The sequence below is a fragment of the Varroa destructor genome, unplaced genomic scaffold (assembly GCF_002443255.2).
Source record: "Varroa destructor unplaced genomic scaffold, Vdes_3.0 BEIS01000003.1, whole genome shotgun sequence".
In the NCBI taxonomy this organism is placed as follows: domain Eukaryota; kingdom Metazoa; phylum Arthropoda; class Arachnida; order Mesostigmata; family Varroidae; genus Varroa; species Varroa destructor.
The window spans coordinates 15,480,561-15,624,739 of record NW_019211456.1 but is presented as its reverse complement, the minus strand read 5'-3'; the positions used below and the strand labels follow the sequence as shown (position 1 = coordinate 15,624,739).

Here is a 144,179-nt window from a genome sequence, read left to right as displayed (position 1 = left end):
AACGCTTCCGTGAAGTGACTTAGTTCTAATCTATAGGTCTACGCAAATGTAACACTTGATAGCGTTTTTTTTCCTCTATCGTAAATACAACACCTCGTAAGCCAAGCGATATTGCCATAAAAATAAGTACTATCTGGATCAATATCCACGGATACGATAAAAGCTGTAACATTTTCAAAAAACCTTCTTCCTATTCTTTTGACTAAATGATAGCACATACGTACATTCTGGCCATATACCCTACTAAATCTGCGATATCAACGACTTCAAGTTGGTTCATGAATAAATACTGCGAAAGAGAATTATTGTCTATGTCATGCTTCATATCGGGACTTAAAGTCTGCTCTTTCAAGTGAGAGCTTGTTTAAAGTTTAGCTTAATATTAACTTGAAATGAAAACTGCATAACTGCCTCAGGTAAACCTCTCAAACGTTCACCTAGATATAGTAACTTGTACGAGATTACTGGGGCGTTTAAGTGAAATTTTCTAAGTAATGCTTGGTTCGAAAAATGTGTATATCAGGGCTGAACATTTAGCTAGCTAACGAAATTAAATAGGGCAATTATAGTGCTACGTGGCGCATTTCATAATCAGTGTAATCCTGCAACGATATTATGTCAAGGCTGTAGCCGTTTCCAAAGCCCCTCATTAAAATGAAGTTGCTCACATTTCCTGTTGGCAATAGCGAGAAAAAGCTGGATCGAACTCTGGAGACGACGATTAAAATTCCTATACAGGCATGTAAACGCATGCCATCTACAGCGCGAAGGACGTCCACTGAGCAACGTATGCGTCCTGCCAACGTGACGATACACTGCATAGATATGAAGAAATATTTGCCTATTTCTTTGCACCTTTCGTCACCGAGAAAGAACCAGCACATACCATTGAACATTCGTGTTCTAGTATAGCTACCAGGCACGTAATTTATGTATATGTGATTGGTTTATCTTAAAAATGCTGACCCACCATCGACGTTATTCATAAATACGGCATTTTCAGAAACGGGAACGCGTGATGATGCAACCGAAAGATTACTGTAAATAATAATTTAATTGGATAATAAATATCCTTCACCCTTTGTTGGCTTGAAGCGGGCGAGGTCTATGGCAAGCCTACTAGGATGCACACAGCGCAAGCTCTGATCTTTCTAAAGGCTTCTCTTTATGAATTACTCAAATACACCGCATCTAAACCGACTTCCAACCCACCAGTATAATTTGAAATACTTGTTTCGGCGTGAGACAATATATTTGGCAATTTTCGCAATCAGCTCCAATAAGCAGAAATCAACTTGATCTCGTCTGTTGGGAGCTTGCCTACTGCAAGTGATCGCATAACGACTGTTATTCAACCGTGGTGTTCGTCGATATTTAAAAAATCTTTTCAAAAGTTATGATGGCGGGCGAATTTGAAATCTGGTAAGGTTAGCGTAATTACCAATCCCCTGCCCGCTCGAGTCAAAGGATGAACAGTACGTTAATAGATGCCACAGCTTTATCACGGCCGCCCCTGGGACGCATGCGGTAATCGCGGTGGTTCATTTTGCGTAAATCTGGAAGATACTTCATTAATCTTCTAGGAGATCCAGCGGGCGCACTAAGCGAGACGCTTACCATGGATAAAAAGAAAAATCAACAATAGAACCTCTGGTAGTGATTGAAGCGTATTTGCTCGCTTGCGTGGGGTTCATCCACCACCGTCATTGTCGCTGATGTCGCAATGCGTTTCACCATCCCTTCCCAACGAGGCTGTATCACGCCCATGCAGCATGCAATATTTTTTACACTGTATGTACGAACGAAACAGATATTACTGTCCATTACTATCCATTAATGTTTCGATTTTTTTTTTTACTGGTCAGCCTGTTTTTGCTGTCCAGAAAAACAAACAAAGCGACGACTGAAATAAATATTGCATATAGATTGCTTTTTTCAATATAAGTTAATACTGTAGTAAGTATCAATCTGCAAATGTATTTGATGAATGTGCTTAACAGTGGACCTATTATCGAAGACACCAGAAGAAACTAGGATGCCATACCATGTCTACAAAATGCCAACGTTTGTATATATCGCAGAACTTTTGTGCAGGAATTGATTTTATTGTCGATCGCTTGTGTGGGATAAGCAAGTAAGTGGGCCCTTAAACCCATCTCTTCTAAGCAACCCAGCTGGGTACTCTTAAAGGGTCTTTGTTCCGAAAAATTTATGTCGTGAAATGCGTTGCAAAATTTGCAAACAAAAGCTGCGTATGTACATTAGCACAAAGTATATATCTTGTTCACTCGTTACCGTGTATTTTATGGCAGGACAAAAATAGATGATTTTGCTTTACCTGGCGCCTATGCAGAAATACTAGTTTCTTTCTTTTTTGTACTACACCTGCTGGAATAACATTGAGCAAAATCACTAGTTTTTGAAGCTAGAGACCCGGCTGTGGTGCGCTATAACACTTGGCAGCCCACTCGCAGCTAATCCGCAAGGTTCCCAACATAACAACCGACCTCGACAAAGTGATTAGGACGTAAACGTCCAAACCCGAAGAAAAATAGCTACAACCACATTCGACCTGTAAAGCTTATTTTAATGAGTTGTACATTGCTCTAACAGTTCCGCGCAAAAACTTTATAATACTATACTAAATAATATTGCTTACATGTATGTAAGGTAATTTATGGTCAAGGAAACTACGTTCATCGTGCTTACATACTAAAAAAACATACAACAAACTAACCTTCGGGTATTGCTAGAAACTTCTTAGCAAGTCGAAGTTGAAATTTTTGTTTGTTAACACTCCAATCTAATTTCAGGCCGATGGAATATCCGACGGATCTAAGATATATCCTAATCGCGTGAGGCTTCTGTTATAAACCAATCATCGATTTTGCCGATCACGCAGCTTTTTATGTGTCCACCAGTTACGAGCGGATAGATTACCGACAGCATAATAGTTCTGGAAGGTAGGCTTGGTTCACACTTGTTCAACTATTTATCATACGTGCCGTCGGGGTTTTGACTTTCAGCACAATTGGCAACCAAAGACCTTGGCAAAACATCTCTGGACTGAAAGAACTTATTCGAGCTAACTATAGAACGCCTCAGGGACCAATACTTTCAACTAAACAGTAGCGTTTTCTCGTGTTTATTCTTCCTGAGTGGAACAATACTAGAAAAATAGCTAAAATTTTTTGCCGCTTTTTAAACTCTTACCAAGTCCTTACCTTTTTTCTTAAAACGTCTGCCAATGAATAACACGTAATGCTCTCGGTTGGCTGATGCTATTGTAAACCAGCCTGCGGTCCTTCTATCAATCAAAGTCAGCCAAATATTCTCAATAAAGCTACTATAACAGCTTACCTAAAGAAGCCTGCTGTGCTCATATTGTGTAATTCGGATCTGGATCGCTTTCTCATTAAATGTCGCATTTATTATATGAGAACAAACATTGACAGTGCTCATATAATATGTAGCGCGATTCACTTTCTGCCCGCCTTTCATCATACTGTTCCTGTTCAAGGTCTCTTATAGCTGATTTCGAACAAAGAAATCAATCGTATGCTTCGGCGCGTGCATGTATGCGCGGGTTTCTGTGTCTGTCAATGTTAGTAAGTTACTTCATGGTGCTGAGACAGCGTTGCGTAGATACAAGATCACCTTTACATTTGTATCTGCTGTTTGTTTTCAATTATCTGCTACTGGTGCTTGTTCCTTGAGGTCAACAATGGCTTTTAGTAGCAGAGCTTCGGTCGCCATCGCCACTTTCATTCGCAAGGTCACACGCTTCCGCTTCGGTTCTTTGCTCTCGCTAGTCCCGTCCGCGGCAGTTCTCATAGTCGTTCTTCGTTTTCATTTTCATTTGTGCCTCAATCCACTTCGGATGGCTCTGCGAATACTTAGACATACTATCGTATTAAAAGAGGAAGATAGTTCGATCAGAAGACTTCACGCTTTCCCTTGGGACTGTTCAATTCAGTCCGGCCAATAGGAACGTTCCACCTATTGTGTCCCGAGGCCGTCTATTTCGCAGGCTATCTCTCTATGATATTGTTGCTACCGCCGTTGCTACGGCATTCTGTTGTTGCTGTCGCGTCCAACGACCACCGCCGCCGCCGCAACGGTTACCGTTTCTGCGTCGGCGACGCGTCGTTGTGCCCTAGAAGCAGTGGTTGTGGTGATAGCGATGTCTATCTACGAAGCTATGGGGAGGCTATCTGCCTATCCGTTATGCCGTCGCCTGAAAACGTTCCCCGTGGTAGTATGGATCTTTTCTTGTAGTTCCTTTGACCTCACTGGCCTTTTTCTACCCAGGTGGGTATCCTCTTGTGGGTAGGTAGTTCAGCTATTCAGAAACAGACAGTAGCAACAACGAGAGATGCTGAGATGGAGGTAAATAAAGTAAAGCGACCGCTCGAGGGTTTGAGGCTATTGGTGTACGTCGGCTGGCGTGTACCGGGAACTAGAGATACCGCCATTGAAACTGCGGAGGCTGCAACGGTCCTTCCTCCTTGCCTCTGTCTTTTACCAATAGTTGCTACCTGGCTCCAATGTTCTCGTCTTCTTTCAACGCCTCTCGGTCCATCCGTAGATGCCTTGTTTACGCTATATGGACGATACGAAAACCTACGATAAACCCATATACACGTTTTTTTGGCCCTTACACCCAAGGACGCACAAATCGTTTAAGAGGCTGTAAAAGACAGAACAGCGCTAGTCGACCGGGATAGGACACGGTGGGCTAGCGCTGCTGGAAGCGTTTGCGCAGGCGTAAGGAGTGAAGAAGAGAATGAGAAGGTTACGGGGCGGCGAAGTTTTACGGCAAATATAAATATGAACGCACCGTCTAACAGAATGACGTAACCAATATCGGCACCAACAATGCCGACAGTAACAACAAGTACGGCAACCCCCTTCAGCTATAATGCAACACAACGGAAGTGTTGACCACGGATAGCGGTAAAAGCGCCTCGAAAATTCCTATACTGTTAAGAAAGACCACTTGCGCACGTGCGTTGATACCATAATTAATATACTGGAGGCTGTCATTTGTCTTGATGGTTTTATTTACACGTATACATGCCAGCGATCGTACTAGTTCGAAATTGCGTCCATTTATTCTGACTTGAGTTTTTGAACAGAACACATTTAGAAATTAGTTCGAGTACCAAGTACCTAGTGAGGTTGCCAACAATACGTCTACTTTCATATTGGAAACGTAGTTGTGAGGTTTCTTAAATGCACCAGTTTTTTCAGAGCGTTTATGATACAACCATGGCGGTCTGATTTGAAAATGCTCCAACTGTCAGGCTTTCGACCTATAAATTAGAGTTTCTCATTCTAGTTGGCTACTGATTAGCCGCCATACAATTTTTTAAGTATTTTGCCCCCTTACATGTGTGGCATATAAATAGTGAATTTAACAAAAGTAGCACGAAAAATAACAAATATATCAAATAAAAGGGTATCAGTCTTTCCATATACATCACAAGGACCCCGATACACCTTAAAATGTCCTGGGATTAATTAATTTTAAGCCCTCTAACACTTTTTAGTACTTGGCTGTAGTAATGTGTAATATAATACATTAGGATGAAAAGTAGTACACTGGCAGGTTGTGCTCGTATAATAACAGCAGAGACGGATAAGTTTGAGCAAAACGACGCAGAAAACTTGAAGCAATATTCAAAATGTTTTAGTAAGTAAGTTACTTTCGCTTGAATTGACTCTCATTTTTTTTATTATAACCGTCTGGTGAACTTGATTTGAACATTTCTCGGAGTGTTGCATCGTACAGTTATAGCTTACTTAGGTTATCTCCGATCCGGGCGCTATTTACCCTTTCCGAGATAAAATTTTGATAATAGATGCAAAGATTGTTTTTGACCGATTTACACGCAGAGAGCAAAGCGAAGTGACAGAATGGCCAAAAGAAACGATTGACCGGCCGACTACGATAAGTGCAAGAAGAGAGCTCGCCGCGCAGCTCATAATTTGATCGGTGGAAATATATTGCAAGTTCGGTTAGAGGTAGCATGCCATTTGGAGGCAAGCCTTTTATAACCCGTAAGCATTAATAGCAAATCTAATAACAATAAGAGTATTATCGATTTTTTATTGGATTTGTCTACGAGTAGTTTGCTGTTCAAGATAGCCTTAGCACGAACAGAAAATCTCATGGCAAGAATAGCGTGCTTCGTAGCTATCTGTACTGTCTATATATATATATACATATATATATATATATATATATATATATGTATATATATATATATTCTTGGGTTCTGATAGACGAGGTAAATAATTCACGTGTGGAGAGTCGTTCAGCCGCTGAAGGTCATACAAACAGCTTGCTGCGAGCGATTATTTTGCATAGTGTAAAAAACAGTTACAGAAAGTTCGCCTTTCCGCGAAGGCAAACGTAAGCCCTTTGTAAGAGCAAAGCCGAGCTCTGCGCAGGAGAAAGCCACCTATTTAGCCCCCTCATTAATACGTGACGAACTGGATGCAGCGCTGCAGGCGTCTGGCACTGTGTGTAGTAGTGTGAATGTGGTGGCAAATGCGCATCTCGATTAAGCGCGTTGTTAGAGACCCCCATAAATTGCAGCTGGCACATTCCTGGATTAATCTTCAGCTACTGCACACGTTAACTATGGTAGAACTTATATGATCCCTCCATTCGTTCATTGGAGTAGACTCAACCAAGCTTGACGGAATCGGTACTTAGCACTAAATCAAAAATGGACGCAGGAAACCTTACCTAAACGCATTGTTTGAATCAAGCTTCTCCCTTTCAATAGATTCTTCATTTATGGCGGGATTTAAAGTAATGAATAATCTAGTCGATAATATAACAATATTTAATTGATAATTTTCTTTTAGGCTTAGAAAGGAAACACATTCACGAAAAACGTTTTTTACGTGAAAATATAAATTGAGGAAAGTCTATATCGTACTTTACAATTGACGTGCCATAGTTTATTGCCTGCGTACGGTAAAGCATTTCTACATTGTCAGACAACATATAAATAGTGAAGATATTATGTACATGTCAGAAACTTCGTTCGGGCACCTTATACCACCGACAGTACACTTTAGACGAAACATGAAAGTCATTTTCTCTCGGGCTTCTCTTCGGTGTTAGTAAAAGCTTGGTCGGACCAAAGAACCCGCACAGAGCAATCCGAACGCTACGAGAGATGAACGAAACGCTATAAACGTTCCTGCCGCCGCCGCCGCCGCCACCCGTGCTGCTACTCTCGCGATAACGTACAATGGAAGCTACTAAAAAAATGATTAGCGTTGCGCTTTCGTGGCCGTGGCGTCATGCTGCCGCTTCACTAAACTATCCCAGTCCATTCTACTTCTCTTCGTTTTTTAATTCTACAGTGGCTCAATTTTCCGCTGCGATTGTTGACGCTAGCGATGGCTAACAGGATGGGCTCGCAGGAGACGACTTTGCGGCCAACTGGCCAACTGCGAGTCTTTTACGGTGATAATGTTGTTTAGGCGACTGATGATAATGATACTCCTTACGCGGCGAAAAGTGTTGGTGAGAGATCGCGGACCCACAGGGGCGGATAGAAGCGCAGCAAAGTCGAACCATCGGTGGATGTCTATGGCAATTCTGTCACGGCAGCAAAAAAGAAACAGGCCGAGAATGGGGAGCGAAAAGCGCTTGTGTAGAGGATGAGACTAGGCCGAATCTCGCAACCCTGATACAAATGGAGCTGCTTGGTCTATGCAAAGCGAAACTGCAAGGAGCAAGGAAGCTCGGCATAAGCGTCGGGTGAATGATACGACCAGAGAAAACAGCAACGAGCTAGAGATAGAAATAGACCGCTACAACGACAAAAATCGGAATAGAGCTGGTGGGCTGCTCGCCAATAAAAGAAAGCAAAGAAGAAAAGGTACCAAAGTTTGAAAGCTGACCGCCCAGATTCACGCCCTTAACAAGATCCGGTTTCGCATCGCTTCTAAGGGCAGTCAACTTGAGCCTGAGTCAACGAGCAAAGGCCGAAATGAACAAAACTAGACTGACTGGAAAAACAGGAACTGAAACTTCCTGACGGAACAACGCGAAGTGGCGACTGCTTCGAGCGACTAACGAGAGCGGAAGAACGAAGACAGTTAGATGAACTGCAACAAAATCCGATCGATGACCGATAGTTATAATTAGAGCTAAAAGTAGTCCTGATGAGCTTGTCTATAGCAAGTATAAATTCCAGTAGTGAAAAACGCATAAAAATTATGTAAGGATAGAGGTAAAACTTACAGATGAAGAACTGAGCCTTGCCGATTCGAAACAATAAGCGGATCACATGCAGCTCTAGATTTAGGAAACTGGAGAAACAGAAAGGCGTATGAGTGAAAGGGGCATGAACACGTACAAAACGCGTTATGGCCAAACACCGCTGCAAATACCGACATGTTACAATATCGTCCACAGCGCGCATCTATATATGCCTGGTAATTTTTATTTGATTAAATTTGTGTTTTCGAAGATGTAGGGTACGCACAGCAACCCGATGCTCGCACAAGTCATCGTATATTCAGGTAGTTTCTTTTTAGTCAGTACGAATCGACATATTTTGGATAGAATATTCTAGCGTACTGCCTATTTCTCAAGCCAAAAAGAAGATTTGACGCGCAACATAGTAACACTTACTAAGTGATGATATGTAATTATTATCCGGCGTTTTTTTTTCATCTTTTTATTCTTTTTCTAATTCACGTAATTTTTATTACACTTTATGAAGAGAGCTTCCTGAATTCGCTTCATTCTCATTACAAAAGTTTGTGAATGAGGCAAGTTTGTTTGGGGTCCTCTCTTCCATGGGTATCCTTGGCTGTGTATGGGCCAATGCTATCGGCTCATTAAATTCTCATTTAGTTAAAGCATTGCCTCTTGCCCATAACCCACTAGAAATGCTTCATATATTGTGGGAGCCATTGAGATTATCTGATTCCAACCTGTCCAGTTTTCAAATTTGGCGCCGTGCACGCCAAACAAATGACGCACAAACTGAAAGCAATATAGAGGTTAACGCTAATAATTATTCGGCCGATGGAACAATTTGCAAAAAGATAAGTGAAAATTTAACAAGTGCGAATTTCTAGGTGCTTGAGGTGGACTATGGGCAGGTCTTGGTACTTAGATAAGCATATGCAAGGGTAAGGAGAAACCTTGTAGTTAACTTTATTGGTGGAGCGTTAAGTTTAAAATTTGGACCGACCTCTGTCAGTTTCACTTTATCCACTAACAAGGCTGGCTGGCGTTCAGCTTAATCGCTCTACTCCTTGGTCCGACCAAGGTAGCCCACTGCAGCATGCATCATTGGTTGAGTTTATAGTATTCGTAATATATGGCCGAGAAGTGGACTGCAGAACAGCGATCGTCGACGGAATAATTTAACTTAACTGGCTAAATGATACGTAGCACATTATGAATAACACTGCTGCACATATAGCGCCATTATCTACGATATTTACTCCCAAAAAATGCCCATTATGTCATGAGGCGTTTCAAACCAAAAAACGCATAAGTCTTCGCCCATGCTCAGATCTCGTTTTGTAGCCTGCAGACCCTCAAACAGGACGCGAGCATGGGCCGCCACTCAACAGAGTGATGGACGCTTACACACCGCTTGGACTGTATGCGACTGCAAAGCATTTTACAAACAAAAATATACTCGTTTCGTATTTGATACGCACAAGGCACACAAGAAGCCAACCAAGTTCCAAAGTTGCATACCCCAACAAAACTTTCAAAGAAAGTACAATTTGTGCCTTGGCAGAGACTCCCCGAGATTCGTAGTGCTCGTCTTCCTGAGGTGGAAAACAGCTTGAGATAAATCTTTATAAAGAACAATCTTCGTGTGTGTGGTGAGTGGGAAACACCGGTTTATCATACGCAAGACACGGCCTTACAAGCTGTGTTATAGGCATAAGAGTTAGCCTTCAAGGAGGCTTTGTGGATACAGGAAACCCTAAATGCTTCGAATTTTACGTCTGGCACTGCCGTTAAGCATTGCTTCACACAATTCGTGCAGCTGCAGCCACTTCAGTTGCAAGCCCTCCCTTTGACAAATCAAATGGTTTGATAATTATCGCTGCGCATAAGCTCTGCCACTGTATTTCATTAAGTTCTTCAGGCAGTGTTCTTCTAACAAACGGCAAATCATCTCAATCCTCGACCCACAACCGCAAAATGTACCACGAATATTTATTGCGGACAGCAAGGGATGCTAGAAGGCCTTTTTGGCTATTTGCTCGCGATTTCATTAAAAAGTACCCTTACATAACCGGAAACCCACACCTTTTTGTTTTCCTGTTATCCAGTGTCAGCTGATACAGGATTGAGGTTGAAGAAGAAGCATGCTCTAAGGGCTGAAGAACGTCCCCATGACAGCGTAGTGCAGCGTTTTTGCCTATTATGCTTAAAAACAGGTGGGATGGTCAAACTTTGAAAGTAGATAAACTTCCCCTCATGCTAGGGGCCAGCAGTCCGAAACATAACTTGGACAATACCGGACGTGAAAGTTCGAAACATTTATTTAGTACCTTGTTTTTTTAGTTGTGTCAGTTCATATAAATTTGCGACAAACTCATATTTAAGTTTTGTATGAAAGATTACGTCTAATCTATGTGTAAGCATGTGATAATGTATTACGTAAACACTAAGTATCCGTACGTTTTAGGTCAAATATTTTGGATACCTTTTTCAATTTACCCATCATTGTTCGCTTCCAAGTAAAACGAAGATTTTAAACTTCAACTTTGAGGCACACAAGTTCGACCTATGACTTTCAGCTTCAGTATGATTATAATTTCATAAGTAAACATTTTGATCTTTTTATTCGGTTGAACTCTCCTCATTTTACTACGCGTATGGTGTAGCATACCCCTAATATCTGTCGATTTTAGAGATTTAATTAACAGTCTTTGCCCTTTCAGATAATGTTTGGTTGTATGCAGACTTACTGGAAGTATAAATTGTGCATTTAAATTCCTTTTGACCAAAGCTTCTACGAAAACAGGGCAAAGTGTATGATTGAGTCCAGATGATGCATTATAGGGCTGGACGAACTCCAGCTTCCGCCCACGCAGAAATTGCCTGAATTGTCGACATTAAACATCATAAATAATTTTGTGATGAGTTCATCTTTTTTTCTACGTGGCCACAATTTCATATTATTCTACCATCACGTATACCAGACGATTAAGATATGCCTTTTTATGGCAAGTGTCGTCCTCGGTAAAAACGCCTTAAGTTATCTGGATATAAATTGTCGATGGCAACTACAAGGAGAACTTTAGCACCATGCACTCACTGATCCTGAGCTAAGCAGAGAAACTATCTTGAACTCGGTTCGGATGTCTAAAAGGTCAAAATAAAACTGCCAATTTTCATCCAAGCAATTAACTCCTTTAGTTGGCTTTCGCAATACGATTGTCGCCATGAAATGATTGGAGATTATGGCCTATTTTCCGGGACTTTGATCATTTATCGTGCTAAGCATGGAATATGCGCGCAGGCATATTCAGGCCTTATTCAGCCAGTTAACACGATAAGCTCCTTCCATGGAAATATATGTTGATGCTGTTATTGTCACTACAGTGCACTCTACACATATCCCAAATACAAATTGGTCTTGTTCAGTGTGCTCGAGGCCAATTCTTCCTCTAAAAACATGCTGCAGGGTAAATTGCATTATCGTCTTTCTGTCAGACGTATTTAATGGCCGATATTAGGCGGACGGCGCCATTTAATAGATTCTCAACAGTTAAGGCTATCCATATAACCTATATCGCGTCCGCGTTGACAATGGCAGTTGGGTTTCGATCGAGAAGATCGATGTTCGTGGGCGACCCATGGGTGAGTGGCCGTCGGGTATGCAGCAGCAGCAGCAGCGATGGCGTCAGTGAGGACTTTTCTACTTCGATAAATGTGTGGCGACCAAATGCAGCCAAGTGTCAAACACTTTTCTCGCTTCCATCTTGACGTCGCCTTGAGTCGGCAATGACTCTCAATGGGTAATGGGTGATACGGTGAAGAAGCTGTGCACCGCATCATGGCGGAGTCGAAAGTGAGTGCAGACGTGCGGATTTTCCGTCAGTGCAATACGGCTACTGGGCAAAGACCGAGCGCAGGTTTGGCAGACGCCGACTTTTCGTCAACAGTAGCTAGGGACCCATTAAAAGCCGTCGCGAGACGCAGTTCCAATGCCATCCGACTACGGTTTTTCCGTTCCCGTTCTCACAAAACCAATGAGCCAATGGATGACCAGTCATTTACAGTATAGCGGGCCACTAAAGTACAGGGCGGACATTTTACCGGAGCAGTTGCCTGGCATCTAGTTAGTTTAACGCACTAAACATGCCCCACTGGTCCTCGCATTTAGCTGCCCAAACGACACCCCCTTCCCTGATGCGAACTGTATATAGATGCGTTCTCCCCCTTAGCTGCTGTATGATTAGCACAAAGACAAACGAGGATTTCGGGAATTTATTGAGGCGATGCTAGTTGCTGCACGATCGTTTGGCATCGTCCACTAACCCGCAAATAGCTCTCGCTTAGCAAAGTGCGACTCAGAGCTACAGGCATCGCCCTACCGCGTCCGCCGTAGTGGAAGTTACGCTAAATAATCGGCCACCAACTGTAAGCGTTTAGACTGTCGAAAGTACGATTGCAAACCGTAAAGTAAGCTTTAGATATAACAATGTTTCGCGTCCTTCGTTTGCAACGTACCGACGGTACAGAGTTTCAGATTGCTTTCATATATATACATAAACAAATAAGGTATGGTTCTCTGTGGCAACAAATCTGCATAGTAGGTCAACTCTGCTTGTTCAAATAGCAAAGACGCTTCTTTCTAATTTCGTAACAAAGAAAAAAGTCTTCATGCTTTAGATCTTAATATTGATTGATGTTCACCAAACGACGCAAATTCTAATATTCACTTAATTTAGATTGTATGCATTTAGCAATTCTGAGGGCTATTTACATGACAATAATCTTTTTTGTATTGGACAACTCATACTTCGATAGCAGCAAGTTCAGCATCCAGCCTTTTGGGACATATCTAACTACTAATTATATCAAAATATAAAATTACCTAAGCATCACACTAGCAAAACACGCGAGGTTAGGTGTGCACTTTTCCGACTATTCATATAATTATCAGAATTTAGTCTATCTATTAAGTCGAAATAGAATCGGTCCCATGGGGGCATCTACGCTACCTAACAGCTAGGGTTATCCTGCGCACTGGCCAACCAACTATCTAATCAGACCAATTTATATTCATTGAATTCTGTCCGTATGAGGGCCATTCGCTCGTTCAGTGTATTGCCACCTCGGGCTACCTGCATTCTGAACTTTTCGCTGTTATTTGTAAACAGTATCCATGTGTAAGGGCCTATGTAGTGTGGGTTCGCAGAAAACATCGATATCTGCCGCAGAGGATAAGCACCTCTTCAGATCTACTTGACTCACTCGATGACCCACTCGAGCCTTTGTATGTCTTTCTTTTTACAGACGCGTTCTGTTCTCTAGGTATTCTCAGGGGGTCTTTGCCTTAGCGCAAAGTTCGACGCTCTGACGTTATGTAGCGCTGTCCGCACCCTTCGTCGTCGGTCGCTTTTGCGTAACATTACCTAATCGCTGCTTCTGGAGACTACTACGTGCGACCTTTAACACATGTGTTTCACGCAATGATCATCAAGTTTTCATTGGCTTCTAGCTACCAGTTTAGCGCCCAAGGCGTTTGTGTGAAAGGGTATCGCAGTTACCAGTTAAGGAGATGTGTGACATCGTGTGAGAACCACTGCTCTCACTGGAAGAGCAACAACATATGAGTGCCCACTGTTTTGCCACCCGTCAGACGCTCTTTTCAAGTTGAGTAACCGGAAATAGCCAATATTAGGTCTAATAATTATTAACAGTATACACGCTTGGTAATGACAAGAAACTTTCTTATCGTGTTCTCAGAGGTGTCAGTTGAATACGGCTGGCAAAAACTGCCTCAGTGAACAAATAAACGTATTCTGCTAAAAACTGGAGAATTTGAGTTTAGGGCTTCGGTCCTAATAAAAAGAAAGCAGAACTTGTTGGGTCGGGCGATTACTCAGAAGAGTAATCGCTAAGTAGCTCGGCTCTCGCGGCTAATTGTATGTGCTAAGCTCGTACCATAGCGTCACATTTGCTAAATAAGTTGGCTTCTTTTATATTCAGTATTTCGAAAAACTCTCGTTTCTCTCCCGTTCCGTCACAACGTTGCTATTCCAAGTACTGTTAATGCCACTGCCAAAAGTTTTAAAAACAAGTAGAACTATTCTCTCGAAGACGCATGCTTGTGTTAGGGGCAATAATACGTTACAACCTTTTAAGCCTTATGGTGGTCCCGTTGGAAAACAGTTGTCGTGTGATCTATCAACGGCTAAAAAATCGACCTTAATTTTTGAAACTGTGTGTCGCTGACGCTGAAATCTGATTGCCTCTACCGCGCCACATGCGTTATCACCGATCGCTTGATGTCGACGCTTAAAGGCTTCTGCTGTTCCGATACCGAATACCCTAAAATTGAGTACGTATTTTGATTACCGAATCCATATTCTACTATTTGCTGTCTATACAAGAATGCGTAACGACCAAAACCCGATGGGCATCTGACTTGCAACTTAGAACGGTGGCAACGGGCTCACAAGCTACACGTTCTACAGAAGCACTATACAACTAATTACAAATTGGTCGAATACTAAATTTAAGATGGTTAACTCTTTTTAAGTAAGCCAAAAGGATACAACTTGATAGCTCAAATGATGGTAACACCTTGTTTTTAACTTTGTGGGCCTTTACTTGTCTTTGGGCGATGGTGGACGGTGACGCTATTCGACATGTATGGCAACACTTATATAAAAAATACAGGTCTATTCAGACGAATTGGAAAAATGCACAAAGTTTATGAGGCACATATTTTTCGGGGAAGTTACTATTATTTTCTCACTTTAGAACAGCATTGAATTATAATATTTTTTATATTCCATTTGGGTTCCAAGGGTTTAAATGCGCAAAAGGGAATATTTTGCGAATATTATCTATAGGTGTCAGCTGGGGTTCGAATGGGCGCGTACGTACCGTTTACTCCGCGAAAACTTTTACTATATTATCTCGATTCAACTTAAGATATTCGATATTATATCTTTATATTTGTCGGCAGAGGGCACTTCAACTAGACGGAAATTGAAGGCAGACTCGATATCATGCGGGTTCCGCCATTTTGCTCTATGCGTCACCAACTTCATAGCCGTTCTTGCGTTGAATGAACTGAACACGGCCATATGATACCTTTAGTCAGTAATAATAATAATAAAAATAAACTTGCTTTTTTCACTTACGTCGCGTGGCATTTACATATTGGTTGGTGGGGCTCAAAGCAGCGGCCGCTAGTATTACTTCCTCACCACGCCACTTGGCCATCCGAGCATAATCTAGTTACCTTTAGGAAAAACATTAAGACTAGATCTCCAGTGTGGGTTTTCTATAATCTATTGTTTATTTAATTCCTAGATCACCACGCCGTAGGTAGAGATTTTTTTTTTGTTACATTAAATCTACTAGAAAAAGGAACACCCATATTTATATCTGATTTATATATGGCATATATATAAGACTTCAAAAGCAACACCCGTTTATGGGCACTAATAGAATCATCCACTCTTTATTAGTTGGTAGGCCCAAGAAAATGCTTGCCTTATCGCATTTGTTTACGCAACCAGCTTTAAGGTTATAGTAATGCACGACATGGGTTCTAGTATAGAGGAACGAACGTGCGCCCATTTTAACTTGTAATTGTAGTACAAATTTTAATAGCAGAAACAACTGGATCTCTCAACGCTTGCAATTAAAGCTTTTTAAAAAGCTTTAATTTAATGAAGATTAACAAAAGCATGTTAGTTCAAATTACCATAATAACACGAATTTAAATTGTTGGGTCCTTTCCTCGATACAATGCCAACGACGCGTTCCGTGGTACTATATGATATAGAACATATTCGTTTGAAAAACTATTTCTCATAAGGATATCGCTGAATTTTTATTACTGTCACGTAACCTTGTACTTGTGCAATATTTTTGGATTTGCATTTTCAAAGAACGAAACGCATTACTATCAAACGCAAAGGGAAGCTATGTCTGTCCAACGACGCTCTGTTGGATTGGCAAATACGCAGAACAGAGCACTAAGGAGCTTGCGGTGTTCCCATGCAGCCGTGCAAGTAAGCACGTCATCTACAGGACCCTATTTTAAACACTGAAACACTTCAAAGATACGCGTATTGTTGACCTATTAGTATTAGATACAATATATCCTCTGCTCTATAGTCTTGAAGGAACTGAAGTTTAACTAATAAGACACACATTGCTGAGGAGCTTTCAGTACAATATTGGCGACTATTACAAGGGTATTAAATCTACGTATAGTCCTATCTGTTTCATCTTGTAATCTCGATCCTACACCTGCCTAAGGTTCTAGGTCTTGAACCGCTACGCGTCATTACATGAGTCAAGTTGGCTCTAGCATGAAACAGCTTGCGTCTTCTCGAAGCGTCTAACGTAAGGTATTACTGAGATTCACAGAAAGACACGTTACCACTCAACCATCACCTATGTCATCTTTTTCGTGACAACGCCAGTGTAACGTTTATCACTCGTGACGTTTTATGCTCGTCTTCGAATTTTTAAAGCTGCTCCTGTTGCATAACTAAACCTCCTAGCACCGTTGCGATTCTCCATGGGCCTTTATCTTGAGTCAACCGTTAGAGAGGAAAAATCTCGAATGCTTCATAGCAGGTCACCGCGTCATCATTTTCGTTCACCACTACTGCTGACATTTTTGCCTGGCCGGACAGACACTTCGGGATGCCTATGGCAAATCAGCCGATGTACAGGAAATCGTTAGCATAGATTGTAATAACTAATACGGCGATGATGTAAGCAGAAGACACGTTAAAGAGAACGAGAATCGGACATCATTGGGGACGCTGTCTGCCAGACCTCTTAGCCGACTAGCTTACTTGCCTAGTTTGGCAATTTCTTAATTATTTGCATGCTCTGTTTACTTAAATAGGTTTTTGGAAGATTGAAGACCTTGGGTACAAGCTCAGGACCGGACATCTAGTTAAGTTCATTCCATCGATACGTAACAGGAGCAGTACCTACCAAATGGACTTTCGTCTGGTTTTCAAAGTGCGAAATCAGAACGTCTACACGAAAATAATATGGTCCTGTTAATGGGTCAAGTCAAATCACACTTCATTAACAAACCGCTTATGTGAAGCGCTTTAGCGTTTCCTCAGTTTGCTAGAAGTGAGATGACCATCCCTGCTTACGTTCTGAACGGTTGGTACGAATAGACTCTGGTGAAGAGGTTTTTAATTTTTTTCTAACCAGAAAATGCAGTGGTATGTAATATTCAGGGAAAGGCCTAGAGTTGAAACAAACACGAAGATAAAATCTATCAAAGAAGGGTCTATGATCATACCATTCAGGCGTCAGTAGAGCTTGGGAGAGTCGACACTTATTGAAAAAAACTCACAATATGTGCTCTCTGTGCTCCCTGTTCTCAGTTCAGAGTAGTGCCAAGTGACGCTCGCAACAAATTAAAACACAAAGCGAATTTTTGAAATAAGAACCAAGGGGGCATGACTTGAAATCGACAACGGATGACTGCCATTCGGTCCGGCAAGTGGGATATGGCGACAATGTGGAGTAACGTGCGAGGGACGTAATAGCAAGAGAAAATATGAGGAGGTCTAGCTAAGAGAGGTTACAGAGGGGCAAAGTGCACTCGAAAACGAGTGACAACGAAAGAATAAAAGAGGCTGCAGCGCTGGCAGCAACAATCGAAGTATTAGCAAAGAAGGACGACTCTAGCACCACAGACCGGCAGCAACAGATGTTCGAACACTACCTCATTCCCGCTAATGCGTCAATTCGGATACATGTTATTTCTAAGGGTACTTCTAGCGATAAACGGAAAAGTTTTCGTCCTTTCGCGTACTGTTTCGGCGTGGGGCATGCTTTTCAGGCGTATTGTTACACTTTGTTGAAAATCAGACCGACATAAGCCGGTAACGACCGGCCTGTTGATTGAATTTCCATTCCGTTAACTGATCCAAACCTCTGCCCTGCCCCTAGCTGACTTAACATACAATATGCCAACTAATGTTGAGAACGAAATAAGCAGAATCAATGTGGGAAGTGTAGTATTTTTTGTTGCCCTCCTAGTTGTAAGTCCAATCCAGACAAGCGGGCAACGAATGACGGAAATAACCCATTTTACCCTTTATACAAGCGTAAGCTTGTGATAAATGCCACGCAACACTGTAACGCACAAGGCCGAAGCGACGTGAAGACAATGACTGTGCGATGTAGAGACGATGACGAGTGCAGGTCCTACGTTCCTCAAAACGAGGCCATTGAGGGAAAATTTAAAAACAATGAGCAATGTCTACCCCAATGTGTCTCAACGGCGTTTATTGGTTTGAAGTGCCAAACATAAACTGCCAGTTAGGTTGCTACCGGCCTTTAAGGGATAAGAAAAGAAGGAAAAGGAAGGTTCAACGGAAAGCCTCGAACGACTGAAAGGTTACGCGCGCTAGTAGCGTTCCGATTCGTAAGCCGTTGTTTCCTCGATGCTATCTGAAGAGCAAAGCTACATAGGCGTCACGCTCACTGGTGAAGATAGACACAAACGGGTATCATCAGCGCTGTTCTTAGCAGCTGAAGGCGGATCTTCTAGAGAGGGAAACATCACAGCTATAATGTTGGAGTGACCTTAATGCGACAAGATCAATTTGAGCTGCACGGGGCCTTCCCAATACCAATCTGGAGTAAGTTGAAGTAAAAGAATGACACAAGGATATCCTCCAGCCACTGTTCGTGTTGCCGTTGGAACGCTTGTATGATAAATTGGAAATAATACACCTTGACCTGTGATGTAAGTACCGTTTAGGCATAAGAACAATACGGTTGCGAAATCGGCAGGTTTTATGAAACTTTGGATTATCCAAAGTCTTTAAAACGGGCAGAATGTTTATTATTGAGCTTGCACACACGTGTGAAAAAGGCGACACTGTTTACTATAGAGTAAAACCCATCTGAAGGTCCCGATTTAAGAAAAGGCTAAAGATGTCTCAAAAAACTAACTTCAAAAGACTAATATTGTCAGGTTTGCCTTTAGTCACAGGTGGATTGGAAAAAACGGTTGCATGTGTCACACTTTTAAGCGAGCTAGAGTAAATATACATAAGTTAAAATGCAAATTAGATGCTAAACAAAGAAGAATCAATAAGATGATGTTTATTAAGTGGCATAGCACGTCTAGCTATAGGGATCGTGTCTCAATGGGTGCTTTCTTGCCCAAGGATAATGCCGCTGAAAAGCTTTGTAGCAATTTTCTACTTCGACCGATATACATGGCCTCTAGCTTCAGGTGCGCATTGCAAACGCTACTGAAATCAACACCCTAAAGACGATTGTTACGGTTGATAAGCTACCTACTCTTTTACGTCGAGCTTACGATACAATGACGCTCTCGAACGATTGCGTTCAATACAAGAATAGACACAAATCGCAGACACATAGAAACGTGGAGTTAGATAGATGTATGGTGAAAACGACAAAAGTTCATCTATAAAATTATTGCGAGTATACAATAATAAATAGTAGTATAAACGAGTGAAATGCGCTTCATGTTATATCGCATCACGCATGCATAATGAGAATAGTCTGGCAACCAAATACGTACGAAAGATCGAAGTGCAGATGAGAAGTTCCTGAGGTGCTTAACTTGAAATTCCGGTTAGCCTCGTGAATTGAACGACAGTTGCACGAGACCTTCATTTCTTAATTTTCTCTCAAATTATGCCCTTTGATTACAGTTGTAAACTGCGTACTTTCGTACTCACGAACAAATACAGACAGATGCTCCCGATCATACGCAATTAATCAATTCGGCTGTGTTTATTTCATAGTGAGACATTGTATGTACTCAAGAAGAAAAATATTGTATTATTACGGTTATAAGCGAGGTGCGTATACTGGGCGTGGAGGCCTGAGTACCTTGGACTTGAACCCAACAAAAAAAAAACATCGATCGTAGCTAACACGGAACTAAAGCGGTTACAATATAAAGTGCTGGAAAGGCTTCTAGAATTTTCGTCTAGCTTAAAAAATTGGAACACGTTACATCCACTATTTTATAACTTCCCTGCTATTGGCACGAAATGCTTCCTTCAAACGTAGTAAGTTTTAGTTTACAGGATATCACTGAATGCCGAAACATCTCGTTGATATGGGCAAATAGTCTACCACATATATATATGGTACTGTTACAGACGAATCTAGAAAAATCTTAAATTGAATGACTTTTTCACTAGTCGTGCTAGAATGATGATTTTTCAATTTGTATTAGAAATACTCTTCTTTATTTTTTACACACTTGCCCCAGCGCTTTGGCAGCTCTGCACAGTTATGCACCTGCCATTTCCGTCCCCCTGTGCAATTTCTCTATCTATTTCGAAGTAAACCGCTATGCTTGGTTACGAGTTGCCTTTTGTAGGACCTGGAAAGCTCCGTAATCCCACGAACTTACTTCTAAAGTATAGGCGGATTGAGGCCGACGTTGAATATTCCTTTGCTCAATCCAGAAAGTAATGGAGGCATGGAAATGAGATCTGGCTTACCAAACCGCGTGCGTGCGATTGCTGTGGTCCATGAACTCCTTGAGGGATATGAGTTATCGGGCTGCATTTATTATTTCACTTTCGGCAAATATTTCATAGCAGCAGATACCCCTATGTCCACTACAGGGACAGGCATCACCTTAGGCCCGAATCTGCTCCATAGTTCCATTTTCAAGCCCGATTTCTCTCCAGAGCGACGCCACTTTCTCGCCTGGTTCCTCCCCAGGTGACCGTAGAAATTAAACCATGCCCTAACTATAGCAACAGTATTTTCCGGTTGGCTTTTCTTTTAATTAAAGTACCCCAAATTGCACGTGGGATACGCGACACGTACTTTTTTGACTGGCTTTGTCTTTAATATCACAATACCGATTCCTGAAACGTTTGCACAGTTTTTGCTCTTGCTTAAAAGGTCCTTGCCTAATAATCTTCGATTAATGTCCGAATGCTGAGCGTTCATTTTCAAATCTAGGAAAAGGTTTTTTTCCTGAACTCATTTCTACTGCAGTAAACCCAGCCAGTTTTCAGTTAAATTTCTAGAAGACCAGAATTGCCGGCCAGTTTTGTCTCTTTCCCCATGTGTCTGCACACGAACAAAGTTAACAGGCTGCTGATCAATAAACATGGCAGCGCGTGCGGTTTGTGGCGGTGGAAAACTACAGTTTTGAAATTTTGTTCGGTCATGAAAACACCGTTCGTCTTCGTAAAAGCTAAAAATCGAAATGAGGTGTCGATCACGATGATGACATCCGGCAACTGTCACGCAAATATGGACAACATTTCGCTAGCGTGGGGAGCACTGAAAAAATTTATCAAGAAATTCAAACTGGTGACTCGATCGTAGATAGAACGAGGCTAAGAAGAGCACCAATTTAAAAAGGTTATGACGTCGCTGAAATACGTAGCACTGCAGATACCGTTCAAACTATTTTAAATCCATGTCGTACTCAACCACTCAACCTATCGAGGAAAATTCCGCCAGTCATTTTAAAATAGAAGGTTCATTTTGTTTTCCGTGACGCATAGTTCTAGAAATTAAGGATCAAGGACTATCGCAGGGTCATTTATTCGTTGACCACGCACTAAATCACAATGCGAGTGCTGGTGACTTCGTTGAGCGCATTGTACTTTTTGTAAAAGCTAATTTTGAACTGCTCTGATATGTGAATCAATAGAAATGTCGCATTTAGGGCTCAGGGAATCTAGGGGTCGAGCCTTATGGTACGGCTCGCAGAGAGCGAAGGTCTCATTGGGCCCTTTTTTCTCGAAAAGGTAATGGAACGGCAGCGAGAGTCGATAGCAAATTCTATCGTAATGTTTTGCAAGCCTTTCTGTGCCCTGAAATAAAGACAGAGGAGGCAAGCAATTTTTGCTTTCGACATGAGGAGATAATTTGTTATACGGCACGGAAAACGATCAATATGATAGGAACAATGCACTCAGGCCGGCTGATCTCGATGCGTGGCAATAACATGAAGTGGCTATTCAAATCCTGTGATCTGACTACTTTTGATTCTTCCCTGTGAGACATGTAAAGGACAGAAAGTTGAAACAACCTCGAAAAAAATGTTGAACTTCAAGCATCGTATATATGACGTGATTTGTGAAATTGGCACTTATTCATGATGGGGCATGATTTACAATTAAACGAAAAAAATCGAATCACGCTAGCGATTGCCACATGTTGTAAGCTTCAGGACGAAGCGTCAGGGTGTTCAATAAATGCTGAACTTGACTATAGTAGGGCAAAACGTAACAGGGGTCTATGCGTGTGCTGAATTGAGCTGCTGGTAGTATTTTTTCGCAGGTTTTCGGCGGGGTCTATGAAACAGAATTTAGAGATTCATTGAGCAGGAACCATAAGTCTATTGGTTCGTGGGCGATTCGAAATCGATCCTATTAAGTAATAGAAGATCGAATTTCGTAGCGGTCAATCGTATCTGTTTTAATGTTCGTTGAAAATACGGTTAAGGGTTAGGAGGGGCATGCGGTCGAGACAGTTGAAAGAGCCACTCCAAAGTTTAAAGGGCAATAAAGTTTTTGCAATAACTTTCAACACCGTTCTTTTAGTAGTTTATGTATGTGTAAACTAAAAAAGACCAGAATAGGAAAAGCTTGTAATTTGAAGCACGTCATTGGGAAGCCCTTTTTTTGACCACAGATTGCAAGATCTATTACGTATAACATTGTCCGGACATAATTCAAGTGCATCCGGGTCCAAACTCTAGTTTTGTCGGTAACTATTGCTTTTGAATAGCACGAATCAATATCCAGCATGGAACAGATTCCTTATAAGCATTCGGAAATAATCAATGAGCTCGATTATAGCCTCGCTCTATTCATTCAAGTAAAAGGCATTTTGCTGTTACGTTTACGTTGTATTGGACCGGCGCATAAATAGCGTCCGTCTTTGTTTATTTCTTCTCTTTCTTTTTTTTTTGGCTAAGTCGATTTACAGTATCTACTGTATACTGTAGACCGACTCCAAAGGTTGTTTCGAGTTTCGTTTATTTAAAGCTGCGATTTACTAATCTATAATATATGGAATATTTCAGCAATTCCTGATGTATCAAGTAGGAAATATTTGCCCTAACTAAGCGCAGTTAAAATGATAATTTAATTTCTAGCTAAGCCGTGTAAAACATAATTTTCTTCTAATTTCTCTTCTGCTGATGATCAAACATTAAAATATAGCGACTAGAGCGTTCCTGCTTCCCTTAATAGGAACGATAACATTATACGATACAAATCAGCGAATTTTACTCTAGTGTCAGGCGCTAAATAAGGGTACGTCGGTTAGCAAAAAGAGCGCTTTTAATTGACCCAGCATCATTTCGAATTTCTTCCAATGTCAAAAGCTGAGAAAGCAGCCCGATATATGCACATACAGATTCCCGCTATGTATATCTATATACATATTCATTCGGTAAATGGTAAGTATTCTATAGGTGAGGGATCAGTTTATCAGCGGCTTGGTTTCAATGAAAAACGAACGATACTTTTTCTCACCCATATTTAATCCCACAACGAAACACTCCCCAGTGGTATATAATATTCTGAACGTTCAAAAATGACATCAATACAAACTAACGATCACTACCTGTGGACCAACTAAATTTTCATTTCTAAACTATTATATGTTATGCTCTCAGATTACCTCATCTCTATGCAGTGACAGAAAAAAAATAATCAGGTGTTAAATCGTTTTTTATTAGGTAGTCATTAACTAATTACAGCGCAGTCAAACATAAAAAAGATTTGTTAATTATAGGACCCATCATTTTGTGTGTAAGATCAATAGAGGTTCCGAAGGTCTAGATAGACTTTCTTGAGGGCATCCTAGAAGGAAAAAGATGCAACATCCCTAAGCGATAAATAGATTAGGTGGAGTCGGCAAGCGCGACGCCTCAGGTGGACTGCACAAAGGAGACAGGAACAACGACAAATCCTCACGGTTAAAAAGTAGCCAACCAAATATGTCACTGGAGGAACCGCTCATAGGTGCGTGACTACGTTCTTTTTTCTTCTACGGACCTATTGGAATATTTAGCAGTATTCTGTTCTACCATTTTTCGATGCACTATATTTTTTAGTGACTCCTATGCGAGGTTCTATTGCACTATTCTAACGCTGTTAAGCAAATGTCAGATCTATATTAGCCGTGTCTATACACGCCCCCAGAGGCCGAAAGGATAGCACAAGGAAACGGTAAGAATAATAATAATCTATTATGTTTTTCGGCATAACCAATAAGGATTAAGACGCCGATGTAGTTCGCCCGATTAAGGCGGAAACCTCCCTTAGTGACTTGACTATGGTTTTTTAGATCTTTCCAAGGTAAAGTAAATTATTAAGGCTGAGAATCTAAGGATATTAGTCGCTTTTAAGCTTTTTTTCTTCCAAATCAGCGCTAGAAAATGTGTGCTCAGAAGCTTTTCTTTCGGGAGAAAATGACTAAACGCACTGGCGCCGGTTTCAGAGAAACCTTGTGGCCAAGGCTGCTTAGGGAAAGCGAAGTGGATGTTATAAAAACTACGAACATAATGCTTTTGGTGTTGAGTAAATTATTTGTGTATAGGTGATAATTTGCGTTAGTGAATTCGATATGGACTGCTATCGGCGTATATAAAACTATACGACTTGTCTAGCTTGCGTAGATAATAGCGTGATGCTCAGTATTACATATTGGTAAAGCCCGTCACAGTTTATGCTGTTACAAACATGTCTTTAGGGAGGGCTGATGACAACCAATTCATTAGCTACACTGTCTGAATGCCTTTCTTCATCGTCCGTGAGTTATAAGACGCTTAGATTTGAATTTTGACAACTATTATCTTTATTTTGCAACAGTTTGTAGTTTGTGTGTCATAGCCCACATTGTATTTCCTTTTAGTAAAACATTATATGTGCATACAATATATGGCTGCGGAACTACCTCAGATCCACCCTGGAATCCATATGAATGCCGTAAAACTGTGGTCCGAATCGCCTGCGATGCTTTTCTGCCTCTGCTCACGTACACTACTTTAGAGAATCGACATTTTTATCGTGGGTTACCCGTGGTGAACACAGGCCATCATCGTAGTATAGACAGATAGCCCTTTAAGCCGAAGCGGTTTATAGGCGATATATAAAATACTATATGTTTACTCAGCTAACAGCGGCAGCACAGTAGTAACCTGTCTATTTCACATAAAAGCCCGCTTTCCAAACATGCCGCTGTTCACTCCACACACACGGCGGATAGCGGGGCGGTTCGAAAGTGAATGCATCCGTGCTAGAGACACTCACCCAACGAGTAGATAGAAACAGCAGCGGTAGTAGTAAAAAACTGTTGATGATGAATGCCGTCGGCAACGTAGCCGGTAGCCGCCTAAAGGAAAGAAGGCACGAAAAAACGAGATGATCCACAGTGTCGCTGTTTGCGCCTGCAGCCTTTCACGGCCTCTTCGTCATAGGTTACAAAAATGGTGCGCTTTGCAAGGCATACATTAGCGTATGTTCTTTGTCTCTACGTAAACCAAGCACAATACTCACAAAACCGAGCTGAATACTACGTCCGTTAAGATGTGTGGTTGGCCATAAAACGAAATAGTAAATCAGATGGAAGATATACATTGCTTACCTTTACCTTCTAAACAATTATTTCAGAATTTTCGTAAAAGAAAGCTATAAAGTAAGCTTTGAGTCAGAGAACGATGCTTACTACCATTCGCTGTGTTTGCGTATAAGAATTTAACACTGGACTACCGCAAAAGCGTAACAACATAGTGAAATAGCCTGATAGCATGACTGTACAAAACAATAAAAGCCGTAGATTCTTATCTCAAGTACGCTGAACAGATTTGTGCCTTGAAGAAGAAATTTAAAAGGACAGAGGTCCAATTGAAGTAGCATTTATTAGTTGTCTCCCAACACTGATGTCAGCTGTTGCATTTTTTCCACGAGCGACGAAAATATCGAGAGGAACAAGAAGTAATAGTGTCGATATTTTTAATAAAGCGCATTTGTCTGCCTTGAAGCTGAAAAGTGGGTTCCTAAAAAAAAGACCTTCCCTCGTTATTGGAGTCGGGCTTGAACCCCAGCAGCAGCTGACCAGAAGCGGCTAGCTTTCGAAACTAGCTGAACTCATCGGCCTGTGATGGTATAGGGCACTTTGGAATAAGTAACTGCACTTTACAACAAGCACACTTGGCCACTTCTCGTAAGTCGCTTAGGGCTAGAAAATTCGGAAGTGACCGAAGATGTACTAGTCATTGCAAATACGGTTAGCTAGAATGTGCTGGAAGGCATTTCATGCTGAAGTCTCAGGGGGCGTGTATACTCAAAAACTGTAGCACTGCCATGGGGCTTCTTAGTGCCCAGAAGAAAATGACTGATTTCTCATTATGACGTAGGAGAGCTGCTCTGTTTAAGCTCAGGCACGTGGGCACATAAATATATATGTGGGTATATATATATATATATATATATATATAAGGAGCACAGTGAATATTTCCATATTTACCAGGAGGTAAATTTAACTTCAAATGGCATCAGTTTTATCACCATCGTTGATGTATTATACAAAACGTGTCGCAGGCAGTAGTTATAGAAAGAAAGAAAATAAACAATTTTATCATCGACGGGAATATATAGTTGGGTTTTGTTTGCGTAGCATCATGTTCTTTGTCATTTACGAAAGGTTGCATACGAACGGGTCCATCCAGAAGAGCTTACTTCACGGATTGTCTGCGAAATAATGAAGTCTTCACGACAAGTACCGTAAAAGCTTTACCCTTCGATTGACAAAGCCAGTTATCTGATTACGTGCAGCTAGAAAGTTCTACTTCGACTGAGCTTGAACTACTACTTGACGTTTCATCCTATTTTAATTCGATAAAAATGCTGTATACTAATTAGAAAATAAATGAAAAAAGCTAAAAGCAACATTATCAGTAATTTTTTATTTGTGCGGTACAATGATTACTCAAGATTTAATGTTTTGCGTTAGCTTCGGGAAACCCAACAGGCATCATGTGGAAAACGATGTAAACATTCCACGTCTCGTATAATGCTAGTACACAATACCTTACATGTAGGCACTGCGCTGTCGCGAGTCATGCAGACTGAGATTGAAGGACTTCTGAATAACTACGCTGGCAGATGAAACTTGTAAGTGGTTGTATACCGGTTGAGTTCACTCCAAAAGAAGTTAATTCAGAAGGAAAAACATCTTGAGGTCTTGTAAATTAATGCGCAGTGGTCAGCTTTCTGCTCCTCGAACAGTGCTGCATAGATTCGTCGAAAATTGGTGAAGCTCTAGGCAAACAGACCTTAAGCAATAGCACAATACATGAATGGTACAAACGTTCCAAAAACGGAGGTCAAAGTACTGAACACCAGTGAAAAAGTAACTAGATGTCGTACCCTGAAGGTCGAGAACACATTGCCCCCATTAAAGAAAACTGTCGCGAGAGCAGAGCTTAGAGTGTCAAGCCTTTGTCGAGCAAAACAGGCATTTCACCTGCAACCTGTTCAGTAATCATAGCTTGAGTACTGCAAATGCGGAAACTAAGTTAAAATTGGTTCTACTTAAATTGACTCCAGGCCAGTTGGGAATACGTGTGATGCATTCCACATAATTTGGGAAACCTTAACTAACAAAAACATCTGGAGCATACGGTCGCCATGTTTCGCTAGTGATGTTTCCATCTCTACCACGAGGCGGAGAAGGATCAGGCGACGGGATGGAGTCGCCCTGAAGAAAAATCAAACTCTGTAGCAGTGTCGAGTAGGTTGAGATGTGAGGTAATGGTAGTACCGGCAATGAGCGTCAGGGGCATCTGTTACTATGAAACGCTTGTCAAATATGAAACCATGTATACAGCCCACTGTCTCGAGTTCCTCAAGTGTATTTCCTCAAGAGTCATGGATTGTTGAAACGCTGAACAAAAGCATGCAATCTAGTTATTTCTTAACAACGCTTAGTTATTAATTGGATAGTAATCATTGGATTCAGAAGAGGAATATCCATCGTGGGCTTCAACAAGCTTATTGTTCCGATCTATATATATATATATATATATATATATATATATATATGAGATATTTCACCATTTATTTACTATAAAAAGCTATAGATAGAGAAATTACATATTGGAACCCGAATAACAGGTATATAGCTGCCCAAAAGCTGTCAGAGCTCTGGGACATACAATGGAGGATACCTCTAGCACATATTAAAAGCCATCATTCTAGCCCACCTAGTTTAAAAGTTATTCAATTTCAAAATCCACCGGATTCGCTAATAACAGCCTGATATGATACTGTCCTTAACTTTCATTTCACAAATGAATATCGCAATAGACAGTACATTTCCTTTTTTTCAGGTAGCCCAGTGAACAGAATGCTTCTTCGTGGCGCGTCTTGTTCGCATATGAGAGTTATAATTTCTTTTACACATTTCGCTATTATTATTATTATTTTAACAATACGCGTCCTCCCTTTCTAATTCCACCATGATTTTCACTATTCGTCTAGTTGCTGCCAACAGCAGCGATAACGAGGTTGTCTTCCCCACGTTTTTCTCCCGAAAAACTACAGACCAACGAAGCAGCAGGGGCCCCTTTTTCCTTTTTCTTTCATATCGCGACACTGATGCGCTCCGGTTATTCACCAGTTCTGTCCGCGTATATAGTGGGCGACGTTCTTCAACGGCACGCGTTCTGCGCTTTCCTTGCCTCTCTCCTGGCGGCTTCGCTTCTTCTTCCGACGTACGTAGCAACCAAGCATACATGTATTCTGTGCATAGTCGCAGACGTCGAGGATGACGGCGCTGCCGTTACTGCTGTCGACGAGGATAACGACGTTTTCGCCGTTCTGGCGTTTCGTTCTCCTTCCCCGTGCCCCCAGCTTGCCTTCTGCCTCTGTGCATGCGCGTGTAATCTGTAATTGATTTTTACGCCCGTCGCCCCCTTTGTGATGATGTGTCTTTGCCGAAACGGGCTCTGTCTTAGCTTCATCGCTGAGAACCGGCCAGCGAAAAGCTAAAGGAACCGAGAGTCGTGATGAGACGCAGTAGAACCCGGTTTAGTAGCGTGCGGCAATGGAAAAAAAGCGAACAGGCAGATCTCAGGGATTCGGGAACGTTTTGGGTGAGAATAAGAAAAAAGAGAAGAGTCGGTGCAACGGCGCGTCTCAGCTCGACTCCTCGGGCTCTTTCCAACTGCTCTTTCTCTTTTGCGGAAAGACCGTCCATGGGGAGGGAATGCATTTTTTTTTCGCTTCGCTGCTTAGTTCGTTCGTTGTCATCCTTTTCTGTGAGCTAGTCAGAAACCTAAGCTCAGGCAATTGAAAGCAGAACCATTAGCTCCCCCGATCCCCGCTGCCGGCTCCAGAATGCGAAAGTTAGCGACTAGGAATAATAGAACGAGAAAAAAGCTGGAGCGGTATCGGATGAGCCGCTACTACCGCGAACGGCCTTCGGTAATCTCCGCTCGGATGGCCCTAAAAGCAAAGACGGAAGCGATTCATCTCATTGTGTTCTCGTCGGCAGATGTCCCTTACTCCGCTTCCCAGTAATCTTCTATTGTCTCTTTGTTGGAGGGGGGGGGGGGGCTTTCATGGTGGCCGTCTGTAATTTTTTCTATCTACATATGCGACTATACGCGAATTTATGTATGTGTATGCTCAGACATTCCCTAGCACCATACTACATCGATGTTTTGCCCTTTTTCCGTACGGCGATACTACATTTTTCGCTCGTTATAGATCACGTTTTTTCCACGAATGAGCGGAACGTGTCGCATTCTTGCGACTAGCAATATCCCGAAATCATATTAGTGTCAGTCCACCTTGGACATCTCAGTCGAACTTTTCTCAAGGGCAACTTCACAAGCGATAGTGTCTTTCTTTTCAGCTTTCCCTATGCGTCGATGCGAATGGCATTAACATTCTCAAGCATAAGCTAAACAGCAATGGCAAATTCTGCCGTGCTTTATAGAAAAAAAAGGAGGACTATCCTTAAGTTAAAGGCTGCCGGTAATTAGTTCGTGACCTTTATTCATTGACACTCTTACATTTTTATTATCAATTCTAGGTAGTTTTTTATCACTATTCGTAGAAACCGCGACTTATGTTCCCATTACTGTTGTAGTCCTTTATGGTGAGTTCGCTCACTTCGACGAAATCGAATACGGCGGAGCCTAAAAGGTTTCTATCCAGAGAACGCAAATTGGCCTGCCATTTTTAACCCTCCCTAGTCAACGTTCTACCTTCGAGAAGTTACGGGGGCCAACAAATGGCGCTTTCAAAATGGCACCGTTGAAACAAACAATGATGCATAGGTAATATTTAAACAGCACTAATACGTCCTAAGGATATCCAATAATAAATGCTCTCATGGGGTGATGCGGAGCGATAGACTAAAACATTAATATGTGCTGAAACAATATGACTATAATAATAGCATTTACTAGATATGCGACTTTGACGGAGTAAACAAAGAACGAACTGCGTCGTAACAGCGCAAACATCACACGCACTGTAAACATAAACAACCAGATGGAGATATTCATAAATAAAAACAAAATTCTATCGATTTTCGTTCTTAATTGAACCGTAATGACTGATATGCATATTTGTTCACTTAAAAAACCCTTGAAATCATATGCACCTATGCATAATGTTAAAATATACACCAGCTAAAGATTTAGCGACAAAACGTTAAAGGAAATCGTTGTAATAAGGAAATAAAGATGTTTAGCCGCGTAAAAAGGCTTTTTACGTATCACCACTTGTTTCGACAGTCTGGCATATCATTAGTTTTGATTCCTTCTTATACAATTCCCGTCTTGTTTTGAAGTTGACCACCGTTCTTTTCAAATGTTTCTATTTCAACCTTTACCGTAAATGAGGCTTGAAATGACGCTTTCTATGCATCTGAATTACCTTACTAACCCTGCTATCCGAGCGCTTGAAACAAGTGCCCTGAAATAGTATGTTTACGTCTATCGCTTACGTCGAATTGGTAGCAAAGAGGCAATACATCATTAAAGCAACAGCCGAAATAGAAACATGCTACGACTCTCCTATCTTTTTTTTCTACTTCGACCATTACCACGCTCACAACTCATTCATTAGCCTTTCACACCAACCATCAGCACTATGCTAATTTTAATCACTACTATTTTCAAGCGGTGGCAACAATTTTGTTTTATTTCAACTAAGAAGGAGCACAGATTCATTTTCAGCTTTTTGCATTGCACTTACGATGCAGAAAGTTGAAATTATTCGACGTTAAGATCTGTGGTGCGGGTTGAACTTACGTGCCAAATCGCTGACGTACTTCTTCCGTGATACTTCAAGTGCTTAGAAGCGGAGGATCCTCAATGAAGCTGAATTCTTCATTTCTTAATCCTATTCATGTGCTAAACGCGACCATACGACAGCTTAACGGGAATAGACCTGTGGCACAAGGTTGTTTCTTCCCCTAATTTCTGGCGAGAGTCAACGTTTGTTTATAGTTGTGCTTACTGTTTGTCGACTGCTGCAGAATCTATGTGCATCGTTGGTGCATTGCATAGAAGGAGGTTAGAGTAACTTCAAGATTCGTATTAAACAACAAGTAAAAAAATTAAGGTAAACAATGTACTGGTGGGTTCGGTATGAATGTAATTTGTTGTCACGCGTTGTACCTCAATAATAAACACTTCATGAAACTCCATCAATAGACAACTATTCAGTTGTCGGCAAAGGGATGTTTATCATCTTGGCTAGTCTGCGATATCACACTTTCCGTCAATTTTCACGTCGCTCTTATATTAAATATATGTGTAACGTGTGATTTCTTCGTGTTACCAAGCTTTTTTAAGTGACGGAATCGTCTACAGTGGCCTTAAATACTTAATAATAATAATAATAATAATAACATAATATATATATATAGTGCACGTAGACATACAACAATCTAGCTATTTTCGAGTTATTAAATCATGACCGCTCGCGTAGCACACGAGTTATTCTCTGAGAGCATAATTCTCATTGTGGAAACATTAGAAGATTAATAAAATAACGTCAAGACCGAGCACTGTATTCTTCTTGTCTATGGCATAGTCAATTTGGAATTAAGTATCCACTAGTAGCCTTCCTTACACGTTTGTCTTCCCAAACCCTAAAAAACCTATTTCTCTTCTTTCTAACAGACCCTAACTGAGAACGGAAGTACAAGAGGAAGGCGGCTGTGATGAGGATTTACAAAATCTTTTCACAACATTTTCTTAGCCTAGAAATTGCTTTTGTAGCTCACAATTTTGAACAGCTGTTACACAAACTGAGCTAAAAGCCGACGAGAGCTAACATAATCTTGACCAGTGGCTGGTTAAGAGGGGCCATGTTTAGCTAGCCACATACAGTGTCGAAGCTTGTAATGATGACCTTCGCAGAAAATCCCTACAGCATTTTAAAGCAGTTTTTTTTCCGATTGTCTTTCTTCCGCCTACCGAACAAGCTTATTCTTCGGAGCCCCTAGCGTAACGCCCGATGTCGGATATGAATCTCTCCGCGGTGAAAGTCATTCAGTACGATGTCCTTATTGTTATGTGCGTGAATTTCAATCCTTTTTGCCAACCGCACATAGCCGACATGGCACATGTGGCGATTTGTGCTAAGCCGCAACCGAAATTTACCAGCTTCACAGATGTTACCTCTAAATGTAAAATTATTAAACATAATATCTTCCATCATATCGTTATAAGATGCCAGATAAGGGCTATTATTCACATTTTGCTGTATGCTATGCTGATTAGATACGGCTCAATTGAAATCAAAGACCTAATCTGTGGCTTTGGTACGTAAATAGGCTACGTGTCTGCGTAACTCAGTTTGCAAGATAACGAAATGCATTTGTGTTAAAATAAAAATATAGACAGCATTACAGGATCGATACGAAGACTGGGCATGGCTTTCGGCTCGAGATAAACGCAGGCATTAAGGTTCAACCATTCCCTATTTGGCACCATAAACGCACACACGTTATATAAACGCTTCGTTATGTAGAGCTATATTAGTAACAGCGCTATAACGCCTTAGAAACTAGCTGTTAGTTATATTATTAATTCATTGTTAATGATCATTTCAAAACTGTTTTTTCATAACATACATTCATATTTACGACTATTGCTCGACTGAGCGGACAAGGCAAAAACGTTTTAAACAGCTAAGATTTTTCCCTCTCTCGACGTAACGTTCCCACAGGAATATTGTCCATCAACATTCTATATGCACTATTATTAGTAAGCAATGGGCCGCGTGTCTCAGCAGGAGATGCTCATGTCCAAGGGCGGTGGTCAGCAGAACATAGCGTAACGTCAAAAACGTGCCATATCAGCGAGTACGAAAAGGATCCACTGACTGGTGTAACGGTTCATAGTAGGAGCAGAATAAAACAAGCAGACTCCCCGAACCCATGTATGCGTAAATTGAATCGGCCTTATTTCGTGCTATGTCCGTGTCCACGATATGCCAATAACGATCCCAAAAACATGCATGCCTGCGCCAGTTGGTCAACGCCTCGAGAACACCAGGCAATAGGGGCTCTATCATAACTGCCAGTTTACCCTAGAAATAGACACCCTCATATCTATGACGATCAAATTAAATATGTTGTCTCTTGTTTTAAAAAAGGCTCTTCACGCAATTAAGTATTTTACATAAGGCTTCAAACCATGGCTAACGATACTCGACCGGTCAGGTGCATTTACGCACTGCAGTTAATACGTATGATAAATTACAATGACGCATTCGGACGTCGTGGCAACCTATCATATATATTCTCCTATAGAAGCATCAGATTTTGAAAATGTATTGGTTCGTTTTGTAGGGATTCTGATCACACGCTTAACACTACTTGGATAAATTATATATTGGCCGCCGTTTTTATTAATTACGAAAAACGGTCCTGTTGCAGCTTTATATATTATATTCTGCGACGTTTTGCGCGAACGTTATTGAATTAGTAACAGTAATTTTTTTAATAGTATAAGTTGTTTTTGTTCCTGCTGTCTTGCGCATGGAAATGGTCTAATGGAAGGATTATTATTATTCATTATCATTAGCTGGTTTGCTTTAAAATGTTTCGCGTTTTCGGGTAAGTAGTCCCAAAAGGTCTATTTGCTTTAATATCGTCATTTTACGGCTTTACATAATCTTCGTTTAGAAATACGAAGCGGATCCGCTTCTTCGTGTAAGCCGTGTATAACGATTGTTCTGTGGAGCCCAGTGTGCACGGTCAAGCTCCGTCTTTTACTTGGGAACTACGTGGGAAATCGGTCGAGTAAAAGGCCAAGTCTAAAATGACGGGCGTGAACTGTACCAAAAACTCCTCCATTGGGCTTTGCGCTCAATTCATGGCAAGATTACATGAGCATACGCCATCGTACATAGGCTTCAGTTAGTTATCCGCACCTAGCTGTTACACTAAACAGGCCACTACATCAACTATAACTATCGAACCAAAACTAGTGATCTTTCTATTAACGTACGCAATACCAGCGTTTTAATAACACTGATCATCACTCAGCTGTTTCAGATCATTATTATACGCTACTACATTTATCACAGTAATTACTTGCTTGAGTAATTTTCAAGCCGTTCTTAATAACAACTTAGATAATTTACGCATTCTCTAAGAGCAGAGCACGTCAACTTAGGTGCAGTTTCTTCGCTCAAAAGGAAGCTGTGACAATATAGTCGTACGTTTTGCTCACTTAATAACAGTACATACATATAAGAAAAGGGCATGGGCCTGACGCATCACGTAAAGCTGTTGTTATATCGGAGCTTTGAATTTTCATGTCTGTTTCAAAGTGTAAAAAACTCTATTCATAGGAGAAATTGATTGATTAAATATTTAATGAAATAGAAGAGCTCATGTTGTGACAAGTATGCTATCATTTTCAAATCCTAGATAAGATTCGTTTGAGTATTGTGCATATGTCAGCACGCATAATAGATACCGTTTAAACAGTGTCACAGCAGCGACCTATTCTACCCACTTTTTTTTGTTTATTTCCACAGAGTACTTCCGATTTATTGCCTAATCAACAGACATAACTTGAGCGTACCGTCAGCCTCACGGATGTTTATAATGCCATTATTATTCCAGTAAAAACTAACTATCACTGATGTGTCTTCGACGTCGTATCCTTTGGTCCTTCGTTTGTTACGGGTTCACTTTCAATAAGTCGAGCAAAGCTCACGGATTTCGCTAAGATAAACGAAGGGGCATAAGGTCGCAGGAGACTAGACAGCTTCATGCACCAATCCGGATTTTACAGAACTACTTGTATACAAAGAACAGACAGGTATATGTCTACCCGCATAGCTACCAAAGTAAAAAGCACCATAGCAAATCTCAATGCTCGCATGAACCTCTATGTATGTTTGTGAGCCCTTTGTGGCAGTAATGGCGAACACTGGTATCTATCAGGTGAGTTTATCCTTGGTCCTGTTTCCTTGGCGAATGCATGATAAATCCACTAAGGAGGAAAAGAGAAGCCAAGCGAACCCCAAAAACACCACCTAACCTTAAGCAGCAAAGCTGGAAAGCCGATGCAGACGAAAATAAAATATCACGACAGAAGTACGAAACGATCCCAGCATGGAAGGAACGCGATGCCGACAGATATCCGACTACCATTCAAAACTTCCCGCGATAGACTACGATTATATCGAGTTTATGCTAGAGTGTAAGCAGGCTTGATTATGAAAGCTCTGGTTTTTTGTCAAGGTTTAAAATTGTACTATCCACTACTGCTACTTATCTCACCGGTTTGTTCTTTTAACTATTAGTTGTTAGAACGTAGTTTTCAATTTAAATAAACAATAAAATACAATAAACAATTTAAATAAACAGGCGGAAAACCTAAAATTTGGCTAAGTGTATGCCTTTACGTATCTACTACTGTAAAACGCAAAAGTCTTTAGATCGTATGAGGTATCCAATGGATGTGACGACTACTGCCTCCGGGGGTTATCGCTTTCGAAAAGATGCTGGTGTCTCTGAATGCCGAGATTTGAGCGGCGAGTTCTGCTGGGACTGAGCGGTGAATGGCCGCGGGCGTTCAGTGAGTGCAGACTCGCATGGAGTAGCAGATTGTACAGGCCAAGCCGACTCGATTTGTACGAGCTGATCTCTTGGGAGTCATATAAAAGTGGCGATAGCCTTCACCTAAGATTTGAAAGTGGTCGCAGTAGAACGGATCTGATGTTGCAATAAATAGCCAATGCGCCGTATATGCTATTATATATGGGTCATTTATAAAAGTGGATGATTACGATCGACGTAATTATTTCGACCTTATTATAACCTTTGGTAAACATAATATAGATGTAATGCTCCTCGAAGAAAACGGTTATCTTGAAACACGGTACATAAATCCACTGAACGCAGCTAATTTTGAAGGTTAGTCGCGGTCAGTGAAATAAAACAATAACTTATTTTGTGTTCCGACATTTTCTAATCGGTCACAGTGCTCAGATACGGCAAATTTATTACGGCTAGTAAAGTTGGTCACTCTTGTAATTTAATACACCGGATAGTGGCATTGGAAAATGTTCGGCCACTTGTTGTATTCCGCGTCTTCGACACGGATATTTTTTTTTTTCAGGAACAGTTTAGCTTCTTCATGCTGATTCTTCGACACGCTCAAGCAAAACCTCTCAGTAAGTGACATTGATGGGCTTGGAAAGGTTTTGCCTTGTTGTTATCACTCATCAGAAAAACACGGTAAGTGCCCTCGTTTTTAGTCTGCACGCGACTCCTAGCCAATGAAAATTTCGTGTACAAGATACTTCAAGACTTAAGCCAGTAGCAGACTAAACAGATACGATAAAGCAGGATCACGTTGATCCCTGAAACTTTTGCTCGAGATCTTTTTCGAAACGAGAGCATTTCGTTCATTTAGTTGGCCCAAATGATAGCCATTATCGCTTGCTAATGATAAGACTGTATCGCACATGATCGCCTTCAGACTTACTTGCCAGTAGCCATGGGTGGCGTATGATTCGAGGTATGCTTTTCCGTGCGAGGATATCTGGTTCTAGCATTGAACTCAAAAGATCCTTTGCTTCTGGAGCCACGTTAGGACTACTTGGGAAGCGAATCTGTACAGAAATCAATAAGCACACAAGCAAATAAGATATAAACTACAAATACATGCGTTACGAAATCGGTTCTCGTCGTGTCCTATTCATTAATAAATCCAATGAAGATTGAACACTTCTGGCTGTTGACTGATTCCTGCGCTACATGTCAAGATTGAGCCTGCGCTTAAGCCTAGATTTGGGTGACAAAACGAGTAATACGAATTTCTTTCAATACAAAGTTTCATAGGCTAGTACGAATTGTCAGCTAGTAGTATCCTGAGACAGCGTTATCAATATCACCTTCACCAGGATTAGGCAACCCAAATAGCGTCGTTCTTATACTTCACACACACACACACGCACACTGAACTATGTGAACTAGTATAGAATGCAAGCTGGCCATAAAGCAGTCTTCAGAAAGGAAATATCGCAATGAACTATAAATGCAAGATTCATCATAAATAATCTATCGCCAGGGATATTGGTAATGAAAGAAACTTGCGGTTTTTAGGTAGTCCCACAAATGGACATCCATCGGCCGGCGCAACTCGACATAAGAAAAGAATATCCGTTAGCGGAATAAGACTTAGGAAATGGAAGGAAGAACCCTTCCCTTGGTAGGAAAAAGGCTCAGCAAAAAATGACTTATAGCCAGTATTTTTTGCCCAGCGCTTTCCAAGTAAAATACACCGAATATTCGTAATGATGTACCCATAATTAAGCGTATGAGCTCTAATAAAAGATGTGTACTTCTCTATTAAGTTGCTGTTTGATCTGTTTTTTCACGTTGCCATCATCAAATGGTACGATGCCAAACAGCATGATGAACAAGATGCACCCCAGGGACCAGACGTCGTACAGCTTCGGATTATAAAGCTGACCTATAATTCACAAGTCACATATGTGTAAGAGTATTTCCAGTGATCCAAACAGAGCCCTAATGTGCTACTTTGTACTATGCAAGTTCCGCAAAACTTTACAGAGTAAACATATTAGTTGCACTGACTGAAACCAAAATACATTTTGTCAACTTTTCGACCTTTCGAAACACATACCTTTCAGCCAATTATAGAGGATTTGATATGTTCATTCTTAACTCAAATGATCCTACACTTGCCAAGGAAACTGACCACCTTTATACATCGCATTCAATGGTTCTACTGGCTGAACGGTTTGCTATAGAACTAGTTGCTTGCAAAGCTCGCACGTCGAGGCCAGAATGATCTAACTGGTAAGCGTAGAGCGTGAAAGTATACTTATAAACGGGGACCGCGAAGCAAATCTTTCAAATAGGTTCGTTAGTTTTCGTCTGCCGAAGAGGTAGGAGAAATTCTATTTACCTTTGATGTTGCGACAAACGGTAGCACGACATTAAAATCATAAACTTGTATACGCAGTGAGCAGTTTTTTACAATATTACAGTCACAGTATTTGAAGCGGTAACTGTTGAGTATACAGCTTCAGTGGAACAAGTACGATCAGCCATAAACGATGCGAGCGTATTGATTCGTTGTGCGGTTCACGTAAATGCTTAGTGTTACTAAATGTTACTTTCAGTTAACGGTAAGCGGATGTATGTATGACCGTGAGATGAGAACAAATCTCACATATTAGTACAGCAATACGGTTATGGGCCCCTGTTTCGGAACGTTAATTGACCAAATGGGAAACGCTACGAGTTCCAAGCTAATGTTGGCCAGGAGAAGAAAACAACGTGACACTGTTTATTACCCGTGCTAATTTAACACTAGGCTGAAAATGACTCCCAATCATATTTTGAATTTAGTCAACAATCTGGAAGAAAAACGAAAATGCGTTTGTAATTACCCTGCAGTACTTCAGGTGAGGCGTATAATGTACTGCCGCAAAACGTCTGACTCAGTACTCGGCGCCCATCTCGAGAACATAACCGGCTGAATCCAAAGTCCGCCAACTTGATGTGTGATGAAGACTTCAGAAGAACGTTTTCACATTTTAGGTCTCTAACAAAAAGCATGCAAACTCTTTAGAAATTTGAACGTAACAGATCAGCAGGTAAGTTACCTTTGTCATAACGGCTTAGAGAGGATAAGGCTGCTTCTTGTAATCCTCAGAGGGACGATGTTTTCTCTGAATAGAAGCAGTCTACTTCAATGATGTATATGGTGAGAGAGAGAGATCTTGTGCAAATAGAAATGCACTTATTACTTAGCGGCCGTTTGTTCACGGCTGTTGTCAGTAGTCACCTATGCGCAATGTCAAGGTTATGAAGATATCCAAGCGCGTCGAGCAGCTGTGAGAAGAACATTCGCCCACGATTCTCAGATAAGTGACCTTTACGACGAACGTAATCAAGAAGGTCCCCGCCTGTAGCTAGCTCCATCACAATGAAGACCTTTTCACGGGCCTGTAAAAATTAGTAGCAACAGGCGATTTTCGTACTTGTCGACGTTGGTGACAATACGGTATAATTACACCATATGCGTATAATTTATTGATATATTACGATTTCCGATAGATATGGTTAAACAGACGTGGAACACCTTAAAGGCGAGCTGATAAAAATCAGTATTTAAGCCTGCCAGGCAAAATGATGTGAGTGACTGGAATGAGTACGTAACGTCAAACAATTGAAATAGAAGCTCATACAAGCAAGTAAACAAAAGCTCACACAACCACTGCTTTGTCTCGACAGAAGCCTTTTAATTAAAGGTCTATGTAAAAAAAAGGGGATATTCACAAGAGAACAGGAAATAATGATTTTGAACTATAGCCGTACCTGCAGAATTCGGTGTACATTAATTATATATCGATGCTCGATTTTGGAGAGAATTTGAATTTCACGTGGCAAGAAGCGACCGCGAAAATCTTCCGACACTTTTGTTGTATCAATCACTTTCACCGCAAATCTGAAGTTGTTTATCAGCAGCAATTTTTATGAAGTTACGTTCAAATATAACTGTGAACTTGAAAAATAAATCTATCCGACCTGACGTTGCTCCATCTCCCTCTATTCTGTCTAAACACAATTATCAATTGTGCATCAAAAATCCAGCCTTGTATTATGCTGTCCTTTAATTTGCATAAGCAAAAAATAACAAATATCTCATCGTTCATTAGCTGACCTACCTGTCAGGACCCTGTCGAACCTCTTTTACCTCCGAATACGAGCCTCCACCGATCTTTTTGATGACGTCATACCCAGCGCGGGCTAAAAAGTCGTTCGTGGTTGGACTGGTAATAGCCTTGCTCGAAGATCGGTGACATTTATCTGATGTACTTCCGGTGCTGCCTTGCATGGAACCCAAAACAAACGAAAGGATCGGACAAAACAGTAACCCAGCAACTCCGTTTATCGCCGGCAGTCTGCGGGTTCCTTACACGCCACTTTGCCCGCTTTTAGTTTCTCAAATTAACTTTTAATATATCCGAATCGAATTATGCCAATTACCACTCACTCAGGTTAGAATCCCATTGGAGGTGTCGATATCTTTTTAGACTTCGTTTTCGTGCAGGTACAAATCTAGGTAAATCGTAACCACGTCATCGTAATAGTTGTTGTTCCGCTTGTATAGCTTTCAACTTTGGGTAACACGGTGTCGTATCTCTCATTGGATACTATCACGGGGCTGTGAAGTAAACAAGCTCGTTATATCAGCCATATACCTCTGCTGACATTGTCGATATATTGGTAGCATTTTTAGATTTATAGATACGGGAATTTTTTCTCATAAGGCTTCGATCTAGCAGTCATCTCTGCCCAGGATATGCCTGAGCAAATAGCTCCCTTGAACACTCTTGATCGAAATTTCGGTGTCTTCGAAGACGACTAGGCGAACTAAAAGAGCGGTATCGGTACAATTTGAAATGAAATTCGCCGCTTGATAATTCAACTACTGAGACCGTCCGATGTCTGATCATAGTAGACAAAAAGCTAGTTCACAGGTGCGCAACTGCTGAAGTATCCGTTAATAACACTACAAGGATTTGGCCTTTAACGTGTATACGTTAAATTGTTGTAACATGTATATGTTAGAACTTTTCCCTGGATTGTTAGCAGCGATTACGTCATGCGCTTAGACAGTTGTACCACTACCGCAGATGTAAGTATCAGCACAACGAGACTGATCAAAATGAACGATTTTCTTGGACGCAACACATCACTACCAGGAAACGAGTCTCTTCTTTGCGTCTAGACAAGCTCAAGCGGCCAAAACATTCGTATAGGGACTGGTACGTTTTCACACGGAACTCACCGCGCATTAGACTTCTACTTCATTTGAAGCACGCTCGATTAGCATATATGCTAGGACAGGTCCCCGCCGGTTGAATCAAGCGGTATTTCTCCCGTACACATGCGGGAAACGATTCTGTCTGCTTTACCTTCGCGTAATAAAGGCAACACGGGGTTCCAAATCCTCAGGTTACTCTTCAAATCATTGATGGCCAGCTGAGCAATGTAAGCATATCGTTATAGCTAAAGAATTAAGTAATGCTAGTATAAATGTACGAACACCCGTTCCTCTGCTGAAGTTTGTTGCCCGTCGTAGATTTAGACCTATCTGATAATAAGCTTATACAGCGTATATATTGAGCATGAAATTTACTTGAAACCTTCTGATCAGCCCGTTTTCACTAGTTAAGCACATTGGCCCACCGTCCATGGCATTTGCAAAAGTTGTCAAGGCAAAGCCCAACGTACACTGTGACACTTATTTCTTCGCTTGAGTTGTATGTTTTCCGAGGCTTATGGCGCCTTCAATGACTGCATGGATCGAGGGACACACGACCCATGCAGCAAACCCTTGAGAGGGCGCACTCGTATATGGGTCTTTTCCGTTTCGTTTAACCAACCCGCTCGGACCATGATCTAAACTGGGCTTTGATTAAAAGGACCCAGGACCGATTATCTCAGAGGAATGCAAAGTCATCATTATAAAGTTATGTTGATCTATAAATATTTAGCTAATCCTATTGGCTGTTAGCAGGATCAATGAGTTCTATCTCATTGTATTAGGTATATCTACGGTGTTGCTTAACAAGTAGGCAACGAAAAAAGACATAGTGAATATCTGAAGTTTTGCAAATATGGAATAATGAGGCAAGTCATTAGGAATTATCTGCAGGAATGGCTCAAACGTTAAGATACTTTTTTTTCTAAAAGACAGTTTAAGGCTCTTGGTTAATTCTATTTGTTCTGTGAGTAAACAATGCGTTTGGCATACTTATCCTTCATGGGGCGTCGTCATAGTCAAATAGTGCTAGTTATGTTTAGGATGAAAATTATTTAATAGATTGATGTTATCACGGGTCTTTTTTGGTAATCTAAAACATACTAAAATCTGTAGAATATAGTTGTATTTAACTCCATCATGTTGTTCTTTCATATCAGTGTAAAGTTGAGGCATAAGATTTATTTCAGTATCAATTTGTATTGGTTTCATGTCACACTTCATGTAATTGTGCATTCAAACATACGACATTAGGAAACAGATGCCCATTTTTAAATGGAACTTAAAATGGTGGAATTCACAGCTGAAGTGCTATGGTTCATGAAGAACTGTCGAGCATGGCATATCTTGGCGAACTCTGAGATTCTCGCACCATATCGAACTCTGACTAGCAGCGAAGCATTGATCGCGGTGTCGCTGCCGACCGAGAAGATTCGTCCACAAGGAACTGACGTTGCATCAGAGACGTTTCCATTTATCACTGTTGGTGCTATATTCTCCATTGCTTCAACAGCTTCGTCGCTTGGGAGAGGCAGACAAAAACCATTCTATTATTTTCTACAGTAGCTTCAGTCCTGCTATCATAGTTACTGAGCCAATACTGTAGTGTATAAACAAGTATGTGTACAGATGGACCATACCCTAGGATTTATCCTTATTTTTTCTCTCTATCGAGAGGTTTCGAGATTGCAAAATTGTAAAGAATCTTTCATTGAGTGAAGTTAGACACCGTTACAGGGTCAGGTTTCCCCGGTCAACACCGGCAGAAACACCACACTTATTTGGCACGCTTGGGTAGCGCGATCGTAGGGGGTCGGCAGAAATTCATTCTTCACCTTCAGTGTGGATTGCATCTGCTTGTTGCTGTTTATCCCCTCAAAGTCTCAAGATCAACGAGACGTACAATTTCATCTAAAAAAAAAAAGTAGAACTTCGTATTGGTTTTCGTATACGTCACCAAACGGACGGAGGATTCTGGATGCTGTACATTGGTTTTTCTTTGTCTAATGTAAGGATAATGAGAACACAGGATGTAGACCCTAGCTTTGCTAGATGCCTCGACGAGCATTTGACATAGGCTAAGACCCAATAGAATGCAACAAAGGCAAAGTTATGGTTGCCGTTGTCGTTGTCAATGTTCTTGACCTTTAACAAGTAGACGTTTGTTGAGGGAAAGTTACTATAGTTTAGATGACAGTGTATATTGCCAGTCAGACGGGCATTGGAAGAGCCATTAAAAGTAAGAAATAATATTACATTGTGAATCTTATAGAAAAAGGCGCTATTTTTCGTCAGATCTCTTTTGCCGAAACCTAAAAAGCCTCACAGTATACTGCTGTGCTTTGAATAAGCACAAATATGCGCAATAACGCTTTCTTCATAATTTTTGAACCGCTATAACTCTCACGATATCGTTTGTGTGTGTATAAACCCAGAGGGTTTTGGGATCATTAAGGCTTTGCGAACATCGAGCAAGGATTGTGCCCTGTGTAGAACACATGAATCTTGCAAAAGGGGTTTCGATTTGCCTTTATTGGGTTTACCTCGAATGTTGCTTTGGTACGTCATGCTATTGCTGTGTACAAAGCTGTGAAACCATTTCAATGTATGCTCGTTTTAAAACACCTCACAACATTCGGGAAACTAATATAATGCCGCTAACCATATTTGATATCGTGGTGGCTATTATTATGATAATTATCAATGATAAAACACGAATCGTCTGTTAAAAGTTGTCCAAGCTCCCTAAACGCACCCCATTCAGCTCTATTCTAAGTAAGAACTCGCAGCACGTAATAAATTTCCACATCGAAATATCCAATTAAATACGTGCGTTATACATATATTTTTAACAAAAGCCCGTTGGGTCACTCCACGCTAACTCTTGTCACATATGAACTGCGAAGGGTTCCGTGATGGGCTTCCGCGGCTGTTAGCAATATCATCGAGTTCAGCGATGAGGGGAGTGGCAACCATTTATAAATGAATGTAATCAATTGAACTTCATCTCTCACGTCTTGTACACCTTAGTTCTCGTTTGAATTACCTATAATTGTGTTAGCTTCACTGGTTTAAGACGCCGTTTACGAGTCTTAAATCGATTATCGTTTTATTCGCCTGATATGGTAGGATGATTTCCGTGGAAACATCAATACACAATCCCACAATGTCTTCTCGAGCTTTGATATACGTAAATGGATGTTGAATGGCCTGCATGTACATCTAAGAAGAAATTACATGATTTATGGTAAGTTCAGGCTAAAGTTAACGAGTTATTGTGAGGGGGGAGGGGGGGAGAAGTGCACCACTGGTGATCCTAAATGGTGTGTATGTGAATTTGTTGTGTCCTGCAAACGTTGCTAAATACCGCACGTAAGTAAAGCGCTGTCATACTAGAACCTAGCCATAAGTGTAGCACTGTTTAAGGTTCACGTGGTTCGCTGTTTAAAGAAAGGCGCCTTCCGGACGCGACAGGACCAGTAGTTGAAATCTTGAAAAGGGGACGACGCAGTGATTTTTGATGGCATTAACGTACTCTTCTGAATCAGCCATATAAGACTGGTATAAATGTCTCGGAAAAGGCGCCGGAAGAAAACGCTACCAGCGACGAAAGGCAAAGAGCTGCAAAACATGTCCTTAGCTTTAACTGCCTCTAGGAGAGTGGTCGACATCGTCCGAGTTCATGCTTTTTCTTATTAGGAATTTCACAGGCAATCAACTGGCTCCTGATATAGAGGAGAGAAAATATTCGTCCTGAGAGAAAATGATTTAATCATCTCAAACTGACGAAAAATGCCAGCATGTGTAATATAAAAGAAAGCTTTAGACAGAAAGGCACCACTTGCGTTGCTGCTCTAACTGTGCCATGTTTTTTTGTCGTACTCTTATTATTCCCCACCTTATTCGGCCTCCTGAAACGACGCCACCGTCATACAATATAGTAGCAGAAGCAAGCGTAATGGCACACAACTGTCGTAACTCAAGAACAGGAAGCACGAAATTATTGCTGGCACTAGAATTTGTGCCCGTTTTGCGCTATTTTTATTTGGCAACCCGCTTTCAGCATGTAGACTGAATCGAAGCAGTCAGCGCAGTAGAGCGTACCCCGAGGAACGCACCTAATATGTTTCGTATGCTTCTGTATAGCAGCTTTACTGTGAACGTTTAGCTTAGCACACACAGTGCTATAAAGACGATCTCGCCCGTGATTGGGGTTACACGAAATTGATTTTTCGAAGCTGAACGTTACTAAGCGTTCACTTTGGTCACTTTTCTGCAAAGGCTTTCCCGTTCAAATCGTGCATATTATCGTCTTAAAATGATGTAGAGTTACCGTCTCTGTCTACTGAACACGTAACAGTTTGTGGTATATGCTAAAAATTCGCACAAAACATTTTGTTTCAATTATGTCGTATTATCGAATTTTATTTTTTGCTGAAGCGGAAACTTCTTTGAATGTCTTGGGGATCCTTCGAAATCAGCAACAGAATGGTCTGCAACAAGTTCATTGGACTTCAGAGAACTTTCAGACGTATAATTAAAAGAACTTATTCTGTTTACAGATTTACGTACAGCGAAGTACAGTTCAGCTGTTCCAGCAGAAAAGCTCACCTGATTGACTATTTCAAGAACACATAAAGGCCTAATATTGAGTAAATCGGTCTTGTCGTGAGATCTACTAGAATGTGATGGTTAGGGGGCAGGTATCCTAACGTTGCTATCGCATTAAGCAATTGACAGTAAATGGAATAATTCTCAAAACATAAGTGTTAACAATGCTAGAGGATGCGTTCACGAGTAGTTACGTACAAGATGCTCGTTCGTCACTCAGGAGTATTACTATATGTACAACGGATACACATTCTTCAAGTATTCTGATCTAAGATGTACAACACGTATACTTCGCCTAACATTTACTTACGACTGGATGGTGTAAGAGATGTATAAATTAGAGAAACCTTTAGCGTATAACACCCCTAAAGTATAGTATAAAAGTACTTACTGCATTACAATCCACTTTTACAAAGGAATTATAAAGCCGAACCTTTGGGTTCCCTTATCATCATTTCGTTGACGCTTCTTTCTCCTTAATACCTTCTGATATTTTACTATGCAAAATAGTAGAACATTTGAAGGACTTAAAGACCTAACCTGCTTCTAACATTATTACTTACGGCATGCCATTGACGACGCTGTGCAACGTTCATATATGATTCTCGGCCAATTTGCCGATAGGTCCCAGGCGGAAAGTCCCGTCTGAAATGATCTACGTCTCAAACAACAACCAGTCGCTTGAAGCATTTTTCAACGGTAATGTTAGACATCGGATTTGAAACTTCTGATAGACCTCAGACACTAATTTTGATCGGTGAAAGCTGAGATCTACGAAGAACGCTATACTTTGATGATTTAGCTATGGTACACTACATTCGAAACCTTTCTTCCCTCCGTGCATTAAACTTTGTCCCCGTGATAACTTAGTGGATGACGCGTTTGCCTGCAAATTTTTGGGGACACGTTATGGTCTAGGTGTAAACAAGGGGTATAGGCGCACTTCATTTGGTGCTGGAAACCGCCCGTCCAACGGAATGCCTGACGGCGATACCAGATGTAAAATTCTAAACATTGAAGTTTTGGAAGACTAAATTTGCTCCCCAAGTAGGACTAGCATTTTAAAATGAAATAGTCTTTCTTAGGTTAACGTTCTCCTGCCGAGTCTTCGACACTCTTTCTGATAAACAATTCAGCTGCCTAAGTGCTCGCGTGACTAGAGTGACTTTTTTTGCATACCGTAGGCCGGCTACGAATATAACGTGGACTGACGCGAAAAAAATATTTCTGTATCTTCCTACAGACCTTCAAGCTTTAGTAATAACAACTTTAGAAAAGAAAATCATATTCAAGACTCCCCTTCAAAACGTTTTCTTCCGAAGCAAAGTTTTCCTCACATTCCAGTATTTTATCAACATTATCAGACACTCAAATTAGGGGGATTCGTACTACAATAGTGCTTCTGAAAATAGTATTCTCTTTTGTCGTCTGCCTCCGTAACGCCCGAGCAGAATGGTATGATCATATGCAGGCGAAATGGATTTAAGACAGGGCAGCGACAGAGCGTACCTATTGCGGCCCTGCCCTTTCTGATAGGTAGAGGTATAATTCTGTTTCCTAAAGGGGTCTAATGACGAGCATACGGGAGTGCGGGGTGTGTTGCAAGTACGAGACAGTGGCAAACGCGCGAAGGAGCAGGAAGAGTTTAAGCGTCGGAAGGATCAAAAGAATAGATAGGGCAGTAGACACGACCTGCTTTAGGTGCCACTGCTACCGCTCTAGTTTTGAGACTAACTTTGGTTCGCTCGTGCCCGGATTCAAGACTCGTCGGGGCTCACAGCAAGGATGCGTACAAAAAGAAAATGGCACAACGCCATTCGGCAACAGTGGACGACCCTGCAGCAGCGGGGCCAGTGGTTTGGTTTCCGATATTTCATTAAGATGAAAAATGGCGGGCTGGTGAGCAAAAGGCAGAACAGTACATTACAGCGGCAACGACAGCGATCGTGACGGTATTCAAAACGAACGGCCAAAGAGCCAGTGAGTCCGTGAACGAGTCTTCCTGCAAAGTGCCGTTCAGTTCACAGTCGTCGACGATCCATAATCGCTTTTGGCAGCCTCGTCATCAACTTCCATTCCCAATGAATTCGAAGGGTTCGTCGGCAAGTGGAAAGACTGGCACAACGAGCAGGCCCGATAGAACAGTGCTAAGCTTGAATTTCGCTGGACGCTTTGACGTTAAAAATAACGACGACTGCCAGCCAGCAATAGAATATGAGAAAGAGCGACAAGGAGAACCAGGGCGAGTAAAGCTAAACAACCTGTTCTTGCAAGAACTGTGAAAGACTTTGATTTTTGTAGGAGTAGAACTGTGGACCAATACGATGATGGCTAAAAACGCAAGCGGATGAAGAATGAGCTGAGCAGCCTCGGATCCGTAGTGCTAGCCGAGATTGATTTTACTTGCACATTATTATATTCATATAAAAATATGCAATCTAACTTTTCACATAGATATCGTACGCTGTCCTATCAACGTGTAAACGACAGTCATCATGGATAGTTTGTTATAAATAAAGAATAATGGACGTTTTGTCCAAACGTGTACATACATGCAACCGTTTAGTTGAATAAGCTAACGAATTGTAGAAGAACGAGCTCAACCTTGTTTCATGTTATATATGCTCGTGCTATATTTTGCACCCATCACTAGGTCCTAGTTAGCGCGAGCGTGCCTTAATCAAAAATCTCTTCTCATCTTTACGACATCATCTAGTACAAATATAATTTATCCTTAATATTAATAGTGATTATTTTTCGCGGAGGAAAATCATACAACTAGAAGTAAAATTGTTAGGTTAGCATATAAAGATTTCTTGGGCGGATTGCTCAGAGGCGGATTCCTAATAAGCGTCATCGTAACCTGGTATCAGAAACAGGATAGGTTGCGGGACGTGTCCAGAATGAAGTAAAGCAACAGAATTGGGCACGTAACCTTGTTTTAGACGTCCATCTTTTGCTGCTTTCACAGTGTCTATAACCTTTCCTAGCACGGACAGCTATTGTCGATGATAAGAGGAACATTTTTCAAATAATCGCATCCACCTCATTTCTCCAGTAAGAAAGGGCTTCAGAAATAAATAAATAAAGCTATATGTTTGTTTACATAAACCCAGCCTATCTGCATTAGACGGAATTCAATGTAAATTTGAAAGATAATATTTTGTTATTATATGATACTGTTAGCGCGACATACGAACCACTTATATCGATTACGACACCTCCAGGACGATGGTAGGTAAAAAAAATTTCTGAACGAAAGCAAATGCTTTTCTGGCATGCCTTCAACAAGCTCTTCAATTTGTTGTCAGAATTGGTAGAACTTACCCGCATCTAAAATGTAGAGAATCTGTTTGGGAATCAGCAGCATAACAGTGCTTTCCTTTGTACATGTATGGTATTTTCGAAGATGGAACTTCACAATTTCTACCTCGTCGTGAACCAACAACAGATGATAATACTATAATGCTCAATAGCTTCATCCTGAAGTTGCGTCATCTAACCATCAAATGCGACAGTGCAGAAATCAGGCTCCACAGCGAAGTTAATGGTAAATTTCTATAAAAGCAATCTCCTAACAAAATAGCCTTTTAAAGAGATCGATACATTCTATGTTTCTCTATGTCTATGTCTATATATGTATTTATCAATTACTAGACAACAGACATTTCTTTTGTACTTCATTTTAATGCGGAAATACTGTATGTTCTGTGCGGTATATTATTGCGGTGTGCCGATATCGAACCGAGACGAAAATCGCTCATGTGGAATCAACAGTTCGAAATGACTGGGTGTGGAAGTAATTGCGAAGGATGCACTGTGGAAAAATTTGACATATTTATGGAAGCCAATTATAGCTCGTTTTGGGATGTGGCGATCCTCTATGTCCTTGTGGCAAATCTCCTATTTGCATTCATCTCACACACACATCTGGCGCACAGAGCGTTTAAACAAACACAACTCCCCTTTATTCAAGGTACTGCAAAACTTTATAAAACCACAGCCTAGATGGAAGTTTTTGGACAAGAGGTCGAAGCTATTGATCATTCCCGATTGGCCTGCTCATAGCACTAGACGAATCCTCTCCAAAGGTTAGCGACTTTTAATACCCTTGCACATGCCTGGAAGATGTAGCACCTCCTAGGTGTTGTGCCTTCGGTAGAAATCTATCTAAAGGCAACACTCCAACATTAAGGACAAAAAAGGTAGATGGATGAAGACTAACATTTGTCAATGGCTAACCCAAATGTTTAATTATTCTTTGCGTTTGCATCTAGCGTACTTCCTAAAAAAGTATCTTTCAAAAATGCTATCTATAGATACGCTATTTACAGGGCCCCGTTGAGTTCGTTCAAGCGTTAGGAACGACCCAAAGATGTAGTCCGTTCGCTCTAATTATCTAGCGGAATGCCGCGAGGTACTTTATTCGATATTATCGAAATTCAGTGTATCTTCACTGTCTTTCTTTCTCCTAACCGCCAGATTCTTTTAGTGTGTTTTGTACTGTATGTACTCTTATGGCCGCTAAGAGTAAAAGCTCGAATTGCTACGCATTATATCTGATTGTTTTGCCAAAGCACGTTGAAATTTATTTAGCGTGGTGGTGTCTCATTAAATTTAATGTAAATGCGTAAAAAACAAGCAGTGTTAACCCTTTACGGTATGTGATATCGTGTAAAACAATAACAGAAGATCACGTGTAGATTACACTGTCGTTTATTCGATGCAAGTTCCACCTAATAATCAAAAGGAAACGTTTATTGCAGACGATAGATGATTTTTCCAGATTACCAGTATAAGTTTATTACATTTGTTATATACGGCAAATGGCTGATTTATTTATTCAAATAACCCCATATTGAACAATCGATTTCCGATGTGACCAATTCTAAAAAAGGACACGACGTTATAGTTATATCAAACAGTTGACTACTTAGCAGACGTCTTTTTCTTAGCTGAATAATAATGTGTTGACTCTTTAATGACGTGGGCAAATTGTGCAAAACAGATACTTCTAGGGCAGAATCCGCGTACCAGTCGGTGATTACCTATTAAATTCAAATCAGCTAATTTCAATGACTAGTAAATTACTCTAAAATGTTCATTTACGTCTACTGACGTTATTCTATATAGCATAAAAAGCTTTATTAGTTAGGCCATAGGCAGCCATTCTTTTCGTCTCCAACGCTAATGTCAGCTGGTCATTTAGGTCAAAAATTGATGGTAGTTGCTTCAGTCGCTCGTGTTAAGTATATTATCTAAAGTTGTTTAGCGACTACTGATCTAGGCGACAAGCCTTTGTTTTTTTTTGCTGTTTGAAAAAGAGGATTTCGACAAAATGGTCGCTACATTGCTTGCGGTTATACCCAACATAAATGGAGAACACGTCTTGAACCGGAAGTCTCGATCTACTACAAATAGCTCTCTTTACCTACTGCTGGCTTCAAGCCGAGTTATCCAGTAGTTGTTCGATCACAGTAAAATGTATCATGGCAACGCTTCATTGTCAGAACTTTGTCTACAGAACAATGTAGATAACTCTATTGAAACTTAATAACGTCGACTATATTGAGTTCTATTTACGTGACCACGTTCTCCACGATGCGATAGTCCTGATTAACTAATTGAGTCTCTTAGTAGGTCCGTGTGTCCGGCTCGATCCGTTCAATTGGGCAGCATCTTTCAACTAGCACATTTTCCAAATGCGTGATACCGCAGATCCTTTTCGACGCCGCCGCCGCCGCCTCCTAAATTGTAAAAACCGAAATTAAAAAGGATCAAGCTCAACGCTACTCCCGCTTTTTAGGACGTGCTACTATTAGCTGCATAGACGACTATTAAATGCTATTAGTAATTGAATAGTCCTACTATTCAGAGGAGCCTTTTGCGCCACAAAATCTGTGCCCTGCTTTCCTTTTTGTTAAACGGTATTCTTCAATAATTATGAAATCTATTTGATAATAGTTAATTTGTGAGTTAAATTGTTTGGATCATCCTACTTTGTAGGTATTAGGGGCGGACGGTAATAGAAAAATATAGTTGTGATTGTTGCACTGCGTTTTTAGTTCACAAGATTGTTAACGGCATATGTAATGAGGGCAAAGATGTACGCAGATGTTTCTATATTCTCAGAACCTAATGTCAGGTATTTCATTTACCCGAAATAGAATTTCCGTTTATCTTTGCTAAGCCTACGTTGCCCAAATATGTGGAAAGAATCTATTTAAGCAAAGGAACAGGCGACTTAACCATTTATATGCTCATGGCCGATACTATTTTACTTAAGGTCATAGCACTCCATAACGAAATGGCGTATTTTGCCTTCAGTGTGTTTGCACTACGGATGCACGGCTATTTATAGTAGCTCGTGTCTGCTGCTCCCACAGGGATTGTGACATAATACAGTCGTTGACTAGTCAGGCCAAGTCATCATGAACAGTGCCTGTTCTATATGTTATGAGCCTTTAAGAGATTCCGGCTTCGTGCATCATCCGCACACACAAACAGTGAAAGTACAGGAACGATTTAAAAAGAAGAGTTAAGTTGTTAGTGGGTCTGTTCTGGTGATTTAGGTGTAATCATAATCAATACAGAGATGCCAAAATATCTGATATCAAAGCGTATCTTTATAACAGAACCTCATGTATATAAAACTATATAATTTTATATTGTTTATATACTATATAGTTTATTTGAAAAAATTTTAAAAAAGTTAAGGGCGCTGCCTGGAAGGTTCAAGTATCGTGCATCGTTATTGCTCATAATATATATATAATAAAGTATATAGAGTCAAACGACACCCATGCTTTATAGCAGCAAAAGAAAGACATATGAATAATTTAAGTTCAAATAAACTTATGGCTGTTACTATAGAAGCAGAATTGAAGCAAGTACTGTGTACATAAGTAACCAACCTACAATTATGCTAAGTGTAGGATGTTTTCGCTTTAATGAGTTTCCCCCGCTAAACAACGATTTGACATGAGGATCTTGGATTTACTCGTGTGCTTCGAAAATTTAGCTTCGAAATATGCATCTATCTCTTGGTGTTCCTCATCGTCCTCCCCGCATCGCCTAGAAAAGCTATCCTTATCTTGCCTTTTTTGACACCAAAATACTTACATATACAAAACACAAGCGAGGCACCAAAATATCCTTAGGGAATTTATTTGTTATATACAAGGGGGTTATATACAAAAAAAAAAAACAAACAGTTATATTTGTATCACATTCTTGTCCAAAAAACCGCTAGAGTTCCAGCAGAGAAAGAGCGGCAGACCACCTAACATTTCAAACGACTAATCGAAGAATATCGTAAACGATTGACGCGATTACCACTTGAGTATTGGATCTCGCTTTTTGATCGCTTACCTGTTTGTTTGGCAACAAAAGACATAGTCGAGTAACGCTAGATTATAAGGACCCGAAAGCTAAGAAAACTCCCTTTGTTTTCAAATCAACCAAGCATTACAGTGGGTGCAGCAAAATCTCGTGGCTTATCGCTCTATTATGTTAAAACCAAACAGTGTCATTCATGTTGCATTCATGCAGCATCCAATGCGAACCATACGCAAAGCTTTTTAGTATTCTCGGATAACAATTAAAGAGCTAAAGATGAGACTTCACGCAAACATATTAAAAAGTCTTTGCCATAGATTCAATTCCCTTTTTCACCTAAAACACACGCCTCAGTGTTAAAATAACCCAGACTCTTCAAACGTTTAACTGAAAAGCTAGCGGAACCACTGACTACTTAATAACACCGTATATTTATAGGCGTATAATGGCCTCGGTGGTCGGTGAGTCAGGAAACAATTTCCTGCCTGACACGTACCCCAGCTTTTGCAACCTACTCTCATAGCTAGAAGATGAACAGTCTAAACGTCTGAGGTATTAGTCAACCCTATGATACCCGATACGAAGCAAACTACAATTAGGAGGAGGGTTTAAAGAGGCTAAAAAGTCTAGTTAACAAGGAGCTCACTAACATTGTGGTCAGTAACGGCAGCCTCCTGGTCTCTTACTCTTTCATGGGTATTTAGAGCTCTACTCAAATGAGCTGTCCAGATGTGCTAAGTTTCGCTAGGTCTGTGGTCAACGTAGTGACCAATAGTGATCAGGAGGGTTTTCTGTCTCGATGCTCTAAAAGCCCAGTAGCAAAGGAAATTAGGACTAAGCTAATAGGTTTAGTATGGAAACTTGGTCAAACTGATTATAAGAAAGTGAGTTTCGTAAACAGATTAATTAACCTAAACCTTCGGTATACATACTCCTAAGTTAGATTTTGTTAAGACCGACGATATAAGTGTTGGAATAAATATTTGCGAATTTCAAAAAGTCTTATTAATTGTTTTACGATTTTCTTCCGTTACGTACCTATATTATATATAGTTTAATATGGGATTAAGTATACTATCCTGTGCGGATGCCTCGTGTGTGCCATGATGTACGTGGATACCAGCAATCTGTTCTATTTTCTATGAAATCTATCAATATTTTATATATAGCTATTACAATGGTTCGTCGTTTAAAGAGGACCGGTTCCTTCGAATATGTTCTCAAAAGCTTATGCTTTATAAATACGATCTGCGCATACTCGTAAGGCGGGCACAAGACTGAAATCACCCGCCAACATTCTAGTGTTGCTGGCATGCGCTATAAAAATGCGCGCTCTGACCTAGGTTCATGTGGACTTAAATCCGCTTATATCTATAAAAAAAAAATATCACCTTCTTTTAGGCAGCCACGACCTGTAAGCTCAAAGAACATCTAAAGTGTTGTTAACCTTGTAGCGTTCTTTTATATGGGTTTTCTACAGCAACCCCGTTAGTATCAGCTCGAGTAAGAAGTTTTACGAGCTAATATTACAAAGCTAATTGAAAAATACTGTGATGAGCAACTGTATGCAGGGTAGTTAAGTTTAAATATGAGAAGCACACTGCTTATTACAACATCGATTGTGAGAAGAAATATATCGATTTTAATTTTATTATGATGACACCAGTCATTTTTGTTGATAAAACAGAATTGATTCTATTGAACATCAATGGACTGGGTATTGGCTAGGTAACGAGGGGAAGGCATGCAGCTTTCGACCGTGGGCTCGGTCATCGGAAAAGTCGTTTGATTATAGTATGTTCATTTTTGTTTATTTTTGAGATGTAAGAATGTAAATAACTCAATCAGAAGCTTCGCACAAATAAATTTAATGTAATGCTAGATTCTACATATAGTTATAGTAATTACTGATTTCAACAGTTGTGCATATACGAGCAACAGAGTATGAAGTTCTATATGTCTATTCTCGTATATATAATTTGTCAACTTTATTTTAAATATGAATTTCATAGACGCTATAACGGGATTCGTAGTCTCAATCAAGACTTTTTAGTAAGCTAACCCATTTTTTTTTATCAATACATGCCGATAGTTTGGTAATGTCAAGGTAATTTTTTTGTATCTCATTCTACCACAGTCAGTGGGTATCGAACCTAAATATAAACGTTTACGTTATGGTACTTCTTCTTAGGATGGCTGGAGTCATTCTGTTGGGTTGGGGCAATCGCCAGTTATGATGACAAAAGGACTTTGGACCTTAGAAAAGAATAGTTTACTGTTTTAATGCTGTAGTGATAGGTCAATAGAAAATGCTTTAGTAACACATTTTTTGTTCTGTATATAGGTGAGGGCAGCCGAAGATGCCCAAGACAGGGCAACTTTAAGTACACATTTGCGAGTTTTTTGTTGCTGTAAATAGAGGGTTTTAGGGGCATCAATTTCGAATCGTGATAACTAACGCAAATTTGTCGAACGTGCACAATACTAGCTCAATATAAAGGGCGACAATACTTGCTGCTAGAATAAAAAATCGCGGCGTTTTACCTTTCCAATTACAAAAGGCCTAATCTATAGCCTTTGTTTTTCAACTGACTTTACAGCCGAGGTTTAGCAGCGTTAAGTTGCATGACCGAAAAGGTCGGAGCACGATTTTCCCGCGAGAGACATTGCGCCCACCATGTTTCTGTTTCGATAACCTGAGTGCTTTAAGAAAGCAATAAGAGTCTGGTTAGAACCTGGTAGGATAAGATCTCGAAATCTTCGGGATTTCAATTACCGATAAACGTCGATGTTTGAATATTTTAAAATAAATATCTTCAGCCATTTAATTAACGATACATACGTGCTGAGTGTCGTACGGTTGTGTGGGACAACAGATATTGACTTTATAGTTTTATCTCTTTTCACAGGACGGCGCAGAGAAGCTTTAACAAGTGCAATATGATTGCCGCGCACCTAACAATATCATAGTAAACACTGAGTATAAAAACAATTTCAAAAGTTCTATGTGCTAAGTCCTTCGGTCTTGATAAAGCCGTGTTCTCTATTGGTTTTGTGTACGATATTCCTTTTACTTTATACACTATGGGCCCCTATACACTTCTATATATAATACCCTATCTATAATTCAATTATGAATTGTTATTCTAGGCTTCAAATGTCAACATTGAAAGTCACCACTGTACTTATTGATACATAGACTCTGCCCCCTGAAAATTCTATGAACAAACATAATACTAAAAAGATTTTCCCCTATGGGTGGTCCTGAGTTACTCATTTTTGAACAAGAACTTGCTTTGACTTTATCTGCCCGTACTGTTCTTCGTGATACCAATAAATGGTTTCTCTGGTAGATTAGATAGATGCGGTACTCAAATTTTCTGTGATTTTAATGGCTTCTGCTGCAACGTGTGTTCTTGAAGTTATTACTAGCATCGTTAAAATACATGGCGTACACCAGTTTAAACCTTAGCAAAATATTGACTACTGCATTACTTTTAGTTGGCTAATGTTTGCGCACTTACTTATCGGTGCATTATCATTTGCACAATATAAACCAAAGGAATACCGTATTTTATTATCAATGAGCTTTCACAAACCCCATTAAAAGTACAAAACTCTAATTTATTCTAGTTTTAATTGATATCGGTTCTTTGCTATCCTCGACTGTCTTTTCACCAGAAGTTACCAGGTCTAAAATTTTTAAATATTCCCGCCAGTAGTGGTGAAGTGGCACATATGAAGATTGCGTGTCTACAAAGCAGAATGAGCGCATCTCACGGCTTCTGTTTCGAAGGGTTCTCTAGCCTGAAGCTATAAGGTTCTCCAAATCGCGGACTTAGCCAGGAACATTGTTTTAATTTCTATTTCTCATTCTTATCCTCCATTATATTGGATTTAATTATGAGTCAGGTACGAAGATAATTATTTGTTTTTAAAAAGAAGACGATATCTACAACCTGTATCAGAATCATCATAGCCAAATTGCTGGCCATTTTTTTGCGGTGTTTGAATCTAATCTAGAAAAGAAAATCTAAAGACGTAATGGTTTTGCATTGGTTTGTAAACCTACAGCATAAAACAATAATTCTAGCAGAGAAGACTATTCACGTCCTTGACCTTAGACCAACTTAATCAACTTGAATGAATTTCAGATTGCCTTCCCCGAGAGCCAGATATGGTCTATAGTCAATCCTCCATTTACAAAACTTAAATTGTAAGGATTAATAGTATTCGCTCCTAATTTCTGGATATTTAATCAATATTTTTTTAAGGATTAAGAGACAACATTTGATATTATCATAGACTACAAATCATTAAGCACCTATGAAGAGAGCCGTATTACATGCTTCAGTATAACCATGTAAAATGAATAAATTAATCCTTCGGAAATTTAGTACGCGTGCGTAGCTTTTTATACTATACGTTCATCCCAGAGAATTCCAAATTGCGTCATGACACGTATACTTAGGACCCACAGACGATATTTCTTCATTGCCAACGTTAAATATTTTTCAAAAGGAGCCATCCTTGGGCGGCCCTTCCTAGTGCATAGGTCTAACTAAGTACATTTTAAACCGCGCTCTCTTTATCTTTAAAGCAGCAATCTCGTAGATGGAAATCATATTTCTTTTCTATAGTAGTCACTGTGAGCTCATGGGGAGTGGGAACAAAAACACATTTTATGGGAGGCTTCAATCTGTGGAAATTTTTCCTGAAGTACATGTTTCATTCACCTAGAAAACTATGTGTCTGGGCACATAGGAAGACGATCTTCTTACCTTTTTCACTTACGTTGATATTGCCAAATTAGAATCTAGTTGTCTGACCAAAATATTTCACTGCTAACAACTTAGTAACATGTCGGAGTGTGCGAGAGGAAATAGCAATGGATTAAAGATGGACGCAACGTATTGTCTCCCGTCAAGTAAAGTTATTAATACTATTTGCCAATGCGTATGTTTTAGATCTGCACGTTACGGAAAGCAATGCCAAATCTCGACGTTGACATCGGAACCTAATAAAAAAAAAGGTTTATTGATTTTTTAAGTTTTTTGTGGCTATTTTCAGATGTCATATTTTAGATGTGCTTCCTTGTTGTTAGATATCAATATTGATGGGCTATCTCCGCCAGAGATTAGGTAAACAGCAAAAAAGAATTTTAACAATGTGGTTTATCAAAAACTTTAGGGCTTAAAAAATATAAATGACTCATATGGGAACCTCCAACTACAGAATCGATTGAGATTCGGGCGTTGGAAAGAAACGTGTCTGTGTTGTCACGTACATCAGCTTCCCTGAATTCTCCTTCTGTCCTAGTACCGATAAGCAGCTTGTACGAAGTGTTACTTTTTTGACCGCCATTAATCTCGAAAGCATCAGTTTTAATTGTTCTCCGTGATGTTTATCAGCAGCTGTCTCTTCTGACAGTTTGCGTTGCGACCACGCAATACGATTTACAGATACTTTCTTTTTCATTTTAATGTCCGTTAACATTATATTAGGCGTAGGTATCAAAACTCACATTTGTGTTAATATAAAAACGGAATAGCACGTCCAATAAAGAATATGAAAATTATAATGCACAAATATTATTACTATGAAAAAAGTTTTTTTATTTGTTTTATGAAATCAATATTGTAACATATAAATTTATATTAATGCTACCTCTTTTTTAAGTTTTCTAATCATTTCAAGAGCTGTTCTATCATTCACGCGAAACAATAATCATTGGCCATTTCTACTTATTAGATTAAAGATTATCGTGTTAGGGACAGCTTCCTTATTTTCATTTATAGCAATAAATGAAATATTTAAAATAATTACCATTTATTCGATCTACATAGTTTATTACGAACCGACAATCCATGCGCGGGGCGGTATTCGTCATCACGATAGAACTTAAGATCCTCAAGCTTTCGTGTATTTTCTTGCTAGTTATGCTATTTTTCGAGAGTGCGTCCCACGTATCTTTTACTAGAATTAATCATTCTCTCGGTTCAGAGGGAATTCAAAGGTAATTGCGTTTTCCAAACTTCGGTATTGAGGGCTAAGCACAGGTTTCTTTTTAAGCAAATCCCACCCATACCGAAAAGCAGTAACAGATTTGTTGAAGTTTGGTCAAACCTAGGATGAGGTTTGGCAGAATGATCTGGTTAACCATTTGCGTCTCATCGAAGAGTTAACATGCAACCGCTGCTGGAAGCCCTGATAGACAGCTTCGATTGACAACTTCCTCTGTAACAGTAATATATTTCTTTTTCAAATAGTAATATTTTTCTGTACACATGTGCCGGTAATACATAACATATAAACATAAAAAAAGGATAGAAATTTGTTAGCTTCCAAGAAAAGCCTTTGCGGATCATTCTTTTTCTTTTATTTTGGGGTACACTCTTCTAGCCAGATTAGTATTTAATAGAAAAGACAATTAAAAATTACACAAGATATAAATCAGTATAAAGGAACCCAATTTATTTATAATAAGAGTGTCCTCAGCGCCGGGACCGATGCAACGATTAAAGAAAAACTCGAGCTTCTAAGCGCTTTATAGATACGTTATCTTCGAAAGTGACAAAAATTATCATAATTTAAGGACATATTTTGGGTCATATACAATTCATTTGACGTATTACAGCCTCCAATTGTCTGTGAAGGTTTTGACACCATAAGCGAGTTCAGCATAGATCGTATAGTCGTACTGGGACATCCGTGTAAGAGATTTTTCAGGGAGATTTTTTATAAACGACTTTTGCAAAATTTTCACAATTAACTTGTTAAGAGCCTTACCATACGGAAAAGACTATGGACGAAGGTGACAAGGAAAAATGTTAGAGAAATAGGGATGAAGGTTACACGTTGGGGTCCCATAGTTCTGATTAAATAGATATTTTAGAAATGGTTCGGTGTTAACGTGTCTGCTTATAGGACTTAGCAACGTCTCAATCTCAGACTAAACACGTTTCTTTTGCGCCGCTAGAGATCGGTTACCTATTTCAATATCGGAGCGGTTTCAAAGGTAAAATTCGAACTGTATAATATTAATCCTGACAGTTTCGTTGGTCAGCGAGTCAGAAACGTGTATATTGCGAAAGCTATCCCATCGGTTGAAGCAGAATAGGGGAGATACTGCAAATATTCGGGGGGCAATGAATGTCATTGCCAAAGGATGAAATAAGAATCAAAGGATGAGAAATAGAGTGAACGAACCGAGAAGCTAGCACACTAGCTCCATCACGTCGGCAAAGCTAAACGGAAAAACCTCCATACGGAAGACCTGTAAGCCCTAGTCCATCAATACAGGAAACTGGCACAATGAGAATATTTGCGGATTCGCATTATTAGCATTTCTTTGTCCTACATTGTAGAGTTAGCTACATAAACCGAATAAAAGATAGACAAGCTTAATAAATCCCATTGAATTAGAACTGACGCACGAAGTATTCCGTAATCACTCTTTGTTATTATAATTTAATAAGTAAGTGTAATTGCAGCTGAAGCATATTAGAAAATGGCCAGATTGTTTCGTTTCAATAAATCTACTTATTTTTTTTTATCACATTGATTTAGTGTGATGCTTCAAGATGGACGGTCACTCGTGTTCGGGCTATGCATATAAACTTGGTATATGGGTACGCGACAGGACAGAAAGGTAAGTACCAGCCAACCGACACATTCGCGGTTGTATTTTAACTAGCACCGATGGTGGATAAACGTGTAGGTTTACCGGGTGCTACTGCAATTGAAAAATAGTAATTAAAGCTCGCACTATTATAACAAATGTTTAGAAGTAAGGTTCGGCATCCGTGAACTGGGTTTTGCACATGAATTGCTTGAAGCAACAGGAAAACAGCTGAGATGCCTCCATTGGGTGGGAAATATACTAGCCTTACAACCAAATCTAAGTTGATGCAAACGGAATGGCAGTCATTATAGAATTAGAATATAAAAAAATATTTGCTATCGAGGCCATCTGGGTATGCATGTATCGGACTCTGCTCCGGCGTTATATAGGTATTCTGCATCTATTACTGTATGAATAATCATTTAATATTAAAAAACATTTCCAAATCATTTACTCTACGGCCACCTATGTATTCTTAGAACACACAATTATCACATTTTGTTCGTTCACTCACTTCCTTCACTTATCGCTAGACGATAATGTGTATGCAGGATTCAACAATCCAGCAAGGATCTACTGAGTTAGTGACAAGGCGCGAACCAATGCATCCTTCTAGGCGGCTGCCTAGTTGAATTTAACACTATCAAGCAAGAATAATAATGTTAACTTTGTCTATCCAACTCGACATATGCGTGTTTTTGGTACATTAGGAAAGTTACGTTTAGTGCCCTGACTCCCGCGAGAGACCCTGTTCGTAGCCATCCGGAACATTTCGTCATTATTCTAAAATAAAAAAAATCCAGTTGTTCATATAGTACGTCTAATTTAAATATTCTAGTACATATAGATGTCGATTTTATTCGGACTTATTTCCTAAAATCTGCTTTTTCTCTGCCAGGTGATGTATCGGGCTATTTGTATTTAGTTGAAACAGCCTGATTACCCAAATGTCTTTTATTTTACAGCTAAGATTATTAGAATTTGGCTTTCTTTATTGGTGGGATTATTGGGGCCACCAGCAAAAGCGTTAGTCTACGGAAGCATTGGAATCGTCAATTTTTATGGACTAGATCAATGTAAATATCACCCAACGTTCTCTACAAACGAGAGTTTTCACTTTGACGTTCTCAGCCTCTATGCCATTGGGTGTATTCTCGGCAGATATTCACGACTCAACATTGGCTTGATTTGCCTTTTGTTGGCCGTCAGATTACACAGCGTATAGTGCGAGTCGAATTTCAGTACGTTGAATTTTTTTTTTTTTGTTATTTTTATTACCATGACGGTGTGTTTATTTCCAGTACTTGTCGTGCTGTGTCGCTTTGTTTTTTCAGCTTTATCGTTTATTGTAGTCCCATTGATTGATCTGCCGGTTTCATCACCTAAGACTGTACAACAACATTACTTTCGCGGATTGGTGTACCTACAATGCGCAAAAAGAGGGTGCCACTTTATATATAATTTCTCTTGTTATTACCTACGACTATAACATTTATTCTATTTATTTATTATATTTTTTTTAAATTCGAACGCAGTCCATGAAGCAATGATAAAGTTCAATAGCAAAAGCATTTTTCATTTTACGGTTAAAAGTGGAAATTTATGAAAAAAATGACAAAGTAGACATCTTTTTAAAATATATGAGTGTATGCAAAGCGCGCTTCAATAGCCAGAATTGTTTGACCGGTGATGCGGAAGGCAAAAATGATTCCATTGTTCTCTATTCACCGCCTACTATAATATGGTGATGGTATTCGAATGGAGAAGTTCTGTTGCTCTATTGTGCCCCTTGTTAAGTTGCCTTTCATGTTGGGAAACGAGCCATCTGGCCGAGGGTTACGTGGAGTAGTGTATTTGACTATTTAGTAAAGACATTTTGCGCATTACGTACTCGTTGAGTACGCATATATACTACGTGTACCCCACGAGTATTTGATGAAAAAAGAAAATTTCTCTTGTCAGGATGATAAATCTCTTGATTTATTGTTTTTCTTTTCACAATCTTGCGTAATCTCGTATAACAAGACACGACGTATTTTTACTGTGCAAAGTTGTATTGTAATGTTCGATGGCACTGTACATCGATAATACGGATAAGGTCAACTTTCTTTCGGGTTAGGCTCCAAAGTTAAAATAGAACAGTTGTAGATATCTTTTTTGCGAGCTAGGCTGAACACAGCGAAACTAAAATCAAAATTGCGGAATCAGTAAAAACGGTGATTCTTGAAAGGGAGATCATCGCTACTAAAGGATGAAATAACCTTATTTATTGATATAAGGTAAGGCTTCAGTTAGAAATAGCTTTCTTTGGCATAACCTCGATATTCTTATATTTTGGACACAGTTTACTAGAGACTGTCTTGAATCTTTGTCGTTTATCTGAAATAAACGTTTATGTCGATTTATTTGTCTTCATATTCGTTATGTGTAGCGACTATTTATTTTGAAAAATGTCCTTCTTCTTTCGTCCTCTTAATCAATGTACTGCTATGGTATGATGCGTTATTATTTACGTGAAGAAGTTTAAAATAGCTGCATCGTCAAATACTTCTTAAACCCATTCTGCTTCAATCTTCAAATTGATACAGCGTTGGAGCCTGTGTGTAATTTTCAATAAAATAGGCTTAATTTAGGTAAAGGCAAATTTCAATAAGTTTGTTTGATGAAATTGCTCCATGAGGTATAACTTTATGATGAATTGATGCTTTTCATTCATTTTCGAGGTAGGAATCATCAGAATAGTCACTTTCCGATACGGTTAGAGCTTATCAAGATACTATGCAGCCTTTGCAGATCGAGTACTGTCATTGACGCTGCCAGCCCTCACAAAAACTGATCGAATCTCGGACACGCCAATGTTTACTGAGTTTAACGTCCACTATTTCAACGCTGTTTGGCCGCGCGTATCATGGCGCGTCTGGTTTCGCCCGTATGGCTTGCCGTATACTAATGCGACACGGTGACCAGCTCTGAAACAACTACAACTCTGCGTATCTAAAAGCTGTAGTAAATGAAAAGAGTACGAAGTCTGCAACATCCTCACTAATCATAAACGGCAACTTTCTGTGTGTCCCATTCCGCCTAGCCAACTTTTAGTTTAACTAAAGCCGTCTACAGAAAAAAAAGTTTAATATTAAATTACAAGATCTTGCTGACGATGACATATTTTCGAACTTAGTGTTGGTGCAAGAAGAATCTTGCCATGAGTTCTCGGCGTTTCCACTAACGTGAGAAAACCTATCTGTATCTATTTGGAAATCTTGTATGAGCAAGTATTAGTGGACGATTAGATTTAGGTAGCTTCTCAATTTATCAAGTAAATGATTTGTAACTCTAGATGCATTTAAAACAATATATACGATAACGTGTCGATGTGTTTTAGGTAGAAAACGTAGATCTTTGATACACACTATGACACGCCGCACTGTTCTCAATTACAGGTCATGATTCGTATCTTACTAAAAACTGCCTGATCGATACAAGTTTCTGCTGTCAACGTCAGCTATCGTACAACTGAACCCTCGTATGGATTGTGTCTTAAATAATGTAATAATAAATCACTTCGTTTCTAGCTGAGAACTAGCGGTGTGATGGAATACCTAACGGCCATATCGGACCTGAAACTTGAACAAAAGTCAGCTAAGCGTTCTACTGCAAGAAGAATCGTTTTCTAAATTAGAATGTGTGGAAAAGTTCTTTGGCTCATTATCGAACACCTAAGGAAACCTGAGCTTAACCGAAAAAGTCAGCCCTTAATTATCTCAACCATTTTAAAGCTTATAAAATTCGTTCGATCTGCAGGGCCCTAATTCAGAGAAAGCGTTTTTTTCATATTACATGATCTGTGTAGGAAAAAGTAGGAACAATGCAAATGCCAAAAATAGCCCCCTTCATTCCCTCAGCTAGATTTTTGACAAAACTGTATCTCCCTATAAAAAAAACGTAGGCTCTTCTCATAGCTAAACCACGCGGTGAAACCACTACTACTTGTTATTACTGCATTGCTAATCTTATATTGTTCATAAATGTACAGTTAAATCGACTTGGTGAATTTAGATTTTTTTCTTGCGCGACCTTTTACCACTGCAGGCAGTGCAGAAGTTTGAACCGTGTGCAGAACACCTACGGCGACCTCTTGTAGCAAATACGCAACTCCTGTCATACATACATACATACATACGTGTCTCGTTTTAATCTCAATTTCAAAATTATGCTCGATTCGACAAGAGAAATAGAAATCTTTCTGAAGTTTATTCTAGCGAAAATAATAGCCTCTTAAACAGCGCATCGTCAGAACGAGGGTTTGCAGCCACGGGGAAAATAACGTTTATGCATTTGCCGATATGCGAGTGTTTGACTGCGAACCAGGCAGGGTCGCGGCAGCTCTATGAGTACGTATGTATGTATGCATATGTTGGTCTACGCCTAGGAACAAAATCTCATTTCAGAGAAGATGAGCAGAAGATGCGGAACCTAGAAGGGGCATAGTATAGAGCTTGTTATAAGCTATGCACGCGCATCCGGCTAGTCATCCGGATGGTGCGCGGTAAGGCGGAAAATAACTGGAAAGCAGCGATAATAACCATAGCATTAACGGGCGTGAGTTGAAGACGCGTGACGATGTACCCGAAGTGACGCACCATTTGCTAACACTTCAATGCTGAGCCGATGGCAGGTGGGGAGTTGTGGTAGTTGACAATTATTTGCGTTTCCGACGATGCGGAGGATAGCTCAATTGATTTAGTTCGTAACTAAACCCCTCTAATGGCACAATTCGCCGTAATCGTCAGTGTAGTAGGAAAGTGTGTTTTGTGTAATGACTTTTCATGGAGGGATGAATCGAGGATCTCAAACCAAGTTTAACCATGATTGGAAATCTTCAAACACTTCTATTCTATGCCTCAATATTTTTGAATTTATTTAGTTGCACATGGTTTCATATAGGATTAGATAAACAGAAATACATCTTCATTGTCAAACATTTTTACCGTTTTATTATCGTGTCCTTTATTACAAGTCGTTTAAATTAGAATTCTTTTTTGGTATATAAAATGTAACGATTGTTTTATGGAAGACAAATGCCACAAATATTGCTTTACGTATAACCAGGAGAAGATTGGTCAGTACTAAAACTATGCATGCGAAGTTGAATTTTTTGCCTCAATAGGGCACCTGAGTTTTTTCGAAACACTAACCTTGCCCTAGATTATAAGCACCTTTGTTGAAAATATAATTGCACTTTCAATCATCCACAGAACACGTCTTCTGTGGACACAGAAAAAAACAAAAACACTCGCATAGTAATACAATCAATCTGGAAATACCAATGCCTAATACATTATTACTAAATCATGTGAAACGAATGTCTGACTAATAAATTAGTAGAAGGGGGCATGACGTCCTATTTGCTGTAACCCCGTTCTAGAAGAAACTTCTACAACGTTTATCGCTAGTTCTTTTAGTATTTGCATTTTGGGGATTGAATGCGGAAACTTATTTTGTTGAATAAGCTTGTCAGGCATCAGCTTGTCAGTATAACATTCGGCAATAACAGCACAAAGTAAGCAGGCGTGTACATCTAGGAACTTGAGATGGCCTAAAAAAAGTTTACTCTGCCGGATGTTTTCTGGCAGCCGATCTTTGTTGTCAAAGGCCAACTTAACCTTACCCATTTTTTTGTTTTTCCAAAGTGACGTTAGATTAGCTAAGTTTCTTCGAAGATCTCTAACTATGCCTGAATATAAGAGATATCGTCTTCTGACATGGTACCATTTTCAGGTACTTATCTCCTTTTCATTAGTTAATCAAGTAACTTGTGCATATAAGACAACGAAAAAATTTCCGAATAATGCTAGACTTGGCCAGCTTGAAAGTTACTCTTGATAGACGAATTCGTATACTTGTGTAATTATTTTACCCACTAGCGATTTCGTGGTATGCCGCATAAACAGTTAACGGTTAACATTTTTACAGGATACAGGTATTTTTTTTTTCGAATGAATCAATAAAGACATCAAAAAACGCTGTCAGGATGCCTCAAGAGCTTGAGTGTTGATGGAAGAGCAATCGGCATAAATACGCACGAGTCTCTTAAGGACTCGTAAACCGCTCTTGTTTCTATTCTTTTTTTCCCTGACATCGTACCTAGCAAGCGTTTGAGCCCAACAACTGCGCTTCTATCCACAGAAAATACACTTTTCTGCATATGGAAACACAATTCATGTTGGCTTTCTTTAATAGATTTAAATTTCACATGCATAGGTAACAATTAGTGCAATACAAGCACTAATTCAATAGGGTTAACTGCGATATCCAGTCGTAGTAACCTACTCATGAATTATGGTCACAACATGGCATAGCCAATGTTTCAGCGCGCACATGAATGCCGTTCCTGTACCAATAAAATCCTGAATATGTATATTTTTGATGCAGGGTTGCTCGCACTTGTAAAAAAGATACCCGTGCTTATAGGTTGCTATTCAACTAAATGCTTATACTGAACAACAGTCTAACTTTTTGTAGAGATAGTTGTTTAATCGTACATGTCCCCTTTTAATCTAAATGAAAACTCTATTTGTGAGAATTCGGATAAACACTCCCTCAATTGTAAATAATTTAAATAGTGCTCCGCTACTCACAAAATAGCTAAAATTCTTATTGATTTGGAAAATCTAATCTGAAAAAATGGCTGATTTGGTCCTGTTAGGTCTACTAAGCTGCTAGGCATGTTTTTCTTCCATGAGAAGCCGTCATGCAACGAACGCCTTTCAAATGGGCTGATTTGACGCGATCGGGTTAGTGAAGCTGCTCATCATCAGCTCTTCCCAGGTCAGATAGTAATTCTTTTGAGAAAGAGGAGGATAAGCGCAGATGCCAAAGAAATAATGATCAATCACTTAAAGCTTTGTTGATTGTTATCGGTGTTTGCTGCATCCTTAACTTGAAATTAAATTTCTCGCTGGATATTAATGCTAGCTGGTGATAGCTGAAGGACTTAACATGCTTTGCTAGCTTTTCGCTTAGTCTTAACAATTCTAAAGAATAAATGTGCAGCTAGTGGGCCCTGCTGAACCTCATCGCGCCAGTATATCTGAAACTTCAGCAGAAGTTAGCAGTTATCAACTTACGGTATCAATATATTTTAGAAATTTTTTGTGCGTTCTATCAGAAACGTCAATAATGCTTTTGTTAACATTACATTTACTTCTAAAGAGCCATTTCAAAGACAATTTAATACTTCCACGTGAATACCATATTTAAAGCGGAATCTTTATATTTCGCTACAGGTCGTAGATTTAGAAAATACAAAATATTAGTATGATTAGATTTTAAAATTAGTTTTTCTGAAATAAATTTTTTGAAAAAGTTTCAAAATTTTACCTGTCTGACCTATGGTCATATGTATTGCATTCTATTCCATTTCTATTGTCCAGTACAATAATCTTCTCAGTCGATCAGGCTAATTCTTTTTGATAAACCCGCAAGGTATAATACATACATAAGATCAGTTTGTTAAGACCGATTAAAAAAGCGCATTACAATATATGCTTGTAATTCAACACAACAGGGGTTGACGGTATGGTATACAGATCAATTACCTTGACAAAAGGGCATAAGATTGCCAAGCGCTAAACAGGTAGGACGTATGAACGCTGCAATCGAAAAACAAAACCTCACAGCCCCCCTTACATATACAGCCCCTTGTGTTCTGCTCCTAGCTTCGCTTACATAATTCCACTACAAAAGCTGATCGCGTTAGCTCTATTTATAGCTAGTTACATACAAACTAAGTTTAGTTCGCATCGCCAAAAACCTTTTCTGGCTACTAGATTCCCGTTTTTATACAGGTAAAACAATCAGTTAACTTGCAACGGGCAGCTGTTATTGCCTAATATATAACAATTATGACGCTGATACATCAAAACTAGTCTCTACCAGAATGTTCCCACGATTGGCAGCATATTCCTAGATGATTAATTGTCCAGATATTATTAAACAGTAATAAGCAGTAAGAATAAATGTGCTTTATGTAGTCGACAAAAAGCAATTCGTACAGCCTAAGCGTGGTTTGACAAAGCGTGCGTTCAAAATGGCGATTTTTTTAAAAATAATTTTACATGAATAAAAGGTTGAAGTTGTAACTAAAGTACTACACTGCGAGGAAATACTTTACGAGCTCAATAAAGGACATTTCAACGAGACAACTAGACATATGAAAATCTTATTACTGATAACCTAAATGGGGTTTTCTTGCAGTAAGTATTCGTATAAGTAAGCCATAGAGTGAAGCTAGAGCCTAAACATCGCTCAGAGTGAAATCAACGAAGCATTTTCAAGAAGAGCGACTGAAGTTATGTTTATATATTCGTATTCTTACATTCAAACAACATTAGAACTTGTAACTAATAACGTTTACGATAAACAAAAGTGTTTTTGCAGAACGAATTACTGTAAACTGTATGCTGGAAGGTAAACTGCTTTCGAGTTGAGCGTTAAACTTTATTGACGGACATCTTTGAAATGCTCATACGAATCAAAGATGCGGTCTAAGAGTACGAACGCCATTAATTACATTATTAAGGATAAATTTAAATTTAAGGATAAACTCAATTTGACATGCGATGAAGGTAATCTAAGCATATACGAGTTTCATATGTGTGGGAATGCTTTTGAAACTGAAGTATATATCTGTACTTACAATACATAAATGAAGATCTTTTATCGATGCGACTTGTTCACTTAGCAAACTTAATCCTTAGCCTAAATATCGTTCGCATCATTATTATTCGAAAGTAGTGGCTTTCCTCGCGTTCTACAATAGGTTTTTTTGATGTTTCATTGTGAACGGGCCTCATTGCTTAATTAGGTAATCTCCATAGTCGATCGATCTAATTTTTTGTGATCTTCGTCAAATTTTCGATGCTTAGACGAGTGATAGCGATTCTAAGCCGAAGATTGGTGGAAAACTAAATTAATCTGCCTCTCATTGTGTTGTTCATTCAATAAAGGATGCTTCTTAATAGGAAAACTCAGGCGTGAAGTCGGCCGCACGATAGGATCCCTTAGACACCTTGGACCAAATCGATTATCTTATAGTTTGGCAATTATAGGGTTCAGTTTTGATGGCAGATGACCGTATTGTTTTGTTGTCAGCAGACAAACATAACAAAATAGTTGGCCATTCAGTAGCAAGTGTCTTCCAAGCGATTCGCTAGCTGCTTCTTGGCAACCATTCTGGTCTTGCCCCGAAAATGAAGGAAGAATATGATGGCGCTGGTGGTGGCTGTGTAATCACTGCTGGCGCTATTAGGCGACGTCAACTTTGCCAAAAAGCATTGACGCAGCAAAATGTTCCACCATTTCAAATTTTCAGAGGTGGGTAGCTGGCAGCCGAACATAAAAGCTCTCTATAGCTTATTGTCACGTCACGGTCCAGTGGAATTCACTTGAAAAGGTAGGTGTTTCACTTTGGAAATACGGTGGAGCCATCTAAGTTACCAGTGAAATTTATCAGGAAATCAATATCTTCTTGGTAAATACTGAAAGGACATAGTCAGCGTCAAATTATCACAACAAACAATCTAGTGCCATTATTCTATTCAGCCCAGCTAAGAACGCCCTACACTTCGGCTCACTACCTCGGTGGTAAATACTATAGACAAATCTAGGGGAGCTGCTGATAAACGGTGAGATTATTTGATGATAGAACTGACTCCCAGAATATACGCACGATTGTGCTTAATAATACTAATATAAACGTAAGGACCACAGATAACACATTTTCATATTGCCTCTGACATCGCGCTTCCAAAAATTTACTGCCTATAATTAATGTAATAAAGTGAGCACGTATAAGTCACAAAATTTTTCGGCTCATGTTTAGATAGAGTTGCAAAGAGTAACATTTCCTATGAAGTATGTTAACTAGTTTCCTGGTCTGGAGCTGCAATTTTTCTCGTGAGAAACCTCATTTCGGGCACAACTGAAAGATGCAGGAAAGCCGTGTTGGCTGGCGCTGCTAATTTTCACTCACAATGCCTATTGCTCTCGACGGCGTTGTATCTATTTGACCTCATATTTCCGTAGCAGCCTATGGGCTAGACGTCATATGCTTCCCTCAAAAAGAAAACGTAGAGCAGCTAAATTGGGTCATAACATCTTACCTAAAGCGAATAATAGAGCCTCCTCTCAGTATACAAAGTCGGCTTGTGTACCTTCGTGCAAACTTCCCCCTATCCTAGAAAAGTCGAAAACGTAGATTCGGACTACCCAAACAGATTCCAACAAAAAAAAACCATAAGCGTCAGGAAAAAACTGCGGAAGTTGACGCGGAGCTCCACAGTACCAGAGTGATGAATGACTTTGGATGAATATAGTAAAATACGTTGAACCACCATGTCGTCGCTCATTTTGGCATATATGATCTTCATTGCAACCTATGAGCGGTTTGTATTTTTCAACGAACAAAACGACTGTTGTTTTTTCGTGGGGTCTGGAGCGCCCTGTACTCTGATCCCCTCCGCTTGGTGATCAGATGTCTATGCTACGCAGCCTGAACCAGGCTGTATAGCAAAGATATAACGGACACAACAGCATACCTTGAATATCATAACAAACATCGCATACTTGATTTACTTAAATATACTGTAGATGTAAACTCAGTTCGTCCTTATAAAAATAAGTTAACCTATTAAAATTGATATATGTTTTTCCCACACAAGTTTTCACTTCATATCACATATTAGTGTTGTTATTAAATTATATATCAATATGTATGTATGTGTGTTGCTTAAAGTTGTTGAAATCTAGTTATCAAAAACGAATCAACTAATATGAATGAATATTTCTGCCGCTTGGCGTATCTGCAATTGGGTTTATTTCGATCGAGGCATAGAGTTGAATGCTTTTTTAAACAACGCTGTCTTATAGGGGGTAACAACGACAAATTGCCAAAGAGTACGATAGTTAGTCGGTTCAGAAACGTATCGGAGTATCTGGCACATTTCTCGCTCCACAAGAAACCAATCAGTAGCGCCTTATTGCACAAACGAGCGGCGCTATACTTTTAAAGGGACCGCATACACAACAAATACACACAAATAAACACTTTTATTTTAAGGAGAAATTCAGTTTTGAAGTCTACCGAACAATCTTTCGCTAGCATGTGTCTTCCTCTTTTTCTATTTTCTCAATCATAAGGATAATTGAAAGAAGGAGGCTGACGAGAACCATTTTGCCTTGGTGTCCGAGCTATTCAGCAGCGCAACAGGAGAAGCCGTTGAGGTAATTTGTTAGACATACAGACGTCTATTAAGACAACATGCACCCTTTTAACAGCTCAAGACATTCACATAATGATGCTGTTAAGGTCAGCAGAAGCACGCCAACCTCTGCTAAGACAGAATCACTACGACATGGAACTTGATACTATGTAAGTTTTCAATGAGGCTACGCTTAGGAAGGGTCATATTTTCTTTTTTATACAGGGCTGAAAGCTTTTGGCATTAACACCCCCTGATAAAGGCTTAAAACTCGTAATAGCTAACACTGTAGTAAGCTTTGACACCTTGGAAGAAGAATATGCGTCCTGCAAAGGCAACCAGTTTGAAATATAGGTTTATGATCACTTTTTCACTCGTTATTCTACCGCTCTCTTCCATTGGTCTCATTGTTTTCCTATGTTAATTTCTACCTGGGCGCAAGGTTCACCTGAAAAACTAGACCTGAAAAACATGTGGGGTTAAATTCTCTTATACTAACTTGACTAGCTTACATGTTCACTGCTCTGTAAGCTTCCCTCTCCACACCAAAAGGCTCCGACTTCTCTCAAGCTAGCCTGCTAGTAGACGCCAATTGGATAAACGGTAACTCGTATTTTATTGCGAAGGTGGGCCATTACGGGTAGCCTAAGTGATATCAAAATATGGCCTAACCAACGGCCTGTTGCGCGCTTCGCCTTCACAAAACCCATCTTTTTCCAATTTAAACACTGCTAATGAATTCCTCTTCTTTAGGCAGACAATACACGTAGCTGAGCTGAGGTTAGCAATAGTCATCACTTGCAAAAAGCCTCGGCCGTTTAAATAAAGTCTCTGCGAAGTCGTAGGTTTGCTGATAGCGAGCTAATAGGCAATGAAACATTTGATCGAGCAAACCAGGAGTTTGTTAATGGCCGAATCATTAGAACTTTCTACGCGGTAAACTACGTTCCAACAAGCTCCGAGGACCTTTCACAGGCTTCTGCAAATGTCCATCAGTAACAGGTAAATCCAATTATGTTGGTCGCGGAGAATTTGTGTTTTTATTGAATATCGAAATAATGAAAAGTTGAGATACTGTTACTCCAAAGTTCTTGCTCAATCAAGGCTTCCTTTAAGTATTTACAATCGTATTTTAATAAAGGTGCATTTGCAAGTGGCATCTAAAGTGGTGACGGCTTTCGAAGACATTGATAGATAGAAGCATTCGCGTTTAAGATATTAATGTTAGTTATATATTTAATATGTGTAACACCGAAGTACATTATTATGCTGAAATGTTCATAAGGATAAAACATAGAACACAGACGTCGCATGAAAATATCCCAATCATTCGTTGTAGTGATATACCTCTGGTTCTAGTTTGATTCCTTAGCACGCACATCACACAGAAATGTATATTTTAGTGCACAATGCTCAATGTCTTAAAGTTGCCCTTTTTACATAGCTTCGTGTCTCAACTTAACGTTCTCCACTGAGCGCTTATTTAGCTCCAAACACTTACTTAGGGTATAATAGAGCTCGGCGACAATCTGATATCATGATGTCGCAACGTTTATACCAGATATCAATATACAATGTACTGTCGTTAATAAAAAGGATAATCAAAATAGTTTAGTAAATACAAATACCAAAGGGGAAGAGCTTGTTGGCCAAAGAGTTGTTGTTGTATCCTTGGTAGGCTTTGAAATGCTCTATCGGAAATGGGACATGTAGCGGAAACTAGTGGACTCCGCTCGTTGCTATGCATAGGCAAATCCCACACAAAAATGTTTAACAATCAACAACATCAACTGGCAATATAAGGGGATAAGGACCATATCTAGCATCTAAAATCTCGATCACTATACGTCGCTTATGCTGTGCCGTTTGGCTAAACAATAAGGAAACCACAGTTGTATAACAATGCAATAATTAGGGCATTGATGACACTGGCGACGATGACCGTGATGATGTTAGTATTAATGTGCATCGAATACTTACCTAATCATATCCAGTGGTACGTGATAATAAATTGTGCACTAGCCAATGACGGGAGACATGACCCTGAACGTGTCAAGTAGAGGCAGAAGGTAGCAGGAGACCTTATTTCTTCTTGCTCTAGCCTGTCTAACGCAGGCGAATGATTGTCTCCATAGGGTGCTGCTGTTGTGCTTCATCAATCGTTTAATTGTAGGCTAATGCAGGAAGTGCTGCTATATTCCTCACATACATCTGCTACACGTAGAAAAGGAATAGTTCGCGTAATTATGACTAAAAGTAGATGGCAATGTACCAATTTAGTCACAATGAAAAGACACCCTGTGCTCGTATTAGTCAGTGTTAATAGATATTCGCAGTTGCACGTTGTTTTCGCATGTGTCTGATTGAAACAGTCATCATTCGGGGAAAAATAGGTAGGTAGAGGCGAGAATGTTAACGAAAGGTCGGTACTACAGGAGTTCATGCTCTTCCCAGGGAGATGCCGCTAGCGAGGCCTTCAAGAAGATGCACAGCAATAATTGTAATTAACCTAGGCTCTAAATTTTCCGCCAAAACAGCCTCTAAAACAAGCAGACAGATGTTGTAGCGACGATTTTGGGTAGAACGTAGTCCCGTCCTTTGTTACATAGAGTACTGTTCGATTTTAGGTAAGCTAACGGTAGTAGATAATATAGTTTTGGTGAGTATTCTAATGCACACTATACGAAAGATTATATGAAAAACTAGGCCATAGATACTAGGATCAACCAGCATTTTCAAAAAACTATACATGTCATTCTGTGTTTTCTAGTGCTTAATGGGCAGAAACCAATGCGAATATTGATGCGTAATAGTACAGTAAGAATATTCGCTTGAAAAATACTGGTTTGACGTCAAATTCTGATCGATTAATTTGAAGGTCTTTAGTGGTAAAATAATCTCGGTCTCTACTCGGACTATAGTACACTCTATGTAGACATACGAAAAGAAGATGTGCTCGTAAACTGTATGTAATATTACTAATATAGTTTGATTATCAGAACTTCTCTGCAAAAATTGCATGTGCCGTCCACCAGCGGAAAGCTTGAAGAACAAAAGACTCAGATGAAGCATATGGTCATACGATGAAAAGTATATGAGAATGGCCACACCCCTCCCTTCATCAAAAACACAACGTTGGCTCTATTTCAGCTATACCCTTCGAACAGAGTTCAAAAGATTTCCAGTTGTACTCTATCGTTTGCATGGCGTATAATTAATTTTTCATCCCCATATCTTCTGAGCTTGCAGGTGTTGCAAATATAGAGTTGGTTTTCCCATGCGTATCTGAGGGCAAAATCAGATCAAATTGTTTAGTTTAGCTTGAGTAACCCATGCAAATAACACACAGCCTCAAACAACTGATAAAGTAATTGTTTTTGGTGCTATAAACGATTGTAAGGTTAGAATTCTGTGCTTAGTAATTTTGAAACGATAGTTACGATGAAAGAGCAAGCACATACGAGTAGCTATTCTGAGCCTGGCTTCTGACCTATATGTGTTCTATAATTACTGTAATAGTAATTTAGATTTAAAACGAATGTAAACAATTGTCTTAATAAATTCTCTTTATTGTAACAATAAAATAAGCGCTCACATGAAATTTCGGCTTCGATACGTAACAGAGCTAACCACAATCAATATCTGTAATGGCAATCAAAGTGAAACATATTTACTGTCTGATATGAGCTCACCACAACATAAATATGGTAGTATTTTTATAATTGTAGTTTGTACTTTATCATTAGCAATATTTTAATTGCACAATTGTTTCTTATTTTGTTCCTTGGAGTCGATGCAAATAAATAAAACACGTTATTTGTTAATACAAAGTAATTATTACTATTAGAGATTCACATGTGACTGTTAAGGTTCATAAACTTTGGTACCTCAAAAAACTATTATTAAGAAGTATTACAGTTTTTCTGTAATACAAACTACCTGGCAACATGGCGCCCGTTTCTTTGACAGTCCCTTATTGTTCAACAAAATGAAAACGTCGCAGAGCTTATATCTACTTTCAAAAATAGATTACCTGCTCTTTAATAGTGAGATGAAATGCATTTTGGGTGGTACCCATGAAATCGTTACGTCTAAGGGCAGTAAAGAGTTCAAACCAAGCTTTGACGATGTATTTATCCGTACATTTCTTAGAACATACAGTAGTTCTAAAGCTGCTTTCCTAATGTGATTTAATCGTACTTGGGGAACTAGAAGTGTTTTGAAAAATGTGTATACTGTTTACATTATTGTTTAACAGTAAAATGACTGGTGTTAATTTTGTTTTTTTTTTTTGTGAATTTGTTTTACCATGCATTTGAAAGAATGTTGGTAAAGGTAATAAATTAGATTTCCGATGAAGAATCTGCGCATTATCATCATAATGTTAAAGCATATCTTAATGATAATGTTCTAGTAAAGTGAGTTGGATAAAAAGGTTTCGTAGAATAGTCTGCTTGTTACCTAGATCAATCTACACCAAAAAACGGCCGATAATGAGTGAATTAAAAGCTACAATTGGGAAAAAATGGACTGCAATATTAACAACACACGTTTGTGAACGAATAGATGACGCTACCAGCAGTGTATTGACCAGAAAGGTAATTATTCGACCTTTTTGAGACAGTCTGTAGTGTTATCTGAACGAATCGATTCCTAAGATAGCCACTGTACGTATAAAAATATGGTAAAATTTAAAATACTTTCTTTTAGAGCGTTGAAGCAGATTTTTCGTCACATACCATATGCTAGAAGAAGCAATAATTATTCGATCCTTTTTAATCTATTGCTTACGAAGGCGAAAAATTTGAAATGGTTGGCTATGTCACCCATTACGAATTTGTAGAATTTGCGCAAATTCGATCGTAAAATACTCGGTCCTATTTGGCGAGGACATGAAATGCTCCAAACAAGTGTGCTACCGGCTTAATATGGGGACAACTCTCAAACGTTAAAGTCTTATCGACAAGTCCGCAGTCGCAATTAGTAGGTATGAATGTCTATGCCCGACGTCTCTTGACGAATTCAGCATTTCTCGCGGTATATATAAATAAATTCGTTATATTCAGTACATCTTATTGTACTTTTTCTTTGCATTTGACCTACACGTTGTTGATATAAAAAAAAAAACTAAAGCTAAAGAAGCAACATTGGATATGGGCTTCAGGCCTGGTGGCTGAATACCTGAAAATACGTTTCGCTACCTTGATAATGTTTCTTGCAGTCCTACTTACAGATATCCCGCCCATACAGGGACGTGTTGCCTCAATTATTATTGATGTCACAGCTTCATGGGCAACATGCTATATCTTACCTTTCGATACGTTCGGTAATTACTCATGATTAGCTCTTATTTTTCTATGCTTCATGCCTCATGACTTTCATTGTTTTTCATTGTGCCGCAGGTATCAGGCGTGTCCCTATCAAAACGTTCATGAGTTTAATACCAAGCTGTTAATTCTTCAATGAAGGGATGAAAGATCTTCAATGAAAGGGAATTTACAAAAGCACTTTTTCATACCGTTTTAAATTAATGGAAATCTCCGCTAATTTATTAATTTTTAAATAAATTAATTTATCAATTAATTACTGTGTTGGTTAAAATCATGATCTTAGATTTCGTGTGTTGGACAGTTAAAAAGCTGTGTAACATTTAGAAAATCACGAAATCCAAACAAAAAAAAAGCAATGATTTGGTGGAAATAAAATAATGCTATTATGTTTGTTTTATACGGTCAGACATTGCGATTTACATACCTCAACAAACGTTTATATTTTTCTTCTATTTGTTTTATCTGCTTGGCGCCAAAAGCCCACTGACAAGTTATGGGCAAACCTAAGGGCTTTATAATATTGTGCCATGTTTAATTCGTAAATGGTGTACGACAAGGGTATAACGCGATGATGACACGGTTATATTAACACAGCTTCAACTATAAAACTCATTAATGCATTACGCTTTAGAGATTTTGTTATCACAAAAAAGTAGCACATCATCCAGAAAATCTAGAACGAGCATCCTTGTTGTCAGGTCCGATAATTACACCTTCTACATCAACTGTTCATCTGCAATATTCTCTACACACTAGCGTGTCCGTTTGGTAAATAGAAGGGTCTCAGAAAGGCCGTTCTGCGGGGTCACAACGTGGAGAGTCTGCATCAATGTGTATCCAGAATTTCATAACTGTTTTTAAATTCCTGTTGTTATACAAAATAAACTGCTTACGTTTATAGTTGATTTACTTATATATCCCACCGTAAACAAAGTATCGCGATATTATGAATTATCGAGAACGCATATATTTCGCGACTTGATGCTCTCAATTACTTCGTATTGATCGTGATTCTGCGGCACTCTTTAACTACGATTATTTATTTAAAGTTTTATTCTGTACCTATATGAAAAACTGCTTCGGGAACAAAGTTATATTAAAATATACTATTGCTAGGAAAGCAAGTGCATAACAATTAGTAACTGTGCATCCCAGATTTTAAACATACTATGTACGTATTTAAACATATGGGAATACAGGAAATATATCGAAAATACAAGTATAAACGGCACATAGTATGTGCTCAATTTCACCAGAAATTCAAGAGAATAATACTACACGATCCGTAATTTTTGCCTTATGTGTCCTAAAACATGCATATAGTTCCGACCCTCTGATTAAACAGAGGTATACATTTTGTATGTGTACAAATTTATGAACATCGCACTGATATGGTATCGCATTGATATGGATACAAATTTATGATCATCTTTACTGTAGCCAAAAAAAAAAGCCTTCTATTACATTTCGATTTTAGCACTTGGATATGTATGGAAAGAAACTATGACGTCTGAATAATAGGTTCATTCACAAAACTACTTTTTTTTTTCTAAAAAAAGTAAAGGTAGCTGAGATGTGTTATGTGCCCTTCGAAGGACTCGATAAGAAGCACAATGAGTATTTCCATTTAAGCCATTATGACTATTTTTCTTAAATGTCTGTTTTGGGCACACGGTGTAGCTGGTACATCAAAATAACTGTAGCACGTTGCATTGGAATGCTTAGCTCAAATTCCGGTTGAATATAAACGCAAGCGTATTATGCTACATGCTGTAAACTACACTTTAAGAAGATGAGTATTTGAATTTCTACTTTGCGACATTGTAATTGATATATATTAAATATGACTTTGCTGAGTTAATCAGAGACCAACATGCTACAGGAATATTCTAATGCTAGTGAGAAATAACCGCAAATCGACGATCTGTGGCAGAACTTAATCTCCTTCAAGGACGCCTGCGACTTCTGCTAACAAGACTTTAGACTGTGCATAAACGTACACAATTTAAGCTATTGCAAAAGAAGCAACGTGTATCTAAATTTATATTTACTATAATGTTTTATATTATGGGTTCTAGGTGATGCATTTGTTTGTATTTGTATTTGCAAGCGTGAAATAAACGTCTTCACCTTTACAAAAGACACTTAATAGTTTGTGTAACCGAAACATGAAGCACTGAGGCTTCTTGGTTACAATATGTTTCATAAAGTGCACAACTGTTCCGTAGCTTTCCCAAGTAGAACAAAGGCTTTCACATTTTACATACCCAAATTGCACGCTTATCTGTGGCCTCTAGGGCAGATTTTACAGATGTATTAGCTACTTATATTAGCTGACTCAAAAGACAACATATCTTTTCAGTAAATTTTAGTAAAATAAATCATTAATTTATATATTAGAACAAAATGAAAACCACAGTTTTTCAACTTATACATGCTGAAATATTTATAGAATTGAAAAAACTACATGTCAACTTTTACTTAAGAAAGCTCACAATTCTAAATCCTTACGTATGTGGGCTACTCACTAGTACTACTCTTCATTGGACTGTTCGTTATCTCGTGCGCACAATCTAATATAAAATCACTTATTTGTCTGAAACTAAAATTCTCACATTTAGGTCACCCTTAAATGAACAGCTCATACAACACATATGAAACAAGAATATTTATTATGAGCATATTTTTACTACTTCACTTGATGATATGAATGATTTAGGCGTGTTCACTTAGACTTGCATTGTATTGCAATTCGACTTGTTTTAAATATAGACAATTGAGACACATTATACTATTTGATTGCACTTTGGCATATATACTTCAACCTCAACAACTAATTTACATAGGCATAAATATCTTCTGCCCTCCGTATGAGTCGTTATTAGGTGTGCTATCTTACTGCAACCGCATCTATAGGAGAACAGCTTCAAACGCGACCATCACTAAGTAACACCTCATTCCATCATACAACATATAGTCTTAGGTTTTGTTTCGTACCATCAATCATTTCATTGGCCCTGCACTTGTTTACAGTTTCATCGTAGCTACCCCTCAATGTTGAACGCTCTGTACACGACCTCTTTATATTATGTATGACATGTCATTTCGATTGCTAACCCTATCACATAAGAATAAGCATTTACGTGGATAGCTTTAATTTGAGTAAATGACGAATTACATTATTCTTAGCTGGCACATACATTCGAAGTTAACGAGTCTTTTTTTTTATAGATAGTACTTTTTGTCACTGGCAGCCAGCCGTAGCCGAGATCATTGGTCACCACCTGAACAACCATTGCTAGAGAAGACGCCATCGGTGGCAACTGCTTTTTGTCGAACTCGGTCTAATACATATTGTGAACGCACTATCACGCACGTTTACACTTACAGTTTCAAGACAGCTGTAAATGTTTTTTACCCGCATTCCATAAGCTTCCATGTCATAATCATGTACAGGTTCGCGATGTCTTCGTATGCATAGGTCTAACATTTGTATATGTAAAAAAATCATCCATACATCTTATGACAATGCAAAGGCTTCTCGTGCTTACATTCCATTTTTCAAATCCGACGTTGATCTATAGAGGTAACCTATAGCCTAAATATCCATCAAAGCTGCGCAGGGGATCGCAATTACTGCTTGAGAGAACAACGTAAAAGAACACAAAGTCAACCTTTCTTCTCTCTAATAAAAATAATATACACAGTACAGAGTATCACTAGGTGCCGCGTATCAGTAAGTACAATAAAACTACTACTAGTCTAACCAATTTTTTTACCAGCTGAGCACTTCATTCGACTCTGTTGTGAAGAAGTGCTCTTATTCGTATGTACTTACTCTAATAAAATACATGAAATTCTAGGAAAACGCTTGAGAACGGGTAGGTGCACGCTAAGCTAAGTTACATTCTTTTGTTTTTTAGGTGAGAAACTTTATCATGAGCTTTCTATATATAGTTTTTATATCCCAATGAAAATACAACACATTGGAAAATGAAAAAGCAGATTGGATGAGATTTCAAAATATTCCCGCATATGTAACGTTGGCATTATACTCTACGTAGTTTCCGCGCAGTTATTGCATACTTCCGGGCACGTTTGGTATTTGTATACTAAATAACGCTTCGTCTCTGAATACTAGTAGCAATCCGCTAATCAATTTCTGCAGTTTTGAACAGAGCAACTTCGCTGTTCGCATAGGTCGCAACTGACAAGGATAAAGTGAGTAAAAATATAATTATCACTGCAGACAGTTCTGATAGACTTATTTTGTGTGGCATTCTAAATGAGGAAACAACGCTTTTCAACATCCTCCACAAAAAGTTACTTTTCAAAACTAATCAGGTCTGATTCTCTTGAACAGGCTTATAATATGGCTTTGGTTTAAGCAGTAATGGTCGCACATAGTTCACTTATAGCAGGCGATGGCTTCTGATAAAAAGAAACCTACAAAAGTGAAAACAGCTTATGAAGTATTAGTGCTTAGTACAGCAAATGCAGATAACGCGATACGATTTCGAGCCAGTTTTAATTCATCGCTTAGATTTAGGTAAACAAACCGGCCGATTTTCTCACGTAGGGTTCTTGTGTGACAACTAATTAATTAAGCATTAGCAGCAACTTCTACTTAATCAAAAGCGGACAGAGTTTAGTAATATACGCACCAAGTTATTAATAACTGCGCGCTAATTTATGGTTATTTTTTATTTTTATTTATTATTAATTTTTATTATTAAAAAACCATTACTGCATGAAATCAATTGCATTAACTCATCATTAATCAACGCTAACTCGATTGATAGATTAGGTTAGATGGAGCCATCGCAAGCAGGCATCTCCGGTCAACTTCAAACACTGACAATGTTAATGGTTACTGTACAGAAATAGTTGTAAAGCATTTAAGCCTAACGTTTATTGCAAGGAATTACAGTTGTAATTATATTCAGCCTAAGCCATAGCCCACAATGCAGTTCCTATCTAGTTAAGTACAAAATATAGTAATGTTTACAATCATACCGTATCACTTCATACTTGAAGGCAACATCGTGATGGTACATTATAACTTCTTTGGGTGTGAGAATGCGTAAATCGGTGCATTAAACATACAACCATCGCGACTATAAGGATTCATATGTCCGGCCCGTGGGGGATACCCCCGCTGGTGAAGTTGAACCATAATCAGGGTTTTGATTGTAGTACGGGCGCCCCTGACAGGTCCCAATTCGTACGACGAATAAGCAGCCATCCTAATAGACAATCAAATGCAAACAGAGAGAATCATGAACAAACCGAACCTAAGTCTACTTAACTCAATCATTATACACACACACTTAAAGTTCTTTTTAAATAAACAAAGTGGTACGCTTTTTTTGACTAATTATGAACATAAAGATTCAATGAAGCTAAGTACTAAAAACAGACCAGATACTGCATATAATAATTTTCAACAAATTATAGCAACTATTATCTAAATGATTATGAGATCTATTATAAATAATAATCTTATCCTAGAATGATTCGTGAAATGCCAATGTAAAAATTGTGACGATTAAAAAGCTCAACATGCGGTAATAGGCAGCAGTGATCCGCCTTCATTTAATGCTTTTCATATTTATCATGTTAATTTACGCTCGTAATTTCTATGCATGTGCATTTTTATTTTCATTGTATTGGCCACTACAGCTTAGCCGATAACCGATTGTTCGAAAGTGTATTTGTATTTGTAAGGAACCGTCATATATATATATAGAGATGCCAATTTACCGAATCTAAAGGCGGAATAGGTTTACTGTGAATCATTGTTTATTTCTTCAGCATAGCCAGTACTTGCACTACATGCATCCTAAACGTTTTAGTGGAAAATAATGACATACTAGGATACCCAAAGGTTTGAATGAATCTGTGCCTAGGTATCCTATGATAAAAAATACTCACGACAACATGATTTGGGAGATTTGTCCAGAACCAATGGTGAGGGAGTAGCTCAACGCCCCGTGCTCCATTCACATGTTTGTACACCGCACCTCCTCCAAAGTACAGAATTCCTATCACCAGAAGCCTATAGATGATACATATAATTTTGAATATTTTTATATAAAGATACCTTATAGAAGGCTCCATTGAACTACGAATTGTCATACTGAGTTCACACTTGAGCCTCGCCTCGGGATGTTTAAAGAATACTCGTTTGTCATTATTACTAGTCTCACGTTAGTCCTTAGATAATTTTTACTAAACTGACATACTAGTGTGCTTGTCAAAGGTACATCACCTGCATTTTCTAAATTGTTTTTTTAAAAAAATGTTTGTTCGATTTATTTTTTATGATGATAAAGCGTGGTCACATACATGGAAAAGAGCTGGCCACCTGGCCCCATTCTGCTGGGCTTTGACTCCGTCTGTTTGCAAGCGCCGGCGTACCGCACGACGAAATTGACCTAAAAATAACATATCCATATTCTTACTTTAATCGACGTTGATCTACCTTGAAAGTATGTGTGATTTGTTTATTTTAAATTTAGTAAGCAAGTAAATTATCGAGGCTTTCCCGCCATTACTTAATTAATTTTACACTTCATTACTATATATATTCACAAAAATGCGCTCAAGAATTGAAACAACAATAGAACAGATAACTGTGGCTATACAGCGTGACGATTAGGTCTAATTTATGTCCGATTTATTGCACAGTAGAAAATAACAGAATTTAGAACCGAGTATTTTACTTCAGGAAGATAAATTAATATTGTATACCCTTCAGGACAGTAAATTAATATTGTAGGCCCCTCAGAACCGAACGACTAACCAAAAATAATTTTTATCAAAAAAGCAGAGCTGTAAAATCATTCGTATCATAAAAAAAAATTAACAAAAAAAGGATTCATAATTTATAAATTAAAAACTCATATCAAGTGCAGATCCTTTCTTGGACGTCGCCCGTACGACTTCAACGATGACGCGTAACATGTGTATTTATTTACCCCATTCGCTACTTTTGGTATATCTGCAGTGAGTCTGGCGACTATAATTTTCTCGACTGCTCCTTGAGTTCCCCCAATGGTTTGCTTCGGGTCACATAAGAACTCAATGATCGTGTTCGTTGTTTTTGATGTATTATCATTGGATAGGTTAGCGACATAGACCACCTAAAACAAATATAAGATAAGCTTAAGGTGGGGAACAGAACTTTGAGGTATTTGTGAACTTCTGCAGACGCTTACACGAACGCAAGGGGTTCTTAAATACGATGTAATGTTCTGTTTCTAGCTCATCACTATTAAATATGGTCATACTGGTAAATAGTTTTTATTATTAATTTTCGTTAAACGCTTTTATAGCAAATACTAACAAATGGCTTCGTTTATTTAACTCATATCACGTGCGGAGTTCTATAATTTTTAAGGCTTTTTGTTTAAATATAGCTATTCTGTAATTCAAGTTAGCTTGTGGTTTTATGCCTGATATTTCATTACATTTACTTACATGGAAACGCTGATCATCAATCGAGCTCAAAGTGGGTGCGGTGTCACCCAGCACAGTTGTTTGATTTCCCTGTTTGACACAAGCGGTATTTGTGTTCGCGCACAGGTTAAAAAGCTCCCAATTATGGTGGCATATTGAGAATAAGTAAGTACAATATTCGTCTCTTTTGTTCGGACATTTTTCACCCTGCTCCTGAACGACCCAGATTGACCTGGTTCATAGTCAAACACAAATACAAAACTGAATACTGAAATTTGATACTGTCAAATATTGATATAAAAATACAAGCGCGTAAAACCACGTTCGCGTAATGGGTCAGGCGTCTTTGTTAAATGATACACATATGCCTTACGCCGCTTTACTTTTCTGTATTCTACGACTGTAGTGCAAGTTTTAAGGTCTCTAATTATACTTTTTTACATTTAATGTAAAACGCGGGTTGATCGCAATATGTTGCAAGTTTTGAACGGAAGCACATTTTAATTATCAAATGATATCGACTAGCCCAAAGCCACCACCAAGCGCTTACAGATTGTGCTTAATATTATCAATTCGTCTTCATTATCAAAGAAAGGACAATTATTATGTATAATCTCAGGTTAAATACCTAATGAGTTATATTAGATATATATATATCCAACATCGTTTTTGTAGTGCGCTACGCGTTCTCCACGTAGGCGCATTTTTCAACTCTTAAACGTTTCAACAAATTTTACACTCAATTCGCTCCTGATATGATGCGAACGTAGATTGAAATATCATTTCGAGCAAGGCCGCAATTACTCTTCGCATACGAAGCTCGCAGATCATAGGTTAAAATCTGGGTCAACAAATAATTTCTCAAATATATTAATCGATACAATGACTAGACAACTAGTAATATAACTCTTCACGCCAGGATATGGCGGATCTTTTAACCAATTTTAAAACAATCATCTAGACTGATTTTAAGAAACTGTACATCTACTGCTGCTAACTAGTTGAAGGACAGGTTCATTCGCCTTAAACAAAAAAAGCTGTCCATTTAAGCAGTGCTACAAAACTTCTTATTTATTCTCTAAATCACATAGAGGCCACGGTTTCTATTTCAAATAAATCATGTGCGTACAGTTTGTTCACTGAGCAGCCATAAATAAAAATTAACTCAATTTCTAGTGAAACGCTGGTATTTCTAATGGCAACAGTTTTAGGACCGTGTTAATCTAAATGCTTATGTTGTTGAATTTCGCTGAAATTAAGCTCAATTTTCATGCTATAGATATTGGAGCGAATCCACTTGTAAACATATAGTCAGATTCCCATAGACAGCTTCATGAGCCCAAATCAACGTGCTTGACACACCTGTTGATGCAATTAATTAGATTTCGAGATCGTAGTAACGCGTAGGAATATATAATAATCTCCTATACTGACGATGATATATACGTCAACGTTCAAGAGGCGAGTCTTCTCTCTTCAGGCAGGAAGAATCTCTAAGCGTAAGTAAAAGAAGAAGAGTTAAGACAATAGTTAGCTCTAGATATCACCATAGGTTGGATAAGGTAAAAGGAAGTACGGTTGCCACCATCAGTCGGAAATATGGTATATATTTTAAGTAAGCAAGAGTAGACTTGTCATCGAAGAGCCACGTAAAACATTACATCAGTGTTTATCTTTTGTAATAGAAATAATGTCGGCGTTGAGAAAAACACAAGTGAAGTTATACCATCTGTTTAGATAGCTTGAAAAAAACTGACAAGTAGGAACTGTTGTTCGCACTCGACTTCGGCAGTAGAGAGATAAAATTAATTTATTTCAATAAGATACAGAAATATTTTACTTGAGCGCAGTATAAAAGGCCAGTCCACAGAAAATACTTTTTAACAACAATTACAAAAAGGCGTTACATAACGTCGTCAAAAAAAACGCATAACAAAAGGACCAAACGTTTTTTAGCGAAAAAAAACGTTCGGTCCTCTTGTTGCGACTCTTTTGATGAAGCACTATATGCAGTAGTAGGACACGCATCACTCTGCGTATTTTTTCGCTTAATAACAGCCAATATCGGTTAAAATTATCTAATCAATACCACCGCCTCATTTTAGTCGAGCCCTAAAGTCCTATCGTAGAAGCAAACTACATTAACTTTAAAATGCCATAGCCAGACGATTTCAGTACCAGGTTCCACACGGCGTTTAGAATGGACCTGGAATAAAGCTTTTGTTATAGACTCAATAAAGGTAGCACACAACTACAACTCATAATTAGCATATCTAAACGTTGCTATTTTGAAAAACTCAATAAAATCGAATCATAAGCTGTTCTTCTTATTAATAAGTCCCGACAAACGACGCGGCTTGATTGTGCAGCGTGCGTTTCATGGCGTCGCCTGCAGAAAATAACCCACCGGTGCGCAAAGTTGACAGGCAAGGGAAAGCGTCTTGCGGTAGCAGTTGTCTCATATATATATATATATATATATATATATAGGTAAGATGCAGCAAAAACACCTTACTACTGCTGCATAGCCGGGATCCAAAGTTGCGTTGCTTGGATATAATTTTATTTAAATTAAGAGGAGACTCAATGTGCACTGCGATTCATATAGACGTGTTTAGTTGATCGTTTAGCAAAACCGATACATTTTTGTCGTATAGGCCGTGTGCGGCCTGACATGGCAAACACTGTAAGGCATCTGCACATCCACGACTGAATAAGAGAATAGAGTTACTACAATCATAGGATTATTATCTTTAGCTTATGCACGTTTGTAGTATTAAGTTTAAGTCGTTGGCGTAACGTCAAACACAAACTTTAACCCAGTAATGACTGATGAAATTATTTAATGGTAAAGTTATATATCAGTTCTAAACGAATAAGATTCTCCGTAGATCGTAGCTCAATATGATTTAGCGAGCTTTTGCCGGTATTCTATTGCCTGTACTGTTAGGGGGACTCGATGCTTTGAGATTGTCGACGAGTACCTGAAGATGAAGGTGTTGTTTGTGCAGGGTCGCTCAGAGCTTACAAACCGACATCATTGTTACGCAATTGGAGTATTTGCAGTGGATTTATCGCTGTGCATTAACGTCTAACCTTGCATGCGGATAATAAATGCAGAGTTGCCAAGACTGAAGAATCAAGCGATTACAAGCCTAAAGTGAATGTATTAAAGTGATATAAATGTTTCATTGCACATATTGACTACTCACTCGTCAACTTGGACTTAAATCTATAATCTGTGCAGATCTGTGAACGCCCCTTGCTGCGGACTGGAATCTCGAAATAAAGACACAACAGCTAGTAATTATCATCAGTTGTCTAGATTGATAGCACTTTATATTGATATTGATAATGTCTACTCTAATTAGCTGTTCTACTGGAGTCAATGCATGACTTGATAGTTTTGCATATAGCATAATTAGAATGTATCATACATTTACTCACCGGCTCCCAGGACCGCTGCATGTAGGTCATATTTTCTCGCAAATGCAGCTGTCTTACTCGATTTTTTATTGTATGTAGATTACTAGAATACATGCCTATTTGTAGCTGAGTAGGAAGGTTGTTGAATTATTAAATCAAAATCTAGTTTATCAAATGGAAAGATGAGAAATATGAATAAAATTAATATATTTTACGTAATATGGGCTCGTTGTACAAAACGAGACTTCTGTTCGATCATCTCCACAGTTATTATATCAATATTATATTTGCGAGAAAATTATCCTGCTTAGGCATGCATAATGTAAAGGAACTATATAAATTACTACTAACGGAACAAACGCATAATGCTCTTGCATTTTTCCTAAAATGTGTTTATTAAAAGCTAAACTCCAAATGACAAAAGCGTCCTATTCGTCGAATCGTTCGATAAAGAAAAACATATTGAACGGTCATTTAGAAACGCAACAGGTGTAGATATTTTCAGCATTTTTGCAACCATCATAAATATTACAGTAACCGTTATATATAAATATAAACCTGTGTCAGTTAGATCTATGCAACATGTCTTCATGCAACCGTATTTAGTTGCATGCTGTCCTCTTTTGTTTGCTTAGCGTCCATTTGGAGTTATGTATTAGTCGCTCAATTACTGGCGATTTGATTGGACTGACGACGAAGAACAGATTCGTTAACAAAATCGCACTTCATAAACAGATTCGGAAGCGACGCGTTGAATGATGACCAAACTATTATCCTCGCAAAGCAGCTTCAGAACTGAATACGCCTTTAGGTATCACACCTAAGAGTTGTTATTGTGTCCATAAGCACAGCACATTTTGTAGCTTTTAGTTGGCGCTTCGAAATATGATCATGAGGTGCACTGATTCAAACTCTGATCAAGCCCATATTGCTCTCTGATGTTGATTTGGAACTTACTTTGTCAGTGGCTCTATGTCGAATCCTTGAAGGGAGCATTGTTGAGTATTATCAGCGAGTGTTTGCGGAAAACCCAATACCAATGGGGTGCATAAGAGCACAACACAAGTCCACTTTGATTTTTCCATAATTGTCAGCCGATTAAATTTTTAAACTAGAAGATTAAATTTTGCGGAATATAAAGATCTCGTTAGAGGAAGTAGCTAGCAGGCTTGGCGTTATCTGAACGTTGTATCCAAACGCAAAAATCCTGAAACAAATATCTCTCCGTTTTCACATAATGGCGGCACCAGCGCGAGCGGGTGATACGTGCGCTGCCATCTTAGCATGGATGCATCGCGCTTTAACAAATACTCGTCGGGCGATCCAGTCACACGGACGACTGCGTGCGAGCCAATAATTTGCGTCAAAAAACAACTCCCTGCTATGATTTCGTGAATATGCTAGAAAAGAGGCAGCACTGTATGAATAATATGAGGTTAAGGTTATAATATCTATTAGATAGATGAAACTCTCTACAATGCAGCTGTCGTGAATCCTTTTGTCTCTCTGATCAGCTGTCACATTTTTGCAATGCCGTATTCTAGACAATATGTGTTTAAATGTAAAAGCCTAATTCTGACCGTACGCGTTGATTTACGTTCACTGCAGTTAACATTCATATCCGAGCATCTGCGTATTAAGGACGGTATTATTTATGTATCGGCTCAGTTCAATGTTGTAGTCTACTTGAAGCCGATTTTTAATTCTTTTAAGGCCTGCGTTGAAATTTGTTCATCCCGATGCTGCGGTAGAACTATGAAATAGCGTAAGAATTGTGTTCGGTGCAACCTAAAACCGTGCGAAGATCGGTTCGCACGTAAAAATTATCATGGCTGCCACACGAGCTTCAGTTGCGGTATAAATGAAAACAGGGTCCACAGGTTTTCCTACGACTTCATCAGATATTTGTTAGTCGTCTATATTGCGTTGCACATTTGAATCGAATGATGTTTCTCACTTTGATATGACAAGATGATTTTGGCTCATACACGGATGTTTTCACAGTAGCTAATCTTAGTAGGGCAAACATTTGTTTAGCGGCGTCTAGTACTACCTGGCCAGAGTTGCATGCGCGACATTTGCATAGTACTGTGGAGTGGTTCAGTGATATAGCATACTACCCAACGGATTAATTGTATGCACATATATCCTGCATAACTATCACTCGATCGAAAAATTTCGTCTATATCTAACGTCTAAAATCCGTTAGATATTTTGTGCGAAGTTGTATTTAGACAGCACCCGCCAAATCAGATTTTTACAGGATGCTTGTACAATTGCAATAAACACATACATGCTTTGCAATGGAAGCAAAAGTCTAGCCACATCGTTGCTGATGCTAGCATGTTCTTAAGTTCAAAACAAACAAGCCCATAATCAAAAGTGCGCACAGCGGACTCTCTCGAGCAACCTGAAGACGCGAGAAGATAAAAGTGATCGCTCGTTTGCGAAAGCATCAGCATGATAGTAACAGAAACGACAGTAAAGCGAGTTGTGTGTTGGGAAAGAGGTGATTCAATACTACGCAGCATGCTGAGGCGCAAATAAACGCCCATATGGACTATTACACTGGATATAAGCTTGTTCTAAACTCTGTAGCTTATCGCCTTCTACAATAAGAATCAGCATACAACAAAAGCATAGAAAACCATTTTATGAACAGGTACTCTCGCCTGTTCGATTGATCATAATTTGCTATAATAAAGTAATTGCTGAGAGCAGCTAGAGTTTTTCTAATCTAATGTCTGTGTGTCGTTGATGCCCACCTTATTCAATCTTCGTGTAACATGTGCAAATCTGTATAGGGAAAAGCTTTTCTGAAGCGAACAATCGATGCTCGCATTGTTGCTTCACGCAATATATGTAATCTGTTCAACTGTACAGAAAACAAAGTTATCCTTATATGAGATCGACTTGAATTTGAAGCTTCTTCATAACATCACCTGCCGAATTGAAATTAAAGACTACCAACAAATAAATCTTCCCTCATACGCTGACGATCTTAAACAATCTATCACGGCTGATATAGTCTTAAATGGGCCCCAACTATCTTTCAGAAATTGCAATCTCGGATTTGAAGTGAGTTTAAGAAACGTAAACGCGATGAACTAGATGAACGTACTTGGAAATTACCTTGATGTACAGTAGACGGCCATATTACCCAAAAGATTGTAAAGGGCGACGATAACAACCATTACGATGGAGGGCGCGCATAAGTTTTAGCCAGAAATACGTTAGGCCTCAACTTCAACTTGAACGCCATACGTAATTTGGACACGCTTCGCAGGCAACTAAATTGCCAGTCTCGAATTCACCCTCCTTGGATTCTATGATTTATCGAGAAACTGACTTATCTACTCGTTCTGCGGTACGCCACTACTAACCAAACAGCTGAGTCGAGGGTTTGACGTGAATATAACAGAGGAGTAAAATTAGTTTATGGGTGAACATGAATAAAAAGGAAATAAATAGATTATAATTTCTGGTGAAGTAAAGCTTTCATAGATTTAAGCTGGAGGTGACACAACTAACCAATGCTTCGTTACTAAAAACGCAGTTTACTAATAGTTGCCAGACGTCCGAACATCACCATCTGGAGGCACGTAATGACACGCAGGATGTCGCACCTAATATCACGCAGAGCACTGTTCTGTCGGCTCGTTCTCTTTAGTCACCTATATTTATGTCTTAGCATGTTAAGAAGTGACCGTTAATAAAAAAAGGCTTGCTTTTACTATTTACACGGGTTACTCGTATCATTATACATTATCGCCTAATTTTTGTGTTTGTTGTCGTTTCACATGTGTGAGGTGACAGGCTAATAAAAAAAAAGTATTAACTAAATTACAGCCCATGTTTTTTTCCTAATTTAATAAAACGACGGGGACTATACATTTAAGAATGATTCGAGCATTGTTGTTGATCACTATGTGATTTTGATGATTGTATACTACACGTTGTTCCCAAAGCTCTTTTAGCAAACGATGTTGCAAATATATAATGGCAGCAAAGTTCTCTGTATCTTTCGAATATTCGCTGTTCTCTTTCCGTTTCGAGCGTTTGAAAAGGACTCAATTTTTTTTTCTGCAAATGCACCCCTTATGTATATATGCGCATAAAAAATTATATATTGCTTGGAAATATTCAGATTCAGCACGCTTGCATAAGAGTAAAACAAGTTTAAACGATAGGGGTGTGAGTACGGTCGTTAAGCGCATTCCGTTTACCTTCATTCCTGACAAAGGTTAGCCTCAAGCAATTTTTGTTTCCTCAGCCTCGCCGTCGCTTCGACGGAATTTGAAGTCTCAGGGATCCTACTTGCCATTAGCTTCCTGGCTGTGTTGCATTTCCACTTAGTAAGCAGGCAACTGCTGCCGCCATATATTTATGTCCACGGCCGTGGACGCCTGGGCAAACATTCGCTGATTATGAGGCGGCAGTGAGATGGTGAACGAAAACACGACGGTCCTTCAAAGTTCACAGTATTAGAGCCGATGAAGAATTGTCGTCACGGCCAATTAGTCCAATACCCGCTTTTGGGTTGTTCACAGATGAATCGTGCGAACGAAGGACAAAAGGAGCCGACATCTTAGCGAATTTCCTGCTAAACACTCAGTTGAAATGTCCACCAAACGATTGTCCCTCTCGGCGTTTTGTCTGGGTGCCTGGACAGCGTTATGGGCTCAAAGCCTGGTCCATCTCCATAGGACTGAAGCCTTGAATCCGTTGCAGTTCGATGCTGGAAAAGTACGAACATGAAACTTTGTAACGATCAATTTTTAGCAATAGATCAACCAATTAAGCCTCATCGATTCAGATGACAAGTGAAAATTGTGTGCCATAACAGTTCGAAACCATTATCGATCAGCATTGAAAAGCTAACCGTATCGTTGACGATGGTTAACTGGCAAATTATTCCGCACTTGTTTATTCGTGATGAGCCTGTTTTTATACTATTACTCGAAGTCTGTTAAAAACAAGTCAATTTAGCACATATCGGTGTATACTATGGACGTGTCTGAAAGGCTACACATTTCGCTAGGCAAATCATCTAAATATACGAGTTATTTAGTAATGTTTCGATAACGACAGGGTGTGAGTGGCCATTTCAAATATACGTTTGTTGTTGCAGAGAAATCGAATTTGTCAAATTAAATCTTGCACACTCACTATATTGGTGTTGTAGCCGGCGTATAGCTAGCTTCTCAGTAATTGTGTATTTCAAAGACACCCTTTAAGCGCCTGCTCTTACCTCAGTAGCGCATAAACAACAGCTTCTATGGTCATTTCATTATATAGATATTGGGTGTATTGGAAATACATACCGTAAACGATCTCTTCTCTCTAGAGCAGTACGAGACCGGAAAGTTAGATGTGAGACGGGAGTACATGTGAATGTTTATGGGTATGGCAAATGTGTGCGCGTATTGGTGTCGCTTCCAAGCCGTTTTACTGGTTCAGACAGATAGTTTCGCAACAACACGCCTTGATCGACAAACTGACGCTAAAGATTTCCGCTTTTTTTACAGATAATCCATGATGCTGAGGACATACTCATTGGCTATTCCAAGTATCTGTGGGCAACTGGCATATCCCGCAAATGCTCCAGAGCTGTTCGACACACGATCAAGAGTGCATTCCGACTTGAGCCTTGGTCACTTGCTTGTGAGTAACGTACCGAAAATCATCTCAGTAAGGGAACATCCTTCAAGTGGAGTTATTCATCTGTGAAACGCCATTGGTGCTAACAGCTAAAATCGTCTTCGAGCTCAAAGAACATAATGTTGAGCTTTCTCTTTATGCACGAAACATGCATAGTCCATTCCAACGTATGAACTTAGGGAAAAGGTTATATGATGGATTCCCGGTTAAAATTTAAGCGTCCCCCAAATTTCGACGTCCTTAAAACGAAGAACTGAATCGAGGCTGATATGACTAGTTTACGTAATGCTTACGTAAGTAACAAGTCCATAAACGTTAGACTTTACTGGAATGTGACATATTTGCTCAAAATAATTAGCTAGGTTCCAAGTTCATGGCAAAGTGGCGTTTAGAAACAAAAATTCATAGCTAATTTTCATTTATATATTATACAGGATTTGCGATGGGGGTGTACGAGAGCGGCTGATTCAGTTGAGAAGTTGTTGATAAGAGAAAACTATTTCAACAGCTGGCCTTTTTTTTTTTACAGGCTGGCCGCGATGGGCCTTGGGCATTTTTGCGAATGTAAAACAATCAATATCGTCTCGTCATCACGAATGGAAAAAGAAACCTAATCAATTCAAAGTTATCGGAGATGGCCGTTTGCACACATTGCTTCAGGTCTCTAACTAACAGCTAAGAATATAAATAAGTGCACTTGTTCTATTTCAGTGGTCGACTCTCTCGGAAAGATCCCATCAGGTGTTCTTATGGGTGGTATCAGTATGATGGGCGATTATGAAGAATGTCTTCAGGTATGTACTCCATGTACCAAATTTGATTTCTAGTGTATTTTCCTGCTGTTACCGCTTATGAACCGGAAGGATTTCAGATTTTAACATCAATGAACTCTTTTTCCTGGGCGATTAGTAGGAATTATTACATCGGGCCTGAAAAACAACAACCCTCTAACAGAATATTGTATAAGCTGTTGGTTCCATTTCAAGCTAATGCTAATAAATTTGTCGCATTCTATACCGAATGATTTTGAATTACGTTTTATAACCACTTTGAATATTATTTTGTTGAGAGCCAGCTCCCAATCAGTCGCCTAATCGACGTCTTTTATAGAAGGTAGTGGCCTGGAGAGTTTGGACCTCTACTAAATTTATTTATTTACTATAATACGTTAAACACGGTAAAATGTACAACAGCATTGTCTCTCGTCGTCAATTTTTATTGATATACATCTATGATGCGTGAAGACATTTACCATATGTTTCGAAATTGCGCTGTCAAAATAAAATCGAAGGTACCATGTGGTCATGGTGTCAAGATTCGTGGATAAAAAAAACACACTTCAAAAACGTATGTTGTGTTTCAAATAGATATTAAAAAATAAGCTACTGTTTGTAGCATCACAATGATTACTGATTTTAAATCTTCATGAGGCAGAGCCTTGCAAAGCCCTATCCGGAATTATTTATGGTCATTTCTAAGAAATCGATTTTTCTGAAATTATGCAATGAAAAGACACTCGTGCTGCGAAGCAATAGGTAACCTTTAGTTTGGCGTTTTGGAAAAGCCAAGTAGTGGGAAACCAAGACTATTGTACCTTTGGTATATGAAAACAAGCTTATGATCTACAATGGGGAATTTTTCAAGTCTCCCTTTTTTTCACTGAGAAATCTACTCGTTAACGTTTTTGTTAGCGATACTTTATAGTTTTATGTAGACCTCAAAGTAGATGATTACCACGAAAAGTTTAAGTGCTATGTCAGCATATGAGAGGCATTAATAAATATTATTTTTACTCATACCTGACGTTAATAGGAAATCTTGAACCTGTTACAGGTATACACCCATATGGATAATGAAACATCTCCATTTCGTAACGGCAGTGTTCCCTATATATCTGGAAGGTAAGCCTTAAATGATGCAATATATTCAGGGGTGACAGTGGACATCTAGTCAGGACCGAACATCAACGAAAGTATAAGAGGAACCAATACAAAAATCGTTATACACGATTTTTGTAATTAATATTTATAGAAATCGAGCTCAGTTATTTAGAAAAATGTTCATCAATTCATATTGACTTCCATGAAGCCTTTTGGCGAACTGCATTTTTAATTAATGTCTGTAGAGTAATTAGCATCGCCGAAATAGATCTGACGCTTGCGCAATATGTTAGTGGAGATCGAGCACTACCGAAAACCAGCCCCGATTACCAAGGTATATTAAGAGATGCCCAATGTAGTTCAACCTACTAAATGTACAGCTCAGATAAAAATAAGTAAGTATTCTTTCTGCATGTTTATATTAGTGTAACTGCGAAACTGCACATAATTCAGTGCAATAATTCAGTGAAACCGTTGCTATTTTCTAAAATGGTTTAGTGATATTTATCTGTTTTTAGACGCAAAACAATCCTCTTTTATTAGAATTGAAAAAAAAATTGCTTTTTGCAATAGTTAACAATAGAAATTCGGTATGAAACCTGTTAACTGTGATTTATCGTCAAGGCTGTTCACCGCATGCTCCCTGAAGGTCATCCATTAAACACTGTTTTGGCCTGTCGCGACGTTTTCAATGAATCAGAGAAGGTGAAAGTAGGAAATTCGATGTCACGGTTGTTCTTAAAGGGTCTAGCTGAGATATTATCCTGTTATTTCTATTATCCCTATTATCACTCTTGAGAATAGGATGCATATGGATATTTTGAGATCACTTGAGACCTCGCGATGGTGCAAGCAATGACACTTGGGACAGGCGAACGCCTGACTATCATAGAGATTTGCTCCCTTAGCAAGTCGTCACGATTCTCGTATAGCTGTATAGCCGCGCTAGTTATTCAACAACCTGGGTGTATATACCGAATTAAGCCGTTATGCACAAACAGACCCCTGGTCAATGCCTTACGTGCCTGGCACATATGTGCAATACTATCTGGCAATACGGTTCTTTGCCTATCTATAGAGGTTATAAAAGACTCCAATTAGTCCTAATTCGCGCCATTAAATAGCGTGCAAATGATGTTGACTAGTCCTGATGCTATATAGAGTTAGTATGCATGGGACGTATGTGTAAATCGTAAGGGAAATGTTTCATGATTTTTTTTTCTTTTCCAATCTAACTATTCAGATATTGCGGAGTAAAAGCAACGCTAGATGGTGAATATTGGCTACGACGCTACACAAACAGAAGCTCCTCGATGAGTAACGCCACTCGAGCTATTATAGAATATTTCCTACAGAACGAAGTGAGTTACTTTGAAGTTCTATTCTTACTAATACTAAGACGACGAATCTGTGTGGTACTGTGAAGAGTGCAAGATGGGTATTCGCATATTTTTTTTAAAAATATAAAAACATTTAAAAATTAGTATTGTCTATAAAAATATACTATATTACGCACATTGGTTAAAATAACGTGACCACGTTGATGGCGTAGGTAGGAATTTGACGTCTATAGCAGGAAATTGGCGTTATATCTGAAAAAGCTTTGAGGAGCTTAATTTTTACCATAAATTAAACTAATATCTTAGTGAAATAGCCTCAGACGCTTTCAAATAATTATTTTTCTCACAAATTCTGAGAAAACAGATGAAAAATGTATTAGGCGATATTTTATTGTGTTGTGAATTTGTACATCTTTACCTCTATTATGTGTCCTCTGGTATGAACGAGGCAAATTGATAAGTCTAGCGGTTCAAAACCCTGGTCAAATTTTCGATGAAAGGACCTCAAAGATACAAAAACCATGTAGTCCTAACCACACAACGAATCGTAATACTTAGATAAATGTAAGGCTCTTCCGAAGTCCCTAGCATGCTTCGTAACTAGCAAGAACATGATCATTTAAAATTTTCTCCAGGTAATTTATGGACACAGACAAAACAAACATCGAACAGCGATAACAATAATTAAAGTTATCACTCCAGTTATAGTCTCAAGTCGCCTGAGTAATTGTTAATGCCAACTGGCACTTATCATATCAGGGGGGGGGGGGGGGGGGGGTGAATATATCGTTCCTAGTAACCATACGGAGTTACATATTTATTGTACGGTTGGAGCACTACGCAGCAAGTGGTGTCTAAATATACCTTTGCAGGTTGACCTTATCTATGAGATAACCCGGATGATCGATGAATTACCAGGTTTTATCGGACTCTGCTTTCCTTCCGCCTGTAGCCGCAGGGACGTTTCAAAATTCTTCAACTTTAGTAGGTAATCTCTAACCACTGTATTATTACGTACTAAGCAATCAGTTACAGGTCAGTGAAACAGGTTTAATAACAATATGTCCCAATGAAGGGGCTTGGTACATAAGCTGTGGGTTAAATAAACGACAAACATTTACGAACGAAACCCAACATTAAATACTGAGCACAGGTACGGACGACGTGCGTCATTTTAACCGGCTGCCTGAAAAATCGTAACTAATAATTGAACACACCATTGCCGGAGGTTCGGAACGCACGAAACCTTACTCGTGTAGAACGTATAATAACATAAAAGTAACTGATTGCACATCGTCAAACCAAAAGCAGATCGGCAAACGTCGTCGTTTGTAAAGCGACTTATAACTGATTTAAATAGCATAGTTATTTTGTACGGCATATACATATCTTTCCAATGGAGCGATTTGAGCGCATGGTCTCCATCCTTACATCAAAGTACTCTATTTCAGCATTTGTAAGGACGTTAACGTGTTATAAATTTATTACTGTCAAATTTTTGTCCCAAAGTGACTCCTGTTCTACGAGCATTTCTGGCGATTAGCGTAAACTTCACTGTTGGATCTTGCGAGACCCGAGAAGATATCAATAATCGTCCTATACCAGATACAGCCATAATGTTCCTGTGAGTTGTAAATCGTTAGGATTGCTTATCTCCAAAAACCATTTGTATACATAGAGAACTAAAGAAATTAATTGAAAGTGTCTGGTCTTCGTAGAATCATAGCACCTATTAAAATAACATGATTTAAGCGGACGTCGGATATATATATATATATATATGTAGAGAGAGAGGAGAGAGAGAGAGGGGAGAGAGAGAGGAGGGAAAGAAAGGGAGAGACAGACTGAGAGAGAGAGGGGGGAGAGAGCTTATTAGACGAACGTCCGATTTGGTGCAGTACAAGATAACTCCACTTTGACAAGACATAATTCCTGGATACATTTTTCTATAAACACTTTTCTATATAAGAACATCCACAAATTAAGCAAATTGAGAATGTTCACTGCGACTTTTAAAATTCTATTTTCAGGTGTTTCGTTGTGCTTCTTTGTTGCTTTTGCATATTCGGCACAATCAGTGATTACATGTCAACTAAGAATAATTCAAGTTAGTAATATTTATTGACCGTTATAGGGTATTCCTTAGAATAAACTTTCCTTTCAGCGATTTGAAAATTTTCTGAAATTCAAGACGAAATTGGACCATCTATCTTTTGGCTATCGCATATATATATATATATATATATATATATATATATATATACACCTAATGGATAGCACTTAGTGGTTTATGTCGCGCAAAACGAAGGTCGCGCGTACGCGTGTGCCAGAATGATGATTTCCTACACATACGGCGTTTGTTCAAATGGGCAATTTGTCTCCTTTCTTCCATGTCTCACTTGTGCTGTTTTACTGTGCGAAAGGTATATTTGTATTTGCTATCTCCCTAGTACGGGTCCTAAATGATCACTAACTGCATATGCATTCGATCGAATTTAAGAGCCTTAAAGGCCCGATATTAGATTGACGGCCCTATTCGTCATACCCCATCCGTTGTATGAAACTATTCAGTAGTGGAACACAAACATCATGCGACAGTACAGTTAGCCTAAAAGATAACTCAGGTATCGATAAATATTATTTGTGCTGATGACTACGTTGTCAATAGCGAAATCTACAAAGGCAACTGTTCGACTCAGGGTACATTCTCTCATTGTTAATGATGCTGTAGAATCTGATCAGTAGCTGCCCTAACTAAGCAGGACCAGCTTGAGGAATCTGCCTTTCTCCCGATATTAGAACTTATACAATGAAAGCTATGGAGATTGCACGATACAACAGTCAATAGGCATAGTTTGGAGAAGAATCTTCAACGAGCTTGATATTATCGGCTCAATAAAAAAGTAGAGGGCTCTAGACAGGAGCAGGACACCAGTCCTGTAAGTATGCGCCCTTAAGCTGCTTCCAGAAATGATTAGAGAGTCTCTGTTGATAGCGACATCCTTTAGAAAACTACCGAACTAACAGAATCCTGTTTCGGTAGTTCTGGTTATTACGGGTAGAAACACCTTCGGTTTACCGCCGAACAGAGTATGTGCAGGACACAGAGCTCTCGCATCTCTCGTAGCAGTTCTAATAGTCGAGAGGTATCGGCTATTAATCATGTCTGAGGTCCTAATTTTCTAAAGCGAAGGACATTTCTTTTAAAAATTTATCTGAAAGGCGTTTTTATTGGTCGAACAAGCCTTCTTCCTTCTGTAAAAAAAAACTCCTACGATGTCACGAATCTGCTCAATTCAATAAGAACTCACTTGCCTTTAATATGCAGAAAAATTGACTGCAAAAAGTTCCCCTGCAGTCTGTTTAAGCGTTTGCGTATTGTCGGAGATGAACTTAGTTACTTCTAGGGATCTATTCAAATATCCAATATTTAATGCCAATAGGAACTTAATCGAGCTTGAATCCAGTGCCAATTCCAGTTCGACCGCTTATGCCCCTACACACAGCGTTATAGCTTCTCACCTTTGACCCGTTGTCTTTCTGATGCCATATTGTCTTAGCAAAATCGACACCAATAAACGAAAAAAGCGAGCTTTACTGAATTCGAAACGAAAGTTTAGCCTTGAATTTTCGCCATACCCTGCAGTCTGCCAAAACCTTTTTTTAACTGTCTTGCGTGCGTGCAGCACCAAAATGCCGATTTCTGATGATGGCTAGTGTAATCCATTAGTCACTGTACAAGCTCTTATTAAGTGAATCAAACTTGTCAGCAAACGTAGAAATGCGTCGTCGAAGACAGAATGGCGTTGTTTAGCGAACCATTTTTCCACTTTCTAAGTGTAAATGGCTGCGAATGATGCGTGTTTTATCCACAAAAAAGATACTTATTCATAGGCACGATCTTTCTTTGAAATGTTTTTTGGGGAAAAATCTTCTCAAAATGTTTCTGATTTAGCATGAAAACAAAGGTGCTGGACATTTTTTGTATAGGGTATCAACATTCTTCACAAACTCGTACCCGTTAATGGATCCTGAATCGAACGGTATGATAATGCTGCTACGACTTCTGTCAATGAAACGCATTATGCAAGCTATCAACTTCATAAGTTTTTCTATCTATATATGGTTGAAATAGGTTTGCATCAGCTAAGCTAGCTTTTGCGGTACCAACACATAGTGTGGATAGCATATTGGCAGACGGTCTGCGTTCAGACGTAAGACGTTGTACGACTGTATTCGTGTCTATCACACATATCGATGCAGGCTCGCTTTGTTCGTTCTACGGAGGCGGCCAAATGGCCAGAGCTTTCAGGAGATATACTCTGGCTTAGCCGGGTATATCTGCCGGGTTTTTGCTTGACCCCACATATAGCCAAAAAGGCAAAGGTTATAATTATTGGATTTCAGTTTTTCTGCTGGTTATAAAAGTTTTCTAAGGGCGTTTTCTAAAGGTGCATTGCGAATCTAACCAAGAACTATAGAATTGTCATAGTAATAAGTCGTTTCGTTGGTGTGCTTAACCTTTTGCCAATGGCACAAACAACATCATGAAGTTCCACCCAATAGGGTCGGAGGGCATACTTGAATTTTTCACAACTATTTGAACAGGTAAAGAGTGAGCATGTTGCTATTCTTTTCTCGGAATAGTTATTTCAATAAACACATTCTGTTTATATTTCTGGATCTCCGTGTCGACTGCTTTCCAAACCTTCGTGTTCCTCCCTGTAAAAGAGAAATGCTTTAACCCATGCAGTGCAGTATTTTGGCCATCTCCAAAAAACTTGCTTCTCTTAAATAAGAGGCTTAGCACATAACAATCTGATGATAACCTATAAATTAACTCCGCGAAACGTCTCGAAACCCGGTTATATCTGTGACTTTCTTTTTACTGGACATATACCTATAGTTTCCATATTTCAAAGAAAATCAACGTCGGATTTAAATTGCTACGTAGCTTTAAGCTTAGACGGGACTATCCCACTACAGACTGCTGGATTGTCGATGCCAGGTCGTAGCGCCCGTGGTGGTTCGCAGTGGTGCCTCGACCGAATAACCCTTCTTACCATTATGGATTACCCATTTCATGGGCGTCTTCTTACCACTATGTCGCTCCACTGCTATCCTTTACTGGTGTGGAATAAAGGCACGAAATCCGTACCAACTAGAATGTCAATTTTAAGAAAAAGGTCACCTTTGATATGATCAACGACGGGTTTGAGGCTCAACGTGTCGGTGATAAATGAAGTAACAGCTCAAAATATTTCCGGAACCTTTTATGTTAACTGGAACTTAACCGTGGTTGGAATGGAAACGTTATGGCGGTCGTGTTGGTCTACTTGGAATACGCTACCCTAAGATTAAGACATCTAGTAATTTCTAGCCTATTTTATGAAAGAGAAACGTCGAGGTAAGGAAGTTTGGTGTTCCTGTATCAAACAGTGCTCCGAAAATTATTTGCTTATCGTTGTCGATAATCCAAACTAGATTTGTCTGTAGCAATTGAAAATTAATTCTGTTATTTATATTTTCACAGCACTGACCATTGATCCTGCCAACAGTGGAGTCAAGCTTGTATTTTTTGGACCACGTTACTTTAGCTACACGACATTTGTTAGCGGAATAGCTTATTTTTAGATATTTGCCGCCTAGATATTTTTAGATATTTGTCGACCTGTTGACATTTTTTTTTTTTCATATTTTCTACTAATATAATTTTTGTTGCAGAATATTCATTTAATTAGGAATAATGTTCACTACAATTTTTTAGCAATGTCCGCTCACTATTGGATAGCTGCCTAATACTGTTAAGTATATGAGATGACCAGGGCGCCATTGTAGCTAATACCAAATACATAATCTAGTTCTACTAAGAATAGGGAAGTTAACCTATCTTTGTCTCTGACCAGCTATTTGAACCTTTCTCTATATAATAAAGGTGAAAGTCCTATTTGTCAACGACTACCAGAGCCTTTACGTTTAAGTTAAACGCGGCTACGAAGTGTTGCAAAGGCGTAGACATCGATCACGATAGATGCATAAACTCCCTAAGCTTTCTGCTATGTTCTTCTGTTGCGGCTTTTTCTTACCGGATTCTACATAGACTATATAGAACTGCTCTAACGCGATGCTTAGCTGAACAATCTCTCGGGCTGCGGCACCGGCTAGTTTTCGTAAAAGCTTTTTAATCGGTTCGAAGTGCTCTTCGCTCAATACGTACAAATCGAATAGCTATATAATTGCGTTAACTTTTCTAATTTCCCTGGTAAAATATGGCGTCCTGTTGAATAACCACTACTTCTTGGGTAAGCTGTCGCAAGCATCCCAGTGGTCGCAAAAGAATCAGGCGTTTTAGTCGTTGAAGTTTATAAGGATTGGCGCGACTGGAGAAACAGATTAGTTGGGAACTGCCATAGCGCTACTGTAGTTTATTTTTGGTATTTACACCCAACATCTACAAATGTTGCATATATTTTGTCACCATACCGGATTGCATACTCGATAGTGCATTCAGCTCTATCCTGTTGACCACGTGCCGATTCCATGATTTTATTTTGTCCACTGTTCTGTTTTTAATGACTGTTAACTACACACCTACTATTCAACCAGAATAACGAGGGTTAATTAAGTGTTGAGACTTCAGTAAGGTGAAGATTCGGTATAAAACCGACGCCTTCTGTTCGTCTCAGTTCTGACACCCTCCAATGAAAGGTTCTTGTGATACTTATAAAAAAGTATACTATTTTTTTTATTAAGAAATCGGTTTATGGTTATTTTGTATATGTTAAAAGGCACTTGAACATTATGAAAAATACAAGTGACATATTTAAGTCTCAGATCTTCTTTGAAGACATTCAGCGTTGAAGCACTGATATAAGTCGTTCAGGTAACACGAGATTGCTACTCACGTCCAATGAATTCCGACCGCAAATTTTAACATACAACACAGGATTACATTAATTAATTCATTTCGATTGGCGTTGAGAAACATATCTAACCTAATAGCTGCTTTGGACATATTTGAGATGAAGGAAAATAGGCCTAGGTTGCAAAATAAATTGTTCACACAAACGACTTGTGACATTGCAGAACCTTAGAGTAAAGGCAAGATTTACACAATTTTGGTAAGGAATACAAATGAAATTATTTATATCTCGGCTTGATTATAGCAACAACTACACAGTCGTCATCAGGTCAGAATCCGATCTATGTGAGTCACACTTACATTGTCGTAATTGTTGCTTTTGTTATGAAAGAAAATTACGTATCACTACGAGTGACGTCTGCCTAACGTTCTGCGCTTCAGACAACGGTTTAGCGTGACGATCGTTAAGATGTTTGAACGACCTCTAAATTCAGTTTTAATATTTGTCTAGAATCACACAGCTTGACCGGCCACAAAGATAGCTGCGCATACGTTGTTCAAGCATTACGATTACTGAATATATAGCTAGTCTATGGGAAGATACATGCAGATTGTCCCAATAACGGATTCTCGATCTATCCTTTTTAAGGCTGATTCCAGTGCACGCCTGATAATAACATTCTCCTACATCAATAGAATAACGGCTAGCTTTATATCGTTTTAGACAAAAGGGAGCTACGCACATGTAAAAATGTTGCCCGTTATTTTCGTTTTTCGAGTTTCAAGACCTAGCTACTTCTTGACGTTAAAGCATTGAGTAGTCAGCTGTAACACATGCGGTTTCTTATCGTTTATTTTAAGAAGTGATGTCCGTGGTCCGTTGTTTCTCAGTACGAGCCAACTATGCCAGCCTTTGGCGGGAAGAGGCATGCCCACTTCGGCGAATGTTACATGGACTCAGAGGCATGGCTGTAGTCTGGTTCATTACCGGAAACTTTGTCTATCTTCATTCAGTGATGCTGACGAGGAACATGCTCCTCTTAAAGGACATGATCAAAGTACGTAAAGTCCCTGGTATTCATATAATAATAAAGTCTATTATTATTCGCAGGGTGTTCAGAGAACGTTGAATGCGCGCTTAGCCGTAGACTCACCTCGTATCTATATAAATGATTCATTATCCGGAAGAGGATTTGGATAGCTGGTTGAACCTCGGCGTTCTCAAGACTGTTTGATTTTAAAAATTATTAGGGTTTAAAAAAAGGTAGGTCAGGTGGTGGAGGCTGCCACTTCGCAACATTGAATGTCAGTGTTAATTAGTTTAAAATGGTCATACGAATACAGAACTATATTAGGGATCTATAGGAACCTATGTACTTCGGGCATACATATATGCAGCAGAACTTTATTCAATGCGAACTTAACAGAGAAATTGAAGAAGTTACTTTGCTTCTAGGTACAATTCGAGCTAGTGTGCATACATTAGGTTGATTGAAAGTTTCGTTCTTTACGAGCAGTTTACACTATTCGAGAACACTATCTTTTCTTGACAGATTTTAACCTCGTTACGTGGTGAAACAAACGCTATTTCGGATTCAGACTCGAAAACTATCTCTGTTGGCAGGGAACGCTGCGGGTACCTATAGTCTTTCCGAGGACAAAATGCTACCGAAGTAGCTCGAGATATTTATGTCGTGTACGCAGAAGACACTATACTTGAGATATCTGCTCAGCAGTGCTCTCCTAAAGTTAGTCTCCATTTTGAACGTGGAAGTTCGCCTCGGTCGGCCATGCCGAGACTGATGAAAGGTGGCTTGTTAATAAGCTAAGAGCATGGGCTATAAGCTTTCTCACGATCAAAACACCTTGTCTGGAATTAAGAAGCGTGCGGTTGCAATCAAGGACTCCTACACAGAATTGTTGTCGGTGACAAAAGGCAGGGTCTACACGTCGATGTGACGTAGAGAAGAAAATAAATATTTTTGGGGGATGTGCTTATGGCCAGAGTTAAGCTAAGCTTCCATTCGAAGAAAGCTACCATTTGCACTCGATAGAACTAGAAAGATATTGGACAGTGCTTTGACCGGATTACATCGAATGAACAAACCTATCCAGTAAAAGAGGTCCGATAGGAAAGGCAAAGTCATCTATCTTTCTCTACCTGCCATGTCAGGTAAATATGACAAAGGACGTTAAAGTTCTCCTGCTAGAACTTCAGTGAGAGGCCCTTTTGCATCCGCTATACTCTCTAGGCTTCGCGTTAACATATTATCGCCTTTTTCGATGAGTGGAGGATGAAATTAGGGGCGGATCTTAAGAACTGGCTTGACGACTTCGTCACATTAGACATAAACATCTCGGATGGGACGAGTGAATTAACTACTCACAAAATAGCGCTCACGAATACTTAACACATTAATTGGGGCAGGAACTAAGTACCAACTAAAAATGTGGGGCGCGAAAGATGATTTTAAACGTCACACTGTTAAGAATCTTACGTGAGAGGAAGGGATATATTCTGGGCGAACGAGACTGCTATCAATGCTACCCTGATGGACATACGGGAAGGATGCGTGGCCATGAGGCCGAGTACGCTCAGTTCCTAACTCCCGTTGCTGCGTTTTTGTTAGGTGCAGAAACTGACATTTCGACTAACCTAATATTTACAAGATGTATGTATTTCTATGGGATTTTTCTTTCATTTTAGGATCTCTTTATAAGGACTTATAAATGAATAATGATCTTTGGCCTAGCTAGCTTCAGATTAATGGTTATAATTAAGACTACAGTTCTTTGTCAGAAAACCCGCACGTTCCCTAGAGCTTGTTAAAGGTATGGCTTCTTTGAATAAAATCATCAGCAATTCATATAGCCGCTTTTCTAATTCACATCACTCTACCTTGAGGAATTGTGTGGGCCAAAGGCATACACTTCCTTAATACACACGTATGCGTGTGTTTGTGTGTGTGTGTGTGTGTGTGTGTGTGTGTGTGTGTGCGTGTGCGCAACGAAGAAGCATTTCTGGAAAAATGGGAAGAGTTATTTTTGACAATTACAGTGTGTGCATTTGGCCCATGTAACTCTATAATTTTCGACTATGTAATTAACTACTGCGTATTTCTGTATGGTTAGCCACAAATCTGAGTGTTGCTTCGAACTTCCCGCCTTCAGCTGATTCTACAATTCTGTCAAGAACAACTCCTTTTAATAACTGCTGTATCCATTGAAATGATTGATAGTATGTCATATGTTATGTTGTACGATAAATTTGTTATAGAAAGTACGGTATGTTGAAAAAACTTTTCTCACCTATAAAACTAGCTCGTTTTTCCTAATGACTATTTGTATTACATGTGTCGTAAACTTCAACAACATAAAGGACCTCGTTATTACGTTCGTGCTGAACTTTTCGCTCGCCGAGGACACGATTATCTTCGTCGCGTAAGTCTGTTAACATTGTTGCGCTCTATTGAATAGTCAATAATAGTATTTGTCAATAAAGTACGGCTTTTATCGTAAAGCACAAAGCTTAAACGTAAAACTGCGTTATCCAATATCATGTTGGCTATATTTAGGATATGGCTGTTTATTAGATAATAATTCCTAAGGAAACAATGCGCCTCGACGGCTCGTTGAATTTTGACTGACTTCCGTGCTTATCTATATTTGAGTTGATTCTTGTATGTGTTCTCACGTATCCAAATTTATAGGGCAGTCTTCTTTGCATTTGAATTGGAACAAAAAGGAGCATCAATTCGCGGCGTCGTTTGTTGCTGTTTGTACATAGTCCTACATATGTTATCGCTCATAGCGTTCTGTATGGGCTTCGTCTTGCTTTTACTGCCCCACCTAGGACAAGGGCCATCGTGGTCGTTCGAAATGTCGAGGTACGCAGGCCGCAATTTACACTATATATGTTTATGATATGCATGCACGTCGCAATGCTCCGTTTTGTCACAGCTACCATATATCTGATAATAATTAAACTGTGACGAAGTATTCGTTAGGAGCTGAAAAGGAAATACTTACCGATGTTGCTATAAGGGTGCGCTTTTTTAGAATTCACGCGTGTTGACCAAAAGCAAATCAAAAGGTCAATATATGATATTGGCATGTTCGGATTTATTCATGGGCCCTTTGACTTTGCCCTTCGGAGCAGACCTTTTTTCGTGCTCAGACACATCACAGAACTATTGAAAAGCTGCAGTACTGTTCCTATGTCTCCTTTCATCAGGCTCAAAGGATCTCGTACGCTATCGACCACAGCGCTAAGAAAAGCTCACCGTAAATCGTCCGGTGGTAGTACTGAGTCTTTCTTACTTGAACGTCTGTCATCTTTGGCAGATGTTGAACTAAAAACTCGGCAAACAAAAGCAGTAATTAACATTTTAACCTAGTTTAGGGTGCAAAGACAAAACATAAAAAAATGTGTTTTTTTTATTTTGGATAAAATACAATATCATTATTATATTAACATGATAAACTAAGTGCACGTTTTCGTCACCCATGTGCGGCTCAGGACAACAGTAATAAGTAGCCTATTTTGAAATATCTGCTATGGAATCTTTATAGAACTACGAAAATATGTGCGACTGAACTATCTCTATTCCAACTTCATTTGTTCTTCAAATGTACATAAAGCATATTTATGATTTACTAATGTTAATATAGTCGTTCTGTATAAAAATACGTTCCATCTTTAACTTGATAAAGCCATATTTTACTTGACCTTTGATTCCAGATTCACCACCGGCTGCGCAGAACATTGGTGGAAAAATCTTCTCATGATTAACAATTTCGTATCACGAAAACAACAGGTGCGCCAAATGAGACCAGCTGTAACGTGTGACTTTGTTTGAAACTGTGTTTATCGTACGCCTTAATAAGGACAACCATATTAAAAATAGATGCTTTTTCAGGAATACAAACAAACAAACAAAAATCAAATAGTAAAAAATCGATTATCAAGGTATATCGGTTAGAGGCTACACATCTGTAAAAATTATGTTGAACAGGGTTTAACGAAATGTACACATGTACTAAAATTGCTTCGTTCCAACTTGCGTCTCGCATTTTGTTTTGCACCTGGAGCACACTTAACGATTACTTTCTTGGATAGCATCGGTCCTTTTTGCTAGTTATATACAAAGCGGGACGCCTCGGTAAACGTATATGTATATATATATATATGAATAGATATGGTACACGTGTAAAATAAATTCCCCATCTATAAATATTTAATTGCTGGACAAGAAACGAACGGGATATTTTTGTCTAACTCGATCGCCTCCATCCCGATTGCCAACGAACGTTTCTTACACGCTTGTACACACAAGTAAATGTATTATATTAATTACATGAATATAATATAGCTGTCTTAATTAACCGTTTTAAGTGTATTGAACAACTATGGTTGCCATCTTTTCTCGTACAATGCTCTTTCGTCGGGGCAGCCCTCGTCTACTTCTTAATAACGTAAGTTGTGCAACTTTGCTGTTTGCAGTACTGTGTTTTAAGATCTCTCGACACCTACAAAAGAGCGACTGAAATTCTTAAAATATACCCCATTATATTAGCATTATATATAGAAGCATTATCACAGAGTTAAATTTAATCTCGTAGGGATACCCAGACAGTTCTTGGAAAACGCCCCCAACAATGCTAGTCGTTTAGTCCTTACAAGGCTCCAAGCAGATTTACGTTGGACAAGTTATATTTTGATTTTATTGTAATTGTAGTAGTAGTAGTAAAAAAAGTAATTGTAGAAGGCAACTCGTTTTTTGCAACACCCACCTCACGATGTTAACAGAAGCACTTCAAATTGGTGTATAATATAACGAACACTTAGTAAGTCAGTATTTATTTATAAAGTAGCCGAATGACAAGGAAAAAGCTTTGTAAATATATAGGATGTCAAGTAGGACTGGCATTTACAGGCGACCTGTCTTTGGAAGGCTGTTAACTTTGGTAACGATCTTGAGTTCGGCCCTAGTCACTGTGACAATTACGCTCACTTTTGACTCGGGGCCCACTCTGTTGCTTAGAGAATACAAAGCTGGGTAAGCGATGTTTTATGTTATTTTATGAGTTAATTCACTTGCAAGAAATATAGCCGACTGTTTAGATTTTCAATAGAGTTGTAATAACTTAATTACTAGAGAACGACTAAGCATGTGGTTCCTATTGGCAATAATATCTTCTATTGTTTCTGTATGGGTATGGACTCATACGCTTGAGTTAAATTATTATTATTATTATTAGAGGTGATTATAGACGAATGGGGTAGAAACGTTGATGCTAATGGTTGCCGAATCTGATGGTTCTCATCAGACTGGGAGCAAGCATTCCGCTGAGTAGGCAATTATTAAGCTAGACCAGATCATGCACGTGCACCGCATCAATATATTCGGGATGCTGTCGATGGTAAAGTTAAGTACATTCGGGTGAGACTATACGTTCTCACGTGCAGGAACGTCCAGTTTGCGGCGATCGACTCAGATTCACAGTCTGGTCACTTGTCGAGAAATTATTCAATAGGCGACACTAGCTTGACTACCTTCGGGGTAAAGCAAATATTTAATGCACGACAATGAGTAACTTCGCGACAGATTCCGGGAAGTTAAAAATTGGAGAAAGCCCAAATTGCTATCGTTAACTTTACAGCAGAAGATTCCTCCTGTCGTTATTACAATAGCACCTCTCATCAAATGATTTTTTCTAATGAAATTCGCATAGCCTCTATGACGAAGAGTGCTTACAATAGTTCTATATATTCACTTTTTCATAGGGATATTGTGTTATTGATCTGTATTTATAAAGTTCCTTCATAAGTATTGGTAGAAGAGAATCAATCGAATTTGATTGATTGAGAAATTTAACTTAAAGATTGGTTATCAAAAACGATAGTAGTAATCATAATCAGCACTGCGTCTATCTAGCTACTGCTGAGGATGTATTTGTTGGCAGATCTGGTTGTAACTGTCTTCTACAATGTGTATTATTTTACCTGTGTAAATCTTGTTCGTTTCGTATTATAATTTAATGTTACCGATACCATAAGTTCCAACGGTACTATATACATCATCCTTGTATTACACTACATTGGTTGACTAGGGATTTTATCGAAAATACGTGACTTTTAGGCGAATTTGGAACGACGTGGAGCGATGAGAGCACAGTGAAGATAAAAACAATGATTGGCAAAATGGGTTTTGTCGCTTTAGAGTGTCTGACCTAAATTCGTGGCAAAATGTATAAATGTAAATAATATATATATATATATATAAATGTATCCCAGATAGCATACTGTGAGCCTACTATACGTCCCCGCAGTAAACGTAAATACGTATATAGTCCCCGCAGTAAACAATTTCGATAATGATTACCACTCTGTTGTTAACAACATACTCACACCGCGCAGGACTCGGCACGTATATTTCGACGAAGTGTACACGAAAATTTATACGAGGGGTGGCGTTTTCTTCGTGGGCGTCTACCTTGGCCTTTTTCTCTCAAAATACAAATCTCTCAATGTTTCGAAGGTTTGTGAAAATTATTGCTTTAGCTTTTCTATAACATTTTTACTACACGGCTTACTTGTCAGACAAATCGAATTTGACGTCTGACAAACGTAATTTCTGAATAAAACGAAGAAGCTATATTGTGTATAATTACTATACTCAAAATGGAGGTGTACTAGCAAGTAAATTTCATTTTTGATTTTTGCTCACTGCTAAATAGTGCGATAACGCGATAGGCTGGCTGTTGACGGTGGCTGTTTCAATGGCCCTCATATATTCAACGTACTATTGGAACCGTGGGCTAAAGCTACCGACCTCAATGGAGGCTGCAATATTTGCTGGACTTCATCGGCTCGTCTGGTGTGGACCTCTACTCTTTATGTGTCTTTCCTGTGCCGTTGGATATGCCCGTACGTTGCGCTATATATTACTAGACGGACCTGCAAACTTCGCCAGGCGTCTGCTTTATGCTTGATTAATTTGATTAGGTTACTTAGGCTAAAGTATACATTAATAGTTACCTTATTGCAAGCACCCTGAATTACCTAGCTCTGAACAACGATAAAATTGACTAAGTCTACTAATCTATCGATTAACTTCCTAGGACTTTACCAAGGTTGCATTTTTATTCTTTTTTTTTTTTTTTTTTTTTTTTTTTTTTTTTTTTTATTATACTTGGACATTTCATATACTGCCTTTGCGCACAAGGGCTCTCTAATATCCATAGTTGTCCAGACTTAAAACTGCGACCCTTGAACTAAAGGGGATGATCGAGGTCTTTCGCCTGTCTTCCTTCTATACTACGTAGATAAATCACCTAGACGAAAAAAGCTACTATATTAAATTTTTAATTTTTATAACGCCGAATGATCAGCTTTAGGTGTATATTGCATTTTCACTCAGCTCATACGGATCTGCTGATTAATGTAAACATAACGAAGTGCCATGTAATTATTTTTTTTACACTTTTGTACCTATTTCAGAAAACCTTTTGAAAGATATTATTGTAAAGTATCCGCCATATCAGTCGTTATAACTTTCCAACTGACACTTCCTGAGGATTCGTTCAAAAAACATCCAAAGTAGCTAGAAATATATCTTTACCCTACTGCCACGTGAGCGAGGCGAACATCTAATTCGCCTATAGAATTATAAATTGCATTTTTTTAACTTAGCTCGGTGAAAGCTTCCAAGCGAGGGTATCGAGATTCTCCTCCTCCTCCCCATCCCCATCCCCATCCCCCCCTTCTCTATAGACCTCCTCCATGATTAATATTTTATGAGTGAAAAAAAGTTTTAACAAAACCTCACCAAAAGATAGCTCTCCACCTCGCCATGTGTACGATGTAAAATGCTATAAGAAAGTACGGTTAGTTGCAAAAAACAAGAAATTTGCCTAAATCAACATTACGTTTTATGGAATAATTAAAATGAACTCCTATACTCAGTACTAACTATTGGGGATGGTACACTAGCGACCCGACTACGTTAAATCGATTTAGATCGGAACAAACATATACAAACAATCCTAGAGCTTTAGTAATATATATATATATATATAGGCGACCGTCGGCAACATGTAACGTCGTCAATATTTTCTCTGTTGGAAAACTTTTGAGCTGTAAACAACTTCAATGATATTTTATTTATCTGACTACTTGGATTGGTTGGAAGCCAACACGGCTTTATTCAGGCAAGAATCGATTCAACCAAAAAGAAATTAACATTTTAAATGGAATTGTTAGAAGCTAACATCTCAAAAAGATACTCGCGAATTTTAGAGAGAAATTTCAGTAGAATCTTTGATAAATTTGTGCTTTGATTCCGCAACCCAACATAACGAATGGGAACCTGAAACGAGGCAATTGTCCTTTTTTTTTAAAGACGTTCATGTACGAGAGCACATATCCGAACGAATAGTGTCACTTCTATATACTATAGCCATGGACGATAATCATTAATTCCCCACTTCTCTTCATCCTAGGATTGATCCTCTGGATGTTATCATGGCGAATATGGGCCATTTTCTCGCGCCTCACCTATTGTATGCTGTTATCACACGCTTATGTGATCCTGTACTCAAACGGCATAGCCCGCTCTCCATTTTTCTTCTCGTATGATTATTTGGTAAGAAACAGCCATAACTATTAACTAGAGGAAGGTTATCTATATAAATTAGTTATTTTCATCATTCAAAATCAATTTCTATTGTGACGCAATCCTGAATGAAAGATAACTTGAAAGGATTGTATTGCTGAATCAACCGGTATCGTTTCTTCAGATTCAAAGAAAGATAATGAGCAAATCGAAGCTATCGACGTAGCTCTTTAAATACAGCATAATTTTGCTTGACCGCCAGACCTTTACGCTACGCCCGATAAAAGCGTCCCGTTTCTATTTTCTTATTTCTTGCGTAGTCCTACCTGGTACTGCATCATGTCGTATTCGCCATATTGGTCTCTATCATTTTGTCGCTACTTGTTGAAAAACCCGTAACGGAGCTACTGAAGTTGTGCGGCCTTCGGCCTTTTGAGGCTCAAAGAGGTAGGTGCAACTATAAAGTAGATTGCTTCCATTTAATCTGAACATGGATGCCTGCATAAGCATGTCACGCAGTGTAATGGCAGATTATCGCTCAACATTTGAGATCACGTCTTATATTGGTCAATATTTTATTGTCGTTTCAGTGTCACAAGCGTCAGAGCCTCCTCAGCCCAAGCCGACCCTCCAACCCATTCTCATAGTGGCTCAAAAGCCCAAGAGACGTAGCAACGACACTGTTAATAACAGAGAAACTTGCTTCGAACTCAGGTAACCATATGGCAACAAACTACTTAAGTTAATCATTGACTGGCAGCTAAAGACATAAGTTATCCTAGCAACGTAGTCGGCTTCGTCCGAAAAAAACGTTACCACTTCATCTAATTACGCCTTCGACGAGAGTAGCCGGCTGAACCAAATACAATTGTTCGACTCGTTTGAATCAGACATTACACACGATATGATAACTTCTCCGGTGGCCAATAGTGAACGCGTTTAAAATTAAACTTCATTTGGGGGGGGAGGGGCATTGCTGTATGATGACCATGCTGGTGTTAACGGCTTACCTATTGTTTTTCCTTGAAAATAATAAGAATACGAATATTACTCTCACAGATAGCTTGTCTGTTTATGTTAATAAAACGCAATGCTTAAGTGTATATAAAAAATTTGTGATCTAAAACTTTTATACACTTGTATTCCATCTCATGCCAGACACGACACAAAGAAATATTCAGGTATTTACACTGTATAGCGACATCTAAATCTGGACGTTCTCTCATTTTGTTGCTTGTTTCTAAGAGTGTACCTAAGTAAAAACACATACTACAGTGAAACGTTTGGGAGATTGATAAAGTCATCATTTGTCGCGACTACAGCTTCCATTCCGGACCGAAACCATTGACAAACAGCGTCAGCTAATATAAGTGACACGTGCACGGAATTGTCGCACACACCCTACATACAGTTAATTCAATGGGATCAGGCTTTGGACTGGTACCAGATCAAACATCTACAAAAAAAAAAAGCAAGGCTTTATAGCAACCTAAAAAAATAAGAGAAAATGCCAAAAGTCTCGAAAGCTTATTTAGATGATCAGATTGGTACTCAGTGTATTGAACAATTTTTCAAGCCATATTAATGAATTTTCAAAATGTTAAATTTGAACAATATAAGGTATGTTTTGGCTTCTTTCATAAAAGTGCTCCTTGGACATTTCCAAATATGCATCAATATAAATAGTATTGTAAACTGCTGATTTCGGGCATGCAAAATCAAGACAGCTATGTGTGTGTATATATGTTTTTTTTTAATAAATAAGGAATACGACATGATCTTTTCTCAAAGCACTGACATTGATCCCGTGGTAGAGGAGTTCAGTAGTCAGCTGTCATTCAGTCTCAAATGGTAAGTCCACATGAAGAACAGCCGACAATAATTTTCCTTTGATGTTGGGGAAGTCGCGTCTGGTAGGCGAAGGATTCTCAGTTCATATTGGGTGTGATAACGTCTTGTACACCCGCAAAATGAGCCCAATATAAGCTCGGCTGAATCCCAACTTCCCCTCATGTCGATACCTTTATAATTCGATGTAAAGGTCTTCTGCGTTTCATTATAATGATAAATATTGTTTCACGCTGATTACAATTCTAAATTCAGGTAAGTAAAATCAGGCATCTGTACATTTTCTATTTCATTCGTAGATGGTTTATGCAACGTTAATCAGCCCTTCATCAAACTTCTGAGAGGGTGCAGCCAAAGCGTTGTTTAGTGAAGCTTGCTTAGTCAAATCCTGAACTCTTTGTAGCTTTTTCTTTTTTAAGTAAACCCTGCCATTTGTTTCAGGTTCCCAGTCAAGTCCAATTAGAAATTTTGCTTTTTTTTTTTATATATATCAGTGTAATTTTAGCTGTCAAATTATGATCGAGCCATTAAATGTATCTCATAGATCAAAACTAACCAGCGTTTGGCAACAGCCAGGTTTGCCTGCTGTTTGTGATATTTAACAATATGATTCAACTCAGCTCACTCGACTAACCTTAATTAGTCTCCACTTCGCTAAGTTCGGTATTAACTTCGGTAAGTTAATGCTTTCCTTGGCTTAAAATACGTAAAGCAAGCCAAAGGTTAGTTTTTAAAAGAAACAGGCCAGTTTTGCTAATTACAGTCATAGATAGCAACGGTAGTTTTTGTTCCGAAAACGACTTCGTGACATGGCCAATTGAAACTAAAGTAAAGATAAGTGTAGGCTCTTTATGATACTTTTTTAGGCAAGAACCCTGGAGGAAGTATGGAAAATTGTCTTCACTCTGCATAGAAGTGCGGAACGTCTGTGGTTCGATTTAGTACAACAGACGTTCTGATGTTGCAACATCATCTTCGGGGAATTATCGTTTACGCGGCAAGAATTATTAATACGCTTGTCTTTGTATCGTAAAAGGATATTCATTTCAGATTTGAGTCACCATACTGCGTACAGTCTTCGCACGCTTGCATTGGCTTAGTTTTACAAAACAATCTTTTTGTGTCCCTTTAAGGACAATCGTTGGAATACGGACCTTGCACCCAAAGACGTACAAACAGGATAGGTCGCTGCTGGTCATAAAACAAATGTAGATTGTTTTTAGTTGGTTAGGAACCGAAAAGGCAAGAGACGCAAGAGTAGCTATAGTTTTTATTCGAGTGGCTCACGTAGAAGCTTTTGTAGGGTGACCACCCTGCAGCGCTTGTTGGTCGGTTACTCCGGCAAATGGAACGAATGCCTTTCTGCACTACGCAAAATTCAAAAAAAGGAGAAGACAAACGCACGAGACCTCATTAGACGGCCTGTTGAATCCTTATTCTCCACCCTTTTTTGTCACAGCTCATGCTTTGTGCAGAAGGCCCCAGCGCTGTTCATTATTTCTGTATAGTGGTTCATTTGTGTAAGTCCACCGTGGCCCATGTCGACCTGCGCTGCTTCTTTAGAAGCTTTAGATCTGCTCTTTTACCGCCTACAGCTCACAAGGATTCTATATGCATGTTTTCTATAGTGCCCTTCTTTGGGTACTTGCTAATCGGCTCTTCCGGTCTCACTACAATCACCATCATTGCTACACTGATCTTCCCCGTCCATCGACTCAAGGCATTCACGGTGTTGAAGAATAGCCCGATTTAAATCTCCTGATAGTTTCCTGGGACCCATTTAGCTTATGAGTTTTCACTGCCAGTCAGAGATTAGAATGAATCGTTTTAAAGAGCTGCTCAACAACCTAATCCTATCTGGGTTAACCTTGATAACAATAATTTTAGAAGCTTCTCTCATTTTTTTTCGATTTCAGCGCAGACCTGTCTGTTCTACTTGGATTCAATATACCATCAAACTTTTAAGGAGCAGCTACAGGTATTATGTAATTGAGCTTAATGTAGTCGGAAAAAAATACACGCTCTGAACCTTTTTTCATGGAAACGTTATGAAATATGAATATGCTTGTTTCGATAGTTACTAGCCTAACCTCTGTTGTACATAATCGTAACCTATCATGCGATAAGGTATACACATGGTGCATAGTATTAAGTTAAAATCGAAGTATTGAGAACGCGATTTTGTACAAACGGCACATGCATCGGTTGTCTGAATTTTAGCTGTTCGCTTAAGAGTATTCCCGCAAGACTCGATGAAAACTTATCGTATTTTCCAGTCGTGAAATCCAACCGTGAAAATAACATTCAGCTCATTCTAGAGGTTCTCGTCCTCAGTGCTCTTCCAGCCTTCAAGAGGGCAAGCTGTAAGAGGTTAGATTTTATGAAAACGCTCTTAAGGCAACATAAATAATAAGTTTTTATGCCTATTTTACTTATAGTTTGATCGTCGATACATATTTGCTTTCATTCTGAGCACAGAACATGATGCGCGTGTTTTTTTCCACTACATTTTCACATTTGTGGTGACCCACTTTTGAACGCTTGTAAAGTGTAAAGCACACGTTTAAAGGCTCTGACACGCGGCCTGATGAAAAGAAACAAATCGATAAATGAGACGCCACGGGTTTTAGATTCAGCATCTTTAATCACATGTCCTGAAGGGTGACATCGATTTCAGCACGCTCAAGGCTATCGACAGGTAATTTTTGAGCAAATTCACTGGTATCTTTTATTCTTGTTCCTGGATATGTATGTGTAACTAACATCAATCAAACAATGAAAACAAGCGTATCCATTAGACTTCTTGGACAATTCGTAATACCTAAGAATTTAATCATGCCAACGGCTTTTTTCTACAAAAAGGTCCAAGCCTTTTATAGAAAAAATCTCTAACAATTACCAAAATAATTTCACACATATGGTACAGATTCGTGGTATATTACGAAATTAACTAATAGTGGTTTACTTATATACAGGTGCCTAAAATGGTTTTTTGCAGTTAGGTAAATACACTTGAAAAAGGATCCTGTACGAAGAGCTATTCACCTCAACAAAAACGTTACTAGATTTTTTAAATCCAATGAAAGTTGCTTAATTAGATTAAAAAAAAATTTATGACTAATTTTTGCTAAAATTTGAAATATATCTACATAAGTTAATTGGTGATAAACTTACTTTCAAAAATATCACCTGCTGCGAGGCGCCTGCAGAAGGAATGAGAAATGAGATAGAATTTTTATCGATATTATTTTTGGGGGCGTGTCGCTAGGAACATCGTCCCAAAAAGGACTTCCGAAGCTACCGCTATGCTGATGGTAAAGGACCGAATGCTGGCTCATGTCACCTGTTCCCAAATTCATATATCCATCAATAGATAGATTGGCGAATGCTAGATCCTAAATGTACGTGCATAGTATACATACATTATCGCGATGCACTATCTGGTAACGCAATGCTCGATCTTGCTGCACACGCGCCGTTATTGCGACGAGTCTTGGTATAATCTGACACATTAATGCTCATCAAATGGTAGATCGACATAATGATTGTTTGATCGTTTGGAAATAAGCGGCCTGGTTCTCGTCGTACAATCAGCATAGTGAGAGGAAGTTATTACATGTACACTCGCTTATCGTCCGCAGTTAAAATGTACGCTTAAAATTCTTACAATGCTTCTTCAGATCTTCTATTCATCTTCTAACTTTAAGATCGGCAGAGCACCCCGTGATCGGTAGAGAAAAGTCAAACGATAAGAAATATATTTGTCATATCCAAAAGGCCAAGTCAGCAAAGCCGCATGGTCCCTAACTACGGCAAAAACAGCAAACAAAGGGAGCTTTTTCAATGCGAATGTTCTGTCGGAAAGATGTCGAGACCAATCGTCTTTTGTGCTAAATAGCTAACAAGAATGAAGAAAGCTATTCATTGCAAGTAGTTTATCGCTCAGTTTTCAATACCGGTACATCGTACGTCTACGATAACTACTTTCTCTTAAAATCTGTTAATCAGTTTGCAATCAGTTTAGCAGCAAGCATGGCTGATGAAAACCGTTTACCTTCGTCTGAGTGTCAACAATTTACTGAAACGTACATATAACGATGTGGCTTCTTTGCTAAATGATTTTAATTTTCCGTTCATATCTGAATAGGTATATCTCAGAAAGTGTCGAAAAAAGATGAAAAAGAAACACGAAGAAAGATGGAAAAGAACAAATCTGCGACTGCCTGCGATCTGGACGTATATCAATATCAGGTCGTACTGAGTATTCTGCACCTTTTCACGCCTATGAAGCTCAATCCTTCCAGAAACATCAAAATAAAGGTGTACGACTCATTGCGTGGTTATTTAACTAGTTACTACCCGCGTCGACGAGAGTTCGTCAACAAAGTCTGACCATCATCGCTGCGTACCAGCATTGCGCCTTACATTTCTCCTAGATTTCACGAAGCGACTTGTCAACATCTGCAATTGGTCAAGTAGTTGGTTATGAGGCAAAGCTTTCTTACAGAAATTACCTACATCGCCGTTGCCGTTACGCACACGCAAGTAGAAGAGCAATCGCATATTAGTGCCGTTAACTAAAGCAGTTTGGTTCCAATTTTATGGGTACGTAAAAGTTAATTCAGTTAAAATGGCTATGTGGCATGAATTTTATGCCGAACCATCATTCACTAGCGTTAAGGCTCCTACCAGCTCATCCTATAAACGGGCACATGACAATATCGCCCTACAGTGTCATCCGGTTCTCATTCGTCGTAAATTGACCATATTGTTTAACTATTATACGGAACATTGACGTGAAAAATCGAGTCGCTTTCTGAGAAGGCAACTCGACGCATTTAGTCAGACGTCTTCGTTCCTTTGGAAATTCTGAAGAACATTTCTCTAATATCTAGAGATAGAAAGATTAAAGGAGGTAGAGCATACAAAACCTCTGTGTCCTAAGTTAGCTTTCCTTGCATGGTTTTCCAAGGACTGACAAAAGCTTAATAAGGACAGACGACGAAATTTACAGCTACCATTGTTGAATTGGCGACAATGATATCTAGCATAATATCTGCGTAGTATGATACGATGGCATCTTTCACTATGAGACATACTCAAAGGCGTGGTTAAAAATCTGTTCATTGTTGCGTCTATGTTTCATTTTTTCGCTCGCTGTGGTATACAAAGTCTAACTAGCTAAAAAGTAGAAAAGGGAGTTTTGGGAGGCTAATACTGTGGGTATTAGAATGACAGTGAGTCACCACACCGAATTTGCCCACTATATAGCTCACTGCAGGTTTTGAGAGCGTAAAACAAAGGGTTTACGGCTATATAAATTGTCAAAAAAGTAAGTGCTCTATCGATGGCCGAATCATTAGTGCAGAACGATAAGCACATCTTATAAGCGTGGGGCAAAGTTTTCTCAGTAAAACGAGCTGTTCAGCCTCAGAGCTCTTCTCTAGGACTATATGTCCCTAGTTCAGAAATTCGGGGTTGAATGATCAACCGCACGTCTGAAACGCTTCTCTTACAGATGTAGTATTACTTTTGTGAAGCTTTTGTCAGTCGTTTACTTTTACATATAACTTCGGTTGTGAAGCGGACTGAGCAAGAAGTGCAAGCTCGACCACAAGCTGGTCCGTTTGTTCTTCATCTATGCGTATGCACCATTGAATTTTGTTGCCTGTTTTATATAGTTCTTTATGTCAACGAAATGAACCGCAATACATAACGGTTGTTAATTCAACTGATATATTTTTCATTTTAATCGATCGCTTTGCGTTCCTTCGTCTTATTAAAATATTCGTCTAAAATAATAGGGTAGCTAAATGCTTCTGGCAACTATTCTACTTTTGTTGCTTTCGTGCCCTGAAATAGGCGTTCGTGGGCGAAGACCTTGTCGGGAGCTTATCTCGCAATTGTATTTACAATCAAAGCAATCCATTCGACAGCTTCTCTTCAGGTAAGACGGATGAGGGCCATCCTATCCCATCCATCGAGGTCTATCTTGTTTGAGATTTGTGGCACCCGGATTCTTAGAAGTTTGGCCTATATTAGTGAAAACTGCTACTAATGTTATTATGGCTGCAGTAACTCTCTAAAAACGATGCCGCCCTTTATATCGAATCAGAACACCCAACCGGATTAACTAAGACGTCAGACATCGGCAGAGTGAGCGCATCAGCGCCTGAAAGCAACAATCAGCATCGCCGACTGTAGATGAGTGGTAAGAAATACTGGCCGAAAGGTGGTACCCTTCTAATTAAGCTGTCTATAAAACAACACGAAATTTACCATGCGACGAGAGCTACCTATTAAACTATAGAAAATAGTTTCTCTTAATTAAAAGAAATCGCGAGGTTCAGATTGAGCAATCTGCATGATTAAAGAACGCTGATAACCAAATGAGAGCGTCTGTCAGTCGAATCGAAACGAGTTCACTCAATGAAGTCGGTATTCTCGAGTAAAGAAAACTGGCGGCTTGCCCAAAACTTCAGTGTATATACATTTGTATATGTGTGTAACACTGCTTTAAACCTACGCGTAAAGTATAGAAAGCTATCCGAAACGTACAGATTAGCGCACGACCTGCCTGTTGTAATAAACGACAGTAATTCATTTTCAATGGATTTTTTGAAAGAAGCCTTTTCGTCGGAGAGGAGTCGTTCATCTTTAAACGAATAGGCAGAAGGAGACTAGAAGGTGAAGCTTATGTCAGCTCGCCGATTTATTCAGTATATGCCGTTGAAAGTGAAGAGTTGGTCTTTTTAAAAAACTAGAGAATAAACTCGTATTTTCTACAGAGTATATATAAACGTCACCTGTAAACAGTAGCATGAATAGAAATGTACAATACACCAGTGTAATTATTACGTCTAGTCTATTTCTCTGCACAGCTAGACAAGCTATCAAGATACCTCAAGAACGAAAAGGATGAATAGCAATAACTGCCTCTATTGATTAGATCTGTGTTCTGTCAAATGATTCAGAGACAAATAATGCGGTGGAACTGCATCTACGACAAGGACTAACGAAAGCCGAAAACAAACTGACAATGATGGAAGTGACGACTGAATTAAAAAAAAAAAGAGTATTTCTATTCCCATAAAGTGGCTTGGTAAAGAATGGTCGACAGGACAACATAATTAAGAAATTTCGAGGATAACCACGCTTATGGATCCATCTGCCCATACGCCGTGAATCGCATTGGAATAATGGAGCATTGAATTATCTAAGATCGTGAAGGTATATGATAATGTTTTGCGTTTGCATTTGGCCCAAGGGTGGGACGACGCAAGCCAATTACACAAGACCAGTATCAAAGCGTCAGCTCCATGTACATTTCTTTCTTACGCCTACAATGATATTCTTATGTTTTCGACAACAAATCGGACTTCAGAATATATATATATATATGCCTAGTTTTACTTTTACCTTAGGCATCGAAAGGTTATATTGATCGTCAACCAAAGATAGCTTTATATTTGTTCAGTGTGGACAGATTATCCAAATATCGTTCCTGAATGCATCACAATCAAGACGTTTTACGTTCGGTGTCGATTCTCCTTTCACTAAAGGCCTGCTTCCCAGCACGAAACGAAGTGTGGCTTTGAGTCTAGATCAAAACGTGTCCTTAACGTTACCCTAACGAGACGGTGTAACTCATTCTGAGGCGATTCATTTTTTTACGAATAGCTTACTATGCGATCACCCGGCTGGTTTTCTCAAAATGACTTTTGTTTTTTTCAAAAACACTTTTTTCCCTGTTGATTCTGCAAAAAGTACAATTTATGTTTAGATCTCGCAGAAAATTCACTAGGCCAGAATCATGAAAGCAAACAATGTTATGGATAGATTGATAATGGTGCGGCCATAGTCAAAAAATCAACTGCAGATGAAAAACCAGCCGCAGCGGCCTCTTCGGTTGTTTGACCTCCATAGAAAGTTACGTATCCATTAAACTCGGTCTTAGAAAAAAACGACGACGTCATACAACTAAGGTCAAAACAGAGACATTTAGTCGTACATCTTACACCGACACTCTTACACCGACACGATCAATGAATAACAGCACAGAATGAAGGCCAGTATGGCAGTTGTGTTTTTCTTAACGTAAGCGTTGTTTGGACAGAAAGGACACCATTATAATGTTATTCCTATACATGTTACACTCGTAAACAATATGAGCTACGAATAGCCTTACAGGGGAGCTGAAGGACATGCGTTTCAATTTCCAGCTATAATAACTGTCCTATGTTGTGTTGCGTGAATTATAACTGAACCTCGATCTGTCAAAGGGTTTCTGACGCTTATGTGGAAAGGTAGTCACATTGCCTATACTATATTTAATTAAACAAGTACTACTTTGTTTTGTTGAATTCACTAATGAAGTTCTGTTTACGATAGCATACACATGAATAGATGCATTAAACTTCTACGAACTAGAAAATTGTTGTCCCGTAATAGCGTGTTGATTTGATTGCTACACAATATGACCGTAGGCCACGTGGAACGACAATAATAATTATGGCCACGCCGGCGGTAAAATGGCCAGCTCGCTTGCAACTTCGCTTTCGCCAAAGCAGAGATAGCAGCAGTAACTATTTGGTTAACTAACATTAGTAAAGCTGTTTATGTGACATTTATTAGTGCAAGCAAAAAATGCGAAGGCAAAGCGGGAGAAAAACTAATGGTGGTATGTATGACGCCAAGCTCATGGTGGTATAATGCTAAAGGCTTGCTAATCTTTGGTTGTTAGTCGTATTACGAAATGTCGCAAAGTCAGCTCTGGTCCCGTCGCGGGAACCGCGTATATTAGATGGCCAAAACGTAGAAATCGCTTGTGCTGTCATCGTCTACGGCTCTGCAGTCGCCCAGGTCAGAATACCATTTCCCAGCTTCATTAAAACTCGCTGTTTACTTATTAGAATAGAAATAGTCGATCTGCCTGGACGGGTAGTCCTTTCTTCTTGACGAATGAGACGGGATGCCCTAACGGCGCAAAGGACAGGAATTGTTGTACCCCTATCGGGCGCGTCCCCAGACTGCGGACAGGAAAATGCCCATCGGAGGGCATGGGTACCAGGAGTCACGATATATATCAGAACCCCCGGTTTTTGATCCGCGCCTATGCTAAGCAGCGGTCTCAATTGTATTCAGGGCCGCGATAGCAAGCCGCTGTGACACATATCGGCGGGAAAGAATAGAAACCTTGAAATAATGCTAAAGCAGTTCTAAGGCTTCATCCCCCAACCTAAATGTCGAAGCATATGCATTTTTACTCGAAAATCCCACACTACTTAGCTTTCGGGTGCACATTAGCATGTTAGCAGCCTTAGTGGTCAGTCTCGTTAAAAATACAAAGAAAAAAGGTAGTCCTTTCCTGCGCAACGGAGGGCGCCACATGCTGCTTTGGGAAGAGGTTTCCCTCTCCACCCAATTGAGTTAGCTATAGATATACTTTTTGAGGGATACACGTCGTCCAATGTTTCACAACTCAACCAGGAAAGTTTCTGATCACCAAGGCAGGGTCACAAGCACGAAGAGCACGTTTTGATTGCATGCTAATATCAGCAGATATCGAGTACACTAGTAACTTGAGTCTAAGTTGTGTGTTTTGACTTCAAACAAACCAATCACGTATGTACTACGAAGAACGAGAAATTTAAATGGACTGTTCGTAGCTATGGAGCTGCTAGTAATGATCACAATTATTGAAGCATAGACAGCTAGATTAGGTTTTCAATTATTTCGGTTTTCTTCTGCCTCTTCACTGCGAACTGACAGAGATGACAAGCTTCTGTCGGAACACTCGTTCCAAACGAAGACTGTGATCAGCGCTGCGTGCCGGCTCGGCTAAAAGTTAGTAGCAACAGAATTAATTTCCATTCGTAGCCTACATAGAGTCTAAGTTACTGTGTGAATCAACGACCAGTGAACTAGAAAGTTCATGAAAAATTTCGTAGTAAAAGTTCAGGATTGTTCGTGGAAAAAGCAGACTTGAATGCGACACGCTGTCGTCTACTGAATAATACATGCAAATAAAGACATATACCTCTATGCATAATTAGTAAGATAAAACAGGTGAACGTCTTTGAATTATCTTCTACCACAATGGATACATCTGTCGACTTGAACAACGGGACATACGTTACGTCACCGGCTTTATCATCGGCAGCAGAAAGTAGAGAGCCGGCGGGAACAGACGGCTTCGTATCACCAGCTTCGTCGACAGTTTTGTCAGCAGTTGTCTCGGGTTTGCCATCAGCAATGAAGTCAATGACTCCAGCTCCGATGACACTATCGCTATCGGCAGGTATTGACCCAGCGCTTGATATTAACGGCGAAACAAGTGCACTGACGGCGCTTCGAGTTAATCCTGCCACCAGTAATATGGCGGCAACAACTAGTTCAGTAACTGTTCGCTCCATAACATCGCGCCTCGTGTCGATGGCATCAATAACGTCGACAACGATTCCGCGAAACAGAAGAACAATATGGGAAGTAAGTCCAGCTAGTGATACTTTTTCTACAAATTCCTCAACTGCAGTTACTGTAGCAGGTCTAGTCAATAACCCTACAAAAACGCTAGCCACGTCCATAAAAAGCTTACGGTCATTAAGCTCGGCCGTTACCGATTCATCGTCCAGTCTACTTACGGTGGCGGGAAATGCCGCTGCTGCGGCCTCATCCACGGTGTTCAGCGATGCGGTACCTCCGATCTTTATAGAAGAGACAGGTGTCACCTCTGGCTTAAATGGTAATTTAAGTACGCTGGCGGCCAACGTAAGCCGAACTGTTGCTGCCCTGGCGACGCAGACTCGACTTATATATGATGAGCTGTTTGTATTTCTGAGCGAGGAAGAGTGTCTACACCATAGGAATATTGACCCAAATACCGGTAAGTGTCATGGAAAGCGGGTGTTGGTCCTAATTTTCAGAAGATAGCTATCTCGTATATATAATAGTTAGTCTAGAAATGCATGCTTCTCTCCTCAAGATTCGTTGATGATAAATCTTGAAAGATCCATCTTCCATGTAATTGTTATAGTTAATATTACTGACCAACAAACCCTTTCATACATTTTGAAGAGTTAAAAAGAAACAGCGGAATAATTGATGCTGAGACTTCTAATCTGCAACGGCGTTCACTTTTGACTCCCTGAAAAGGAACAGGCGTATATTGTATATATCGGTTTTTATATATATACTGTAGCATCTGCACATGCGCAGTAAAACAGCGCAGCTATCCTTTATATGTAGGATGACGATTTGTTTCCCAAAAACTAATATGATTTAGAAATTTTGTAAGTACTAGCGGCTTCCGGGCTAAGTTTTACGGGTTAGAAAAGTTCATAGCACCGGTTATAATTCGAATGCTGTCGAAAGGTACGATGACAGTGTTGGTGTTGATCGTAGCCAACCTCTTTGTTTGCCATGGTGTGCATCAACTATGCCATATCTTTATAGAAACTTACACGATAAACGTGATTCAGTCGTGTTTGCAGAAACGAGTTTTGTGCACCCCCGCTCGTCATATTTGATCCATGGACAGGTAGCTGCTAATAGGTGGCCCGTCGTATTCGTCGGAGTTGCGTTAAACAGTGCGCTTAAAACTTAAAACAACAAAAAAGTGGACCTAAAAATCAGTGTTATTCTTTAAATCCGTGATCTTCACTGTGTAGGTCAAGGAAATCACTTTCTGTGGTATTCGGCGAGAGTTAATTTTACTTATAGGACTGTTTCAACTAGTCAAAAGCATTGAGTTTGTAACTTAGCCAGTAAACTTTCGTTAATAATGCCCTTCAAACTAATCAAAACTTCATAGCTTCACAAAAGCTGTGCACAGTTCTTGCTTAAATAATCTCGCTTGATAAACATATCTCTCAGAAAGCAGACGTCTTTAGTCGAATGGACCGCTTATTACATGGCCAGAGCCATAGCTGGGCCGCCAATCAGAGTAAATGGCATTATGGATCGAAGTGGAGGTTGACTGTTAACCAGTACAAAATTCGGATAACAGATTCGCAGTACTTATCACCTGGAAGACAGAAGAAAAAACAATACATTTATAGTGTCTGAGTTCTATTCTTAAATGCCGGACCTATAATCTGTCCAACGGTTTCTGCTGGAATAATCTCAACTATAAGTTCTCGTCTCATTTTTTCACAGCCGTGGGTCGCAGACTGCTTGAACACGTGCAGAATCACAAGTGGCAATACCTTCCCGATTAACTTTTATTAGTAGAGTCCCCTGTAACGACTTCACAAGCCTATATACATACTCAACTCTAAATACATGCTCGACTATTGATTGCAATGGGGGAGATACGGAGCACAGACGAGGTTAACGTTTATTACGTAGGTCTGCATCAAACCTAGCTCACGCATTCCATCTTCGTATTGTTACTACTGGAACCACCTCGAATACGAGAATGGTCATTCTGACTATAGACTAGCTTTTATTATATATTATGTAAATTTGTATTGATTAGCGCGAGCGCTTTGTAGCAATACAGCATGAAAGGCGAAACATGGTAGGATCGACAAAACATAAATTCTACTAAATCGATTCCTAACGCCAAACCTTGTATCAGGAAGTTGGGCTCATCATCACCTAAACATGTATAATGTCCCGCTGCACATAGGTTTACTGGAAACGCCAAACGAAGGCGCACACACAATGGCACCCGATCTATATGCCTACACATGAAATTAAACTGCAGGATACGTATTGGTTGATGTATGCAAACGGCATGTCAACGATACTGAAAAGAAAGCACAGAATTGAGCAGAAATACTATTTCTGCTCTGAGTATGAGTCAGGCCAGATTTAGAGCAAGGTCTTTTTAACGCCTCTAAGTCCAGTGAGATCCAAATCAGAAAAAAAAAAACGAAATACACAACTATTCAGTTACAACAGTGAAAAATCTTATCGATTCTGGTAGTTCTGTACGTTCTCTAGATACAACTTTCCATTGCGTTATCTTCACGACAAGCAGAGCACTATTTTAATCGCTACTCAAGAGTCCACGGGACGTTTCTGAAGATTGCACTAAAAAATGACGCCTTCGATGACATTATCATTAGCTTCAACAATATAACATAGCTAGAATCATTAGAGTATTGTAGAGTACTGCCGGGACGTGCGCATGCACGCACGCACGCACGGGCTAAAACCCTTAGCGTAAAAACAGCTTATGGTGTGCAACGTAATTATCTATATGATACTGATTACTGTTCCAAGCCGTTAGTAACGGTTTTGTTATGTTTTGAGCCATCATAGCCCATATGACACGGTATTTTCAAGTGGTTCTTTATACTCACGCTATACATTTGACAATTCTATAGACATTAAGGACGTGACGAAATAAACGAAGTCTGATGGAAAATTCAACTATGCTTTATGCTAATGCATACTAACTAAGCATGCTAACTAGCACCTTTTTGACGCCTTTACAACCAGTTACGCCGTGCGTTGAACGAAAACGAACTCACAGAGTCTATAAGGCGGCAGCGTTTCGTAAGCTGAAATTTATATTGAATGTACGATAGATCAAAAGCAGTTTGGTAACGTACTGCGTGCACTTGACAGGGGTATGTGACTTCGGACTCTAGGCCGACCAATGAATGTTATTTTCGAGTTCCTTCACTGAAGCGTGACACTGTTTTATTCTTGTTCTGCACACGTCTTTTATATGCCGTAACGAAAGTTGGAACCTTTTTAAGCGTTGACCTTTTAATTGACTTAGCAAGGGTAGATTTTTCCTCTAGCCCTTCTTGGCAGTTATGTTCGTTCAGGAACGACAGTTTCGGGCTGTCCATTGGCTCTTGATCCTTTAAAGTCCGCACCTCCATTAGGCTGTCGACGGTCACATGTTGTCATGCGCTCTAGGTAAATCAGCTAACGTCTCCCACGAGAGCCATACGTCATTCGCGATTCACCTTCGTCGAGTTTTTCCCCTTCGTCTGCCTCGTCAGAGATAACTTGACCATCTGGTGCATTGTGTAACGTATTTTCATTAAGAAATTTAGATTATATTTTTTTCTATAATGTTCGGTCGTCAGCTAGATAGTAGGTACTAGTTGCCTTTTTTGGGTCAAACCTAATTCATATTCATGTACAGTAAGTAAATACGGTTTAGATGTAATAGACACCTTGTCAGCACCGTCCAGCCACCGACAGATCCCGTTTACTGGTAGCCATCCAATGTTTAATCTTCCGCCCCTTGTGGCTAGCTGGAAAGCACGGTACCGCAATCGCTATTAAGGCTTAAGTCTAGAATAAAAATGCTTTTATTTTGCAGGCGATTCAAATACTACGCTTTAGATTGTTGGCCTTAGAAGTAGCACATCTCAAGCAATTGCACCGTGACACTACGACGCAGATATTTATCTAAGATCCGATACGCAAAGCGTATGTTGTTCAGGAAGATATACGGAACGTAGAGGAAGAAAAAAGAATTGTATCGTGTTACACGACGGAGTATCAGAGCAATTCCAGTTGTAAGAACTCAGTTGGACTGTGCATTTTCTGCCAGTTAATTGTATAACGATGCCGATATTAGAAAAAAAAAATAATGTGTCCGTTATCGTATGCTCTCCCCAAGTTTTCATAATCGTCATTGCGAAAAATAGAATTATTGCTAATAATTGTTCAATATCAAGCAATAGGGTAACACAGTTACAATACTGTTGTCCAATAAATAAGGTGTTTGCCATTTTGAGGTTCATTGTACATTTCTCATTGAACTTTCACTATCGATTGAGATGTCCAGCCACTTGACAAGACAAACAACTACAGTCCTCAAGTGTCCACATGTTAGTCTGGCAGCTACATGACGTAGCGGGTCACTCTATATCATCAAATAGGAAAACATTCTTCGCTTATCCTGGAGCGTTTGTGGTTATGAAACAACCAATTTGTGTATATGCCCTAGTGTGTTATAAAGTATTTTGTCTCTAGTTTATCTGAATTGTCCCTTGCGTTCGGTTTTCAGGCTTCTGGATTTAAGGAAATTAATCTGTTGTGTGCAGACATTCTAGGCTAGCGGGTTATGGCGATTATGTGTCCTAATGTCTTTCATAGTGTTTTGGCCTGCCTCAAGCAGACTGAGCAGTGCAGTGGTAAAGCTCAGTGACTCAACCTCACTTGCCGGTTCTATTTCTCGTGGTTTAGAGAAAATCTGTTAGACAGCTTTTTGACAGAGGAAAATTGCGGCAGCCTTCTATCATATAATACTCATAACATTTCGACTCAAATAATATGTACAAATTATTAAGACTTGTTTCTATACGTATATAAAGATATACAAAACTCTTATTGCTTAATGTGACTTCTGCTTCATCATTAGTATTTGTAAAACGATTTTGTTCTGTGAAGATGCGAAGCTAAGTCCAGAAGACCTACAGTTAAATATGGGTTAACAATCTGAAATTTTTTTACAAGCAACGTTTGACATTAAACTTTACTTATCGGTCTACATCGGTACAGGTCCAGCCAATACCTCACCGTTTGATCGTTCTTCCGTATGTTTAGTATCTACTATCTATCTGTGTACTGCAAGTCTTGCCTATTTCTAGCAAATTAGATTAAATTTGCAGGTCGCTTGTCAAAAATTGCCATTCACAGGAACTCATGGGGCATATTGATGGAGAATCAGGTCTCGATTCCTGTATACAGCAGAGTGCACTGACGTGAACTCGAATTGCTCCACTCTACTTACGGTGACTCTGATCGGACACAGAAGATTGCTGCTAGTAGTGCGCGGGACTCATATCAGAAAAAAAGAGGGAAATCCTGCGTTTTGGGCGCGCGTGTCAGTTTAAAGATCGACGCCAAATAAACCGTTCTTTCTTCTTTCTCTTCTTTCTAATCGGCTCACCAATGCTCTTTCATTCTAGCTACAACGTCATTTTTAGCTCCTTACCCCAGTTGGCTCCACTGTTTGCCCCTTTATGCTTCTTCCTTTTTCGATCCGCTGCTAGCAGCGAAGACTTCCAGTTTTTCTGATCTATCCGAAACTTGTCCCTTTGGCAAAAACACTGCAACTCCGCCGTCTTATCCGCGAGTGTCCATTTATTAAGCAAGTAAAGGTGTAAAAGTTCCATTGTATATAACCACAAAAGTCGCAAAAGTGCTGCTGGAAAAATCGAAAGTTCTGAATAGAGGATCCAGAGGTTATGGGTCTTACGCAGGCAAAACTATGCATACTGGCTCACATTGAAGCGAAGCCATTCCCTTTTACTCGGACGCACAGCGTACCATTTTACTAATAGAAAAAATAACGAGTTACTGTATGAAAGTTTATTTAGTATATATTTATTTATTATGAATATTTATTATTTATTTAGTATTTATTATGAAGTAACATTGGCTACGAGAACGACATGGCTTTTTTGCCTTTCAAGAGTACCTCAAATTATCACAAACGAATTTCCTCTACATTTTCGATCAAAATCGACTCCATCGAGCTAAACTTATTGCCTGTCGCTTTTATATAAGTACACATTAGCCGTTTTAACTCCTCATTTAATTTAGCAATATGTTGAATTTCACTCTACTTATCATGGCAAACTAAAGGTCTCATTGACAGCGCACTCCAGAACCTCGTTTTACGATCGACTCAAATACTATGTGAGTGCTAAAAACGTAAGATCCTCTAAAGGCTATTACGGCAAAGGTTGAGAAGATGGTAAAGAAGCGCGTGACTCATACGACCGTAGGCGCAAGCTTGTATGCGCATGACTTAGTTTTTTTTAAACACATTTAATATGTACCTGCCCCGATGGTAAGCGCTTGTAAACACACAGTTAGTTTTACAGTGAAAAAGTAATCATTTTATCTTGGATATAAGTGTACGATTCGAATAAAAATTATACCAATTTTTGACATTTAAGATAGGTAGACTTTGTACAAATAAACAATTCTCTTCCCACGTTCTGAAAATCTATGCTAATCAGGTACTTTTCTATAGCAGAAAGGCTTGGTTTTTACGGGGAAGTGCGCTCACGAGTGTCATCAAGGCTGTGCGATGTGTTTGTTCGTAACGCCAGAAATTTTAAGCATTCTTGAAGATTCATCTTTTGAGAGACTGCATCGTACAGCAAGGAAAAATCACGTAAAATGTAGTTGACAGCGATCGACGCATATACTTAACCGATTTGTGGAACACTTCGTAATGTATTCTAGCGAAAAAAAACACCAAAAATTGTAGCTGCCCCAGGAAAAGATACTATATTTGCAACGTGAACTTTCATCATCTCTGCGAATAGCGGGCCGTTCTTGAAAAAAAAGGTAAAAACCGTGTATCCGTTTTGAAAATCTTGTTGGCTTTCAATGACGTGTTTACCTGTAGTAAGCATTCCAGTACTTTTATATTTCCAGTGCTAAAATGATCAAGGTTTACCTTCTTAACACGGCCTACCCGTCTGACTTTTATTCCTGTTAAACGTCCCTCTTGTTGTTATAGCGTCTTCAAAAACGGTTAGAACTTAAAAACGAGTACTTTATGAGGTTGACGATCGTAATTAGCTACCGAGATCCTAACTTAGAGATTGGCTGACTGCCTGAAAAAGGCCGTATTTGTGTTTAAATAACGCGTCTCCAAACATCGTATGGCAAATATGTAGCATTAACAATAAAAAAAATTTGCCAACTCTATTATGCAATGCGGATATGCATCAAAGCTATTTCCGACGTTTGAAGAAGTATGAGATCCTCATTACCTTTATATTTCTAAATACATTTACAAAGCAAAACGCATAGAACGAGAATTTAGCGCACGCACTGGTGTCCATGAACGAGTTCTGCGATACACTGATGATATATTTTCCCTTATCGAACGTGACCTATATCTAACATTAAACAGTTCCATTGGCCAAGAAGTGCAGTATAATTGTTGTGCAGATCCCGTATTACTTCTCTGTGATGAGTTGTTTACACGAAGGGGCAAACCTTAAATAACTTTTTCGACCTCATCAAGCGTTCAGTGATGCACGAGCGCAAAGAAAAAGCTCGTTTTATAGCAACAGGCGTTAGTTTGCAAGCAGTTACCTTGCACACAAACATACACAATAGTTATATTTTTGCCAACTGAAGGGGTTGCATGTCCGCCATAACCGCTTGCCATTTATGGACTTATCCTAAAGAAATCACTTATGGGTTATGCACAAGCATGGTACTTTGGTCAAATAATACTGGGTATTTAAAAATGACGGTGTGCCGAAATGGCGTATGTGTATGCGCAGTGGAAGTCGGAGTAGGAGTTTTAAAGTGTAACTTACGCGGATTAGTAAGTGACTAATTGGGCATAAGCTATTATGACTGTACTGATGATACCTGATCTAATGCGTTCTTTAATAGTAAATAACATAGAGTCCTGTAACATGTAGACACACATGGTCAATGTGCCCTATTATTTATCAATGTTCATCACAACTACATTGTTTTCTATCAAACACCCGTTTTATTTGTTAGAAGAATTATACTTAGCACGATAATAATACCATGCAAAATTTGACATTTACCTTGACGTAGTTTCCAAAGTAGAGTGTTAAAGCTGCCAAAGCAAAAACACCCCTCAATGGTTCCGGAGCGGTTCTAGAGCAAGTTTGCAGTTATATCTTGCACAATGTCGAAACGAGCGCAGTCATACAAAACACTGCTCTGCCGGCCCCTTTATGCTAAAGTTTTCGTTCTGAATGAATGGGAACATGCTTCAATTTGCATAAGGCTAGATCGATTCGAGGTGACAGCTTCAGGAAATTCGGATTTAAGAATACTATGGAGATTTCTGACGCACAGATACCATTGAAAACAAAGAGCTGCATTCCGAGTGGATGTTGGTACGTGAAGTAATCGCGGCGTTCTGGGGTCTAAAATTACTTTGAAAGCGAAGAGATGTCAAAATGCCTTCCCAGGCAAGACAACCCTGAGTCTCTAAGTTGTATGAGTATGAAGACGTGTGTTTGTTTTGGACGGATGAACTGAGCAAAATTTCGGGTGCGCTATTTATGCAGACGAATGCGTATGTGAGGGACAAATGCAATGGCGGCAAACTGTGGTAAAACATCTGCGGTCGTCACACAATTGAATGCCGGAGAGTAATGAAAATACGATACACCCCTGAACTGCAACAAGTTTATCGTTCATTTGACTTCAACAGTAATCAAATGTTACAAGCGTTGTTAAAAATGTGTAGCAATAACTAGATGCTGGGCATCGGTGTAGGATGTTTATATGCATCCGTATAGTCTCAAATGCTTGCATGAGGTCTTCTTAAGGCAACACGGCCATTACAAAGGCTCAATTGAACACACGACTTGGACTTTCTTAATTATTTCGTTTTGATTGACATGACGGCAATTTGTAAATTTGCACGAGGCTCTTTGGACATTTACAAGGCTTTTGCATCTACGAGACCCCACTTCGGCTCGCCCAAATCAAGAACTTTATTGGTTTACGAGGACATTTTGAAGTAACGAAAGCTACTACTTTACAAGCTTCACTGTATTTTAAAAAAGAACAAAACTTCATTGAATTTGGATCTATCAAGCCGAAGAGGCACTCCTAGACGCCTGCGAAACGTGCTTATCCGGTGCTAAAATTTGTCGCCATGCACCATCCAACTGTGTTCGTAAAATATTGGCCTGGTTTCAACGAACTTGCAAGTCTCGCAAATCTGGTGCAATTCTGGAAGCATGCCACCAAATTAATTAAAAAGAAAATCAGCTCGCAAAAAAAACCAGAGGTCTTTGTGTGGGATAACTATCATCAAGAGACACCTGTTGTGAGTGGTGATTTTTCTAAAAAAAATTTGTCACCGACTGCAATGTAGAGGCGAGTCTACTATAATATATATATAGAATATAAAAGTATATAATCATCACCAGCTATATAGATTACACTCACAGGTGCAAATTTGCTGGCTATGGTCTTCCACGAAAAAGGTGAATTTATTTTTATTATAATACTGAACCGTCTTTATCGATATATTTAGGTATGCATATGATGATACAAAAGAATTAGAAGATGAAATAAAAAAAAACTTTTAATACTTCCGACTTATTAGAATAAATGTTATGCGAGCAATAACAGTACACTTCAACCTTACCTCAGCAGCTTAAAGTCTGTTTTTCATTTCTTTAGAATGCAAATGCTACGCACCACCAACTGTTAGAAATATTCGAATTTCGTCTTACATCAATATAATCCGTAAAATACCATACATAATTTGATTCTTGCTTTATGTCTAACCAACAAGCACTACGATCATTCATTCGCTTTAAACATATTATCTCCTTTACCTGAAATACTCCTCACTACTGAAACAAATGTGTGAGAATGCACCCTAAATTCATATGAATACAAGCTTTATCTATAGAAAAATTCCTATCCTAATTTTTCTCAATTTTATGGAATATTATTGGAATCTGCCAATTTTCCTTTGATATCTCGCAATTGAGGACGTTGCAATATATCCCGCGCCAATATTATCTTCACTCTTCCTATCTTGACTGCTCTAAAAAACAGTAAATACTGAGCCAGTCTTGGAATATCCGCCAAAGTCCAGCCGTATGGACCTTTCCCTCGTTGCTTTGGCGACTCTGTATTGCCGCACGACAAATTGAATATTGCTCCTGTCAAAGCCACGCAAATAGGCTTCTTAGAAAAGTTCTCGTGGCGACGATATACATGATATCTCCTACTATGCGAAAGTGTCTCCGATTGGTACCGGTGGTGCACGCTTGTCCGATGATAATCAGCACAAAAAAATGATAACTAACCACTAGTAGCTCCAGCGATGATTGGAACACGACTACCTTTACCCCGGAGACCTGTCTGAGCTACCTTTCCCCATAGGTTATCGGAAGGTTCGGTTCTATACTTGAGTAATGGGACAAGCACACGCACTCGTCGCGTTGGACTGATTCGTTGTGCCCTTTGCTCCGACAAACTGCTACAAGCCACTGTGGGACGTGATATCATTTATAAAAATTTATAAAAAAAAAAACTCGTCAAGGCTAGCAGCACAATTACGTATTGAGGTTAGGTTTGCACAAGCGGCCTAATCTTTGTCGAAGCTCTTAATTAATAGCGCGCTTCCTGCTACAGGAGAAGAGATAAACGTGCCCTCTAGTGATTTTTAGCGGAACAGCTAGTACGTGTCGAGCTCGTCAATCCAGGAAAGCGGATTACCCGATTTGATTGCTATTGCATGTAGGGCTTCTTTCTACGTCTAGAAACACTCCATATGTGTATATATTTCGGCGTTTTTTACTGTCGCAGTACAATTTTTCTGCTCGAAAAGGCGTTTTTGTCTGCTCTTCAAACACTATATGCTACCGCTCGACACAGGTTTTCTTTAGGGTGATAAAAACATTTCGAAACCACTCCACAAGCTCTGACGTGATTTAACCCTATAGAACAACAAGATGAATGGACGTTTATTCATACGATTTTACTATAGCGCTTTTAGTACATTTTGAATGAGGTGTCCCTACAGTAATGGCCTGTGGCGCCAAATTCAAAACCGATGAGATCCTTTAGCCGGGTGTGATGCTTCTGCCATTTGCATAATCTCTATGGGCAACTCTTGAGCATGTAGTTACTTTTTTGAAAGGTATTTACGTTCAGGACAGTTCCAAGGTCGTTAGTTTCGAGGCAGAAGTTTACTATTAGCGAACTGTATGACTGAACAAAGAGAGCAAGCGATTTTCTCGAATATTGCGAGCATCGATTCCGTAATGCCGTAGATTTTATTATATAATTATAGATAAACAATGTCTAGGTATTCACTATTGCCCACGGACTTAACGTGCTAGAATGGATTCGTAGATCTTAATGTCTTAATAATATTATTATGAGTCCAGCGATAAGTCCATGCCTGAATTTTCAGCGAAAACATTCTACAAGATCATTGACAAGTTAATTTCTCGCAACTACTTACAATTTCTTCTTCTTGTACTAGATTAAATTGGGCATAAAATAAAATAATACGCGTTAGCTTCCTATAATGTGTGTAACTTTTTTTTAACCAACGCATAATGGTCTCATCTTTTTTGTTCGTACGTCAAAATTCACCAATGGCCATTGTACTTGGCGGTAGGTCACTGTATGGGACAAAGTCTGATTTATAAAACGGTAAATACGTTAGGCGACAGGTATTATGTAGGCGGTACACGACAGGTATGCGTGCTTGCCGTTTGTCGCCGGATCGCTCAAGCGAGAGTACAACTGCTAAGCGTGTTGTCGAGGAGAACACCCTGATATTGGCTGTAACTCAGATTGTCATTTATTTTTTACGGTGCCGGCATCGCGCGACGGTGAATAAGGAGGCTTGCCGACTAGGCAAGAAGGAATGGAATGTACTTTAATAGAAAAGTCGAGACATAAGATTTAGGATACCCATGAGAACACACCATAGATACCGAAAGCAACTGAAGATTCGAAGGAACGGCCATACTACAGGTCGAATAAATCAGGCAACATTGAAGTGAAACCAATATACGAGCCAATGCCAACATTACGACCCGACAGCCGAACACAGCAGAATACGTTAAAATATAGGGGATCCATGCGTTTTAAAACCTTATAGCTTGGAATATGCTTTCAAAGAAATATACTTTTTCCGGATATAATATGCTCAAGGTCGGCAATACTAAACAGTAAACCCAGTAAACGAATAACGTAACGATTTAGTGGGTGCCTTCACACGCTGTTAAGCTAAAATCAAGACCATGAATCTATTTCAGATTTGAGAAATATACCTAAGTATAAAAATGTGATATATATATCGTGCAAAAATCAAGATAACATGTAACGTACGCGATATGACTTTATCACATATGAAGAATGTGCATTGATACGCTAATGCAACCCCCAATTTAAGACGCGGTGTGAGTTAGTTTATAGAGTGTGAAATTTACATATTCTGCGATTGCGTCGTGTCACTTCGAAGGTCCAGTCAATTGGCTGATTGACATAAATGACTACACCCATCGTAGATGAGAGATTTTACCGTCTCGTTTCTGGTTGAAACAAGAAGTGCAGGCCGGCAAAGTCCGTAGAGACGGGCTGTGCTGCGGTAGAATTTCTAACTTCGGATATCAACCCTAATGTGCCGCCCATGCTTACCGTCCACCATACACAGTACGCAACGTGAGAATACAAATGCGGTGGCTGCCCAGTCCCAAGGGCATAACTAGTAGGCAAAACTGCGGGCAAAAAAGAGGTGACCATTGGGTGGTGGCATTGAAAACTTCGACAAGCGTTTCACCTTCGAGTAGACAGTAGTCATAATGGCAGACGAGAACTACGAGTAAAGAGCATAACAAAGGAGACGCAACCCATGGACGTGAATAGTGTGTGCACACCTGTGTTTCGTATATATGTTCGAAATCGCGCTACGGTCTCGAAGTGCATTTTTAAAGGTCGCCTACATGGCCTAGGCCGGGGCAGAGGAATAGTTAGTGGAAGGAGCGACGCGAGTTCGATCGACTTGATTTTAAAACGGGTCCACGCAAAAATCATGACGTGTCAAAGAAGGATGTGCGACAGAGGATAGAAAAAATGCGTATACATGCTACAACAGTTGAATACATGGGCCACATTCAAAACTAAAAACTGATTTATACCCTCGGTCCCGCCCTGTCTTCACCTTATGTGGAAAATGCGAGGCCTGGCTGGTAACATGCATGACACAAGGACCAGAAAAGTAAAGATGAATGTAGAAAATACTCTGAAAAATTAAGTTAGAATGTCGTGGATTCGGCAACGTAGCGTCGTACTAGTAGTATACAGCAACATGTTTACTGGCTATCTATTCGGCTTCTATGGATCCATCGGTACATACGCAGGTACATACGGGCGTATGGCGTTGCCGCTTTGTTCAGAATCGTTTGATTAACTGTGTAAGCAACATGATTCTCCAATTAGGTTGAAAGCTTCGAACAATGGATAGCAAAAAAAATGAACAGTGAGACAGTGTGTAACATTGCTCTGTCGGCACTTCATACATGATTCACCAAGCGAGTTTTTGTTGCAGGGTTAGACATATTGATACCATTGATCTAATTTAAGGATTATATTAATATATCAAGATACAATGATGTCGTAATATGGTAGTTATATATATATCCCTATATAAATAGCTATATACGTTTGACAGTTTGGAAACTAACGGCATGTACTATTCAGTTCATAATGATCCGCGAGTTGAAGTGAAGAACATGATCTTCACCTTGATGAGTTCTACTAACCACTTGACTATACAGCATAGAGCCACAAGCAACAATAGGAAACGGAGTAAAAAATTTTCCGCAATCAAGAGGTGTTTATATAAGCTCGCATTTAGCATAGTAAGGTACCACTCCTATATGGTCACAGCAATCTAGTTCAAAACTTATTTTTTTTGTTAACCTATTAACTGTACGTTGAAGAAGCTGGGCGCAGCTCTGTGTTGACAGCGAACGATCAGGAAGCGTTAAACAACAATATACGTTCCTGTCCCAATCAAGGGTTACAAAATAACGCGCGTCTTGGCTAAGTCTCAAAAGAAAAAATATGCTCGAACTATATTTTCAAATTGAAAATAGAGGCTGCACGAACCATCCACGTACATAAGTGTGCACGGCAAAATCCGTGTGTCGACGTATTCAATAAAACACACGAATCGTTGTCGTTACGTTATGATTCTGCTGTTTCAATTAGTACATCCGTGAAGGCAGCAACAAATTCACTTAGAATGTACAGCTATGGTTGCTTCACTAATCGCAATTATTGATAAAGCTCCCGTTTGAGTTTCCATTGCTCTTTTAGAAATGTCCGTTTACAGCTTTTTTTTTTTCTTGTTTTTTTACTGTTTGCAATTTACCTATTTTCTAAGGAAACAATAATTTCAAAAAAGCGCGGGCCCAGCTGGTCAAGTTACATCGTCAACCGAGGCACGGTGAGTCAGCATTTTGAAGAGGCAAATTTTCATAGGATTCAGCATGATAGGCGCCTCAAACAGTACATTTGTTTTAAAAAAAAGAACAGTAAGATCAAGTCTACAGTGTGTCGATCGACACAGAGTAAGCAAAAAAGGTCCCGTCGAAACGCACGCCCTAGTTAGTATTGGAAAGGAGCTATAAGGACGATGGCTGGTTGATGAATCCGAAATGCGATTCAACTTGAGCTTGTGCGCATTTAAAGTATGCAGAAATTGTAGCGGTTCCGTGAACGACCGAACTAGCAGACGCAGTCAAGTAAGGACATTAATATACGCAAGAAGTAATAGTTAACGTACAAATATCAGCGGCTAATGGCTTCATCGAAAAGCGTACTGTGAAAACAGCACAGATGAAAATAGCCTGGTTCAATCTACTTTCATGTTAAGCAATATACTTCAGATCAAGTAAAACTGCTAAATCGTCCACTGCAGTCACTGGGTCCATGCTGTAAAATATAATGTTCTCACATCTCAAAAACGCAAAGAATTCTTCTAGATTCAGATAAAACGAAGGATATTCTTTGGAATATTTTGCCATAGCTGGTGACAGCGTGCCAATTCTATTCATTTACCTGTAAATGCGTTTCTATAAACCAACTAGATAGAATTACGACTGCATTTCTATGGTTGATTTACAGGCATTTTGTTTCTAAATGAATCTGCGTCCAATTTTTGCGTTGCGATGATATATTATGTTGCATATCTTTTAATACAGTAATAGGATAGCACTTGCATTCTTTATTCTTCAGAAACTCAATACGAGTATGCCGAAAACAAATATCTTTTCGCCGTTTTATACAGCAACCAGCTGCCGACCGTGATCACGATAATTGCAGACGCGGCATAGATAATGGAGATTCGGTCGAAAAAGCCGGCTTCGGTTGAAGAGGAACTGGGCCAAGTCAAGCGCATCATAACGGGAATCGATTTCAAAGCAACACCGGAGATGTTTGAGAGATATCAAGTTAGAGAGTTGCCGGCATTAGGATTCTTCATCTTTTTATTATCGAAGTAGAACGTAGTAGAGAAATAGATCATTATTTCTGACTTTTGATTATGTTTCAGGTGTTCATCTTGAACTTTTTCCACCATAGTCAGCAATTATCCTTATTTTTGCAAATCAGAGATGATACGACAATACGAAAATTAACTAAATATAAATAATGCACATAACATGCTAAAGTTTTGCAGAAGCGTTGTTATCGGTGTGCTGTTTCGTAGTCGCCGTCTAGTATAATAATATACGTTATATTGTGTACGGTTGCTAGTGCTAATGCTGCAGCCGTTATAAGTTATTCCGAGTCGAGTTGGATAACAGCAGAATATAAACGAATCTTTTGCTTTAAAAATATTTAATTTTTCCTCGAGAACGCATTCTAAGCTAGAAACACAGTGCTTCGACCAGTTTAAAATCTCAAGAGATCGACCATAGCCTTTGCGCGATTGTGCCGCTAATTTTTCGAAAAAAACCGTATTAACTGCACATGTAATGCGATGACATATTTTTGTCAGTCAAACATAAGTTTTGGACCAACTTATCGTTAGTCACAAATAGAAGTTCGTTTTAGCAAAAATTATATCCAAGTGCAAATCTGAAAAAGAGTTCCATCCTAGCTTGAACGTGCCTGTGTTTTACCTTCGAGCCAGAGTTGAGTTTTTGTAAATGTTCATGGGCAGTGACAGTTTGTGTAGCGTAAAATATTATAGGATCGCGTAATGCACCCTCTGGCAATGCAGAAACAGGAGCCAATACGCTTTTAAAGAACACTCCTAATAGAATCTACGCGCAGTATTGCGACAGTAAAACTGTTCTGTTGGAATATGCTCTGTCGTATTTATGTTAGGACTAGTTCAAATTTCCAAGTTATGTATGTTGTAACGACCAAGTAAACAGTGAATAGCTATTAACTTAAATATGGTTAGGGAATAAGAGCTCTAGGCGCTAACCGATATTGTATCTGTTTCCGACCGACGACCTAGTCGTTTAAAATTGGCAGGGAGCGATGAACTCACTAAGGATGTTACGAGCCAAATAACCGATAGAGGCAAGTTATTTATTTTACAACCGTTAATACTGGTAGAGGCGCCAAATCGCGGTGTACGTGGTCGCCGACGCTGAAGCAAGGAAGCGAAGGGGGAGGCTCGGCCGCAAGGGACTAGTATGGGGCGAAAATGCTGCCCAGGCCCACAAACATTCACGTTGTTCCTGGTCAAGATGCATTATCGTACGGAATGTCCCAAAGATGATCCTATCGTTTCGTAAATAGTTTCGTTGTGAAAGATCTTTGTCGTGGTCGACAAATTATGGAAGTTGACGAAATTATTGCGGAAGTTGAGGCATGTGTAGCTATGATATCGCTGAAGAACTAAACATCTACTGCCGAACAGTTTTAAGCCATTTGAGGAACGTTATCTACAAAAAAAAAGTTCGATCTCTGGATGCCACACGAATTGACGCAGGATAATTGTCTCGATCGTATTTTCATCTGCAAAACTCTACACGAACGTAAGGAAATCGAGCCATTTCTAAAGCGATTGACTACGGACGAAAAACGGTGGATCACAAAACGCGATAATGTGCAAATAGAAAAATATGCTCTAAAATCTGTGGCAGAACCTAGACTGAGGCCATAAGAGGTGAAGCTATGTGTTTGCGTGACTGGGAAGGAATGACGGAATATAAGTCGTTTCCACCTCGCTAAACGGTTGATTCAGATTTCTGCTGTTTACGAACTGATCGGAACTGTTAAACACAGAAAAATGTCCTCTCGCACCATAACAATACCCGACCAGATACATCCTTCTGATATATCCAGCAGAAAATGAAAAAATTTAAATGGGAGATTTGAACGCATACCCTGTATAGTCCGGACTTTACACTATCATCTGTTTCCGTCTCTGCAGGGTTCCTTCGATGGCACTAGTTTAGTTTCAATAGAGAGATGCAAAAATAATTTGTAACAATTTCCCCAGTCCCTAAAACCGCAGAAATTCTACAGCAGTGGGACGATAGTACTACCAGAAAATTTTAGGGGGTCATTCTTCAAAATGGCGCACATTTAGTTTAGTAACATCATTTGAAGGTCTAAAATATATTTGCTCCCATTTTGAATGGAGCGCGGTCAATATTTTTCTGACGACCCCATACATAGACAATCGGTATCCGTCTGCAAATTTCTTTTGCATGTTTCTAATTTATAACTGAACGTAAAAACTCGGCTTATTTTTTCAAAAATATATTTGAATAGCAAAGAGTGTTGCTTCGTTGAATTCTGCCTAACCATGTGACCTATTTAAACCTCAGTCGGAAACACGAAACGTTTCATTCATTTTGGGCATACTTCCAACAGTAGGGAGGGGCG

At 39.2% G+C, this 144,179-nt stretch overlaps 4 protein-coding genes and 2 long non-coding RNA genes across 19 annotated transcripts in view; 3 read left to right on the top strand and 3 right to left on the bottom strand.

Annotated features, from left to right (window-relative positions):
* LOC147756576 (uncharacterized) overlaps positions 1 to 3,236 on the top strand; it is a 4,309-nt gene extending 1,073 nt beyond the window's left edge. The window contains exon 3 of the long non-coding RNA XR_015324508.1: positions 2,814 to 3,236. This is a non-coding gene — a long non-coding RNA (uncharacterized LOC147756576). The remainder of the gene's footprint in view (positions 1 to 2,813) is intronic.
* Positions 1 to 40,992, bottom strand: part of LOC111247147 (testis-specific serine/threonine-protein kinase 3-like) — a 44,408-nt gene extending 3,416 nt beyond the window's left edge. The window contains exons 1-7 of one of the 3 annotated variants that reach the window (XM_022797761.2): positions 40,480 to 40,992; positions 40,130 to 40,259; positions 39,597 to 39,757; positions 39,199 to 39,353; positions 38,122 to 38,252; positions 37,263 to 37,389; positions 25,058 to 25,618 (exon numbers count right to left, since the gene is read on the bottom strand). In XM_022797761.2, coding sequence (XP_022653496.1) covers positions 25,533 to 25,618; positions 37,263 to 37,389; positions 38,122 to 38,252; positions 39,199 to 39,353; positions 39,597 to 39,757; positions 40,130 to 40,259; positions 40,480 to 40,649 — 960 coding nt within the window. In that variant the 5' untranslated portion in view covers positions 40,650 to 40,992 and the 3' untranslated portion in view covers positions 25,058 to 25,532. Of the gene's footprint in view, positions 1 to 25,057; positions 25,619 to 36,220; positions 36,455 to 37,262; positions 37,390 to 38,121; positions 38,253 to 39,198; positions 39,354 to 39,596; positions 39,758 to 40,129; positions 40,260 to 40,479 lie in introns of those variants that run through there. The other 2 variants (XM_022797760.2, XM_086983897.1) reach the window with 2 other exon arrangements.
* Positions 40,993 to 72,008: 31,016 nt separating this feature from the next.
* Positions 72,009 to 89,912, bottom strand: LOC111247148 (uncharacterized). Of its 5 annotated transcripts, XR_015323645.1 has the most exons (8): positions 89,591 to 89,912; positions 85,229 to 85,439; positions 84,727 to 84,891; positions 84,095 to 84,183; positions 83,681 to 83,804; positions 82,763 to 82,992; positions 74,397 to 74,630; positions 72,009 to 72,878 (listed from the first exon to the last, which is right to left on the bottom strand). XR_015323645.1 is itself a non-coding variant. In XM_022797762.2 (6 exons), the coding sequence occupies exons 1-6, from the start codon at positions 89,716 to 89,718 to the stop codon at positions 82,864 to 82,866; spliced, it is 846 nt and encodes a 281-aa protein (XP_022653497.1). In that variant the 5' UTR covers positions 89,719 to 89,912; the 3' UTR covers positions 80,400 to 82,863. The 5 variants fall into 5 exon arrangements, 1 of the variants encoding a protein (XP_022653497.1); XR_015323643.1 differs by having other exon boundaries at positions 72,009 to 74,630; XR_015323644.1 differs by having other exon boundaries at positions 72,009 to 74,627.
* Positions 89,913 to 93,127: 3,215 nt separating this feature from the next.
* LOC111247573 (O-acyltransferase like protein-like) lies at positions 93,128 to 121,572 on the top strand. Of its 8 annotated transcripts, none has more exons than XR_015324042.1 (21): positions 93,128 to 93,379; positions 94,162 to 94,297; positions 95,006 to 95,088; positions 96,128 to 96,195; positions 97,418 to 97,535; positions 98,387 to 98,498; positions 99,024 to 99,138; positions 99,545 to 99,621; positions 105,238 to 105,434; positions 107,756 to 107,817; positions 108,087 to 108,263; positions 109,118 to 109,193; positions 109,772 to 109,851; positions 110,298 to 110,435; positions 111,797 to 111,917; positions 112,117 to 112,306; positions 113,881 to 114,023; positions 114,314 to 114,440; positions 114,584 to 114,707; positions 117,758 to 118,539; positions 119,989 to 121,572. XR_015324042.1 is itself a non-coding variant. In XM_086984023.1 (21 exons), exons 1-20 carry the CDS (start codon positions 93,254 to 93,256, stop codon positions 117,804 to 117,806), a joined length of 2,319 nt encoding a protein of 772 aa, XP_086840149.1. In that variant the 5' UTR covers positions 93,128 to 93,253; the 3' UTR covers positions 117,807 to 117,819; positions 119,989 to 121,572. The 8 variants fall into 8 exon arrangements, 7 of the variants coding, with proteins under 7 accessions (XP_086840149.1, XP_086840147.1, XP_086840144.1 ...); XM_086984023.1 differs by having other exon boundaries at positions 117,758 to 117,819; XM_086984021.1 differs by having other exon boundaries at positions 117,758 to 121,572.
* A 3,678-nt stretch (positions 121,573 to 125,250) lies between these two features.
* Positions 125,251 to 144,179, top strand: part of LOC111247709 (calcitonin gene-related peptide type 1 receptor-like) — a 66,879-nt gene continuing 47,950 nt past the window's right edge. Inside the window, exon 1 of the mRNA XM_022798966.2 lies at positions 125,251 to 126,726. Within this exon, the coding sequence (XP_022654701.1) occupies positions 125,940 to 126,726 (787 nt within the window). The 5' untranslated portion in view covers positions 125,251 to 125,939. The remainder of the gene's footprint in view (positions 126,727 to 144,179) is intronic.
* The window catches only part of LOC147756575 (uncharacterized), a 20,941-nt gene continuing 3,579 nt past the window's right edge, over positions 126,818 to 144,179 (bottom strand). Inside the window, exons 2-3 of the long non-coding RNA XR_015323851.1 lie at positions 127,304 to 127,866; positions 126,818 to 126,987 (exon numbers count right to left, since the gene is read on the bottom strand). This is a non-coding gene — a long non-coding RNA (uncharacterized LOC147756575). The remainder of the gene's footprint in view (positions 126,988 to 127,303; positions 127,867 to 144,179) is intronic.

Bases quoted from the DNA above. Each gene is read 5' to 3' on its own strand.
- LOC111247148 (XM_022797762.2), bottom strand. From the start codon at position 89,718: ATGGAAAAATCAAAGTGGACTTGTGTTGTGCTCTTATGCACCCCATTG. The intron at 83,805-84,094 runs GTATGTGACCAC...TATCATCTATAG, and splicing joins GGTGGCCAGCTCTTTTCCAT to GCTTCTGGTGATAGGAATTC. The intron at 82,993-83,680 runs GTGAGTATTTTT...ATTGTCTATTAG, and splicing joins ATCTCCCAAATCATGTTGTC to GATGGCTGCTTATTCGTCGT.
- LOC111247573 (XM_086984018.1), top strand. From the start codon at position 93,254: ATGTCCACCAAACGATTGTCCCTCTCGGCGTTTTGTCTGGGTGCCTGG. The intron at 93,380-94,161 runs GTACGAACATGA...CTTTTTTTACAG, and splicing joins TGCAGTTCGATGCTGGAAAA to ATAATCCATGATGCTGAGGA. The intron at 109,852-110,297 runs GTAAGTTGTGCA...GATGTCAAGTAG, and splicing joins CTCGTCTACTTCTTAATAAC to GACTGGCATTTACAGGCGAC.